Here is a 143,715-nt window from a genome sequence, read left to right as displayed (position 1 = left end):
GGGTTTATGTATTGTTCTTCCAGGAACTCAAAGCACTTTATATTACATGGGGTAGGGCAAACTCATCTCTTCACCTACCAATGTGTATCACTAGCACCCATTCGTAATGTCCCTTTTTCTCCCTCCTGCAGGTGTGATCCCTCACATCCACAAGTCTCTGATTGGAAAGAAGGGCCAACAGAAGACTGCATAGAGGAGTGACCTCCCACATCACCAGGAAGGAATGGGCAGCCATGTTCATTTTATTTCTCATATTTTGGGGGGGGGGGGGATTTTGTAACCATAGTTGTAGTCTCTCGAGGGAGATGTGTAGTCTTTGAGGTATGTGTTGATTTGTACTGTTTTAAAGGGGTGTGTTTTAGGGTAGGGTTTTTTGCAGACAAGAAACTTGTGCAATAACCACATTTCCATCCAGTTTTTATGCGAGTAAAGTCATAGTGTATAAAAAGGAAAAAAAACAGCTGTGATGGAAACAGGAATTTTCGGTACAATTTTATAAATGCCAACGGACAATTTGTTTGTTCGACATGGTGCGATCTTTTTGTGTTGGTAAAATGTATGATGCGAGAAATGCCAGTGAAAACTCCTTTATGCACAAATATTGATAAGAAGAAACGATGCATTTTATTAGGCTACAGATGAAATTTTATGATGAACTTCACAGGGTGGTGAAAGTGTATGGTGATGAGCTTGATGCTCCTTTCCAATAACCACAGAGTAGGCATATTTGCTAGTTAATGCAACAATTTTTGTGACAACTACCGGTAGAGTTGAAAATGTGATGGAAACACATACATGGAACTTTAGATTTTTTATTCGGTACATGAAAATGTAAGCAAAAAAGTACATTTTGTGGGCACTGTTATCACACAGATTTCTATCTGTAAAAAGTCAGTTTGGTGGAAATGCCACTGATGGAAAGTTTTGCATATTTTCATTATGTACATTTTTGAGTATTCGCATGAATCTGTTGCCAATTGGATGGAAACCTAGCTACTGACCAACAAATGCTGAAGTTCTTGTCATGTTCTGAAAAACTTTGAGTTGATTGGATTTTGCTACAAACTTGTTTTATACCTACAAAAGATAGTCTTTTTAAAAAAACTACCTGTGTGTGTTATTCATATTTTAGCCAGAATATGATTAATGGTTTTCTATGTAGCTTTGACCTCGCTTACCTTTAGAGATATAGTAGTTTAGTTATTATTTAATTTTATTCAGTGGAGAATGAAGGTTGGTCGGCACTCATGAATTTGAGGTGGGGGGGAAATAAAACACTAAAGTTTAGTGAGACGTTTGTTCTGAGAAATCCATTTTAAATTTTTCACGACACATGAGTGTGGACCTTCTCTCTTAAATGTTTTAAATGTAAGCTTAATTTTATCAGGGAGTCATACTGAGACCACAATCTCTTACAGATGAGCCTTGAATTACAGAAAATGCACATCAAAATATAAAAACTAAATGCAAGCAGAAAGAAGATGTGAGTTAGCTGGTGCATACTGAGTCACATCCACACAGCATGACAACTTCTCTGTTAGGCAGTAGGTGGCCCTCAACCACTTGTAAACTGGTCAGAGATATTGAGGTGTTTGAAATCATCAGACATTTTATCACAGTACAACAAAATCCAGTCTATATTCAGTCATTATGTTTGTATTTTTCACGATACTTCCAAATATATAAATCAAGTGGAGGAAAAGATATTATCTTGATTATAATGCAATTGAAGAACAAAAAAACGGTATATTTCTCACTTCTTTAGAACACTTATACAGCAGCCACATAGATTCATTAAAAGTGAATATACTTGAATAGAACTTACAGTATGACAATACAAAAGAAAGCAGGAACACATTCATTATTGCACTCTACCCTGAGTGGAAAACTTAACAATTTCACCACTCCTTTAATTAAGTAGCTTTTTCAGTTGTCAATACATTAGAATAGTATAGAAGCTGGTGAAGAGGTAGTGGGATACATCTCAATAGTCTGAAGTAGCTTCTACCCTCATCTCACTTCCTTTAAATCACTTCAGACTATTGAGAACCACCCTATTTCATCCAAAAGTTCTAACACAGGTGAGAGTGAGACTGGTAGGCCCCCATCAGTGGGTTAGACCCGGGAGTGGGCATCACCAGACCGGGGAGGCTGGCGTATTGGTATAAAGAGTCCATGGGGGTGGCAGGGAGGCTGGGCAGTGGACCGGCCATGGAGGAGCTGTAGTGGGGGTGGAGGTATGGGGTGGAAGTGCCCCCCTCGGCTCCTGCGTGATGGGGATGGTAGGTGGGGTTGTGGCCAGGGCGGTAGGCCTGTAGCTCGGTGTAGTGCAGCAGGTGAGAGGTTACTTTAGCTTGGCAGGCTTGGGCCAGAACATCCTGGACCATCCTCTTCATTCTCATACGCCTGTTCTGGAACCAGTTACGGATCTGAGGAGAAACAAAGAGAGAAGAGTTAGTTCAGGGATTGATGGGCAACTTTGATGGGGCCACAAAATCTGAACTCATTATTAAGGGCCGCAGTGGCTTGCGGGTCTGCATACGCACATCTATACCCACACACATGCAGTCCTAGCCTTTTGGGGGACCTAAGTGAAAGTGCTGTAGACCGCTGCACCACTCGGGAGGCCCCAAAATGTTACACTTTTAAAGCAGGTTTGCTGCAATTCTACACATTTTGCCATGGGGCAGAGAGAAATGTTTGCAGTTTTAAATATATCTGAGTGGGCGTAACTAACAAAATTACCCATGGTTTGGCGGGTAATTTGACAATTTTTTAACCTTTATTTAACTAGGCAAGTCAGTTAAGAACTAATTATTTTTTTCAATTATGGCCTAGGAACAGTGTGAGTGTGTTCAGAGGCAGAATGACAGATTTCTACCTTGTCAGCTGAGGGATTCGATCTTGCAAGCTTTCGGGGGGGGGGGGGCTACCTGTTTGTCTGTAAGGTTGAGTCTCTTGCAGAGCTCGGCCTTGTCCTGAGTGCCCAGGTAGGCGTTTCTCTTGAAGGCCTTCTCCAGACTGTTTATCTGCTCCACTTTGTAGGCTGTACGTGGCCGCCTCCCCGTAGAAAGAGAGAGAGAGATGGGAGACAAGGAGGGAGAGGTGAAGGTGCCGTCAGGGAGTGGGGTTGTGGGGGAGAGGGATCGCCCGCCTTCGCTCTCGTACCCTGACGTTTCCTCCTCTGTTCTACTGATGAAGCCAGTTTCAGCCACTTCTGAGGAGAGAGGGAGTAGAAATGGAGAGAAGTTAGATTTCAAATCCATCATTATGTCACATCATAGTGGTTCCCAAAACGGTTGTGTGCTCTGAACCTTTCAAACAAATTCATGTCTCTGAGGTGCGTCCAAACTATGGAGCTTTCAGCACTTTAAGAGCCAAATCAGATGTAGCTATTGCTTATGAATTCTCTATCTCTGAGTCAATTAATTCCTCCAATACATAGCTTAAAACACACCCCAAAACAACAAGACACTATTTAAATTAATGTATGTTCCCCATCTAAGCTCAGATCCTGATGTGAGTTCATTTGAGGGAGAGTGAACCTACCTTGGTGGTTGTGGTGGAGGGGGCTACTCCTCTTGGTATATGTGCCCATCTCAGGGCCTGCCAGGCAGGGATAACTGCATGGGTTGAGCCCCTGTCCTCTCTTTGCCTGGTTCTCCTGATTCTCGGGTCTCGGTCGGCAGTAGAACCCAGGCAGGCTCTCAGGTTGGGTCACAGAGGTGCTGTTGGGTCCAACAGAGGTCCAGGAAGAGGGGAGAGGCGAGGGTCTCATGCTTCCTAATGCCTGGCTACTTTGGGCAAGCCACTCGATGGAGAAATGTCCCCTCATGGTTGGACGATGAAGATATCCAACAAAATAAATCAAAATCCAGCAAAAGCCCTGTTGTTTGGGTGGGAAAACGTGTCCTTTTGGAGGAATATAATCTAATGTTATCCTTTGGGTTCCAGAAATGCAAACAACCTTTTCTCAAAGCTGGGTAAATCCAGTGAAGACTGTGTGTTCTCTCTCAGCGGGTCAGTGTCCTGGTAAATGGAGTAATGATCTGAGTCTCAGGAGTAGAGTCAGTATTTATCCAGGGAATTCCTCATTTACAACTCACTCAGCTAAGGATCAAAGAACATCCTCCCCTTCCTCCTTCAGTTTTCACAACTGCAGTAATTAAGACATCTCAATCAACCTGAATGAGATGAGGCTATTACCCGCTGGCTCCAGTGAGTCTGGAAAGGTTACCCCCCCATGCCATTCATACTGTCCTCACTTCCCTCCCAATACAGCCCTATGAGTGTGTGTGAGAGCAAGGGCTCATTATTTAATTTTTATTTAATTTAACTAGGCAAGTCAGTTAAGAACAAATTCTTATTTACAATGATAGCCTACCCCTGCCAAACCCTACCCTAACCCAGATGACGCTGGGCCAATTGTGCGCCACCCTATGGGACTCCCGATCACGGCCGGTTGTGATACAGCCCGGGATTGAACCAGGGTCTATAGTGACACCTGTAGCACTGAGATGCAGTGGCTTAGACTGCTGTGCCATTCGGGAGCTAAATCATCCTGTACATGTATTCTTAAATAACATATTGTATTCTTATCAGGATAGCTCACCCAAATAACAAAATTACGCATTGGTTTCCTTAACCTGTAAGCAGGGAAACTAAACCAAAGCATGGATTGATGTCATATCTCTCCATTAAGCAGAATAAGATAAATATATTTTTTTGTAATTTTGGTGAACTATTCCTTTAACACTGAAGCGTTTCCTCCTGCTCATCGGCTCCACCCATGGAATACAAATATAATGTTTCACTATATTTATTAATATGATTAACTGATCCAATAACACCCATCATTGTATATCTCATCATATGAAATTACAACTTCATACATTCCATGATCTGCTGATGCTACAGTATAGGCCTACTGGCAAGTCATTCAACCTTTGAATATGTCTTTAACCCGTTGAATGGTGACCAGGCTTGATTGATTGGCTCAACATAATGAAATAATGACTTATTTTCCTGATCCCGAAAGACATTGTTGTCTAATAATGTTCAGTCTCATTGGGTCTCGTCTCCACTGGTGAGCGAGAGGACTGACAGCTCTGATTTAATAATTGGGTTGTTGTTTGGTTTGTTTGCGCAAAAATGTATTGAACCCCTTGATCTATTGTGTGTAGTATTTAGGCTTTCTAAAGTGTTAAACTGCTCATGTCGCCAAAAGCGTAGAATTATAAAATTGGCCTTCAATCAACCACATCACTGTTTTACATTTATGGAAACTATTTAGTTTCCCATTGGAGTTCTGAGAAGCTACCGAATGTGATTTATTCTCTGAAGACGGTCGCCTCGAGACGTCTATGTCATTCGGGTTTGTGAGTATCAAAGATCCGCATCCACTGAAGGGACCGGTCTCCGTTTGCGCGCAGAGACAGCCGTCTGGCGGCGGAGAAGTGGAGAGTGCGCGCAGCAGCCCTCGGATCCATTCCACCCTCCGGTCCGAAAAACAGACCGTCATTATTTTATCAATGGGTCAGTTTGTGATTAAGCCGATTTTGGATTATTATCTGTGTATTGTTATTTTATTGCTAGATATTGCTGCATTGTTGGAGCAAGAAACATGCGCATTTCGCTGCAATAACATCTGCAATAACATCTGCAAAACTGTATGCGACCAATAAACTTTGATTAGATTAGATTTAATCCCTAACACAATGTATCCCTCGCTCAGCCACTCTGCATATTATCCACATCATACCATCCCCTCTCTCAGCCTCAGCCCTCTCTCCCTCCCCCTCCCTGCCTTCGGAGACACAGTTCTGGAGAGTGGAGGAGATAGGCTATTTCACAACTTTGGTCTTTTAGAAAAGACAGGAACGTTTAGTCTGTTATCGGCCATAAAGGCGACCGATTAACGATCAGGGGATCAAGTCATTGTGACATTGAAAGGGAGGGAGACAATGGGTTAAATGAGGCTGGCAGAAACCCACGGGACTAGAGGCGTCAGCTGAACCACGAATCCACAGCAGCGCGTCATCGCTCCTGTCTCCAAACGCATCTGCATCTACACTGTGCAATGCGCATTTAGCAAAAGTCGCTCCATGCCTTCATTTTTTAATTAAATGGTATCAGATATTTGACTGATTTAAATGGATAGATGGCCAGTAGGCCAATCAATAGGCAGGCATGGCCACTATAGTCTACAGCACCACAGGAGCTGCATTGCTGCACAAAAAGGCTCTTATTAATTAATGCAAGTAATAACTGTCTAGTCACTCTGTGGTAAATAATCATTCATGTGGGGTTCCTGGGACAGAGGCCTGTTCTATTATGTAGGGAGCCACACACATGCACAAAATCAGGGTATTTTATGGCCTCTGTCTGCCAGTGGTATGGGAGAGATGGTTGTGCTGTCTCCTGCAGTACCTCTCCCGTCTGAGACTCCTGTCTCTCTCTTTCTTGCTCAACAGCCCCAGATCAAAGCACAGCACCCAGCTCACTATCACTGATCAGAATGACAGAGAGGAGACAGACAGGTGGGCTAGGTACCCATCCCACTCTACAGCATGAAGAGACTGAGTGCCTAGCAGTGAAAGAGACAGAGAGATAGGGATGGAGATATGGAAGGAGAGTAAACAAAAAGATCATAATCTTTTGAAGTCGTAACTGTAATCAATAGGCCTGTGTGCAAATTCCTCAGTGTGTGTGTGTGTGTTTGTGGAAGGCAGATCACTAGGAAATGAATCATAGGAATGTGTCTCTGCACTACTACTTCTAATTTGAATGTAGTTTATTTTATTTTATTAATCTATTTCCTTGATAATTTATACATACAGTCCTTGCAGGGTATGGAGGGAGGGAGGGTGCTATTGGGAAGCCCTGCTGTCTGTGTAAGATGGAACTTTAGAATTAGTTCTTATTCTATTGATGGAAGCTCCCGGAACATTCTAATCTGCAGTTACAGAACAGGTTAAAGGTTAAATAAAATAAAAACAGGTTATGACATTTTATTCATGACAATGCCCTACTTCCAGAATCTTAAAACCTGGTATGTGAGTGACACTCACATGGCATTGAGTTAGTCAACCCAACACACACTCATAAATACATTGAGTTAGTCAACCCAACACACACTCATAAATACATTGAGTTAGTCAACCCAACACACACTCATAAATACATTGAGTTAGTCAACCCAACACACACTCATAAATACATTGAGTTAGTCAACCCAACACACACTCATAAATACATTGAGTTAGTCAACCCAACACACACTCATAAATACATTGAGTTAGTCAACCCAACACACACTCATAAATACATTGAGTTAGTCAACCCAACACACACTCATAAATACATTGAGTTAGTCAACCCAACACACACTCATAAATACATTGAGTTAGTCAACCCAACACACACTCATAAATACATTGAGTTAGTCAACCCAACACACACTCATAAATACATTGAGTTAGTCAACCCAACACACACTCATAAATACATTGAGTTAGTCAACCCAACACACACTCATAAATACATTGAGTTAGTCAACCCAACACACACATATTCCTGGTTCTGTGAGTTCCTTGTTTAAAGGCCCATTCCATTTGGACTCTGTTAATGTAGTCACTGATTGGTCTTTCGTGGTATGTGTGTGTCTTCAACTGTATTAGCTATAGCTCACCTAGGTGGTTGGCATTACACTTATTTATGGCCACACTGTTTCCACCTGGGTCACGCCCTACTACATAACTGGGCCATATTTGACCGTCATGTTCAATTCCAACCCCGCATTTGAGATAGACCCCTTTGTCTTTTCTCAAATTCAACTCTTGACAAAATGAAATGGACCAACACTCTGCTGTATGTGTGTGGGTTCAACTGTATTAACTCACATGGTTACATTATTAGCTCACCATTATTAGTTGGTTTGCGCGTGTGTGTGTGTGTGTGTGTGTGTGTGTGTGTGTGTGTGTGTGTGTGTGTGTGTGTGTGTGTGTGTGTGTGTGTGTGTGTGATCCAGGGAGAGGCCATTCTGTCTGTGGGCTGACGGTCTCCAGCTGTGCTTCTCTTTGATTGGCTCCATTCACAGCCTTTCATCTCTAATGGCTCTGTTTGGCCCTGTTTGGTCCTGTTTGCTGTTCTGTTATGGACACAGACACTCCCCTTGCCCTGTCAGGACACACACATGAGCATGCAGGGGTGCACGCACGCACACACACAGGCACGCACATACACACAGGCACGCACACACACAGGCACTGTCGTGGACGACACATGCACGCATGCACACACGCAGACACACATACATAAACAGAAGTTGTCCCTACTAGACACTGATCTAAGACCAGTTTAGCACTTTAACTCCCAAATGGTTATGGTTAGGATTTGTGGAGGTTAAGGTGATCCAAGATCTGTGCCCAGTGCGGGATTAGGAGAGACAGAGGACAGGAAGCAGTCTAACTGGCAGCATAGATACATCAGCCCAACATGGAAAGGGGAATTGATAAAATATTGTAACATGTCCAAACACCACACATACAGAGGTGCCTTTTATTTTAGTTCAATACATGTACAGTATCATCAGACCAATCAGTTGAAGGACACCTAAACATTGCTGATATAAACTTGAAATTGAAGTTTTATATCAGTGAATCTGCTATTCACGGCCTGTTTGTTCATGTTAGTTTGTCTGTTATGTAAAGATTATTAACCTGTTTGGCTCCTGTTGTCCACCAGTGTCCCGCCCTGTGTGGTGTATAACAGCCTCTTCAGACCTCTTCTCCTTGTCTTATAGATTCCCATCAGCTCCTTCAAAGGCTCCTCCTGGTGCTTTGATATACTGGTCATGGAGGAAAAGCAGGCACTGTGACTCCTATGATCAAAAGGAGAGGAGGGGGGGAACAAGCCTTTGGTAAGGCCCCCCCCAACAAAACCATTATTACCTACAGTAGGCAGGCCTGCAGTCTGGCCCCACAGACAGGTGGTCTCCTTTTCAGTCTCTGTAGAGGTGAGACAGGAGACACACACACCCTCTCTGACATACACACACACAAAAGTACATGAACACACGCACCAGTAGTGATGTGTTCAGTATGTCCTGGTGAACACGACCCAGTCCCACAGACCTCCAGTCTCTGCTGCTCCTCTCAGAACACGACCCAGTCCCACAGACCTCCAGTCTCTGCTGCTCCTCTCAGAACACGACCCAGTCCCACAGACCTCCAGTCTCTGCTGCTCCTCTCAGAACACGACCCAGTCCCACAGACCTCCAGTCTCTGCTGCTCCTCTCAGAACACGACCCAGTCCCACAGACCTCCAGTCTCTGCTGCTCCTCTCAGAACACGACCCAGTCCCACAGACCTCCAGTCTCTGCTGCTCCTCTCAGAACACGACCCAGTCCCACAGACCTCCAGTCTCTGCTGCTCCTCTCAGAACACAAAGGTGTTGTTGCTGTGTGTCTCTCCCTCCCAGTCAGTCAGTAAACTTTTGTTTCACACGTGTGGCATCATTGGCGTGGGAACAGGTGACGTGCCAATTGGGAGCAGGCGTCGTGGAGGAAAACTGCTGCTCCGCCTGACACGCACACACGCACATGCAGACACACATTCTGAGATTAACAAGCCCCTTTACATGCTTATCTATATAAATCTTTTTTAAAAGTTTAACTCATGATAACTAGTTTGACTATTAGAAATGCCTTTATGAGATCTATCCTAGGGATCTTTCACTAAGCTTATCCTGTCCCATTGAGTTTGGTGTGACAGAGCGATCTGAGGTGTGTGTGTGTGAGGGGTGTAATCGAGGACTTGTGAGAGGTGACGGTGCTTTTGAAGTTGGACCGGCATTTAGAGGTTAATGAGGCTGTTAGGAAGAGGTGCTGGAAACGCCAGTGGAGGCACACACACAATATGAGAAATGACCCTGTCTGTTTCCAATAAACCTTTAAAACCCTGTAGGAAGGTGGTGATTGAAATATATGAAATATAAGTCAGGGTTGCAGAGTGAGGAGCTTTTAATTATGTGACCCGTGTTTAAACGTTGAGCAAAATAACTGAATGTTCTCTTGTATATCATTTTCTACTGCAAGTTTGAATCTTGGGTACATTTGTGTCAAATGTATGTTTGGTAGTTCAGCAGTCTGAGAAAGCAAAAGAAAAAAAAGTTTGGTTCATCCGATTTTTTCTCAAGACTGAAGAGTGTAATTGTATCTCATGCTGATTTAAATCAAATCAACCTCAAAATTCAAAATGTTATGCAATTGTTGATTGGTTGGCTTTCATTTCATCCGATGACTATATTAGTCATAGTACATCACTGGGGTCGAGCTCCCTGCCATCCAGGACCTTTATACCAGGCAATGTCAAAGGAAGGCCCACCCAAAAAAATGGTCAAAGACTCCAGCCACCCGAGTCATAGACTCGGTACCTATGCACCAAGCCTGGAACCAACAGGACCTTGAACAGCTTCTACCGCCAAGCTATAAGACTCCTAAATATTTAAATAGTTAGCCAAATAGCTACCTGGACTTTTATTTTACCTTCATTTAACTAGGCAAGTCGGTTAAGAACAAATTCTTATTTACAATGACGGTCTACCCAGGCCAAACCCTAATTCGGACGACGCTGGGCCAAGTGTGCGCCGCCCTATGGGACTCCCAATCACGTCTGGTTGTGATATAGCCTGGAATCTAACCAGGGACTGTAGTGACACCTCTAGCACATTAAACCTTTTTGCACTTTTTTTGACTCATCACATACGCTGCTGCAACTGTTAACTGTCACTTTATTCCCAGTTATATACTGAACAAAAATATGAAAGCAACATGTAAAGTGTTGGTCCCATGTTTCACGAGCTGAAATAAAATGTAATTTTTGAGAATTTGGCAGTAAATCCAACTGGCCAGGACCCTCACACCTGGCTTCTTTACCTGCGTGGGGGTGCTGGGGAGTACTTCTGTCTGTAATAAGCCCTTTTGTGTGGAAAAACTCATTCTGATTGGCTGGGCCTGGCTTACAAGTGGGTGGACCTATGCCCTCCCATACCCAGCCATGGCTGCGCCCCTGCCCAGTTTTGTGAAATCCATAGATTAGGGCCTAATGAATTTATTTAAATTTACTGATTTCCTTATATGAACTGTAACTCAGTAAAAATGTTGAAATTGTTGCATTTATATTTGTTCAGTATATATATATATATATATATATATTTAACTGGTCCCTCACCAACTCTTACGCTCCCTCTGGTCGTATATAAACTGCTGCACCCACATTATCCTCATTCAATAATAGGGGAGTTTTATTTCTGTCAAATAAAAACAAGAGTACACACAGAAACCACCACAATGCATAAAATGATAATATATAAAATGGCATACTGTATATACATATATCAACGTACAAACATATATATGCTCAGACATGTCATGAGAGGTAATAGAATCACATTTTATTTGTCACATGCGCCGGAGGAGATGGCTGCCGTTTTACGATCCCCTAACCAATTATGCTGTGTGTGTTTTTTGGCATTTTTAAAATGTATTTTGTACATAATGTTTCTATTTCTGAGACCGTGAGTTGGATGGTGGTGTGTGTGTAGCATACACCTGCTGTGTAAATAGGCCACTGCTGTCATCATGCAAAATGTAACAAAACCACACACTGCATGAGGGCATGCATATATTAAGCACTTTCCCTCAGAACGCACACAGTTTTAGGCCTACATTGTCACATTTTAAAAGCTTTTTGGTAAGTCTAAAATTATTGATATCATTTTAATTCACAGTTTAACTGCATTCTAAATATTACAAACAAATTGCAGTAAATATTAAAAACGTATTCAATAACAAGGCACCAATGAAAGAAAATGATCTAATATGTCAGATATGAAAAAAAAGCACATACTGTACAATTAATGGCTCGAGTAGTTAAGTTATTTTAATTTAGTTAACTAAAGATAGATAGATTTGGTACTTTACAACATCCTGGGTCTGTATGTTATCTATTATTTACAATTGAATAAAATACAGATATGTAACGATCTATCCACCTCTCACCCCCCCCTTCTTGTCTACCCTGGGCTGTATCTGGCCTGTGTGTTGTTCTCGGGATAAGGCTCAGTTTGATTTGGCTTATGTTTAGGTTTAAGTTAGCTTGGGTTTGCTTAGCTTAGCGCTTAGACTGCATCTGTTATCAGTCCCGTATGTTGTCGTCAGGCGTTCCGGTCACAGGGAGGGATATATTCCAGACCCAGATGAGCAAAGATCTCCTCCTCTGAACTCGCCCTTAGATACTGCGTCTGATCAGAGAGCAATGAGGAGGAGATAGACAAAAAAAGGGAGAGCGAGAGAATAAGAGAGGGAGATGGAAAAGACAGAGGTAGGAAACATAAGACCATAGTTTAACCCTCAGATCACTACAGCTGATTGTCACCATCACGTCTTTGTGCAGGTGCCAGCCCTTTGAAGTGAGCACACAAAGACATGATGCTGTGTGTACCCAAATAAAATATTTAAAATGTGTGCATGTGTATGACTTTTGAGAGAGTGTGTCTGTATCCATTAGTGTCCAAGTATCTGTAACCTTTGAAATGTTTGAATCCTTCTTGACTGTGATGTCTGGATTCAAATAACGTATTGTGAGACTGAAATTACAAGACTGTTATTGCATCAAATGGTTGTGTTATGCAACAGAACAGGGGGTTGTTAGAACTATATTGTGTCTGTGTGAACAGTAAGCCTTGGGCTTAATGCGGACAGTAGATTTACGATGCCTTTGGTGATAAAACCTAAAAGTGTCAACGAGTGTATAAGAGGCGAAGTCAGGTGCAGGAGAGTAGAGTGATGTAAACAGGTGCACTTTATTTTAGTTCCAAAACGAGAGCACTACATAAATCAAAAGCGCTCAAAACACGGAACATAACAAAAGTAAAGCGCGTAATAAAACACCACAATAACATGAAACAATTACACACAAAACATGATGGGAAACAGAGGGTAAATACAAGTAGATTGATTGGGGAAATGAAAACCAGGTGTGTATGGAAACAAGACAAATGGATATATGAAAAATGGAGCGGCGGCTAGAAAGCCGGTGACGTCGATCACCGCCCGAACAAGGAGAGGAGCCGACTTCGGCGGAAGTCGTGACAAAAAGGCCGCATTACATCGCATGAGTTGGTGTTTGTGTGCTGGGAGGTAGCAGGGTGGAGATGGCTTGAGTACGGATAATTACGAAACAAACCTTGTTTTTGGGGGCCATACCCTGGTTTCTACACAATGAGAAGTCTTTACAGCAGATACTGTCTGCTGTAAAGATACAGATACTGTCTGCTGTAAATTATTAGTATATTTTATACAAATCCTAACCCTGTGACCCATTCCACACATCTGTTGTTTGTCATGTAGACTAAGAGGATGTATCTTTGCTATAAAAGGTAGCAAAAAGGGTATCCTTTGTCTCTAGAGCACGCAATCGATTCACTTCATATGTGTGTTGTATTGACCTGCTCCCTTATTAATAAGTGAATAAAGATTTAGTTTAAGTATAACTCTGACTTGTGTGATAAGTTTGTCTCTCATTTGATAATACAGAAATTAACCACTACAGTATTTAAAATGTATGTGTGTGTTTGAGAGAGGGTGTGTACCCGTTTTCTGTCGTACAGAGCATGGCTGCTCAGAGTCATGGCCTTCTCATGTACTGCCCAGCGACGCAGCTCTCTCTCAAACAACTGCAGAGAGAGAGAGAGAGAGCAAAAGAGAAAGAGTGAGAGAGTGTGAAAGAGAGAGAAGGCTGGTTGAAAATGTGCTCCGCTCGCACGTCATCAGGCAAAAGACATTTACAGGGGTGGAATCCCAAAATAAACGTGTAAAGTGATCAAACAAAATGTAGCTAGTTGTGCAAGACATTTTACAGTAATTAGCATATTGTTTTTAAATGTTTGCATGCTTTTCTCCTCTGAGAAAACAACTGCTTCAAAAGGGGTGTAGCAGATCAAAACTCTTCCTGGAAGAACTCCGGTAGGATACACATGACTATCCTCGATGAAAGGTGGCTATCGAGGAGGGGAGAACACTCTTCCTACTAACAAATGTACACTCTCCTTGACTACTTATTGGTTTCCGGAGGAGAGAAGACAGAGGACAGACTTTCCCCCAAATGAGATAAGGCCTAAGATTCACATGGAAGGCTGGTGGGGGGTGAGTTGCATCTTGAAGCCTTACAACAGTATCACAAGTTAGAGGTCGGGGGTTAGGTTTAGGCCGTACCTTCGATCCAGTCCAGCCCAACAATGCGAAGGCAAACTGGCTGTATGGAGAGACCACCAGGTCAACCCTCACTGCCCTCCAGGACCGGGGACCTGAGCACTGAGAATGACCCAGCACCCAGCTCACCTTCTGGGCATGGTCTGGGGTCTGGGGAAGTCTGGGGAAGTCTGAAGTCTGGGGTTTGGGGAAGACAAGGGTCTGGGGAAGTGGGTGTGAGTCCGTTTTTGAGTGTGGGTGAGTGTCTGAGTGGGTGTGTGGATCTGTATTGGTCAGTGTCGGTGAGTATGTCTGTGGATCATCCCCCGTCTGGATCTCCCTCCCCGTCTGGATCTCCCTCCCTTCGTTGTCTGTGCTCAGTCTAAAGATGGAAAAGCATCTTTCAAAGCGGTCCATGTTAGAGGCTGGCCTCGCAGGACCCTCTTTGCTCTCCAGATAAGAGTTCCGAGTGGTCTTCTGGTACAACAGGAAGCCCTGGGGACAGAATAGAGTGTTACACCCCTGGGGGTACAGAAACATCCTTACTCAGGTTGGCTTGTTGAACTGACCAGGCCTGATGGTGTTTTGTATAGTAAACAGCTAAGCACACGTTCCATATTTAGTTGATAGAAGGAAAAAGGGAAATGCTTTCTGGGAATTGTAATAGATAGTGTAAAGTTGTTCAGATGGAAAATAGAAACAACTGGTGTGTGTTACCTGTGCTTCAAGCCAGGACACCACCTTAGGCATGAGCCCCTCCTCTCTGCCCTCGTCGGGATGGGTTATCAAGAAGTCCACATCATGACCAGTCTGCTTACCTCTATAGTAGGGATGTGACAAATGAACAAGTTTGCGTCACATTTAAAAACAGCAAGAAAAAAATATCTTACAATTCCAAGTCAATTCACAATGCAGAATAATGAGATTGTAACATTCTTTGTTTCACGGAAACATGGCTCACTCGGGATACGTCAGAGTCGGTACAGCCACCTGGCTTTTTCACGCATCGCGCCGACAGAAACAAACATCTCTCTGGTAAGAAGAAGGGCGGGGGTGTATGTCTTATGATTAACGAGATGTGGTGTGATCATAACAACATACAGGAACTCAAGTCCTTTTGTTCACCTGACCTAGAATTCCTTACAATCAAATGCCGACCGCATTATCTACCAAGAGAATTCTCTTCGATTATAATCACAGTCGTGTATATCCCCCCCAAGCAGACACATTGACGGCCCTGAAAAAACTTCATTCGACTCTATGTAAACTGGAAACCACATATCCTGAGGCTGCATTTATTGTAGCTGGGGATTTTAACAAGGCTAATCTGAAAACAAGGCTCCCTAAATTTTATCAGCATATCGAATGCACGACCCGGGCTGGCAAAACCCCAGATCATTGTTATTCTAACTTCCGCGACGCATATAAAGCCCTCCCCCGCCCTCCTTTCGGAAAATCTGACCACAACTCCATTTTGTTGCTCCCAGCCTATAGACAGAAACTAAAACAGGAAGCGCCCGTGCTTAGGTCTGTTCAACGCTGGTCAGACCAATCGGATTCCACGCTTCAAGATTGCTTCGATCACGTGGACTGGGATATGTTCCGCATAGCGTTGGACAATAACATTGATGAATACGCTGATTCGGTGAGCGAGTTTATTAGCAAGTGCATCGCTGATGTTGTATCCACAGCGTCTATTAAAACATTCCCCAACCAGAAACCGTGGATTGATAGCAGCATTCGCGCAAAACTGAAAGCGCGATCCACTGCTTTTAATCAGGGCAAGGTGACCGGAAACATGACCGAATACAAACAGTGTAGCTATTACCTCTGCAAGGCAATCAAACAAGCTAAGCGTCAGTATAGAGACAAAGTAGAGACGCAATTCAACGGCTCAGACACGAGAGGTATGTGGCAGGGTCTACAGTCAATCACGGACTACAAAAGGAAAACCATCCCCGTCCTCAGAGCATGTGCAGACCAACTGGCTGATGTGTTTACGGACATATTCAATCAATCCTTATCCCAGTCTGCTGTTCCCACATGCTTCAAGAGGGCCACCATTGTTCCTGTTCCCAAGAAAGCTAAGGTAACTGAGCTAAATGACTACCGCCCCGTAGCACTCTTTTCCATCATCATGAAGTGCTTTGAGAGACTAGTCAAGGACCATATCACCTCCACCCTACCGGACACCCTAGACCCACTCCAATTTGCTTACCGCCCGAATAGGTCCACAGACGACGCAATCGCAACCACACTTCCCTAACCCATCTGGACAAGAGGAATACCTATGTAAGAATGCTGTTCATCAACTACAGCTCAGCATTTAACACCATAGTACCCTCCAAACTCGTCATTAAGCTCGAGACCCTGGGTCTCGACCCCGCCCTGTGCAACTGGGTCCTGGACTTCCTGACAGGCCAACCCCAGGTGGTGAGGGTAGGTAACAACATCTACACCCCGCTGATCCTCAACACTGGGGCCCCACAAGGGTGCGTTCTGAGCCCTCTCCTGTACTCCCTGTTCAGCCATGACTGCGTGGCCATGCACGCCTCCAACTCAATCATCAAGTTTGCAGACGACACTACAGTGGTAGGCTTGATTACCAACAACGACGAGACGGCCTACAGGGAGGAGGTGAGGGCCCCCGTTGTGTGGCGTCAGGAAAATAACCTCACACTCAATGTCAACAAAACAAAGGAGATGATCGTGGACTTCAGGAAACAGCAGAGGGAGCAGCCCCCTATCCACATCGACGGGACAGTAGTGGAGAAGGTGGAAAGTTAAGTTCCTCGGCGTACACATCACGGACAAACTGAAATGGTCCACCCACACAGACAGCATGGTGAAGAAGGCGCAGCAGCGCCTCTTCAACCTCAGGAGGCTGAAGAAATTCGGCTTGTCACCAAAAGCACTCACAAACTTCTACAGATGCACAATCGAGAGCATCCTAACGGGCTGTATCACCGCCTGGTACGGCAACTGCTCCGCCCACAACCGTAAGGTTGAGGGTAGTGAGGTCTGCACAACGCATCACTGGGTGCAAACTACCTGCCCTCCAGGACACCTACACCACCCGATGTCACAGGAAGGCCAAAAAGATCATCAAGGACAACAACCACCCGAGCCACTGCCTGTTCACCCCGCTATCATCCAGAAGGTGAGGTCAGTACAGGTGCATCAAAGCAGGGACCGAGAGACTTATAAACAGCTTCTATCTCAAGGGCATCAGACTGTTATACAGCCATCACTAACATTGAGTGGCTGCTGCCAACATACTGACTCATCTCTAGCCACTTTAATAATGAAAAATGTATGTAATAAATGTATCACAAGCCACTTTAAACAATGCCTTTATACAATGCTTACATACCCCACACTACTCATCTCATATGTATATACTGTACTCTATACCATCTACTGCATCTTGCCTATGCCGTTCGGCCATCGCTCATTCATATATTTTTATGTACATATTCATTCCTTTACACTTGTGTGTATAAGGTAGTTGTTGTGAAATTGTTAGGTTAGATTACTTGTTAGATATTACTGCATGGTCGGAACTAGAAGCACAAGCATTTCGCTACACTCGCATTAACATCTGATAACCATGTGTATGTGACAAATAAAATTTGATGGTCCTATTACGCACGTACGACCACTAGGGCCAGGCAATGAAGTTCTACCTACCACAGTCATATAGCCTCCCCTTGAAAACGCCTCGACTACGGCATGTTTGTCTGACTGTAAGGGTACACTACGGCTTTTTAAATGCTGAAACTAAACCTTCTCTGGGGATCGTTTCGAAGCGCCACTGAACGGGCATTTTACTAACCTCCATCACTATTCAACCATAACGGTCAATAAAATGACCTAGAGCTGCCTGCGTGCAGACCACTCTCTCCTAAAAAAAGTATGTACATTATTTTTAAAATACTGTGACTTACCAAGACATTTAGCAGAAAACATCTTCCACTAGGCATCGACTACTAAGATTCAGTATTTTTGGAACGGAGGAGACTGATAAGTTGCAGTACTTCCGAGAACACAAACACTCACATCTTTCATAGCGAGCTAGCGAGGGACGGAGAGAGAGGGGAGGGGCACAGTATAGGCAGGTCGGCCACCAGGCAGACAGAGTCAGAACCGTGCAGTAGGCCTATCTATCCGCAATCAAAAGCTGTATCTCGCAATGGAATGCTGTATTTCGCAATTTCTTAGCTTGCAATGTCTCGCAACTTCAGTAAAGCAGGGCCTATCATCAATGAATATGCTAGGATATTCTACACGCAACAGACTGAGGACACACTGGCATCATTAGTGAAGAGAAAGAGCAGCAGGAGAGCCAGCTGCACTGTGATTTTAATTTTGTGGGGGGAAAGGATCCAAATTTCGTTGAAACGTTCAGAACCCTACTCTAGAGAGAGAAATAAAGAGGAACGAGATCAACAGATGACTGAAATAGAGGGGAAAGAAAGAAACGGAGAGAGATATAGACCAGTTATATGTCCCTGAATGCGTAGAGCAGTGAAAACTGCTCAGCGTACCTCCTGAATCCTCCAATCAGAATGATCTCTGCCCCCGGGAGCACAGCATGGACCGCCCTCTCCACAATCTGACCAATTGCAACAGCCTCTGATTTCGTGACAGGCAGGTTTAGTTCGTCATAATACTGCAGACCTGAGAGGGAGAGAGGAAGAGAAGAGGATTGAGTGACCTTTGCACTGACTGTAGAAAACTATTGTGCAGAGGGCACTTTAGGCTTACTACCACTGCTCAGAGAGGCTTTACACACACACACACACACACACACACACACACACACACACACACACACACACACACACACACACACACACACACACACACACACACACACACACACACACACACACACACACACACACACACACACACACCTGCTCGTTGCGCTCTGTTGAGTGTGTGTCCTGATCTTTGCAGGTCGGAGGGGGTGTGTATTCCCTCCCTGAACCAACGGTCTGCTGTCTTCGCCCCTACCCCGAAAATACCTGTTAGGGCCTGAAACACACACTTCTCTCCAATAAGTGGAAACAAAGGACAGAGATTCTGGGACCATAACCAGAGATGGAGGTCTCAGCGCACCCTAAACTCACCTTCATGGCCTTAAACTGTTCTGAATGCGTGGTGGTCTCCACCTCATGAGATACACCATCCTCCAGAACCTCCTAAAGATAAACAGGGAGAAGAAGGGACTGATAGGCAGATTGAGAGGTTCTGATAAGAGACCTGGAGAGAAGAGACCGGAGACCGAGAAATACACACAGGCAGAAAGAGAGCGAGAGAAAAACACACAGGCAGAAAGAGAGCGAGAGAAATACACAGACAGAAAGAGAGCGAGTAATACACACAGACAGAAAGAGAGCGAGGTGAAAACAGAGAAGTGAAAAAATAGACAGATGTCTGTATCCAGACCTTGATGACTCTGAGTGAATGCTCCCCCAGACAAGGTAGTCCTCGTAGTTGCTCTGCCCCTCTGACCTCCTGGGGGAGGGACTTCAACAAGGCTGCTGCCCTACGGAATGCCACTCCCCGTCCCTCGTTTTCACTGAGCTCCGCATTCTCAGCCAGTATGGACAACGCATCCTACAGGGGGGAGAAAAAGAAAGAGAGAAAATAAGAGAGAGAGAAAGGAGGGGAGGGAGAGAGAGAGAAAGGAGGGGAGAGAGAAAGGAGGGGAGAGAGAGAGAGAAAGGAGGGGAGAGAGAGAGAGAAAGGAGGGGAGAGAGAGAGAGAAAGGAGGGGAGAGAGAGAGAGAAAGGAGGGGAGAGAGAGAGAGAAAGGAGGGGAGAGAGAGAGAGAAAGGAGGGGAGAGAGAGAGAGAAAGGAGGAGAGAGAGAGAGAAAGGAGGAGAGAGAGAGAGAAAGGAGGGGAGAGAGAGAGAGAAAGGAGGGGAGAGAGAGAAAGGAGGAGAGAGAGAGAAAGAGAGGAGAGAGAGAGAGAGAAAGGAGGAGAGAGAGAGAGAGAGAGGAGGAGAGAGAGAGAAAGGAGGAGAGAGAGAGAGAGAGAGAGGTATATAGACAGCTCGTTCAAAAAATACAATATGCTTTTGACAACATAAGTTAGTGTTTGGGATGGAACAAAGTAGCCATAGATGTCATTCAGAACATCAACACCTCGTAAGTGAGGGGATTGTGGGAAGGAGGAGGACTCACGGTCAATGTTGTGTTGTGGTGCAGTAGAGGGGTGTGTCTCTGACAGGCATAGCTGGGTACTGAGACCACTGCCAGCTCCAAACCAGGCTTCTCTCTCTCCTGTGGAACAAGGTTGTGTACATTAGGCACACCCCACCACATTTATTTTATCGTCACAGACTGGATAGGTGCAATGAAATACGTTGTTTTACAGGGGCCATTAGAAAACAGACAAGCAGGGAAGGACTACCTGGACTTTTTGTTGCAAAAGGTTTTCAGTTGCATGCCCCCATGAAAATAACCCATATCATTCTCCACTATGCGAGGAAGATGACATTAGTCAAAGTACGGGTAGTGGTAGTAGGTACAGGTAGGTGGCCTGGCTATATCCTACCTGTAGTCTGTGTCTGTCCAGTATAATCACAGGGATGCCAGCATGCATGCTCTCTGTGTACCACACCATGTCCAGGAGATGGACAGAACCAGGTCGGGCTGTCCTGCCTTCTCCCCCTTCTCTGCTCTGTCCTCCAGTCTGGAGGTCCAGCCAAGTCCGGACTTCCTCCCCAGAATTATTCTCGGACACGATATGAGTGATGGAACGGCTATGGAAAAAGAGAAAGAGAGGTTACCAAGACTTGATTTACATTGGCAAATATCCCTAAAGTGTCTCTAAACACCCTTGTTCCCTTTCATTCAAGACCACTGATTTATAGGAACTTAAGTCTCGATTGATACCTACTCAATCTTTCTAGCCTAACTATCGGTCTTAGATCAGCAGGGATAGTACTGGAGACAAGGTGAAGTTATTAGCATACATTATTTTCACTCCAGAATATTGTTGTTCACACTACCTTAAGAAGTATTCTATGTTGAAACCTTTCCCCCGCCCGAGCCGGGTGAGGAAGGCTCTCCGACTGGCTCCCATTTTTCTCTCCAGGAGAAAGATGACAACCCCGGGAAACTTGCTGGTCCTGTCACCGCTGCTGTCGCTTGTAACGGAGCAGTTCACTTTCCTGCGCTTTAGAGGGATCATATTTGTTGGCAGACTCGCTCATCTGTCTATAAAACGACAACAGATACATGAACAACGGTTCATAATTCTCACGAGTGTGCTTCTTCTTCTTCCTTGAGGTTTTATGGCAGACTACGCCTATTGATGTATTGCCGCCACCTACTGTACGGATAGTGACTAGTATCTTGGGCTCCCGACTGGCGCAGCTATCTAGGCACTGCATAGACACGGCATCTCAGTGCAAGAGGCGTCACGACAGTCCCTGGTTCAAATCCAGGCTGTATCACATCCGGTCGTGATTGGGAGTCCCATAGGGCGGCGCACAATTGGCCCAGCGTCGTCCGGGTTTGGCCGTCATTGTAAATAAGAATTTGTTCTTAACTGACTTGCCTAGTTAAATAAAAAAAAGTGTGCTGCTGTCTTGCTACCACGATGACGTACATGTCTCATCAAGTCAATTTTGGACAACCTTCTGCAGCAAGTGCAACACTAAAAATAGTTCCGACGGGGAAACAGGAAGTGCCCTTCCCACCACGCGCCCATGTGGTCAACATAAGAGTTCGCGTGGTTTTATCCTTGTACGTCAAATTAGTCACTTCTCTATTAGGATAAACACATATAATGACCCGCATGGCAAATGTCTAGCTAGAAACCAATACACTTTTATTTTAATTTGAAATAGAGCTAACGTAGTATACAGAAATGTAGACCAAACTGTTGTAACAAGTTTCAGCTGTTTCAAGACGAATCATCAACATAATATATTAAATACTCCGCGCTAGACCCCATTACATTGATGTTTGCAATTTGTGACTCGTTCTAAGAACACTTTCTTTTGTGGTATTTCAAGCAAGCTGCCACATTTATTGGTATTTATCTAAAATACCACACCACAACCGGTTTAAAGTCCTCCCTCTTCAATCGAGTGGGAAAAAAGGTGATCATATGATCATTAGCTGGTTACTTCCTCAAACTTTCTCAGACGTCTCTTCCCTTGTGACCAGCAGCAGTGTGACTTGCATTCTGTCCGTGCCCTCCCCCGGTCCATAGGTGTTTTCATATGTACATTACTTCGCCTAGAGCAGAAAACGAAAACACCGCGCTATAACAGTGGAGCGGTAGCCAGCTAACCCATGGCAAGTTCGGAGGCAAAAACCAGACAAAAGAAGCGACGACTAACACCGAATGGAGGAGTGCGCGCAGCATTGTTTCTCGCGCTGTTTACCTGCACGCTCAGGTGTTCGGAATGCGAAAAACCGAGCAATATCGTCCTGATTTTAGCGGATGATCAGGATGTGTACCTCGGGGGAATGGTGAGTAGTTCTAGTTTGGCTGGGTTTGTTAAGAACTAAATCGAGTACGTTTTGTGCGTAAATCAAACGTATTAATAATGTATATTAAAACTGTATAATGTGTAGGCTAATATAATTGTGGTGGTCCTCTGCTATAGCCAGGCCGATAGTTGTTGTTAAGGTGGGCTGACGATGTTTTGAATTGAAGGGAACAAGCGTGACCCACTTACTGCCATTTTCATATCCTACTTTCCATACGTACATTACGTGGCTAAAGGCCTATATGTTGAGGCAGAGGGCAATAACATTGTGCGACATACAGAAGCCCACATTGTAGCATTGACATTCAACAAAATCAAAACCATGGTCAATATATAGGCTATAGAACTATTCATATATTTTCTATCGTATGGTCATCATGCTACATGCTTCTTGTGTCCGGTAGTCTATTAAAAGTATGAGAAATAGGCTACCGAATGTTTCAACCTGAAACATTTTATATCAACTTGGACCAAAACAGGATGTCTAATATTTTTTCTTCTTCCTAGTGTTGTTTCGGATTAAACAAAAGTGCGTGTTTTTAAGGTTTCATGTTGAGATAAAATAAAGCACTTCTCCATTTTGTGCTTCTCGGTTCAACAGACACCTATGAAGAAAACCAAAGCCTTGATTGGAGATGCTGGAGCCACCTTTTCAAATGCTGTGAGTACCGAACAGCTTCACATCAACATCATGGTCCTCGAACCTGCACCTGTCAGTCAGTCCAACACCTAAGCCATTACACTGAGATTCCAATAGCTGGAGTTTCACTAAGGTTTTGAGATGTCCCTAATCTCTCCTCTCCCCTCTTTTTATTTCTCTCTCTCTCTGTCCAGTTTACGGCGACCCCGCTGTGTTGCCCCAGTAGGAGTAGTATCCTAACGGGGCAGTACCCCCATAACCACGCAGTGAGGAACAACTCCCTGGATGGGAACTGCTCCAGCCCTCTGTGGCAGAAAGGACCAGAGACCACGGCCTTCCCTGTCTACCTCAGCAAACAGCATTACCAGACCTTCTACACTGGGAAGTACCTCAACCAGGTAACACACACACTAGGGCTGGGAATTGCCAGGGACCTCACAATAAGATATTATCATGATACTTTGGCAATACATATCGTATCGGCATCTTTCTCGTGTTTCTGTATGTATTGCGATTGGATACTGTGATTGATTGCAATTTGATGTGCCAAACATTACTCTTATGTCTGCTGCAGAGTGACGAGAGAAAGCATGAGAAAATTTGTTTTGATCAGTCATGGAAATAAAAGTGCTGAAACCCTATTGGCTCACTATTTAAAAAGAAGATGGAGAACAAGCTATAGGATGAAAAAGTTTTGGCGCAGGTACAGCCGACTAGCGCTAGCTAATGCTTCCTAGCAAAAATAAGTAAATATACACTGTTCAAAAAAATAAAGGGAACACTAAAATAACACATCCTAGATCTGAATGAATGAAATATTCTTATTAAATACTTTTTTCTTTACATAGTTGAATGTGCTGACAACAAAATCACACAAAAATTATCAATGGAAATCAAATTTATCAACCCATGGAGGTCTGGATTTGGAGTCACACTCAAAATTAAAGTGGAAAACCACACTACAGGCTGATCCAACTTTGATGTAATGTCCTTAAAACAAGTCAAAATGAGGCTCAGTAGTGTGTGTGGCCTCCACGTGCCTGTATGACCTCCCTACAACGCCTGGGCATGCTCCTGATGAGGTGGCGGATGGTCTCCTGAGGGATCTCCTCCCAGACCTGGACTAAAGCATCCGCCAACTCCTGGACAGTCTGTGGTGCAATGTGGCGTTGGTGGATGGAGCGAGACATGATGTCCCAGATGTGCTCAATTGGATTCAGGTCTGGGGAACGGGCGGGCCAGTCCATAGCATCAATGCCTTCCTCTTGCAGGAACTGCTGACACACTCCAGCCACATGAGGTCTAGCATTGTCTTGCATTAGAAGGAACCCAGGGCCAACCGCACCAGCATATGGTCTCACAAGGGGTCTGAGGATCTCATCTCGGTACCTAATGGCAGTCAGGCTACCTCTGGCGAGCACATGGAGGGCTGTGCGGCCCCCCAAAGAAATGCCACCCCACACCATGACTGACCCACCGCCAAACCGGTCATGCTGGAGGATGTTGCAGGCAGCAGAACGTTCTCCACGGCGTCTCCAGACTCTGTCACGTCTGTCACATGTGCTCAGTGTGAACCTGCTTTCATCTGTGAAGAGCACAGGGCGCCAGTGGTGAATTTGCCAATCTTGGTGTTCTCTGGCAAATGCCAAACGTCCTGCACGGTGTTGGGCTGTAAGCACAACCCCCACCTGTGGACGTCGGGCCCTCATACCACCCTCATGGAGTCTGTTTCTGACCGTTTGAGCAGACACATGCACATTTGTGGCCTGCTGGAGGTCATTTTGCAGGGCTCTGGCAGTGCTCCTCCTTGCACAAAGGCGGAGGTAGCGGTCCTGCTGCTGGGTTGTTGCCCTCCTACGGCCTCCTCCACGTCTCCTGATGTACTGGCCTGTCTCCTGGTAGCGCCTCCATGCTCTGGACACTACGCTGACAGACACAGCAAACCTTCTTGCCACAGCTCGCATTGATGTGCCTTCCTGGATGAGCTGCACTACCTGAGCCACTTGTGTGGGTTGTAGACTCCGTCTCATGCTACCACTAGAGTGAAAGCACCGCCAGCATTCAAGTGACCAAAACATCAGCCAGGAAGCATAGGAACTGAGAAGTGGTCTGTGGTCACCACCTGCAGAACCACTCCTTTATTGGGGGTGTCTTGCTAATTGCCTATAATTTCCACCTGTTGTCTATTCCATTTTCACAACAGCATGTGAAATGTATTGTCAATCAGTGTTGCTTCCTAAGTGGACAGTTTGATTTCACAGAAGTGTGATTGACTTGGAGTTACATTGTGTTGTTTAAGTGTTCCCTTTATTTTTTTGAGCAGTGTACATTACCAGTCAAAAGGTTGGACACACCTACTCATTCAAGGGTTTTTCTTTATTTTTACTATTTTCTACAATATTGAAGACACCAAAACTATGAAATAACACATATGGAATCATGTAGTAACTAAAAAAGTTTAAACAAATCAAAATATATTAGAGATTTTTCAAAGTAGCCACCCTTTGCCTTGATGACAGCTTTGCACACTCTTGGCATTCTCTCAACCAGCTTCATGAGGAATGCTTTTCCAAAAGTCTTGAAGGAGTTCCCACATGCTGAGCACTTGTTGGTTGCTTTTCCTTCACTCTGCGGTCCAACTCATCCCAAACCATCTGAATTGGGTTGAGGTCAGGTTATTGTGGAGGCCAGGTCATCTGATGCAGCACCGTCACTCTCCTTGGTCAAATAGCTCTTAGACAGCCTGGAGGTGTGTTTTGGATTATTGTCCTGTTGAAAAACAAATGATAGTCCCAACTAAGCGTAAACCAGATGGGATGGCGTATTGCTGAAGAATGCTGTGTTAGCCATGCTGGTTAAGTGTGCCTTGAGTTCTAAATACATCACGGACAGTGTCACCAGCTTAACACCATCCCACCTCCTCCTCCATGCTTCATGGTGGGAACAACACATGCGGAGATCATCCGTTTTCCTACTCTACGTCTCACAAAGACACGGTGGTTGGAACAAAAATTCTAAAATTTGGACTCATCAGACCAAAGGACAGATTTCCACCTGTCTAATGTCCATTGCTCTGGTGGCTACTTTGAAGAATCTCAAATATATATTTAGATTTGTTTAACACTTTTTTGTCTTGACTTTTAAATATGAATGAGTAGGTGTGTCCAAACTTTTGACTGGTACTACTGGTACTACTATATCTATATCTATATCTCTATAAAAAAAAATTGGAGTCAAAGTATCGATTTAATATTGCGATATGTATCTGTATTGATTTTTTCCCCCCATCTCACACACACACTACATGCATGTCATCATGTGATGCTTCCCTAGCTGTTAATTGATGTGGTCATATAATCTGTGCATGAATCTACCACTGCTTCTTCCTCTTTTCTGCTGGACATGCTGACGTGTCATGTCATGTCATTTTAACCCGGTTGTTCACCAGGTTCAACCTGAGTTAGGCTAACTTCTGCCAAGATCATCAGATCTATGAATCACCTCAACTTTCAAACTGTATTAACAGCTCTTTATTATAGAAAAAGTAGTAAATATGTGCAAATTCTTGTGGTGAAATCAGTCTCTTTTTGGCTTCATGCATTTCCTTCCCCAGATCCATCTGTAATGTCATCTAGTTATATTGTCAGTTGTTCCCACATCTGTCTATTGTGTATTTAGTCATTTTGTACTACGTTTCAGAGTTAGGGTCCTTTCCATTCTGTTAGGAACATTAGAACTTGGAATTTGTATTACTTTCTGTATTTACTGGAATTGAAATGGAATTGACCCCAACCCTGCTTCACATGTGTCTGTCTGTGGCACTATGTCACGTGTTTCTCTCTCTCTCTCGCTCTCTCGCTCGCTCTCTCTCTCGCTCTCTCTCTCGCTCTCTCTCTCTCTCGCTCTCTCTCTCTCGCTCTCTCTCTCGCTCTCTCTCTCGCTCTCTCTCAGTACGGGAAGAAGGAAACAGGGAATGTTGGCTATGTTCCCCCAGGCTGGGATCAATGGCATGCACTGGTAAGTCCTGTACAGACACATGATATATTGGTGCATGATGATGATGTCACAGCTGTGTTGATGCTTTTGTGTGTCGTTGCAGATGGGGAACTCTCAGTACTACAACTACACTCTGTCAGTCAACGGTAAAGAGGAGCAGCACGGAGACAATTATGAAAAAGACTACCTCACAGACCTCATAGTAAGTCCTCAACCCATACAACTGTGTGGGTGGGTGGGTGTGTATAACCCCTGTGAGACATGATGCGGTAGTTCCCCTGTGAGACATGATGCGGTAGTTCCCCTGTGAGACATGATGCGGTAGTTCCCCTGTGAGACATGATGCGGTAGTTCCCCTGTGAGACATGATGCGGTAGTTCCCCTGTGAGACATGATGCGGTAGTTCCCCTGTGAGACATGATGCGGTAGTTCCCCTGTGAGACATGATGCGGTAGTTCCCCTGTGAGACATGATGCGGTAGTTCCCCTGTGAGACATGATGCGGTAGTTCCCCTGTGAGACAGTGGTAGCTGATGTCTTGTTGATGCTGGGGTTCTATCCAGGGTCAATCTTCAGTGTGTTTGATCAGCAGCAGCTGCAGACCCTTTTTGATGACAGATACAGAGATCACTTCCCTGAGAGGAATGTAGATTCTCAGAGAGGAGCTGTGCTTATCTGGACACTTTACACATTACACAGATGATAGCAAAAACCTGTCCTTCTACAAACACGTACAGTACACATACACCATATGTTTTACTATCTTTGTGGGGACCACAAATTGATTTCCATTAAAAATCAATTTTTCCTAACCTTAACCCCTAAACCATCCGCATGCTCCCCACCCGAAACAGTTTGCGCATATTTGGGGACCCTATTCGATTATTTTTAAAATATTAAATTCAGTCTGGTATGAGAACGGTAACCCCTATCTGTAAAAGCAGGGTATCTGCGGAAAGCTGAGTATCTTGACTATTGATCTGTGCCTAAAAATCTTTGGTGTGACTTACTACCATATGTGGGTATACAAATGTATAAGGGCAGGCCGAGCCGATGACCTCATTTCAAGATGGCTGCTACCTACATTCCGGTTAGTGTTGTGAAGCATAAATTAAATAAACACAGAATACGTTGATTCACACAGAAAGCCGGGACTCCACAGATCATGAGGATATCATATTTGTCTGCCTGTGACCTACCGTTATTGATCACCAGCCCCGAGAGTCAAAATGTTTATTTTACACAACGTTTTCACCAAACAGCAAATATCTTACAAGGTAAGCTTTGATTTGGTCTGTGTTTGAGCTAAAGCTACATGGGGGGGTATCAAATGAATCCTTAGGTTGATAGGAAAAAATCTAGCCTATTGCCATGTTATCTAATTATGTATGACTTAATGGCGACATCGACTGTCCACCAAGTGACTCTTTGCGCCTCAAAAATATGACGTTGCCTGCTTACGCGCTGTACACATCTATTATTCAGGGAATTGGCTACTATGGCACCTTGACAGTCGTGTAGCCAATTAGATAAGCTTTCCAGGGATATGCAGTTGACCTGGGTGGGACAAATCAAGGCCTAGAACCATTTATGCTTAATGCGAACTATTGCTACCTGGCTCAGAGACGCACCGAGCACGCTACATTACATTGTAAACAGATTTCATCGCTTTAGCATGAAAGATGGCTTCTCAAGGGGGGAAAAAAGGTAAAAACTAAGAATATTGAACAGGAAGCTAAAAACAAGGCAGATATTAATAAGTATTCTGACATAGAAGCTTTGAATAAAATACTGGTCGGACTCGGATCAGGGGAACAATTTGGACAACAAGGATTTCGACTCGGCCGACGAAGATTGCTTTCTAGAAGGATTGGATCCACTGTTAGATCTGTAAGTAAATCATTTTCACAACTTTATATAGCTAACTTACTATATGTATTTCGTTTTTTATAAGTTGTCTGCTTCTTGTGCTTTGGATTAGGGTACATAGGACTATGTAACAAATCATTCCAGTGTTATATAATTCCAAAGTAGTTATTGTCTATGTTTCATATTAGTTCACTGTTTCCTGTTTCATACTTGTAACTTTAGAGAGGCCATTAAACTCTCATGGCCATTGTTTATTTGTGTTCTCACCTCTGCCTTTGTCTCCAAAGTGTTAATGTTTGCCATGTGTGCTTTACACCTTCTATGTGAGTCACTGTACAGACAGTTTAGGCTTGGGGTTTTTACTTTACAGTAATGTCGTTCTGTAAATTGTCAACTGTAATTCTGTGTCTTACAACAATATATCCCTTTATTTTATTCACCATAGAGTGGAGGATGCAGAGGATTTGGATGATGACGTTTGGGAGCCACCCCTCCCCAGCAAGTGCCCCTGCCGGTCAAGGTCTTCACCCCCCCCCCCCCCCCCCCCCCCCCACTGCTATGTCAATCACCATGTCTGGTGGTTCTACATGCACTTTTAATAGACCTCTTGAAAAAGATAATAGGGGCTTGTGGCACCATTCATCCTAACAGAATCGGTTTCCCCAAGACCAAGGTAAACAACATGACAAAGACAGCGGAGAGGGGGACCATACGTTGGATCAGGACTAACAAGCTGCTTTTTGTGAAATGGAAGGACACTAGGGACTTAACCATGCTCACCCCACAGCATAAGGCATTCAATAACGACCATGTCTCGAGGGGGGAAAAAGGAAGAGTGTACCCATTCCTGTTTCTGTGAAGGACTACAATGCTAGCATGGGGGGTGTCGACCTATCTGATGCTCTGATAGGCTACTACCAGGTCCTCCACAAGACCAGGAAGTGGTATAAGACTTTTTCTTAAAACTTTGTGGACATTGCTATAGTAAATGCTTTCATTCTCCACAAGCAAAAGGTCAAACCCCTCTCCCAGTTGGCTTTCCAAGAGCAGCTGGTGTTGGAAATGGCTAAATTGGGGGCCCAAAGCAACCTCACAACCATCACAAGACCCCCCACTCAAGGTGAGTGCAACTATCCAACATGCATGCCAAAGACAAAACGAAGAACTGCAAGTATTGCACAAAACACGGGGGGGAAAAGTGTGAAATGCCAGATCTTCTGTTATAAATGCCAGTTTGTTTTGTTTCCTGGCAGAGTTTTTGAAGCAGTCCCTCTATCACGACATGCACAAGCTACGGGGAATGTGAAATCTAGTCATCTACACCTGGGATGTAAAACGAAGACGAATGTCATTTATACATAGTTTAGGATATTTATATTTTTGCACCTTTTTTTTTTTGTTGTTGTGAAGGACACATGTGTAACCAAGTTTGTGTCAAGGATTTTCCTCTATTTTTACTATTTTCTACATTGTAGAATAATAGTGAAGACATCCAAACTATGAAATAACGCATGGAATCATGTAGTAACGAAAAAAGTGTTTGACAAATCAAAATATATTTTATATTTGAGATTCTGCAAAGTAGCTACCCTTTGCCTTGATAGCGTTGCACACTCTTGGCATTCTCTCAACCAACTTCACCTGGAATGCTTTTCAACGGTCTTGAAGGAGCTCCCACATATGCTGAGCACTTGTTGACTGCTTTTCCTTCACTCTGCAGTCTATCAATCCCATTTTCTCTGATATTTTTCACTTGTTGTGGAAGCCATCTGATGTGTTTCCAGCTCTGGGCATCAATAATTCACACTAATGGCTTTCAAAATAAAAAAACAAAAACATTTATTTTGTGCATGCTTGATCTTGTGTATTCTGAACTATGTAAGGGTGTATGTGACACGGGAGGTTGGTGGCACCTTAATTGGGGAGGATGGGATTGTGGTAATGGCGGAAGCAGAATTAGTGGAATGGTAACAAATATATCAAACACATGGTTTCCATGTGTTTTAATGCGCTCTGTTCTAGCCATTATTATGAGCCGTCCTCCCCTCAGCAGCCTCCACTGGTATGCAAGCACACTCGTTCGGTTTGCCTACCCGAACTCGGCAGGAAGCCTTGCGGTTACGAGCATTGGGCCACTGACCGAAAGGTAGCTGGTTTGAATCCCAGAGCTGGCAAAGTGGAGCGTTACGTTACCTTACATGTACCTTTCCGTACCTGTACCTTACCTGTATCTTACGTTACCTTACCTGTAACCCACCTGTACCTTTCCGTACTGTACCTGTATCTTACGTTACCTTACCTGTACCTTTCCGTACCTGTACCTTACGTTACCTTACCTGTACCTTTCCGTTCCTTACCTGTATCTTACGTTACCTTACCTGTACCTTTCCGTACCTTACCTGTATCTTTCCGTACCTGTACCTTACCTGTATCTTTCCGTACCTGTACCTTACCTGTATCTTTCCGTACCTGTACCTTACCTGTATCTTTCCGTACCTGTACCTTACCTGTATCTTACGTTACCGTACCTGTACCTTACCTGTATCTTACGTTACCTTACCTGTACCTTACCTGTATCTTACGTTACCTTACCTGTACCTTACCTGTATCTTACGTTACCTTACCTGTATCTTACGTTACCTTACCTGTACCTTACCTGTATCTTACGTTACCTTACCTGTGTCTTACCTGTGTCTTACCTGTATCTTACCTGTACCTTACCTGTACCTTACCTGTACCTTACCTGTATATTTCCGTACCTGTACCTTACCTGTATCTTACGTTACCTTACCTGTATCTTTCCGTACCTGTATCTTACGTTACCTTACCTGTACCTTAACTGTATCTTTCCATACCTGTTACTTACCTGTATCTTACGTTACCTTACCTGTACCTTACCTGTATCTTTCCGTACCTGTACCTTACCTGTATCTTACGTTACCTTACCTGTACCTTACCTGTATCTTACGTTACCTTACCTGTACCTTACCTGTATCGTGCCCAACCGTACCTTCTTTTCTTATGTGTATTTTATTACGGATCCCCATTAGGCAATTACATACAAAATAAAACAGTACATCACACAACACGTTATTACACAGTACAATACCACAACAAATCCATAATACAGCAATATTACAATGTACGAGTGTGTGTCTTCAGTCTGCACTGTTCCATAAGGTGTATTTTTTATTTTTTTATTTTTTTATATGATTTTATTGCTTGCATTTTTTATTATTATTATTTTTTAATTCATGAGATACTTGATGTGAAATAGAGTTCTTTGCTGCTCTGTTCTGGCCAACTGTAATTTGACTATGTCCCTCTTAGTGGCACTTGATCATATGACTGGGCAGTAGTCCAGGTGCAACAACTAGGGCCTGTAGGACTTTGGTTGATAGTGATGTCAAGAAAGCAGAGAAGCACTTTATTATGGACAGACTTCTCCCCATTTTAGCTACCGTTGCATCAATATGTTTTGACCATGACAGTTTACAATCCAGGGTTGCACCAAGCCGTTTAGTCTCCTTCAACTTGCTGAATTTCCACATTATTCATTACAAGACTTAGTTGAGGTTTAGTGAATGATTTGTCCCAAATACAATGCTTTTTTTGGGGGGGGGTGCAAGGTATTGATGGCAATGTTTTGGTGGGGATTCTGTCTCTTGCATTCTTCCTTCTCGCGCGTGCCTTTACTTCTCACAAGGGAACAACCAAACTCAATCAGTGTGGCTTTGAATGTTGCTAGGTTTCTCGTGGGCATTGATTTGCACCAAGTTTGCGTGGATATAAAGGATGTGCCCTGGGGAATGCCTGACTCTACCTACATTATGTTGGAGAGGCTTCCATTAAAGAACACCCTCTGTGTTCTGTTAGATGGGTAACACGATATAGCAGCAGTTGTAAAGCCATAACACAAACATTTTTCCAGCAGCAGATTATGATCAATAATGTCAAAAGCTGCACTGAAGTCTAACTAAACAGCTCCCACAATTTTATCAATTTCCTTCAGCCAATCATCAGTCATTTGTGTAAGTGCCATACATGTTGTGTGCTCTTCCCTATAAGCGTGCTGAAAATCTTGTTCATTTGTTTACTGTGAAATGGCATTGAATCTAGTCAAACACCATTTTTCCCCCAAAAGTTAGTAAGGGTTGGTAACGGGCTGATTGGTCAGCTGTTTGAGCCAGTAAAGGGTGCTTTGCTATTCTTGGGTAGTGGAATGACTTGCTTCCTTCCAGGTCTGTAGGCTTAGATGAAAGAGATTGTAAATAGGAGTGGTAATATAGTCCGTTATCATCCTCAGTAATTTTCCATCAAAGTTGTCAGACCCAGATGGCTTTCCATTGTTGTTTTTCACCTCTTCCATACTCGCTTTATGGAATTCAAAATTACAATGCTTGTCTTTCATAATTTGGTCAGTTATGCATGTAGGTCAGAATTTTGTTGTTGGCATGTCATGCCTAAGTTTACTAATCTTGCCAATGAAAAGGTAGCTTTCTGGAGCAGTTACCTCACCCGTACCAAAATATGCAAAAAGAGCAGTTTCTTTATTTTGCATATTGTGTGTGGTTAATGAGTGATTATTCTCCGGCAGTAGTCTTCTTACCTATGTGTGTCTGCATGTATATCCCACCCCTGGTCATGTGACTTGGTAAACTTTCTGCTTGGCTTGCACTTTGAAAGGGTGAAACGGTCTCTTAACCCATGGTGAATCAGCTCCACAGGCACTTTACTTTAAAGCTTCCCTTTAACTGTGTTTATGTATGTAAGAGATGCCTGTTACTTACAAATGTCAATCAACAGATCTTGTACTGGTCTGTAAGAGTTCGGTAGCTGATAATGTCACAATTGATGCACATGCTTAAATGGGGCCGTGAGTTGTGATTCTGGGTGGCCAGATGGCTACCAACAATGACAAGAAACTGCGATGTGGGGAATCATAGTTTAATCTTGTTCTTAATACCATGTCTTGTTTGGAGGTATTTTGACTGATTTCATGTCAATGCTAATATGGCAAAAAATTCTAGCTGGCTAGCTAACCAACAACTAACAATGTGTTTGAGACAAAAGTGCTCATTATGCAAATGTGTTTTATGTTTTCAATAACCATTGGAGATGAAATATAGTTTACATGTCAACAACCTATGTAAACAATCTACAGTCTGTTTAATTTTTTAAAGGAATATTAGGCCAACTTTATGATTAACACATTTATTCTGTATTTAAAAGTATAAAAAACATGCATGTACAAATGGTGTGACGTCTACAATTAGTTTTCTAAAATGTAACACCTTTTGTGATCATAAACCCAGAGCCATATGCTGTATGACGGCAACTCTGAGCCTCAGAGTAAAAATAAAACAATTTGTGTAGAGCTTTCCTATTGGTTGGTTCTGATACTTTCCAAGTAGGAATCTCATTTTCCCCCCTTTTTATTATTTCCCCCTAACCCTACCACCCCTCCTAATTGGAGTAAACTTATAGTCAACAACACTTCTACTTCCAGCTTATACATACTATATGCAGTTTACGGACAGTCTATTTTACAATAGGTATCTTTTGTGTTTTTAGTCCCATCCTTCAGCTACCCTCGACAACTCCCATCTATCTCTGAAGACCATCCAGTTTTGATTTCTATTTGCCATATATTTTAAAACTTTGCTGTGATGCCCCATAGTTGCGCACACGTCGGTTTTGTTGCTAAACAACCAACCCGTCTGCTGTTTTAGATGCATATTTTATACAGTGCATTTGGAAAGTATTCAGACCACTTGACTTTTCCCACATTTTGTTACGTTACAGCCTTATTCAAACATTTATTTAAATAAAAAAAGACTTGAAATTGAGCTTGGGTGCATCCTGTTTCCAATAATCATTCTTGAGATGTTTCTACAAGTTGATTGGAGTCCACCTGTGGTAAATTCAATTGATTGGACATGATTTGGGAAGAAACACACCTGTCTATATAAGGTCCCACAGTTGACAGTACATGTCAGAGCAAAAACCAAGCCATGAGGTCAAAGGAATTGTCCGTAGAGCTCCGAGACAGGATTGTGTTGAGCCACAGATCTGGGTATGGGTACCAAAATATTTCTGCAGCATTGAAGGTCCCCAAGAACACAGTGGTCTCCATAATTCTTAAATGGAAGATGTTTGGAACTGGCAAGGCTCTTCCTAGAGCTGGCCAATCGTGGGAGAAGGGCCTTGGTCAGGGAGGTGACCAAGAGCCTGATGGTCACTCTGACCGAGCTCCAGAGTTCCTCTGTGGAGATGGGAGTACCTTCCAGAAGGACACTGATCTCTGCAGCACTCCACCAATCAGGCCTTTATGGTAGAGTGGCCATTCCTCAGTAAAAGTCACATGACAGCCCGCTTGAAGTTTGACGAAAGGCACCTAAAGGACACTCAGGCCATGAGAAAGAAGATTCTCTGGTCTGATGAAACCAAGATTGAAATCTGGCCTGAATGCCAAGTGTCACGTCTGGAGGAAACCTGGCACCCTCCCTACGGTGAAGTGGCAGAATCATGCTGTGGGGATGTTTTTCAGCGGCAGGGACTACTGGGAGACTAGTCAGGATCGAGGGAAAGATGAATGGAGCAAAGCACAGAGATCCTTGATGAAAACCTCCTCAGGACCTCAGACTGGGTCAAAGGTCACCTTCCAACAGGACAATGACCCTAAGCACACAGCCAAGACAACGCATGAGTGGCTTCGGGGACAAGTCTCAGTGTCCTTGAGTGGCCCAGCCAGAGCCCGTACTTCAACCCGATCAAACATCTCTGGAGAGACCTGAAAATAGCTGTGCAGCGACGCTCCCCATCCAACCTGACAGCGCTTGAGAGGATCTGCAGAACAGAATGGGAGAAACTCTCCAATTACAGTGTGCCAAGCTTGTAGCATCATACCCAAGAAGACTCGATGCTGTAATCGCTGCCAAAGGTGCTTCAACAAAGTACTGCTTAAAGGGTCTGAATACTTAAGTAAACGGTACCGGAGCGCCAAGTCTAGGTCCAAGAGGCTTCTAAACAGCTTCTACCCCCAAGCCATAAGACTCCTGAACATCTAGGCAAATGGCTACCCAGACTATTTGCATTGCCCCTCTCGCCCTCTTTACACCACTGCTACTCTCTGCCGTCTATGCATAGCAACTTTAACTCTACCTACATGTACATACTACCTCAACTAACCGGCGCCCCCGCACATTGACTCTATATCGGTACCCCCCTGTATATAGTCTCGCTATTGTTATTTTACTGCTGCTCTTTAATTACTTGTTACTTTTATCTCTTGTTTTTATCTGTATTTTTTTTTAAACTGCATTGTTTGTTAGAGGCTCGTAAGTAAGCATTTCACTGTAAGGTCTACCGCATATGACTAATAAAATTTGATTTGATATTTCAGTTAAATTTTTTATGAATTTGCATACATTTCTAAACCAGTTTCTTTGTCATTATGGGGTATTGTGTGTAGATGAGGGGGAAACACAATTGAACACATTTATAATAAAGGAGAGAGGGAGTGGAAAGTCAAGGGGTCTGAATACTTTCTGAATGCACTGAATGGATATTTAGCAGAAATGTTCATTTAGTAGCTATTTAGTGTTCACATTTATGAAGCATACTGGTTTTTTTTGCCAGCACCATGCTCCAATACACTGAGCCATCTGAACCAGGACCAGAACTAAGCCTGTAATGTTTCACAGATGTGTTGTGCAACTCACCACTTGTCTTCGTTCCAACTCCTCCAGTTCATTACATGGCCGGTCTGGTTTTGCTTTGTCCGCCACCACTCCGACTATTGTCTCTGGATGCCTGAGAGGAGTTTTGTCTTGACGTTCCAAAAATATATGCCCCCAGTCTTGTTTGGGTTCTAACTACTATAAGTTACAGTTTTTAGTTTAGTTTATCATATAACAAAAGCTCATCTTGCTGTATTGTAATTGTTAGGATTTGATTAAAGCACCTGATTTTAATCTTTGCTCTCTCTCTCTTGAATGTTATCTCTTTCCACTCCCTCTCTCCTTCGTCTCTCTAGTTGAACAGATCTCTCCATTTCCTGGATGACAGGAGTCCCCAGCGTCCGTTCTTCATCATGTTGTCCCCTCCCGCCCCTCACTCCCCCTGGACCGCCGCCCCTCAGTATGAGAAAAACTTTGCAAATGTCAAAGCCCCCCGGGATGGTAGCTTTGACAAACCCGGGAAGGATAAACACTGGTTGTTGCGCCAGCCTAGCAACCCCATGCCCAGCACCTCCCTGAACTTCCTGGATAATGCCTACAGGAAAAGGTACAACAGCCAATCAAATCATCCTGATACACTTTTCATAATACACCCAGCTAATCAAATCACTGTACTCCATCGCAATAAACCTCTCGTAATACTCACCTGGATACAATTGTAGCAAAATACAAAAATGTTCTCATCTAAGTCTCTGATTTTTCTGTAATGGTTATAATTCCCCTCCCGTACTGCAGGTGGCAGACCCTGCTGTCAGTGGACGACATGGTGGAGGCGCTGGTCAAGAAACTAGAAGAGCTGAAGGAGCTCAACAACACCTACATCTTCTACACTTCTGACAATGGCTACCACACTGGTAAGTGTGGGTGTATGTGTCTGTCTGCCTGTTTATATTTGGTATCTGTTTGTTTCACACCTGCAGTGACCCCATTCCTGTGGTTGATGTAACAGTTCAACTTCACAGCTCGACTTCACAACAAACAGACCCCTAGTATCAACTTCACATTTGTCAGATTATTAAAAGGTTCTTTTAGGAAACGTAATGAAATCCCCAGTTTTCTGTATCAGGATATGTCACAACTCTAAACCGAAATGTTCTATAGTAATGTATTCTAGTGGCATTCTAAGGTATTCTGTGCCTTTTATGTTCTGTCCTCCAGGTCAATTCTCTCTGCCCATTGACAAGAGACAATTGTACGACTTTGATATCAGGATCCCTCTCATGGTGCGTGGGCCAGGCATCAAACCCCATCAGACACTCCCGGTGAGTCCCTAGCGCCATTTTTTTCTGTCTATCAATCCACTTATTATCCATCAACCACACATCCATCCATGCTCTCATTCCACTTTTCCATCCATACTTATCTATGTGTGTTTGTCTTCCTCCAGGCCCCGGTGTTGAACATAGACCTGGCTCCCACTTTTCTGGACATCTCAGGACTCAACCTCTCCTTTGTTAATATGGATGGACAGTCCTTCCTCTCTCAGATGGTGAGCTAAATGTCTGTCTACCTCTATCTTTTGTCTCGGAGTGTTTTGGATTGACAGTCCTTCCTCTCTAATGGTCAGTTAGGTTACGTATTGTTCTCTGTCCATTTATCATCTTCGTCTGTCTGTGTGTCTGCAGGTTATCAATCCACCTCTCTCTATGTAATAGTCTGTCCATCTGACTCTGTCTCTTTGTAGGCCCCTGAGCTGCGTAACGGTACAGCTCGCCCCTACTTCCTGGTAGAGTACACAGGCGAGGGACACCTTGACCCCGACCCCGCCTGCCCTAAACTGGGCCCTGGTCTGTCAGTGAGTTACCCCTTTACAATACCCTTGTTACCACTTACAATTAACTAATGTAATTGCCCTGTTCCCCTACCCTCCACCAGCATTTGCCTGACTCTTTTAGTACTGTACATTATTCCTGTAGTAGAGTCAATAGTCCCACTGAAGTGCAGCTCTGTGTCTTGGAGGAATGCAAAATGTCTCTTGTTCTTCTTCGCTTCCAGCAATGTTTCCCAGACTGTGTATGTGAGGATGCCTACAACAACACCTATGCCTGTGTTAGGACCCTGGTTGAACACAACCTGCAGTACTGCGAGTTTGCAGACAGTGAGGTGTGTGCATTTGTCATGTTTTTATGACTTACAGTAGCAGTTTTGTCTGTTAGTAGTTTTATGCAGAGCCATATATGTAAAGACTGTATATGGCTCTGTTTTATGTACTGTTTTTAAATGAACTTTGGAGGTGTACTACCTAGCTTATTTAGTACATGATGTATTGTTTCTATGGATTTTAATGAATAATTGACCTCTCAATCTGTTTTCTCTCTCTCCTCAGTCATTTGTGGAGGTATATAACTTGACCTCTGACCCGCACCAATTGGAAAACATTGTTAAGAAGGTTGACCCCACCCTCCTCCAGGCCATGAACCAACGGCTGATCAAGCTGCAGTCATGCGAGGGCGACAGCTGCCGCGTCACCAAGATATAACCAATCACACTGCAAGCAGGGCGGGACCATAGCCTAGTGCCATTGTCCAATCCCAAATTGACCCCATAGCCCCTTATCCATATGCAACCAAATGTAGATCTGAGAGGTATTAACAATATGGCGATGAGCTTGTTTGAGATGGCATAGAAAACGCCTCGAAAGCAGTAGGTGACGGTTGGGAGGTACATCTGTGACCACAATGTTAGACACCATCAGAGGTTTTCCCAAAGCACGGCTCATATCAATATGGCTGTCAATGTTTAGAAAATCCCCATTAGAATATGAAAATAAGGTCCACTTTGATATATTTGGCATAATATTCACAAGATTGCTTGTGGCGTAATGCTCCTTTTTAGATCTACACAAGTGCTTAGGAGCAAGGGCTAGAGGTCGATTTGGGATTGGACAAAAGTTGTCTGAGTATAATTAGCATAGTGAGCACTGTTCCACCTGAACTGTGCTGATGTTTCACTCAATGTGGATGGACTAACCCTAACTCTCTACCTACCCTCAGTCTATCCACATACTGTGAAGTTATTGTGTTGGCAGACATGTTGCACTGTATAGACTCCTGCATTTTCCATGCAGATGATGATCATTTTGTGGGTGCTTATATTTGTCCTATTTCACTCATTGTATTATACGCATGTGTGAATTGGAATTTAAGGAACCACAATATGTTCTAATAATAAGAAAATATATGCAGAAAATGTACCTGGAACACACTCTTTATCATGATAATGTTATTTTATAGCTGAGTACAGGGTCTGGCATCCAATCAGAATCTTTTTCTCACTAGCCAGAGCCAATAAGAAGTCAGTGTCATAACCACCGAAAGGAAGAGGTTGCAATAGCAATGTAGGGGTTTTGACCCAATTTAGCCCAAGGTTTACCGGAGTAGGATGAAGTTGTCCCTAGACACTGATTTCAGTTTTTTTTGTTTTCCCCTCAATGCTTTTTACCATCAATCCCATTTAGCCAACCTGCCTCTCCCCTTGCTTTATGGTCTTGTTCACACTGTGTGTGGCGAAGTGGCTACTTCTCGCCCAATGGAATGATTTCCCTGTGTTTGCCACTCGCTGTATGTATGGAGCATAAGGAAGACGAGAGCTGTGTTTTACATTTTAGTCTGAGCACTTTTCCAGGGAAAGAGTGAAAGGTGAAAGAAGGGAAAACTGAATGAGCCTGTTCCTTCAGAATGTGAGCCCAGAGGACAAGTGGTATGTGTCCTATCTTTGCTGTTTGTGTGCCTCCAAACCTGCCTTGCAATAAGCTGTACTTTCTTCCATTTAGTGTGCACTTGTTGACTTCGTGGATTTCACAGTAAATTACTGGTATTATAAGACATTAACTCCCTTTAGTCCATGTCTATACTGATCCAATGGTATTAAATGTATGGGGAGGAGTGTACAAGTGCACACTTTAGAAGAAAGAACAGATTGGGACACAGGCAAAGTGTCTGAGAATGTAAAGTTTACTGTCAGTGTAAACAAAATGTTCTACAATGTGATACAATCAGAGTATTAACGATTACAGTTGCCATGAGACCCTTTTTTCAAAATAAATCAAGAGGGACATTTTCCTAGATGTAGATCAGACAAATGTTATATTCGTGTGGAATCGTTTTGAAAAATCAATGTGGCCTTACGGACAGGAATATATCACTGATATTTAAGGGAATTTTTCATACTCTAACCTTTGATATAGACGAAGATGATGTATTCCGTGCGCCTTGTCTTTTTGCACTGAAGCAGCTTTTTAATGCCTTGTTCAATGTGACAGCGTCGTGGGAAATCAATAAACGAAAAGCATTCCACTGAGTTTTTCACAAGTACATTTAACTCCAACATGATTTACAAGTAGTGAATAGTTAGTGACTGGAATGGCATCCAATTCAAAGAGATGGAAAAACAATGGGGCCTGTTCAGGCGGGTGCAATGTGTTACAGAATGCTCCGAAAAATGTATGGTCTGGCTGTCAGTACTACCACCTATGGCACACATCCCTACCACTAACTACGTAGGTTTGAATCTGACCCAATGCCTATTTGTGACACGCTCTCCTAACTTTCTCACTTCCTTCTCCTTAAAAAGAGAAATGTACTACGTTGGAACAGATTGTCTGCCGTGTAGGATAGAGATGCGTGTCACCTGTATACATTAGATTTATTGTCACTAAGTTAATGTTTCACCTGACTGAATACACAGGTGTACTGCTGTTAACCTGAAGATAACACTATCTGGTAGTCTGTCTATTCCTACTGTGAAGAGCCAACTCCAAGGCACACACTCAATAGTTGGTTTCCACACACTAGAGATTTCAATAGACCATTTGAAATACAATTAATTTTTTACAACTGTACGGCGGTGAGTTTCCCCAAAATAGTCCTGTATGACAAGTCTTGAAAGTCAAATCTGTTAACAATTCCTGTCTCATAGGTACTTGTAGACAGCCTTATCCTCCAGGGTCTGTACCTCCATCTTAACAGGACACTTGTAGAAGTGGGAGAGCAGTATCTCTGTGTAACCAATCAGGAAGTAGAACTTCTGTGGAGGGAGTTTCTGCAGCATCAGGGTACACACCACCAGCATGTTGCCTCGTCGCTTTATCACAATCTCATTGGCCAGGCAGTTATGGAACGTTCCGAAGAGGAAACGTCTTACAAACACATCTTCCACAGTACGATCTGATGCTCCTCCCTCTCCCTGTAGGTTACCTAGGAGATAAAGAGCGGGATGGAGGGAGAAATGTTAGGTCTCCTTTGACACAATGATTAAGTTTGTCAGCATTTCTATCTGGTCACTATGGTTAGTCTATAACCTAGCCCATCATATTGACAGTAACTTTGTTACTCGCTATACACCGAGTTATCTTGTACAAGGTCAGATAAGTGGGGAAAACTAGACAGTGACTCACTAGTGTGCTGGGAGAGCCAGCCCTTGCGGTGTCCTATGTGGTGGGGGTGGAGTGCTTGTTCATAGGTTAGTGGTCGGTCTCCTTTCCCCACCCGAATACGAGCTGCACGATTCTGACAACACAAAACGGAAAGTACCAGATACCAAGTTGGAGGCAATTTTTTTTGCAGCCAGTGAGTGAGGCAATAGTCAATGGCTTTAACAGTCAGGTTGAATACATACTTTGCAGCATGCTGCAGTGACATGAAGTGCTCTTGTTGCAGAGTTATTGTATATCGAAGTGCCGACTCTGGCAAGCGCGTTCTGTTGGGCAAAGGTGTGAAAACAAAGACACTGAACAACAGCCAAGTAACATTGGCTAACGTTAGCTGCTATATCATTGGCTAGCCAGCCAGAAACACGCTATTTGTCAAAGCCCCGCCCACGTATCAAAACAACTGGTCATCGTTAGAATATATCACAACACTTTAAAGTAGAATAATCTCAAACAGTTATTGAACAAATTATTGAACGAATGTAAACGTGTTTCTCACCGATATCACACTCTGACAACTCAAGGACGCAGCCATTTTGACTGATGAAAGGGTTTGTGGGAAGAGCCAGACATTAGCCGTTCTCATTGTATCAAGATGTACAATTATATAAACACCAATTACATTTTGTTATTGATTATATACATTGATATAGATGCATTATATTCAACGTAATGTATTATATTAGAAAACAGTGTTTTAACATAGGAACCTTATTTTGCGGGTGGTGGTGTTACCCTGGGGACAATTTTCAGTTCGTACCTAAAAAAAATCTAAATAGCTATCCAGCTAGCTTGGGAGCACAATCTCAAACTCAACGGACAACTAAACATTTTTGCGATAAAGATACATTTATTGAAATACAATAGTCTTTTGTGTCAAGTTTCAACAGTTTGACAAATTACGCAGAACATTTAAAATCTACAATGGCGTCGCCCATGGAAATGACAGAATTGTATGACAACGCTTTGCTTGGAATCTTGCAGCATGTTGGAAACATCCAGAATTTCCTTCAGGTCTACTTTGGCTTCCTGTACCGCAAGACAGACTTTTACCGTCTGCTGTCAAACCCCAACGACCGTATGGGCTTCCCTCCAGGGGTGGCCGAGAAAATGGTCCTAAAGGTAGCAAATGTAGCTTACTTACTACTGTAGCTAACTAGTTAAATATTTGACAACTTCTGTGTTAGCCGTTTAGGATAGCCATTTTGCCCCCTAGAATGTTCGGAAGGCGAGTTGGTACCATGGTGCTCAATAGAACTAATAGGAGCTGGCAGAGTGAAAATGCCCTAAAACAAGGCCTATTTTTTTCGTGATTACTTCAAAACTACAGCAACCAGCTGGGACATATGGTAATATTATGAAACTGGGCTCCACTGCGGATACAATGATCTAGTTTTTATCAGGAAAAAAAGCATTGCTAAAAATGTAATGTGTCCATCCTATCCATAGACCTCTGCTCAATATAGACGTAATTTTTAAACGTACACTCAGTAGTATGACATCAGCATAAACAACGGGTCGATTTACCTACAACATCAACAGATGGTGCTTTCAAGACAACAGGGAACTCGGAAAAAACGAGGTGTAAATCATGACGTCAGCGATCTTCAGGTCGGAACTTTAGAAAGATGCCCGAGTTTCCGACTAGGAATTCCGAGTCAAGTGGTCTTGAACAAGGGCCTGCTCCAAGCATAAGCAACCGCGCTTATTGAACTCAGTCGTGGTCTCAACTTACTGTTGAGGGTTAGAATAGTAGAATACATAAGGTGCAAGTTCGAAATTTTCAACAATTTTTCTCATGTTATGTCGGTCACTTACAGTCACTCAATTAGCCATGTCAGCTAAACATTTTTAGATTGGTAAATTAGTCTAGCCAGCTATCTAAACTTCTAGTAATCGTTGCCAAATACCGACGTGTCACGCAGGGCATGTGCCCAGGGCCCTGACCTCCAGGGGGTCCCATTGATTGTGTTAGTCACTCAGGTATCATTAACATGGCATGGTAAAATGTGTAGAGTTGCAAGAAATTAGCTAGGGGTGTGGGCCCTGGAGGTCAGGCGCTCTGCGTGACCGGATGGTATTTGGCTATGATTGCTACAGTTGTTTTGAATGTGGCATATGACCCACCCTTAATGTAGTTGCCAACAGTCGGATGTATCCGCTTTTCAGGGGTTCAGCAGATGTGGGAACTCCGCCCATGCATTTTCTTTTACGCCTGCTATGATAGGTTAACAGTGACCTAATCTGGCAAGACTACCATTGTTGGCATCTCTCCTTGCGTCTAAACTCGTATGGGAAAATATGTTAGTCTGATGTTAGGCTGATTTGGTTACAAGTTGGGATGTCGTCCCCTTTTCTATGATGATGCCGTCTTGCAGACTATCTTTTAAGGTGCACAAAAAGTGATTAGGTGGTTGATTATGGACTTAGCTCGTCATGTCTCTGTTATTCTCCACAGTCCTTCCGTCTGTTTGAGCATGTGGCTGAGCAGGACAGAGAGAGGCAACAGAGGGAGCTGCAGCAGAGACAGGAGGCCAGGATGGTGCCCCCCGCGGTGCAGGAGCTGGAGTTGCAGGCCACTGAGCAGCCAGAGGAGCCGAGGGGGGAGAAGACAGAGCCTGATGCCCAGAGAGAGAGCTCTGACTCAGCTTCTGGAGAGCCCAGTACAGCCTCTAGCACTACCTCCTCCAGCCAAGCCTCTTCCAGCCAAGCCCCAGACTCTATTCCACAGCCCCATTGCAGCAGTGTGGACCAGCAGTCATCACATGGAGACCAGGCAGCAGCCTGTTCAGCATCTACAGAGTTAGTATTGTACTGCCTCTCTTGGCCATGCCAGTATGACTGGTTCTTTCTCTGAGCTTTTTCAATGCTTTAGAAAATGGTCCACGAAGTTACACAATACAGGTCCACAACTGTTAAATCCTGTTATAGATGGGACATTTACATATTTGCTGAAATGCTCTACAAATAGAAGTTGGCAGTTTTGAATTTGGTAGAATCTCCTTAGTGGCATGGAATTGACCCCAACTCTAAAACCCACCCTAATACCAACCCTTGTATCGATTGCTTCTTCCACTGTGTGTGTGTGTCAGTGGTCAGGTGGTGCAACAGGCCAGTCCAGATAGTTACAATGGGGCGGTGAGGGACACCTACAGCTGGTCTCAGGACTACACCGACGTTGAGGTCCGGGTCAACGTTCCCAAGACCGTCGTCAAGGGCAGACAGGTGAACACGACCACCACAGGGCTCCTCTTTCTACATATTTCAACCTTTTCAAAAACAAATCAAATCAAATTTATTTATATAGCCCTTCGTACATCAGCTGATATCTCAAAGTGCTGTACAGAAACCCAGCCTAAAACCCCAAACAGCAAGCAATGCAGGTGTAGAAGCACGGTGGCTAGGAAAAACTCCCTAGAAAGGCCAAAACCTAGGAAGAAACCTAGAGAGGAACCAGGCTATGAGGGGTGGCCAGTCCTCTTCTGGCTGTGCCGGGTGGAGATTATAACAGAACATGGCCAAGATGTTCAAATGTTCATAAATGACCAGCATGGTCAAATAGTAATAATCACAGTAGTTGTCGAGGATGCAGCACCTCAGGAGTAAATGTCAGTTGGCTTTTCATAGCCGATCATTAAGAGTATCTCTACCGCTCCTGCGGTCTCTAGAGAGTTGAAAACAGCAGGTCTGGGACAGGTAGCACGGCCGGTGAACAGGTCAGGGTTCCATAGCCGCAGGCAGAACAGTTGAGACTGGAGCAGCAGCACGGCCAGGTGGACTGGGGACAGCAAGGAGTCATCATGTCAGGTCGTCCTGAGGCATGGTCCTAGGGCTCAGGTCCTCCGAGAGAGAGAAAGAAAGAGAGAATTAGGGAGAGCATACTTAAATTCACACAGGACACTGGATAAGACAGAAGTACTCCAGATATAACAAACTGACCCTAGCCCCCGACACATAAACTAATGCAGCATAAATACTGGAGGCTGATACAGGAGGGGTCAGGAGACACTGTGGCCCCATCCGATGATACCCCCGGACAGGGCCAAACAGGAAGGATATAACCCCACCCACTTTGCCAAGGCACAGCCCCCACACCACTAGAGGGATATCTTCAACCACCAACTTACCATCCTGAGACAAGGCAGAGTATAGCCCACAAAGATCTCTGCCACGGCACAACCCAAGGGGGGGCGCCAACCCAGACAGGAAGATCACGTCAGTGACTCAACCCACTCAAGTGACGCACCCCTCCCAGGGACGGCATGAAAGAGCACCAGTAAGCCAGTGACTCAGCCCCTGTAATAGGGTTAGAGGCAGAGAATCCCAGTGGAGAGAGGGGAACCGGCCAGGCAGAGACAGCAAGGGCGGTTCGTTGCTCCAGAGCCTTTCCGTTCACCTTCACACTCCTGGGCCAGACTACACTCAATCATAGGACCTACTGAAGAGATGAGTCTTCAATAAAGACTTAAAGGTTGAGACCGAGTCTGCGTCTCTCACATAGGTAGGCAGACCGTTCCATAAAAATGGAGATCTATAGGAGAAAGCCCTGCCTCCAGCTGTTTGCTTAGAAATTCTAGGGACAATTAGGAGGCCTGCGTCTTGTGACCGTAGCGTATGTGTAGGTATGTAAGGCAGGACCAACTCGGAAAGATAGGTAGGAGCAAGCCCATGTAACGCTTTGTAGGTTAACAGTAAAACCTTGAAATCAGCCCTTGCCTTAACAGGAAGCCAGTGTAGGGAGGCTAGCACTGGAGTAATATGATCAAATTTTTTGGTTCTAGTCAGGATTCTAGCAGCCGTATTTAGCACTAACTGAAGTTTATTTAGTGCTTTATCCGGGTAGCCAGAAAATAGAGCATTGCAGTAGTCTAACCTAGAAGTAACAAAAGCATGGATACATTTTTCTGCATCATTTTTGGACAGAACATTTCTGATTTTTGCAATGTTACGTAGATGGAAAAAAGCTCTCCTTGAAACAGTCTTGATATGTTCGTCAAAAGAGAGATCAGGGTCCAGAGTAACGCCGAGGTCCTTCACAGTTTTATTTGAGATGACTTTACAACCATCAAGATTAATTGTCAGATTTCCTTATGTCTGAAACACAGGCTTCTAGCGAGGGCAATTTTGGGGCTTCACCAAAAAAAAAAAAATCCTTAATGTTTATAAATGCCTGTTTGAATTATTATGATGTGATGAGTTTTCTGTGTCCGGTTGATTCTTGAGTTAAACATTTCTCCTGGGGTTGTACCATGTAATGTATGTGAAGTATTCATGCTTTAACTTCTCTTTGTGTGTGTCCGTGTCAGGTGTGTGTGAACATGCAGCCGGGCAGTGTGCGTGTGTGTTTGAAGGAGGAGGCAGGAGAGACGGTCCTGATGGAAGGAGAGCTCACACATAAGATCAACACTGAGAACTCACTATGGAGCCTGGAGCCTGGATGTTGTGTGGTGGTGAGTGACACACACACACACCTACAAATGTATCTAGACACACTCACTCACTGACGCAGCCTTCCTCCCTCTCCCTGTAGTTGTCTCTCAGTAAGAGTGGGGAGGTCTGGTGGAGTGCTGTGTTGAAAGGGGAGAAGGAGATTGATGTGAACCAGATCAACAGAGAGCGCTCCATGGCCACGGTGGACGAGGAGGAGCACGCCGTGCTGGACAGACTCACCTTCGACTACCACCAGAAACTACAGGGCAAGCCCCAGAGCCACGAGATGGTGAGAGCACACACACACACACACACACACACACACACATGCACAAGAGTGGGGACACACATGCACAAGAGTGGGGACACACACATGCACAAGAGTGGACACACACACACACATGTAAACACGCATTCACTACCATCAAACTAACCTAAGCCTCATGATGTTGAGAAGAGTATACAGTTGAAGTCGGAAGTTTACATACACTTAGGTTGGAGTCATTAAAACTTGTTTTTCAACCACTCCACAAATTTCTTGTTAACAAACTATAGTTTTGGCAAGTCGGTTAGGACATCTGCTTTGTGCATGACACAAGTAATTCTTCCAAAAATTGTTTACAGACACATTGAATTATAAGTTAAATAATCTATCACAATTCCAGTGGGTCAGAAGTTTACATACACTAAATTGACTGTGCTTTTAATCAGCTTGGAAAATTCCAGAAAATGATGTCATGGCTTTAGAAGCTTCTGATAGGCTATTGACATAATTTGACTCAATTGGAGGTGTACCTGTGGATGTATTTCAAGGCCTACCTTCAAACTCAGTGCCTCTTTGCTTGACATCATGGGAAAATCAAAAGAAATCAGCCAAGACCTCAGGAAAAAAAATGTGTAGACCTCCAAGTCTGGTTCATCCTTGGGAGCAATTTCCAAACGCCTGAAGGTACCACGTTCATCTGTCCAAACAATAGTACGCAAGTATAAACACCATGGGACCACACAGCCGTCATACCGCTCAGGAAGGAGATGTGTTCTGTCTCCTAGAGATGAATGTACTTTGGTGTGAAAAGTGCAAATCAATCCCAGAATAACAGCAAAGGACCTTGTGAAGATGCTGGAGGAAACAGATACAAAAGTATCTATATCCACAATAAAATGAGTTCTATATCGACATAACCTGAAAGGCCGCTCAGCAAGCAAGGAAGAACCCACTGCTCCAAAACCGTCATTAAAAAGACAGACTATGGTTTGCAACTGCACATGGGGACAAAGATCGTACTTTTTGGAGAAATGTCCTCTGGTCTGGTGAAACAAAAATGGAACTGTTTGGCCATAATGACCATTGTTATGTTTGGAGGAAAAAGTGGTAGGCTTGTAAGCCGAAGAACACCATCCCAACCCTGAAGCGTGGGGGTGCTTTGCTGCAGGAGGGATTGGTGCACTTCACAAAATAGATTGCATCACGAGGAAGGAAAATTATGTGGATATATTGAAGCAACATCTCAAGTTATCAGTCAGGAAGTTAAAGCTTGGTCGCAAATGGGTTTTCCAAATGGACAATGACCCCAAGCATACATCCAAAATGGCTTAAGGACAACATAGTCAAGGTATTGGAGTGGCCATCACAAAGCCTTGACTTCAATCCTATAGAGAATTTGTTGGCACAACTGAAAAAGTGTGTGTGAGCAAGGAGGCCTACAAACCTGACTCAGTTACACCAGCTCTGTCAGGAGGAATGGGCCAAAATTCACCCAACTTATTGTGGGAAGCTTGTGGAAGGCTACCCGAAACGTTTGACCCAAGTTAAACAATTTAAAGGCAATGCTACCAAATAAGAATTGAGTGTATGTGAACTTCTGACCCACTGGGAATGTGATGAAAGAAATGAAAGCTGAAATAAATAATTCTCTCTACTATTATTCTGACATTTCACATTCTTTAAAATATAGTGGTGATCCTGACATTTCACATTCTTTAAAATATAGTGGTGATCCTAACTGACCTAAGACAGGGACCTTTTACTAGGATTAAATGTCAGGAATTGTACAAACTGAGTTTAAATGTATTTGGCTAAGGTGTATGTAAACTTCCGACTTCAACTGTAGGGACACGTGGAGGAATTTGGTGCTGAACTATGTTGAGTCCAATTGTGCAGTTCTGTATTGTATGTACAGTGCATTCTGAAAGTATTCCGAACCCTTGACCTTTTCCACATTTTGTTACGTTACAGCCTTGTTCTAAAATGGATTAAATCGTTTTTTCCCCTCATCAATCTACACACAATACCCCATAATGACAAAGCGAATACAGGTTTTTAGAAATGTTAGCAAATTTATTAAAAATAAAAGAACAGAAACCTTATTTACATAATTATTCAGACCCTTTGTTTGAAACTCAAAATTGAGCATCCTGTTTCCATTGATCATCCTTGATTAGAGTCCACCTGTGGTAAATTCTATTGATTGGGCATAATTTGGAAAGCCACACACCTGTCTATATAAGGTCCCACAGTTGACAGTGCATGTCAGAGCAAAAACTAAGCCATGAGGTCAAAGGAATTGTCTGTAGAGCTCCGAGACAGGATTGTGTCGAGGAACAGATCTGGGGAAGGGTACCAAAATATTTCTGCAGCATGGAAGGTTCCCAAGAACACAGTGGTCTCCATAATTCTTAAATGGAAGATGTTTGGAACCACCAAGACTCTTCCTAGAGCTGGCCACCCGGCCAAACCTTGCAAATGGTTGAAAAGAGCCTTGGTCAGGGAGATGACCAAGAACCTGATGGTCACTCTGACAGAGCTCCAGAGTTCCTCTGTGGAGATGGGAGATCCTTTGAGAAGGATAATGATCTATACAGCACTCCACCAATCAGGCCTTTATGGTAGTGGCCAGACAGAAACCACTCCTCAGTAAAAGTCATATGACAGCCTGCTTGGAGTTTGCCAAAAGGCACTGGAAGAACTCTCAGACCATGAGAAACAAGATATTCTGGTCTGATGAAACCAATATTGAATTGGTGCCAAGTGTCACATCTGGAGGATACCTGGCACCATCCCTACGGTGAAGAATGGTGGTGGCAGCATCATGCTGCGGGGATGTTTTTCCAGCGGCAGCGACTGGGAGAGTAGTCAGGATCGAGGCAACGAGGAATGGAGCAAAGTACAGAGAGATCCTTGATGAAAACCTGCTCCAGAGCTCTCAGGACCTCAGACTGGGGTGAAGGTTCACCTTCCAACAGGACAATGTCCCTAAGCATACAGCCAAGACAACGCAGGAGTCGCTTCGGGACAAGTCTCTGAATGTCCTTGAGTGGCCCAGCCCAGAGCTCGGACTTGAACCCGATCGAACATGTCTGGAGAGACCTGAAAATAGCTGTTCAGCCACTCTCCCCACCCAACCTGACAGAGCTTGAGAGGATCTGCAGAGAAGAATGGGAGAAACTCCCCATATACAGGTGTGCCAAGCTTGTAGCATCATACCCAAGAAGACTTGATGCTGTAATCGCTGCCAGAGGTGCTTCAACAAAGTACTGAGTAAAGGGTCTGAATACTTATGTGAATGTAATTTTTCAGTTTTTTGTGTAGATTGATGAGGGGGATAACTATTTAATCCATTTTAGAATAAGGTTGTAATGTAACAAAATGTAGAACCAGTCAAGGGGCCTGAATACTTTCTGAATGCACCGTATGTATGTGGGCATTCCATTCTCACAAGTTCTCTCTCTCTCCTCATATAGAAGGTACATGACATGCTGAAGAAGGGCTGGGATGCTGAGGGCTCTCCCTTTAAAGGACAACAGTTTGATCCCTCCATGTTCGACATCCCCTCCAGCGCCGTACAGATGTGAACACACAATGTTGGGGATTGGGGTTGAGAGACTGAGGAGGGTTAGCAGATTTATCAGTAGAAACTGCCTGGTATTTTAAGATTTTTCTTTCTTTTTCTGAGTGATCTTTGAATAGGAGGGAGATGAGCTTTGTTACTGTGTTCTGACTGATGTGACATACCCGGGTTGTGTTCATTAGGGACCAAACAGAAGAAAAAATACAAACTGTGAGGAACTCCCTGAACGCTCATTTACGTTTTCCATTGCAAAACGTTTTTAAAAACCCTTTCCATTTCGAGCCCTAATGTACATGACCCTGAACATACCTGTTTAAGTGTCTGTCTGCCCACTGAACACACCTGGACCTAGGAGATAGCTGTACAGACACAGGTCTAGGATCAGATGACCCTCCCCATATCCTAACCTTCACCATTGAGGTGGAGAATGCAGAACTGACCTAAATCAGTTTCGAGAGGCAACTTCCAGGTCCAGATGTCTGTGGTGTTTTACATGTAGACGACTGATATTGGTTGGCTAAATACCTCCCTGCCATTTTCATTTTTACTGAGGTGTGTCAGTACTGTGTGCCTGAAATAAATGAAATTAAATCAAATCTGCACTGATGCGTTCTCTGATGTGTGTGTGGGCTGTGTGCTGTGGAGCGGCATTAAAACCTATGCGTCCTTGCCATAGAGATGCAAAGAGTTCTCAACATTATATCTGCCATTATGGCGTCTGTGGCAGAATGGGAAGTTCCATTTGCATTTTTGTTTTTTTGTTGCTGTATTTATTAGGGATCCCTTTTCCATCCTGCCAAGGCAGCAGCTTCTATTCCTGGGGTCCAAACACACCAAAGCACCCACATTGAGGCAATATCCACTTTCAAGTAGTCTATTTTGTTTTGATTTTTGGAAATAAGTGTAAAGATAATATTGTTGATTTACCACCACTTGCAGTGCTGGAGTCTTGAACCAAATCTGGTAATTTATTTATTGTGGCCATTAGATGGCGGTGAAATAGCTGAAATACATTTATAAACTAGTCAAAACAATTTGAAGAAGTCATTGGCTGATCGTTCCCAACCCATAGGAATACCCACCCAGTTGACTACTTTAAAATGGTGACAGCCCTCAATGCAATGTCCATGCAAAACGGGTTATTGCTGAGTAGAGATCTCTATATGTCTCTATGGATCCCTGTAGATCTACAGAGGTGCCTGGTAGTGCCAGACGAGGGCGCTATAAAAAGATCTCTGATTCTCCTCAGTGCAGTATAATATTCCTTCTTGGTCTGAGAATGGCAGTATCAGATGAATAAGATAAAAGATGGATATCAGAGCTAATAAATCTACAGCTGGTCAGATGCTCAGACAGACAGCATAGACACCGACAGCCCGTTCTTTAAAGATTAATACAGTCACATACAGTTCTTTAAAGATTAACACAGTCACAGAGAGTTCTTTAAAGATTAATACAGTCACATACAGTTCTTTAAAGATTAACACAGTCACAGACAGTTCTTTTAAAGATTAATACAGTCACAGACAGTTCTTTAAAGATTAATACAGTCACAGACAGTTCTTTAAATATTAATACAGTCACAGACAGTTCTTTAAAGATTAATACAGTCACAGACAGTTATAACACAGTCACAGACAGTTCTTTTAAAGATTAATACAGTCACAGACAGTTATTTAAAGATTAACACAGTCACAGACAGTTCTTTTAAAGATTAATACAGTCACAGACAGTTCTTTAAAGATTAATACAGTCACAGACAGTTCTTTAAAGATTAATACAGTCACAGACAGTTCTTTAAAGATTAATACAGTCACAGACAGTTATTTAAAGATTAACACAGTCACAGACAGTTATTTAAAGATTAACACAGTCACAGACAGTTCTTTAAAGATGAATACAGTCACAGCACAGGAGGTTGGCAGCACCTTAATTGTGGATAACGTGCTCCTGGTAATGGCTGGAATGGAATTAGTGGAATGGTACAATGATACATCAAACACATGGTTTAATACCATTCCATTCACTTAGTTTCAGACATTATTATGAGCTGTCCTCCCCCAAGCAGCCTCCACTGAGTCACAGGTATTTCTTTAAATATCAATACAGCCACAGAGAGTTCTTTATAGATCCATACAGTCACAGACAATTCTTTAAAGATGAATACAGTCACAGACAATTCTTTAAAGATGAATACAGTCACAGACAATTCTTTAAAGATGAATACAGTCACAGACAATTCTTTAAAGATGAATACAGTCACAGATAATTCTTTAAAGATTAATACAGTCACAGACAATTCTTTGAAGATCAAAATGATTGTCTTTCTCAGATCTGAAGTGTCGAAGCTTTGCTCCTAAGAATAGGAGCATTCGTGATGTCAGTGCAGAAGAACAATCCAAGAATAGAGACAATAGACAGTAGCAGCCTATGACTCCGCAGGTCTCTTCCATGCCAGGTCAGTTACATCCAGGTCAGTTACACTGGTGCTTTAAGTTGCCCAGTTCTTCAAGTGGACTGAAATTGTATATTTAGGAGTTTTTATTCGTCATGCGTTAGAGTCAATTCTATCTTACAAGAGGGGCAAGTTATCGCAGGATACATTTTGAGGTACTGCGTTGCGCACCGGCCCACCTCAAGCACTGATGTTGCCTACCATGGACCACACTTTGGTTTGAATTGGTGTGTCGGGTCATTGAAAAAATACGATAATCAAAGTATAACAGTTTAAGGATATTTACCTGTCTAACAGTTTCGACACACTAAAACATAGTCCATTTTATTTGGGTAGACCTCAAAAAAGACCTCAATCAATTGTATTGCCTTTAGGCTATAGGTGTTCCAGCTGCTACACATGATTGGTGATGATGCCAAAGCCTGTAAAGAACATATCTGATTCTGATGTGCCATGTGTTGTCGAGCCGTTGCAATTCCCCCTGGTGGTGGGAAATGATGTGTTGAATTTACAGCGCCCTCGCCGGTGCAGAAACGGAGTGAACGGCGATTGAACGACACACTTTCGGAGAGAGAGAGAGAGAGAGAGAAGCGCCACTGCCTCTCCTCCACTCGAATAGCCTACATATCTTGAGGCCTGGTTCCTAGTGCTCTCTGGACAGAAAACGCATTACACCGCGGCATTTTTTTTTACATAGAATAACTAGGCTACTCTACGGATACATCCAATATAAATTCACTTGAAGAGGGATTTATTTTGGGCGCACAACCCCCGCGAATAAACGGAAGATGGCAGTGACTACCTGTACACGTTTTACAGACGATTTCCAACTATATGAAGAACTCGGAAAGTAAGGCGTTGCTGCATTATTGCTTTATGATGGCACCATCATTGTATCCTCATCCTGTTATTCTATGGTTGCTTTGCATAGTTGCATGTCTGCAGATGTGTATGGGTTGTTGGAGCGGCAGCGCAGCGGAATGGGGGTCAGAGCTCATCTCTGCTGATCTGTCACGTTCGCAGCAACACAGCTAAACAAAACGCACGTTTTCACTCTGTTTTGAAGTGCAGCCTCGACATGACAATACAATATATAAACTTGAAGATTAAAGATAGGCTAGCCTACATTTGATCTGCTTGCTGCATGGTCTGTAACAACAGCATCAGTGGGGACTGGGGACATGATGTAGCAGTCTGAAGAGAGAGGAAGTGTGCCAATTTGAGCTGTCAGAGATCAGAGCGGCATGGGATGATTTGTAATTGGGGTCTTGAGAGAGGATGGAAAGATAGGTGTGTCAGTGTGTGTGTGTGTGACTGTGTGTGACTGTGTGTGTGTGTGTGTGTGTGTGTGTGTGTGTGTGTGTGTGTGTGTGTGTGTGTGTGTGTGTGACTGTGTGTGTGTGTGTGTGTGTGTGTGTGTGTGTGTGTGTGTGTGTGTGTGTGTGTGACTGTATGAGAGAGGGTGAGAGAGAGAGAGAGGGTCAGAGAGAGGGTGAGAGAGAGAGAGAGAGAGAGAGAGAGAGAGAGAGAAATTGTATCACATAGCAGGATAGGTGTGTCAGGCTGTGCTGGGTGGGACTGGGTAGGGGGGAGTATTCTCCTGATTCTCTGTCAGGAGGAGAAACATATTTTATAGATCATAATACATCCTTATGCAAACAGAACTGTAGAGATGGTACCATTATTGAATCCAAACATTTGCTGCACATATTACCATAAAGTGTAGCCCCTAATACTAGGAGTTCTACTAAGAGGTCTGGACCTTTATGGCACAGCATGTAGTTCATTTGTATATGTAACTGCAGGTTCACTGGCGTGTGTGTGTGTGTTCTGGCCTGTGTGATTAACCAGAGACAATAGCCATGCTGTGGTGGCAGCAGCTGCCCCAAGAGATAACAGGACCTTCATTACAGTTCCTGTAAGGATGGCAGATTGTCCCTTTTTGGTGATGGCAGATTGTCCCTTTTTGGTGATGGCAGATTGTCCCTTTTTGGTGATGGCAGATTGTCTCTTTTTGGTGATGGCAGATTGTCTCTTTTTGGTGATGGCAGATTGTCTCTTTTTGGTGATGGCAGATTGTCCCTTTTTGGTGATGGCAGATTGTCTCTTTTTGGTGATGGCAGATTGTCTCTTTTTGGTGATGGCAGATTGTCTCTTTTTGGTGATGGCAGATTGTCCCTTTTTGGTGATGGCAGATTGTCCCTTTTTGGTGATGGCAGATTGTCCCTTTTGGTGATGGCAGATTGTCTCTTTTTGGTGATGGCAGATTGTCCCTTTTTGGTGATGGCAGATTGTCCCTTTTTGGTGATGGCAGATTGTCTCTTTTTGGTGATGGCAGATTGTCCCTTTTTGGTGATGGCAGATTGTCCCTTTTTGGTGATGGCAGATTGTCCCTTTTTGGTGATGGCAGATTGTCCCTTTTTGGTGATGGCAGATTGTCCCTTTTTGGTGTGTGTGTGTGTGTGTGTCTGTGTGTGTCTCACAAGTCTTTCGCTGCTGTCATAAGCCTGCTGTCTCTGTATATATATATACTCTTACACACTCACCTGTCATGGCATTATAAGTGTGTGTGTGAGACGTGGGGGTCTAGTGTAAGCATGAGAGTGTGTGAGACAGTCAGGTTAGAGTGTGTGTGTGCTATTGTGTAACAGTACTAAGGTGTTCTATATATAGATCAGAGTTAACGACACAGACGGTTACTGCTGTTTTCCCTGCTGAGTTAGTTATGCAAGCTCCCCTCAAAATACCAGCACGGCTACGGTGCATGCACGCTCTGTCTCTCTCTCTCCCTCTCACACACACAGACACAGACACAGACGCACACACACACAAACGGTTGCACACACACACAGAGAAATCCTTGAAAGACCGTTTTTGTTGTTTTCTCTTGAGTCTTCTCATTTGCATGATGTGCTGCTGTGCTGCTTGTCACGTGTCTCACACTCAATGACTCCTTTCAGGAGAAATGTCTTTACTCATGAAAGGCAGATGTGAAAGCAGCAGAGGGGAAGTGGATAAGGATATGCTTTCAACCTGTCCAGTTCTTTAAGATCAGTGGGAATGAAGGAAAGGAGACAAGGAGACAGTAGAGGACATTACTAGAATATTGAGCTGCTGCCAGGGCCAGGTGATGTCTAACACCTGTTTTATCTGCCTTTGTTTCTCAGGGGAGCGTTTTCAGTGGTGCGCCGCTGTGTCAAACTTTGCACCGGCCAGGAATATGCTGCCAAAATCATCAATACCAAAAAGCTCTCAGCCAGAGGTGAGACACATACACCCACACAAACAATATGTGCCAACTGTCAAATAGGTGCATGGTGGGTAAGCTGTGTGGTATCTGGTGCAATTATACGATATACAGTTAGCTTTCCCATCCCTATGCTGTGTGTGTGTGTAGTGTAAGATATATAAAAATGTATACAGTTGAAGTCGGAAGTTTACATAGACTTACGTTGGAGTCATTAAAACAGTTTTTCAACCACTCCACAAATTTCTTGTTATCAAACTATAGTTTTGACAAGTGGGTTAGGACATCTACTTTGTGCATGACACAAGTACATTTTCCAACAATTGTTTACAGACAGATTATTTAACTTATAATTCACTGTATTACAATTCCAGTGGGTCAGAAGTTTACATACACTAAGTTGACTGTGCTTTTAAACAGCTTGGAAAATTCCAGAAAATGATGTCATGGCTTTAGAAGCTTCTGATAGGCTAATTGACATCATTTGAGTCAATTGGAGGTGTACCTGTGGATGTATTTCAAGGCCTACCTTCAAACTCAGTGCCTCTGCTTGACATCATGGGAAAATCTAAATAAATCAGTCAAGACCTCAGAAACAACATTGTAGACACCACAAGTCTGGTTCATCCTTGGGAGCAATTTCCAAACGCCTGAAGGTACCATGTTAATCTGTATAAACAATAGTACGCAAATATAAACACCATGGGACCACGCAGCCGTCATACCACTCAGGAAGGAGACACGTTCTGTCTCCTAGAGATGAGCGTACTTTGGTGCGAAAAGTGCAAATCAATCCCAGAACAACAGCAAAGGACCTTGTGAAGATGCTGGAGGAAACAGGTACAAAAGTATCTATATCCACAGTAAAACGAGTCCTATATCGACATCAACTGTATATACAGTAATAGTCAAAAGTTTAGACACACCTACTCATTCAAATTGTTTTTTTATTTTTTTACTATTTTCTACATTGTAAAACAATAGTGAAGACATCAAACTATGAAATAACACATATGGAATCATGTAGTAACCAAAAAAGTATTAAACAAATCAAAATATATTTTATATTTGAGACTCTTCAAAGTAGCCACCCTTTGCCTTGATGACAGCTTACACACTCTTAGCATTCTCTCAACCAGCTTCATGAGGTATTCAACCTGAAATGCATTTCAATTAACAGTTGTGAATATATTTCCTTCTTAATGCGTTTGAGACAGTCAGTTGTGTTGTGACAAGGTAGGTGTGGTATACAGAAGATAGCCCTATTTGGTAAAAGACCAAGTCCATATTATGGCAAGAACAGCTCAAATAAGCAAAGAGAAACAACAGTCCATCATTAAAATCAAATCAAATCCAATTTTATTTGTCACATACACATGGCTAGCAGATGTTAATGCGAGTGTAGCGAAATGCTTGTGCTTCTAGTTCCGACAATGCAGTAATATCTAACGAGTAATCTAACCTAACAATTTCACAACAACTACCTTATACACACAAGTGTAAAGGAATGAATAAGAATATGTACATAAAAAACTATATGAGTGAGTGATGGTATAGAACGGCATAGGCAAGATGCAGTGGATGGTATAGAGTACAGTATATACATATGAGATGAGTAATGTAGGGTATGTAAACATATAAAAGTGGCATTGTTTAAAGTGGCTAGTGATACATTACATCAAGATGGCAAGATGCAGTGGATGGTATAGAGTACAGTATACACATATGAGATGAGTAATGTAGGGTATGTAAACATATAAAAGTGGCATTGTTTAAAGTGGCTAGTGATACATTACATCAAGATGGCAAGATACAATAGATGGTATAGAGTACAGTATATACATATGAGATGAGTAATGTCGGGTATGTAAACATTATATGAAGTGGCATTGTTTAAAGTGCCTAGTGATACATTTATTACATACATTTTTCATTATTAAAGTGGCTAGAGTTGAGTCAGTATGTTGGCAGCAGCCACTCAATATTAGTGATGGCTGTTTAACAGTCTGATGGCCTTGAGATAGAAGCTGTTTTTCAGTCTCTCGGTCCCTGCTTTGATGCACCTGTACTGACCTCGCCTTCTGGATGATAGCAGGGTGAACAGGCAGTGGCTCGGGTGGTTGTTGTCCTTGATTATCTTTTTGGCCTTCCTGTGACATCGGGTGGTGTAGGTGTCCTGGAGGGCAGGTAATTTGCCCCCAGTGATGCGTTGTACAGACCTCACTACCCTCTGGAGAGCCTTACGGTTATGGGCGGAGCAGTTACCGTACCAGGCGGTGATACAGCCCGACAGGATGCTCTCGATTGTGCATCTGTAAAAGTTTGTGAGTGTTTTTGGTGACAAGCCGAATTTCTTCAGCCTCCTGAGGTTGAAGAGGCGCTGCTGCGCCTTCTTCGCCACGCTGTCTGTGTGGGTGGACCATTTCAGTTTGTCCATGATGTGTACCCCGAGGAACTTAAAACTTTCCACCCTCTCCACTACTGTCCCGTCGATGTGGATAGGGGGGTGTTCCCTCTGCTGTTTCCTGAAGTCCACGATCATCTCCTTTGTTTTGTTGACGTTGAGTGTGAGGTTATTTTCCTGACGCCACACTCCGAGGGCCCTCACCTCCTCCCTGTAGGCCGTCTCGTCGTTGTTGGTAATCAAGCCTACCACTGTAGTGTCGTCTGCAAACTTGATGATTAAGTTGGAGGCGTGCATGGCCACGCAGTCGTGGGTGAACAGGGAGTACAGGAGAGAGCTGAGAACGCACCCTTGTGGGGCCCCAGTGTTGAGGATCAGCGGGGTGGAGATGTTGTTACCTACCCTCACCACCTGGGGGCGGACCGTCAGGAAGTCTAGGACCCAGTTGCACAGGGCGGGGTCGAGACCCAGGGTCTCGAGCTTGATGACGAGTTTGGAGGGTACTATGGTGTTAAATGCTGAGCTGTAGTCAATGAACAGCATTCTCACATAGGTATTCCTCTTGTCCAGATGGGTTAGGGAAGTGTGCAGTGTGATTGCGATTGCGTCGTCTGTGGACCTGTTGGGGCGGTAAGCAAATTGGAGTGGGTCTAGGGTGTCAGGTAGGGTGGAGGTGATATGGTCCTTGACTAGTCTCTCAAAGCACTTCATGATGATGGAAGTGAGTGCTACGGGGCGGTAGTCATTTAGCTCAGTTACCTTAACTTTCTTGGGAACAGGAACAATGGTGGCCCTCTTGAAGCATGTGGGAACAGCAGACTGGGATAAGGATTGATTGAATATGTCCGTAAACACACCAGCCAGTTGGTCTGCGCATCCTCTGAGGACGCGGCTCGGGATGAGGTCTGGGCCTGCAGCCTTGCGAGGGTTGACACGTTTAAATGTTTTGCTCACGTCGGTTGCAGTGAAGGAGAGCCCGCAGGTTTTGGTAGCGGGCCATGTCAGTGGCACTGTAGTGTCCTCAAAGCGAGCAAAGAAGTTATTTAGTCTGTCTGGGAGCAAGACATCCTGGTCCGCAATGGGGCTGGTTTTCTTTTTATAGTCCGTGATTGACTGTAGACCCTGCCACATACCTCTCGTGTCTGAGCCGTTGAATTGCGACTCTACTTTGTCTCTATTCTGACGCTTAGCTTGTTTGATTGCCTTGCAGAGGGAGTAGCTACAATGTTTGTATTCGGTCATGTTTCCGGTCACCTTGCCCTGATTAAAAGCAGTGGTTCACGCTTTCAGTTTTGCGCGAATGCTGCCATCAATCCATGGTTTCTGGTTTGGGAATGTTTTAATAGACGCTGTGGGTATGACATCGCCGATGCACTTGCTAATAAACTCGCTCACCGAATCAGCGTATACATCAATGTTGTTGTTCACCGCAATGCGGAACATATCCCAGTCCACGCGATCGAAGCAATCTTGAAGCGTGGAATCCGATTTGTCAAACCAGCGTTGAACTGACCTGAGCGCGGGAGCTTCCTGTTTTGGTTTCTGTCTATAGGCAGGGAGCAACTAAATGGATTCGTGGTCAGATTTTCCGAAAGGAGGGCGGGGGAGGGCCTTATATGCGTCATGGAAGTTAGAATAACAATGATCTGGGGTTTTGCCAGCCCTGGTTGCATAATCGATATGCTGATAGAATTTAGGGAGCCTTGTTTTCAGATTAGCCTTGTTAAAATCCCCAGCTACAATAAATGCAGCCTCAGGATATGTGGTTTCCAGTTTACATAGAGTCAAATGAAGTTCGTTCAGAGCCATCGATGTGTCTGCTTGGGGGGGATATATGCGGCTGTGGTTATAATCGAAGAGAATTCTCTCGGTAGATAAGACATGAAGGTCAGTCAATACGGAAAATATCAAGAACTTTGAAAGTTCCTTCAAGTGCAATCACAAAAACCATCAAGCGCTATGATGAAACTGGCTCTCATGAAGATCGCCACAGGAAAGGAAGACCCAGAGTTACCTCTGCTGTGGAGGATAAGTTCATTAGAGTTACCAGCCTCAGAAATTGCAGCCCAAATAAATGCTTCACAAAGTTCAAGTAACAGACACATCTCAACATCAACTGTTCAGAGGAGACTGCGTGAATCAGGCCTTCATGGTCGAAATTGCTGCAAAGAAAGCACTACTAAAGGACACCAATAAGAAGAAGAAGAGACTTGCTTGGGCCAAGACACACAATAAATGAACATTAGACTGGTGAAAATCTGTCAAATTTTAGATTTTTGTTTCCAACCACCATGTCTTTCTGAGATGCAGATTAGATGAACGGATGATCTCTGCATGTGGGGTTGCCACCGTGAAGCATGGAGGAGGAGGTGTGATGGTGTGGGGGTGCTTTGCTGGTAACACTATCTGTGATTTATTTAGAATTCAAGGCACATTTAACCAGCATGGCTACCATAGCATTCTGCAACGATACGCCATCCCATCTGGTTTGTGCAGAGTGGGACTATCAATTGTTTTTCAACAGCACAATGACCCAACACACCTCCAGGCTGTGTAATGGCTATTTGACCAAGAAGCAGAGTGATGGAGTGCTGCATCAGATGACCTGGCCTCCACAATCACCTGACCTCAACCCAATTGAGATGGTTTGGGATGAGTTGGACTGCAGAGTGAAGGAATAGCAGCCAAAAGTGCTCAGCATATGTGGGAACTCCTTCAAGACTGTTGGAAAGGCATTCCAGGTGAAGCTGGTTGAGAGAATGCGAAGAGTGTGCAAACCTGTCATCAAGGCAAAGGGTGGCTACTTTTAAGAATCTCAAATATAAAATATATTTGGATTTGTTTAACACTTATTTGGTTACTACATTATTCAATATGTGTTATTTCATAGTTTTGATGTCTTCACTATTATTTTACATTGTAGAAAATAGTAAAAATAATCTACACAGATTGAAGTGGATTTAACAAGTGACTACAATAAGGGATCATAGTTTTCACCTGGATTCATTTAGTCAGTCTGTCATGGAAAGAGCAGGTGTTCATAATGTTTTATACACTCAGTGTGTGTTTATATATATATATATATATATATATATATATATATGTGTGTGTGTGTGTGTGTGTGTGTGTGTGTGTGTGTGTGTGTGTGTGTGTGTGTGTGTGTGTGTGTGTGTGTGTGTGTGTGTGTGTTGCAGAGAGAATGAGAGAGAGAATGAGAGACAGAGAGAGTGAGCTATGGAGAGAGAATGATATAGAGATAGAGAGACAGAGAATGAGAGAGAGAGAGGGAGGGATGGAGAGAGAATGATATAGAGATAGAGAGACAGAGAATGAGAGAGAGAGAGAGAGAGAGAGAGGGAGGGATGGAGAGAGAATGATATAGAGATAGAGAGACAGAGAATGAGAGAGAGAGAGGGAGGGATGGAGAGAGAATGATATAGAGATAGAGAGACAGAGAATGAGAGAGAGAGAGAGGGAGGGATGGAGAGAGAATGATATAGAGATAGATAGACAGAGAATGAGAGAGAGAGAGAGGGAGGGAGGGAGAGAGAATGATATAGAGATAGACAGACAGAATGAGTAGTCTGCTCATCAATAGCTCAAGCTAACAAGAGAAAGCAGATGCATTTGGCTGATTGATCCTTTCCTCACACTGCCTCTAAATGTGTGTGTGTGCGTGATTGTGTGTGTGCGTGTATGCGTGTGTCTATATATATATGTGTGTGTGTGTGTGTGCTTCTGGTGTCCTCGATCTGCAATCTCACATGAACATATTTGAGATGCCGCTTGATTCTACAGAGTGAGACAGTAATTTATGCTCCTCTTGATAGAGAGAGAGAGACAGAGAGAGCGAGAGAAAGAGAGAAGGGGAGAGAAAGGGCAGAGAGAGAGAGAGGGAATGAGGGAGAGAGGGAGAGAGAGAATGAGGGAGAGAGAGAGAATGAGGGAGAGAGAGAATGAGGGAGAGAGAGAGAGAGAGAATGAGGGAGAGAGGGAGAGAGAAGGGGAGAGAGAGAGCAGAGCGAAAGGGCAGAGAGAGAGAGAGAATGAGGGAGAGGGAGAGAGAGAATGAGGGAGAGGGAGAGAGAGAATGAGGGAGGAGGGAGAGATAGAATGAGGGAGAGAGAGAGAATGAGGGAGAGAGAGAATGAGGGAGAGAGAGAGAGAGAGAATGAGGGAGAGGGAGAGAGAAGGGGAGAGAGAGAGCAGAGCGAAAGGGCAGAGAGAGAGAGAGAATGAGGGAGAGGGAGAGAGAGAATGAGGGAGAGAGAGAGATAGAATGAGGGAGAGAGAGTAGAACCGTTTCTACTGCCAACAGATATGGCACGACAACCTCTGAAGCTCTTCATTTAGAGACAAGGGGCTGCATCTCAATAATGTACAGTCGCTGACCCTACCTTTCCCTCGTCTCCTCCACCATCTGCAAAGGCCTGAATAACTAAAAAAGCTCGTCATCCATATTCTAGTTTCCTCAGCTCAGAGGATGAAGAGAACAGGAAGAGAGGAGACAAGGAGAGGGTGGAGAGGACACAAGTAAATGAGGACACAGGCACACACCAGGCTCCTGGTAGAACTGGGCTAGGCTGAACAGGCTCCTGGTAGAACTGGGCTAGGCTGAACAGGCTCCTGGTATAACTGGGCTAGGCTGAACTGGCTGGGTTGTATTGTGTAGAGCTTTAGTACCCATTACTAAGTTTGCAGTGGGACAGTGTAACCTGACACAGCAGATCTTGTATTACACTGGCATCCACCATGTACAAAAAAAAAACTTGAAATAAGTTTAAGGTACTGGGGGCTGGTCTAGTGGTAGGGCTTCTGGACCATACCCCTGGAAGCGTGGGTTCAAACCCAGATTGCACTTTTCCATTCTAATTTGGTGCCAGCTGACCATCTGAGGGAATGGTCAGGGAACAGCCAGCCACATCCCAGGGACCCTGGTGTGAGAACCACTGGTCTAGAGGAGGAGGTGGAGCTGACCTCTGACATGACCTAACATCTGGGATATGTATGGATTATTTACATACACTTTCCTACGGGATAAAATAGGTTGTGTGCGCCAATATTGATTCCTCTTTATTTCAACTTCAATATCTCTCTTTCTCTCTATTTGTATTTATTATGGATCCCCATTACTTCCTGCCAAGGCAGCAGCTACTCTTCCTGGGGTTTATTATGGATCCCCATTACTTCCTGCCAAGGCAGCAGCTACGCTTCCTGGGGTTTATTATGGATCCCCATTACTTTCTTCCAAGGCAGCAGCTACTCTTCCTGGAGTTTATTATGGATCCCCATTACTTCCTGCCAAGGCAGCAGCTGCGCTTCCTGGAGTTTATTATGGATCCCCATTACTTTCTTCCAAGGCAGCAGCTACGCTTCCTGGGGTTTATTATGGATCCCCATTACTTTCTTCCAAGGCAGCAGCTACTCTTCCTGGAGTTTATTATGGATCCCCATTACTTTCTTCCAAGGCAGCAGCTACTCTTCCTGGAGTTTATTATGGATCCCCATTACTTCCTGCCAAGGCAGCAGCTACTCTTCCTGGAGTTTATTATGGATCCCCATTACTTCCTGCCAAGGCAGCAGCTACGCTTCCTGGGGTCCGGAAAAATTAAGGCAGTTATACAATTTCAAAAACATTACAATATATTAATTACAGAATTCATAACACACTAAGTGTGTGCCCTCAGAACCGTTCTCCACTACCACATATCTATTCTTTATCTCTCCCCTCCTCTGTTCTACTCCTCCCCCTCTCCCTCCATCCCTCCATCTGAAGCTATAGTAAGGGGAGTTAATATGGGGCAGTTGAAACCCTCAGGGTATCCACTGTATATACAACACACTGTGTGTGTGGGCAAGTGTGTGTGTGTGTGCACATGCATATATTGATGGGGACTTTATATTCTAAAACATTGCTCGCCTCCTGTTGAATACACTTATATTAAACCTCTGATTTCCTCCTTCGTGGTAATGATATGATATATCATATTGTACCATATTATGAAATCATTGTATCAAGATTTTATCTTCTTATTCTCTCCTCAGATCACCAGAAGCTGGAGAGGGAAGCCAGGATCTGCAGATTGCTCAAACACTCCAATATCGGTCAGTACCTGTAACCCTCTCTCTCTCTGCTGCTGGGGCTGCAGCACAGGAAGAATATGAGAATATGTTTTCTGCTGACGTTCTCAACCCATCCCTGTCTGTCTCTCTCTTTCTCTCTCTCTCTAGTTCGTCTCCATGACAGCATATCAGAGGAGGGCTTTCACTACCTTCTGTTTGACTTGTGAGTGGCAGTGCTCTCCTCCCTCTCTCATCCCTCTCTCCTCCCTCTCTCATCCCTCTCTCCTCTCCTCCCTTGATATCTTGTATCCCTCCCTTCTACTTCCATCCCATTTTCCTGCCTTTTCTTCTCACCTTCCTTCTTATTGCCCTCTTCTCTCATCCTCCCCCTCTCCTCTTCCTCCTTCTTCTTCTCTCATCCTCCCCCTCCCCTCTTCCTCCTTCTTCTTCTCTCATCCTCCCCCTCTTCCTCCTTCTTCTTCTCTCATCCTCCCCCTCTCCTCTTCCTTCTTCTCTCATCCTCCCCCTCTCCTCTTCCTCCTTCTCTCATCCTCACCCTCTCCTCTTCCTCCTTCTCTCATCCTCATCCTCACCCTCTCCTCTTCCTCCTTCTCTCATCCTCACCCTCTCCTCTTCCTCCTTCTCTCATCCTCACCCTCTCCTCTTCCTCCTTCTCTCATCCTCACCCTCTCCTCTTTTTCTCTCCTCTCCCCGTTTCCAAGGAGATTTTTCCCTATTACATAACCATCCTCCTCTTTGCACATGCTCAGTTCCATCTTTAGCCTTGCACATACGCACATACACACACACACATACATGCACACACACACACACACACACACACACACACACACACACACACACACACACACACACACACACACACACACACACACACACACACACACACACACAAACTCCCCTGCAGTGGAACCTGTCTCCATGGCAACCAAACCAGAGAGATTCCTGCAGAGCCGGGGTTTCCCCTAACGAGGACATCCCCCTCCGCTGTGTGTGATTGTATATGTGCGTTCGTATGTGCATTTGTGTGTTTGTATGTGTGTGTGGTTGTGTGAGTGTGTGTTAACTAGTGTCTGTGTGTTAACTAGTGTCTGTGTGTTAACTAGTGTCTATGTGTTAACTAGTGTCTGTGTGTTAACTAGTGTCTGTGTGTTAACTAGTGTCTGTGTGTTGTAGGGTGACAGGTGGAGAGCTGTTTGAGGACATCGTGGCCAGAGAGTACTACAGTGAAGCAGATGCCAGGTAAACACCTTTTACGCAGTACACCCTCTTTATCCATCCATCCATCCATCCATTCTCTATCACATGCTCTCTCTCTTTTTCTCTCTTTCTCTCTCTCTCTCTCTCTCTCTCTCTCTCTCTCTCTCTCTCTCTCTCTCTCTCTCTCTCTCTCTCTCTCTCTCTCTCTCTCTCTCTCTCTCTCTCTCTCTCTCTCTCTCTTGTTCAATGTTACTCTCAGTTTACCTTGTAGAATACATTTTCATTGCACTGAGCACTTCTCCTCAGCTTGCACACACATAGACACGCACAGACGCACACACACACACAGACCGACACAGCCTTGCCCCTCAGGAATTTGACTGTGGAGGTGTTGTGTGTGTGGGCGGGAGCGGGAGCGGGAGCGAGAGAGAGGTATGGGAGAGAGGGAGAGGGAGGGAGAGAGAGAGAGAATACATATTTCACCGTGTGTGTGAATCCTAGCTGCATTGCTCTACCCTGCGTGTCTGTTCTGATTTTTTCCTACTTTCCATGTGTCCTCTGTCCGTCTCTCTGTCTCTCCTAGACTGGTAGTGTGTTGCTCATGGCAACCTATGCTAAAAAAATAAGAAATGAAAGTCAGAGAGAGAACCTGTTCTCATTTTTATTATGCAGTTTTTATATAAAAAAAACACAGGTAAAGCCACCAAGTTAGACATCTCCTTCACAGACCCAGACTGTCACAGACAGACAGAAACTGCAGTTCATTCCTACGCTGCTTGACTCCTAGAACAGTGCATTTCCTCTTCATCATCTCTCTGACAGGTGTTCACAAGGTGTTCACAAGGTGTTCACACACAATACTTGAAATTTGAGGGGTGCTTGATTTAGCTTGACTTTTGCACTTTTGGGACTAAAATAGAATAGGACAGAATACTTTATTGCCCTCGAGGTAATTTGTCTAGCACATTTTAAGAGCACTGCAATACACCACACATAACGCAGATGCAGTACACTGACAGACTAACCCACTCCCCCTGGTGTTGTCATACAGTCACTGCATCCAGCAGATCCTGGAGGCTGTGTTACACTGTCACCAGTCGGGCGTGGTACACAGAGATCTAAAGGTGAGTTAACTGTGTGTGTGCTCTTCACCTGTTCCCTCTGAGATAGATCTGCTGTCTGTGCTGACATTATTATACAACAGTCCCACTGGGATTAACACAGTGTGTGTTTGTGTGAGAGTGTTTGCGTGCGTGTGAGTGTGTTTAAAGTGTTGAAACGTTATGAGCAGTAACTTTTAGAGGGAAGTCTTCTAGATGAGGTTTGCAGAACTGTCATTAGATGAAGAAACGGCATGTGTCTGTGAAATTATTGATTTCCCTAGTGGGTGTTTATTAAGTTGCAGCAGAACGGTGACTCAAACTGTGGTTTTTATTTTAATCATTCATCAATAACTCTCACACACACACACACACACACACACACACACACACACATACACACACACACACACACACACACACACACACACACACACACACACACACACACACACACACACACACACACACACACACACACACACTGGGAATACTGCAGTATACCTAACACAGGGTTGTAGATAACACAGGGGCTGTAGATAACACAGGGGCTGTAGATAACACAGGGGCTGTAGATAACACACGGATTGTAGATAACACACGGATTGTAGATAACACACGGATTGTAGATAACACACGGATTGTAGATAACACACGGATTGTAGATAACACACGGATTGTAGATAACACAGGGGCTGTAGATAACACACGGATTGTAGATAACACACGGATTGTAGATAACACAGGGGCTGTTAGATAACACACGGATTGTAGATAACACACGGATTGTAGATAACACAGGGGCTGTAGATAACACACGGATTGTAGATAACACACGGATTGTAGATAACACAGGGGCTGTAGATAACACACGGATTGTAGATAACACACGGATTGTAGATAACACAGGGGCTGTAGATAACACACGGATTGTAGATAACACACGGATTGTAGATAACACACGGATTGTAGATAACACACGGATTGTAGATAACACACGGATTGTAGATAACACACGGATTGTAGATAACACACGGATTGTAGATAACACACGGATTGTAGATAACACAGGGGCTGTAGATAACACACGGATTGTAGATAACACACGGATTGTAGATAACACACGGATTGTAGATAACACACGGATTGTAGATAACACAGGGGCTGTTAGATAACACAGGGGCTGTTAGATAACACAGGGGCTGTAGATAACACAATGGGCTGTAGATAACACAGGGGTTGTACAGTGCCTTTCAAAAGTATTCATCCCCCTTGGCGTTTTTCCTATTTTGTTGCATTACAACCTGTAATTGAAATAGATTTTTATTTGGATTTCATGTAATGGACATACACAAAATAGTCCAAATTGGTGAAGTGAAATGAAAAAAATAACTTGTTTCAAAAAATTCCCAAACATTCAAAACAGAAAAGTGGTGCGTGCATATGTATTCAACCCCTTTGTTATGAAGCCCCTAAATAAGATCTGGTGCAACCAATTACCTTCAGAAGTCACATAATTCGTTAAATAAAATCCACCTGTGTGAAATCTAAGTGTCACATGATCTGTCACATGATCTCAGTGTATATATACACCTGTTCTGAAAGGCCCCAGAGTCTGCAACACCACTAAGCAAGGGGCACCACCAAGCAAGTGTTACCATGAAGACCAAGGAGCTCTCCAAACAGGTCAGGGACAAAGTTGTGGAGAAGTACAGATCAGGGTTGGGTTATAAAAAAATATCTGAAACTTTGAACATCCCACAGAGCATCATTAAATCCATTATTAAAAAATGGACAGAATATGTGTTAGGTGCCTCCTAAGAAGAGGGAGGTGCAGGAGTCAGGAGCAGGAGAGCAAGGAAGTCCCAGCGGCACAGTCGTTTATTATAAAGTCCCAACACAACAACAACAGGAGGGGAAACACACCCCAACGAAGTCGCCACACACAGGGAAAATCACGAAACACACGGAGGAGAAACCTCTACTCGTAATACAGTACCAATGGTACAACGACTGTGAGAAAATAAAAAACCTGTGGCGCAAACACGCACCCCTAACAGAGCAAACACAGCAAATAATCCCGCACAAAGACTAGCAGGCAGCGGAGGTTAATAAACCCACCGAAATTAACTAATAGGACACAGGTGTAAACAAAACAGACAGACACAAACGAAAAGGAAAAATGGATCGTGGCAGCTAGTAGGCCGGCGACGAGGACCGCCGAGCACCGCCCGAACAGGGAGAGGAGCCACCTTCGGTGGAAGTCGTGTCAATATGTCACCACAACAAACCTGCCAAGAGAGGGCCGCCCACCAAAACTCACAGGCCAGGCAAGGAGGGCATTAATCATAGAGGCAACAAAGAGACCAAAGATAACCCTGAAGGAGCTGCAAAGCCCCACAGCGGAGATTGGAGTATCTGTCCATAGGACCACTTTAAGCCGTGCACTCCACAGAGCTGGGCTTTACAGAAAAGTGGCCAGAAAAAAGCTTTTTGGCCATCAAGGAAAACGCTATGTCTGGCGCAAACCCAACACCTCTCATCACCCCGAGAACACCATCCCCACAGTGAAGCATGGTGGTGGCAGCATCGTGCTGTGGGGATGTTTTTTATCAGCAGGGACTGGGAAACTGGTCAGAATTGAAGGAATGATGGATGGCGCTAAATACAGAAAAATTTGAGGGAAACCTGTTTCAGGCATCCAGAGATTTGAGATTGGGACAGAGGTTCACCTTCCAGCAGGACAATGACCCTAAGCATACTGCTAAAGCAACACTCGAGTGGTTTAGGGGGAAACACTGTAGATAACACAGGGCTGTAGATAATATAGAGGTTGTAGATAACACAGGGGTAGTAGATAACAGAGAGGTTGTAGATAACACAGGGGTAGTAGATAACAGAGAGGTTGTAGATAACACAGGGGTAGTAGATAACAGAGAGGTTGTAGAAAACACAGGGGTTGTAGAAAACACAGGGCCTGTAGATAACACAGAGGCTGTAGATGACACAGGGCCAACTTCCATTACTGTTTATTAGATTACCTTCAAAGTTTGTGGTCTCTACAGCACCCCCACCCCCCCCCCCTCTCACCCACTTTCTCAGCCTAACTTCCACCAGAGCAACCTAACCTTCTTAGTAATCACCACTGCAGCAAAACAGACAAGTTATTGTGTGTGTGTGTGTGTGTGTGTGTTGGTGATAGTGAGGTTGAATGATGATCCATAGCTCATTGAATCAGCCCACTCTGCTGTCTGTGTATGTACATAATAATACAATACTACCCTGCCTCTTGTTCCCCTCAGTGACACTAAAATACACACACACACACACACACACACACACACACACACACACACACACACACACACACACACACACACACACAAACATTCCCCTCCTCCTTCCCTCCTCTGCCCTGCATGCCCAAATTAATCACTCTCAATAATCGGCACATGCTGCAGTGGTGACACTGCTACGGTAGATCCTTGTCTCTGTGTGTGTGTGTGTGTGTGTGTGTGTGTGTGTGTGTGTGTGTGTGTGTGTGTGTGTGTGTGTGTGTGTGTGTGTGTGTGTGTGTGTGTGTGTGTGTGTGTGTGACACTGTTAGTACTGGCTAACCACAGTAGCAGTGCCACAGCTGTTACAGACAGATTGGTTCCTAATAAATACATAAAATAAATGACTGTTAATGATTGGACCATCTGTGTGTGTGGGTGTGGGTGTAAGTGCAAGTGTGTTACTACTACATGATTTTAGGCCCAGCACCCCATGAGAAGTGATGTGTGTGTGTTTGACTTCTTGTCCCATCTGTCCCCTGTGTAGCCAGAGAACCTCCTGCTGGCCAGTAAATGTAAGAATGCTGCAGTGAAGCTGGCTGACTTTGGATTGGCCATCGAGGTGCAGGGAGACCAACAGGCATGGTTCGGTATGTCACACGCTCACGCACCCACACACATACACACACACATACACACCCACACACATACACACACACATACACACCCACACACATACACACATACACACACTTGGTGTCGTATTGGGCGAAGGCATAGCCTTTAGATTGGCCATTCTCATCACAAACCAGTTGCTGGAGACAATGTCTCCGAAGGCAGAGAAGGTGTCGTACACACTTTTGTTGCAGATGATCTTGTCCAGGTTCTTGACAAATGTGTTTCCTACCCCGCTCTTCCTCAGAGATGAGGTCATGCTGAGCACACAGGCTTCATGTTGGTCCTCCATGGATGGTTTCAAAGTTCATCGTGTCCAGCTGGGTTAATGTAGTTCACCTGAGAGGATCGGCAGGTGATTTTGTCCCTAACAACCTGGAGTATATCCCTAATAGGACTGAAGTTGTAAAACAAAACGCGTCAGTCACCTCAGGGTAAAGATCAGCAAGGTAGAGGGAGGCCCTGGGGTTTCTGGGCACGCTGGGAGCCATGTATGACGAAGCATACATTCTTATGCTGTCCACGTTGGTTTTCTGGCAAATCCTGCTGCTGATGATGTAAATCCTGCTGCTGATGATGTAAATCCTGCTGCTGATGATGTAAATCCTGCTGCTGCTGATGTAAATCCTGCTGCTGATGATGTAAATCCTGCTGCTGATGATGCAAATTCTGCTTCTGATGATATAAATCCTGCTGATGATGATGTTAATCCTACTGCTGATGATGTAAATCCTGCTGCTGATGATGATGCAAATCCTGCTGCGGATGATGTAAATCCTACTGCTGATGATGATGTAAATCCTACTGCTGATGATGATGTAAATCCTGCTGATGATGATGTAAATCCTGCTGCTGATGATGATGTAAATCCTGCTGCTGATGATGATGTAAATCCTACTGCTGATGATGATGTAAATCCTACTGCTGATGATATAAATCCTACTGCTGATGATGTAAATCCTGCTGCTGCTGATGTAAATCCTGCTGCTGCTGATATAAATCCTGCTGTTGATGTAAATCCTGCTGCTGCTGCTGATGTAAATCCTGCTGCTGCTGCTGATGTAAATCCTACTGCTGCTGCTGATGTAAATCCTGCTGCTGCTCCTGATGTAAATCCTGCTGCTGCTGCTGATGTAAGTCCTGTTGCTGCTGCTGCTGATGTAAGTCCTGCTGCTGCTGCGGATGATGTAAATCCTACTGCTGATGATGATGTAAATCCTACTGCTGCTGCTGATGTAAATCCGGCTGCTGCTGATGATGTAAATCCTGCTGCTGATGATGCAAATCCTACTGCTGATTTTGTAAATCCTACTGCTGATGATATAAATCCTGCTGCTGCTGCTGATGTAAATCCTGCTGCTGATGATGATGTAAATCCTACTGCTGATGATGTAAATCCTGCTGCTGATGATGTCAATCCTGCTGCTGCTGCTGCTGCTGATGTAAATCCTACTGCTGATGATATAAATCCTGCTGCTGCTGATGTAAATCCTGCTACTTCTGATGATGTAAATCCTGCTACTGCTGATGATGTAAATCCTGCTACTGCTGATGATGTAAATCCTGCTACTGCTGATGATGTAAATCCTGCTGCTGCTGATGATGTAAATCCTGCTGCTGCTGATGATATAAGTCCTGCTGCTGTTGATGATGATGATATAAGTCCTGCTGCTGATGATGATATAAGTCCTGCTGCTGATGATGATATAAGTCCTGCTGCTGATGATGATATAAGTCCTGCTGCTGATGATGATATAAGTCCTGCTGCTGATGATGATATAAGTCCTGCTGCTGATGATGCTATAAGTCCTGCTGCTGATGATGATGACGATATAAGTCCTGCTGCTGCTGATGATATAAGTCCTGATGATGATATAAGTCCTGCTGCTGTTGATGATGATGATATAAATCCTGCTGCTGCTGATGATGATGATATAAGTCCTGCTGCTGATGATGATATAAGTCCTGATGATGATGATGATATAAGTCCTGCTGCTGATGATGATATAAGTCCTGCTGCTGATGATGATATAAGTCCTGCTGCTGATGATGATATAAGTCCTGCTGCTGATGATGATGACGATATAAGTCCTGCTGCTGATGATGATATAAGTCCTGATGATGATATAAGTCCTGCTGCTGTTGATGATGATGATATAAATCCTGCTGCTGCTGCTGATGATGATATAAGTCCTGCTGCTGTTGATGATGATGATATAAATCCTGCTGCTGCTGCTGATGATGATATAAGTCCTGCTGCTGTTGATGATGATGATATAAATCCTGCTGATGATGATGATGATGATATAAGTCCTGCTGCTGATGATGATATAAGTCCTGCTGCTGTTGATGATGATGATATAAATCCTGCTGCTGATGATGATGATGATATAAGTCCTGCTGCTGATGATGATATAAGTCCTGCTGCTGCTGATGATGATGATATAAGTCCTGCTGCTGATGATGATATAAATCCTGCTGCTGATGATGATATAAGTCCTGCTGCTGATGATGATATAAGTCCTGCTGCTGCTGATGATATAAGTCCTGCTGCTGATGATGATATAAGTCCTGCTGCTGCTGATGATATAAGTCCTGCTGCTGATGATGATATAAGTCCTGCTGCTGATGATGATATAAGTCCTGCTGCTGTTGATGATGATGATATAAATCCTGCTGCTGCTGATGATATAAGTCCTGCTGCTGTTGATGATGATGATATAAGTCCTGCTGCTGCTGCTGATGATGATATAAGTCCTGCTGCTGTTGATGATGATGATATAAGTCCTGCTGCTGCTGATGATGATGATATAAGTCCTGATGATGATGATGATATAAGTCCTGCTGCTGATGATGATGATGATATAAGTCCTGCTGCTGATGATGATATAAGTCCTGCTGCTGCTGATGATGATGATATAAGTCCTGCTGCTGATGATGATATAAGTCCTGCTGCTGCTGATGATATAAGTCCTGCTGCTGATGATGATGATGATATAAGTCCTGCTGCTGATGATGATGATGATATAAGTCCTGCTGCTGATGATGATATAAGTCCTGCTGCTGCTGATGATGATGATATAAGTCCTGCTGCTGATGATGATGATGATATAAGTCCTGCTGCTGCTGATGATATAAGTCCTGCTGCTGATGATGATGATGATATAAGTCCTGCTGCTGATGTTGTTGGGGAATAAAAGATCTTGAAAAGTTGACGTTTTAGCTGTTGATTGATGGTTGCTTAAGATATCAAAATGTCAGGTGTTAGAAGCCCTGGAACCCCCTTGTTTGTTATGTCATAAGTCATATTAGATCAAATAGAATCTATCCAATTAGATTACTTTATTTATTGCATCATAGTTAGTTAGATTGCATGATTTACATTGCAAATGTAAATAAATAAAAGAATGTAAAAAAACACAAAAAAACACAATAGGCCTTAGCTTAAACATAAATAGCCAATAACCTGTTAAAAACAACAATTTGTTACCGCAGGACTCCCCAGTTCAGCTTTCCATTTCAGTTTCATAGATTTATTTTTGTTAAAATTACATTGTTGATTATATTTACAGTTTCCAACAAAATAGTAGACCTACAGTGGAATCAGTTTCTACACATTGTTTTGTCTTCTGTGTTGGACTACATCCATCATCATGTTATATATCATCCTCGTGTGTGTATGTGTGTATATACATAGGTTTTGCAGGTACCCCAGGCTACCTATCTCCAGAGGTACTGAGGAAGGAGGCTTATGGTAAACCTGTAGACATCTGGGCTTGTGGTGAGTATAGAGCACTACAGTAACACTATATTATATTATATATATATCTGTCTCATCCCTTTCTCCATCTCTCTCTCTCTCATCAGTATCTCCTCCCCTTCTCTCACCACTCAACACGTGTGTGTGTTTGTGTAGGTGTGATCTTGTACATCCTGCTAGTGGGGTATCCTCCATTTTGGGATGAGGACCAACACAAACTCTATCAGCAAATTAAAGCAGGAGCTTATGACGTGAGTAACACACACACACACACACATAAACACACACACACACACACACACACACACACAAACACACACACACACACACACACACAAACACACACACACTGGCACATTTGTTTGACAAAAGGGAATGTGTGTGTGTGTAGTTTCCGTCTCCTGAATGGGACTCAGTGACTCCAGAAGCCAAGAACCTGATTAACCAGATGTTGACCATTAACCCTGCCAAGAGGATCACTGCCCAGGAGGCCCTCAAACACCCATGGGTCTCCGTAAGTACACACACACACACACACACTTTTCCTCCCAGGTTTCCCTGTTTGACATTGTCTCTCTCTTTCTCTCTTTCCAGCAACGCTCCACCGTGGCGTCCATGATGCACAGACAGGAGACAGTGGAGTGCCTGAAGAAGTTCAACGCCAGGAGGAAACTCAAGGTCTGCTCTGTTCTCTCTTAATAATTTCATAATCGCTAGGAATACTGAGGTAATCTCTGAGCCTTCTTGTCACGTTCGTTTAGAGATGGATTGGACCCAGGTGCAGCGTGGTAGGCGTACATCTTTCTTTTATTTAAATGACACCGAAAAAATAACAAAATACAAAACAAACGTAAAGCTACGAAAGCAACTACACACAAACAAGATCCCACAAACTAAAAGGTGGAAAAAAGGCTGCCTAAGTATGATCCCCAATCAGAGACAACGATAGACAGCTGCCTCTGATTGGGAACCATACCCGGCCAACAAAGAAATAGAAAAACTAGAATGCCCACCCAAATCACACCCCGACCTAACCAAATAGAGAAATTAAAAGGCTCTCTAAGGTCAGGGCGTGACAGTACCCCCCCCCCCCCCCCCCCCACAAAGGTGCGGACTTCGGCTGCAAAACCTGACTCCATGGGGGAGGGTCCGGGTGGGCATCTAGCCTCGGTGGCGGCTCCGGTTCGGGACGTAGAACCCACTCCGCTCGCTGATCCATCCGCTTCCGTGGAACCGGACCGTGGATCGTTGCCGGAGGAACCGAACCGTAGATCGTCGCCGGAGGAACCGGACCATAGATCGTCGCCGGGGACTCCGTACCGTAGATCGTCGCCGGAGGAACGACCGTGGATCGTCGCCAGACGCTCCGGACCGTGGATCTTCGCCGGAGGCTCCGGACCGTGGATCGTCGCCGGGTACTCCGGACCGTAGATCGTCGCTGGGGACTCCGGACCGTAGATCGTCGCTGGGGACTCCGGACCGTAGATCGTCGTCGGGGACTCCGGGCCGTAGATCATCGCCAGAGACTCCGGACCGTAGATCGTCGAGGCTCTGGACTGGGAACCATCGCAGGAGGCTCTGGACAGGGAACCCCCGCTGGAGGCTCTGGGCCGCAGACTGTCGCTGAAGGCTCTGGACCGCAGACCGTCGCTGAAGGCTCTGGACCGCAGGCCGTCGCTGGAGGCTCTGGACCGCAGACCATCGCTGGAGGCTCTGGACCGCAGACCGTCGCTGGAGGCTCTGGACCGCAGACCGTCGCTGGAGGCTCTGGACCGCAGACCGTCGCTGGAGGCTCTGGACCGCAGACCGTCGCTGGAGGCTCTGAACTGTAGACCGTCGCTGGAGACTCCGGACCTTGGATCGTCGCTGGAGGCTCCGGGCCATGGATCGTCCGCTGGCACAGGTGCGTCCGCCGGCACAGGACGCACTGGGCTGTGAAGGCGCACTGGCGACACAGTGCGTGGATCTGGCGCAGGATATCCTGGACCGAGGAGGCGTACTGGAGGTCTGGAGCGTAGAGCTGGCACAACGCGTCCTGGCTGGATGCTCACTTTAGCCCTGCAAGTGCGAGGAGCTGGCACAGAACGCACCGGGCTGTGGATGCGCACCGAAGACACATTGCGTATCTCCGCAAAACATGGTGCCTGACTGGTCCCACGCTCCTCACGGCGACTGTCTTGCTCCAGACACCAAACCATTCACTCTACCTCATCACCCCCCTCAACTATCCCACAATACTCCTCGCTCAGTCTCTCCCAATATTCCTCTTCGCTTTCAGACTCGCCCCTCGGCTTCGCCGACCAACCCGTGTGCCCCCCCCCAAAGAAATGTTTAGGGCTGCCTCTCGGGCTTCCGTCGTGATCGTGAACTTCGGAGTCGCCGTTGATCCTCCTTTCTCTCCCGGGCCCAGGATGTCTGCTCCTCCTGGCCATGCTGCTTGGTCCATTGGTGGTGGGATCTTCTGTCACGTTCGTTGATGGAAGGATCGGACCAAGGTGCAGCGTGGTAGGCGTACATCTTTCTTTTATTTAAATGACACCGAAAAAACAACAAAATACAAAACAACGTAAATCAACATGCAGTGCAGAAAGCAACTACACACAAACAAGATCCCACAAACTAAAGGTGGAAAAAATATATTTTGTCTCCCTACACCAAACGCGATCACGACACGCAGGTTAAAATATCAAAACAAACTCTGAACCAATGACATTAATTTGGGGACAGGTCGAAAAGCATTAAACATGTATGGTAATTTAGCTAGTTAGCTTGCACTTTCTAGCTAATTTGTCCTATTTAGCTAGCTTGCTGTTGCCAGCTAATTTGTCCTGGGATATAAACATTGAGTTGTTATTTTACCTGAACTGCACAAGCTCCGCCAATTAATTCACACATAAAACGGCCAACCGAATCGTTTCTAGTCATATCTCCTCCTTAGTATTACCACAACTACCGGCAAAACAGTTCGTCTTTCAATCACTCACGTGGGTATAACCAATGAGGAGATGGCACGTGGGTACCTGCTTCTATAAACCAATGAGGAGATGGGAGAGGCAGGACTTTCAGCGCGATCTGCGTCAGAAATAGAACGGAGTTCTATTTTAGCCCTTGGTAACGCAGACGCTCGTTGGCGCGCGCGAGCAGTGTGGGTGCAATAATTGAATAACATGGATTTCTAAATTTATTTTGCGACGCTCGCTCGCTCGCGCGACGTGTCCGGTCTGGTCAGCATGTTAGCCAAATACATTAAACTCAGATTTTCACAATTCCTGACAATGAATCCTAGTAAACATTCTGTCTTATGCCAGTTAGGATCACCACTTTATTTTAAGAATGTAAAATGTCAGAATAATAGTAGAGAGAATGATTTATTTGAGTTGAGTTGAGTTTATTTTATTTTTACAGGGACAGTGCACATTAATCAACGTTTCAGTAAAAGTGACGGTTTTAGCCAGCCAGCTAATTTTCAACCGCAGTCCCTGGGCAGGTTATTTAAGATTTTATTTCTTTCATCACATTCCCAGTGGGTCAGAAGTTTACATACACTCAATTAGTATTTGGTAGCATTGCCTTTAAATTGTTTAACTTGGGTCATACGTTTCAGGTAGCCTTCCACAAGCTTCCCACAATAAGTTGGATGAATTTTGGCCCATTCCTCCTGACAGAGCTGGTGTAACTGAGTCAGGTTTGTAGGCCTACTTGCTCGCACACGCTTTTTCAGTTCTGCCCACAAATCTTCTATAGGATTGAGGTCAAGGATTTGTGATGGCCACTCCAATACCTTGACTTTGTTGTCCTTTTTGTCCATTTTGCCACAACTTTGGAAATATGCTTGGGGTCATTGTCCATTTGGAAGACCCGTTTGCGACCAAGCTTTAACTTCCTGACTGATGTCTTGAGATGTTGCTTCAATATATCCACATAATTTCCCTACCTCATGATGCCATCTATTTTGTGAAGTGCACCAGTCCCTCCTGCAGCAAAGCACCCCCACAACATGATGCTGCCACCCCCGTGCTTCATGGTTGGGATGGTGTTCTTCGGCTTACAAGCCTCCCACTTTTTCCTCCAAACATAACGATGGTCATTATGGCCAAACAGTTCTATTTTTGTTTCATCAGACCAGAGGACATTTCTCCAAAAAGTATGATCTTTGTCCCCATGTGCAGTTGAAAACCGTAGTCTGGCTTTTTTTATGGCGGTTTTGGAGCAGTGGCTTCTTCCTTGCTGAGCGGCCTTTCAGGTTATGTCGATATAGGACTCGTTTTATTGTGGATATAGATACTTTTGTACCTGTTTCCTCCAGCATCTTCACAAGGTCCTTTGCTGTTGTTCTGGGATTGATTTGCACTTTTCGGACCAAAGTACGTTCATCTCTAGGAGACAGAACGCGTCTCCTTCCTGAGCGGTATGACGGCTGTGTGGTCCCATGGTGTTTATACTTGCGTACTGGGGCTGCGTTTGAGAGCGATGTTCTTTAGGGTCCGGGCGAAGGTGGGCACTGCTGCCTTGTGTAGGTGGACCTGATCGTGAAGACTGTTCAAGTCCAGGTTGGAGTGGCGGGCCAGGAAAAAATTGGGTTTGAGGCACAGTCACGGGAAATACTTGCGTTTACCCGCTGTATGGTAGCAGGGTGGAGATAACCACTTGTGCGTTGGGGAAAGTAGAAGAAGCTTTTTCAATCACTCACTTGAGTGTTGTGCCTTTCCTGCTGTGCTCTCAGGTCGTTTGTGCCTGTGTGTATTATTATGTGGCTGGGTGACACTAGCTAGTCCTCAGACAGAAGGTCTAGGGCGCACTGGGTGTTTGGACACCAGAGTTTAGACACTGTGTTTGGGAAAAAGTTTTTTTTCTTGTATATATTTCCTGTTTGAGTCCATAAGGAATACAATCTGAGTCTTGTTTATGTCCTCAATGTGTGTGTGTGTGTGTGGGGGGGGGGGTGTCAGGAGGGCTATCAGGGTGGCTGACAGGGGGGTTGCTCAGAGGGGGTGGGATCCTCTGGGCTTGGGGTTCTTCATTTGTCTGTCCCGCTGTGATGTCGATGTGGTCAAGGTCTGGGGTGGACTGTTCTGCTGTGGTGTCGAGACTTTTGTCGGGAGCTGAGGTGGGCTGTTCTGCTGGCTTCTCTGTGGGGGTGGCCACCTCTCTAATGGGTTGTTCTCTGTCACACGCCACCCCCCACCCTCTCCTCCAGCAGTCTGATCCTCTCCTCTAGTGCTGTGTTCTTCTCCTGCTCTTTCTCCTGTTGATGTTGTCCAGAGTGCAGATATGTCTCTCTCCACCTCCAGCTCTCCAGGTCTAGTTAAGGGGTTGTTGTTGTGCTGGACTGTTGTCTGGGTCTGTGCTGACTGGAGTGTAATCACCTGCTGTTCCAACTCCACTTGCCTTACCTCCAGCTGGGTGAATTTATCCCTTATTTCAATGAGGGAGTAGTACTCTGTGATGGGAGGTTGACTTTCCACTTGGGGTTGCTCGTCTGTGGGTTTATGTAATGAAGAGGGCTGTTCTGACCCGCTCGAGGTGGGGGTTCTCAACAGAGAGCTTCTCCTGTTCTTTCTCAACAGAGAGCTTCTCCTACTGAGCTATTTTTTTGATTAGGTGAAAGTCCAGCTGAAACTGTTTGAGGTTTCCCTGTACCAATACTGTTCCAGACTTATAGAGATTTATATTAGCTGACTCAGAGTCCTCGTTGTCTAGTATCCGGAGTTTCCACCCATCGGTAACACCCCCCACCCCCCTCTTAACAGAGGGGTAGTGTGTTAATATAGCACTGTGCCATGCCAGGGGATGGTCTGCGTGGAAGATAGGGTTGCTTGTGTTCCCATTTTTATAACAGTCAGCAAAAAGGGAACAATAATAATAATCTTTGGTAGTTGTAAGCCTTCCAGGTAATTCCGTAATTCCGTCCAAAATCAGGTTGTAGGTTTTGAGTTTTGATTTGGAGTGAAGGTTATGTTGTGGAGGGTTGAATCCTGTATATGTCCCTGCCAAAAAATCTAAGTTTATCTAACTCTAAATCTATCCTTTTTAAGAACATGCTGAAAAATGCAGGAGCTCATCTGCTCATGATCTCTTTTTCTCTGTAGCTCTCTCTCTCTCTCTTTTTCTGTAGCTCTCTCTGTCTCTCTCACCCCCCTTACATCTCTCTCCCCTCCATCTCTCTCTCTCCCCTCCGTCTCTCTCTCCCCTCCGTCTCTCTCTCCCCTCCATCTCTCTCTCTCTCTCTCTCTCCCTCCCCTCCATATCTCTCTCTCCTCCCTTCTCCCTCGCTCTCTCTCCCTCGCCTCCATATCTCTCTCCCTCCCCTCCATCTCTCTCTCCCTCCTCTCTATCTCTCTCTCTCCCCTCCATCTCTCTCTCTCTCTCTCCCTCCATCTCTCTCTCTCTCTCCCTCCCCTCCCTTCCATATCTCTCCCTCCCCTCCCTCTCTCTCTCCCTCGCCTCCATATCTCTCTCTCCTCCCTTCTCCCTCACCTCCATATCTCTCTCTCCCTCCCCTCCCCTCCATCTCTCTCTCCCTCCTCTCTATCTCTCTCTCTCCCCTCCATCTCTCTCTCTCTCTCCCTCCATCTCTCTCTCCCTCCTCTCTCTCTCTCTCCCTCCCCTCCATCACTCTCTCTCTCTCTCCCTCCCTTCCATATCTCTCCCTCCCCTCCCTCTCTCTCTCCCTCGCCTCCATATCTCTCTCTCCCTCCTCTCCATCTCTCTCTCCCCCCTCTCTATCTCTCTCTCTCCCTCCCCTCCATCGCTCTCTCTCTCCCTCCTCTCTCTCTCTCTCTCTCTCCCTCCTCTCTCTCTCCCTCCTCTCTATCTCTCTCTCCCTCCCCTCCATCTCTCTCTCCCTCCTCTATCTCTCTCTCTCCCTCCCCTCCATCTCTCTCTCCCTCCATATCTCCCATGCCATGATAGATGGATTGGTGCCTTTCTCTATTCATAGAGGATGATGTCTGGATGATTTGGCCAGACATATGGATTCTGCTAGTATGTTTAGATGAGCTGGAACAGACTGGTTCATGTATGTTACACTGGGAATAATGGAGGCTAGTTGTCGTGTCCCAAATGGTGCCATATTCCCTATATAGTGCACTACTTTTCCCCAGGGCCTATAGGGTCTGTAGTGTACGTACTACATAGGGAATAGGGTACCATTTGGAAGGTGGGGAGTGTGTGTTTGAGACCAAGGCTATATGTCATGATGAGTGGATCGATAATACTGCTGCATCTGGAAAGGAAGGAACACACGCACAAGAAACACAGCCTGTTAGTGTATGTGTGTACACAGGCTAGCCATTCCTATTGTATGGTGTCCACGTGATCACACATGCTCTTAGTGTCAACGGTGGATGTAGCTGGTGCATGGAAGTCAGGCGCAGGAGAGCAGAGATGAATGGACAAAGCACTTTACTTAGGCAATGATAATACAGAACACAACCGCGTCACAACACAAATGCCCAAAGAACAAGTGAGGCAGCACAAAGTACAAAACCCAAGTACAAAGTACCGGCTGCCACAAAGCACGGGTATAAAACAAAACCCGGCACAAACCAGCCGGAAGCGTGCCAACCTTGACAATAAACAATACCCCCCACACAGACATGGAGGGAACAGAGGGCTAAATACACATAGTAATGATGATGAGATGAAAACCAGGTGTGCAGGAAAACAAGACAAAACAAATGGAAAATGAAAAGTGGATCGGCGATGGCTAGAAGACCGGTGACGTCGACAGCCGAACAAGGAGAGGAACCGACTTCGGCGGAAGTCGTGACACTTAGTTAGTTAAAGACATGTTACGGAACTTCTACTAAGTATTTTTTAAACCTCCCGCCTTGGGCTGGATGTGTTAATGTGTAGTTCATACATGCATAATATAACCTCAATTAAATCCTAAGTTTGAAAACAACTGTTTTCTCGATGCTGTGTGGTGCCGTTTTCCCTACATTTACCCACACATGGGCCATAGGGATGTGCACAGTTATTAAAATATTGGAACTGACATTAGGATTTGAATAGTTTTTGTCATGAAAAAATATATTATAGGCCTATTAACATTAAAAAAGCTTAAAGTAAATAAAGTAAAAATATCCATGTGATGTTGTTACATACAAGGATATACCACGTCATTTGAAATTATTAATTTAATAACACAACAAACTTTTCAATGTAGTTTATATGACGTGCACGGTCGCTTATTGTTAATGTTGGCCAATCAAAGCGGCAAAGAGGCTCAATGTGTAGCGAGTGGAGTGAGATTTAATTTAATGCAATACAAAATGCATTAAAATTACGGAATTAACAGTTTGAGAAATGAGAAGGAGTAGACTACAACGAGCAACCAACAGGTATGCCGTTGTTTTCTCTGAATGGGATTGGGGAGAAAGTGCCACAATGCCCCAAGAAAGTGCCACAATTAGCCTAGCTAGCTACAATTAGCCTAGCTAGCCACAATCAGCCTAGCTAGTTACAATTAGCCTAGCTAGCTACAATTAGCCTAGCTAGTTACAATTAGCCTAGCTCGCTACAATTAGCCTAGCTAGCCACAATTAGCCTAGCTAGCTACAATCAGCCTAGCTAGTTACATTTAGCCTAGCTCGCTACAATTAGCCTAACTAGCTACAATTAGCCTAGCTAGGATATCCAACAAAACTTCATGGCACTATTCGAATAGTACACTTATTTCAGACCCCCATCCCTAGTGGGCCAGCCCCCTAGCAATTCGAGTTTCAGCCAATGAGCTTCAGCTTCTCACCATTTTTGACAGCTAGCTAGTTAAATAAAGGTTAAATAAATACAAATAAATAAAAAGCTAGCAAGACACACACAGTAGAGTAAGAGAGAGCAGTGGCATGGTGCACATAACTGCACATTGTCGGGGACCACTTTTGGCTAGCGGGGATTACTTTGAGAACTACTGGCTAAAAAGTATGCAAAAGTATCGTAGAATCTCTTTTAATGTTCATTGATGAAATCTTTAACTCTAATAGTATGAGCGGGTTATAAGTGGTCTTCCTGGTGAATGGAAAAGGTCTGTAATAGTCCTCTCTCAATTCAGTTCTCTCTCTCTCTTCTGTCCATAGGGAGCCGTCCTGACTGCTATGCTGGTGACGAGGAATTTCTCTGGTAAATGTGTGTGTCATACATAAACACTTACACGCATGCACACACACGCATGCATGCACGCCACAGACAAACACGTGTGCACACAAACACACACACACACAGACACACACGCACTTGCTCTCTCTCTCTCTCTCTCTCTCTCTCTCTCTCTCTCTCTCTCTCTCTCCACAAGCACCAAAAAAAATAAAATGTCATGAGATGTTGTCATTATCACAAACTGATCTGGTGAAAAGTTTAGTCTCCCATTATGAAGGACTTTACTAAGTTTGATTACAATGGTAAGCTGCATGGATCATAACATGTTCCTGTTCCTCTGGACTAACACTGTGTCTGCCGACCAAGGTAAGAGGGGTGAGAGACTTCTCACTGGAAACAGATGTCACCATTTCATTGGATTTAGGTTAAAAGTTGGGTGAAAGAATCTGAAATTCCCACGTTGATGACGTTGATGACTTTTTACACTTTGATTCAACGTCATCACATAGATTTGTTTTATGTTGAAATGTTTTTGCCCTTGACTCACTTTGATGAAACTTAACTGGGACTTGGGTAATATGACTTCAATCTGGCCTACTCTTCACACTGACACGCTGACACTCTCCTCTCTTCTCTTCCCTCACTCCTTCCCAATTTCTGTCCTTTGCTTTCACTTGCTCTCTGTCTTTCTCTCTGTCTTTCTCTCTCTCTGTCTTTCTCTCTCTCTCTCTCTCTCTCTGTGTCAGTCGGTAGACAGTCTACATCTCCTGCGTCAATCACTACTGTTCCTGCAACTGCTGCTGGGATAGTGGAGCAAGGTATCTTCTTCTATACCTCCTCCTATTACACAATTATACTGTCTCTCCTCTCTTCTTCTTATCTCCTCTCCCTCGCACTATCTTCCTCATCCTTTCCTTTTGTCCTTCCTCTCATGTACCACCTCTCTATCCTCCCTCCCTCCCCCCTCACCTTTCCCTCTCTCCTATCTTTATCCTCCTCTCCCCCCTCTAATGAATGAAGCAGCATACATGGCATGTCTATCTACCCTCCCTTCCTCCCTCCCACCCTCTAACATGCTTTAGTCTTTTGTATCTTTGGGCTGGAGTCCTTTTTTGTTTAACATTTTCTGCCTGTGTTTTGTCCCTCATGAGCAGTGTGTGAGGTGTCTTTGATGTGTGTGAGATACAAGCTGTGGAGAGACAAAGAGATAGATAGAGTATTTTCTGTGTTCAGACTCTTCCAGGCCAAAGCTGAGGATTCTCCTCCCACTCAAAAGTTCTGTGTTGCTATGGTGATTAATCAGTGTCAGCACCAGAGCTTCCGGTGTTCTCACCTCTCTATCTCTCTCTCTCTCTCACTCTCTCACGCTCTCTCACTTTCACTCTGGTTATTAATACAGAATACAGAAACATTCATAAACCTTCCTGCAAGCATTTATGAGTGTGTGCGTGTTTGATCAGTTTATATTGTAATGTGTTTGTGTATCATCATTTGCATGGCTCTCCATACTGAATTATATTCCGGTATTATTGTCCTGGTGAGGAATCCCCTAATATTAATCTGAATGAATCCCACCTGCCTCAGAGATGAACAAAACCATTATTATACACCTGCTTCTCCATTTCATATTCCACTACACTTTCACCTCTAATCCCCTGTGTGTGTGTGTGTGTGTGTGTGTGTGTGTGTGTGTGTGTGTGTGTGTGTGTGTGTGTGTGTGTGTGTGTGTGTGTGTGTGTGTGTGTGTGTGTGTGTGTGTGTGTGTGTGTGTGCTATCCCTGATGGACTGTGCTGATCCCTTGCTTTGGGCAGTGGTTCAGGGTTAATGAGTGTCAGTTGGATAGAGGTTTTTGTGCATGTGTGTGTATGTGCGTGTGTGTGTGTGTGTGGTGGGGTGGGGTGGGTATGAGAGATAGTTACAGTACTAAGTAGATCACTGTTGTCACAGTGAGAATGTGTGTGTGTGCGATTCTAAAAGTTTTAGAGTGTGCTCGTTTGTAAGGGTTTACAGTAGTTTGTGTGTGTATGAGCTTTAGTGGGTGTGTTGGCACTGTTTAGAGTTTGGCGTTTCAGTGTGTTCGCTTTCGAGAGTTCTGTGTGCGTGAGAGAGGGTTTAGTTAGTTTAGTGTGTGTGTTAGCTAGCTTGGGGTTAGCTAGGTGTCGACACTTGTGCGTGTGTGTGTGAGGTGTGTTTTAGCAATAGAGTGTGTATGATGACTACTCTACCCTCTGAGAGTGTCTTCTCAATTTCCTTGGCAGCCAAGAGTCTCCTCAACAAGAAGGCTGACGTCAAGGTAAGATACATTAACACGTGTATCCTCCCCTCTCATCTCTCTTCTCTCTTCTCTTCTCCTCTCTCTTCTCTTCTCTTCTCATCTCTCTTCTCCTCTCTCTTCTCATCTCTCTTCTCTCTTCTCATCTCTCTTCTCATCTCTCTTCTCCTCTCTCTTCTCTCTCATCTCTCTTCTCTTCTCATCTCTCTTCTCATCTCTCTTCTCTCTTCTCTTCTCTTCTCATCTCTCTTCTCTCTTCTCATCTCTCTTCTCTCTTCTCTTCTCATCTCTCTTCTCTCTTCTCTTCTCATCTCTCTTCTCTCTTCTCTCTTCTCTTCTCATCTCTCTTTTCTCTTCTCATCTCTCTTCTCTCTTCTCTTCTCATCTCTCTTCTCTTCTGTCTTCTCATCTCTCTTCTCTTCTCATCTCTCTTCTCCTCTCTCTTCTCATCTATCTTCTCTCTCTTCTCATCTATCTTCTCTCTCTTCTTCTCTCCCACCTCCTACAATTGGCAGTGTTATGTGGTGTTGTATGGTGTCGTGTTGTGTTGTGTTTTGTGGGCATGCTGTTTGGGTGTGAGTGCGTGTTTATTATTGCTCGTTGTGTACACTGCGTGCTGTCTGTGTCAGCTGTGTGTGTGTGTGTGTGTAGCCTATTAGTCTGACTGTCCAGCGTAGTCTGATGCATTGTAGCTTCAGTTACTCTAGCTATGTAGTTAAAATGTTCTATTCATGTGTACTGTCAGCGGTCAAACCCACCATAGATATAACATACGCTGTTCTATAGACCTCTATGGGTCAAACCCTCAGGACAGCAATGGATGTGTACAGTAGACTCCAATAGTCATGTTTATGGTAAGATTTGGTTGTTTATGGTAAGGTTTGGTTGTTTATGGTAGGGTTTGGTTGTTTATGGTAAGGTTTGGTTGTTTATGGTCAAATGTGATTGTTTATAGTAAGGTTTGGTTGTTTATGGTAAGGTTTGGTTGTTTATGGTAACATTTGATTGTTTATAGAAAGGTTTGGTTGTTTGTAGTAAGGTTTGATTGTTTATGGTAAGGTTTGGTTGTTTATAGTAAGGTTTGGTTGTTTATGGTAAGGTTTGGTTGTTTATAGTAAGGTTTGGTTGTTTATGGTAGGGTTTGGTTGTTTATAGTAAGGTTTGGTTGTTTATGGTAAGGTTTGGTTGTTTATAGTAAGGTTTGGTTGTTTATGGTAGGGTTTGGTTGTTTATGGTAAAATGCGATTGTTTATAGTAAGGTTTGGTTGTTTATGGTAAGGTTTGGTTGTTTATGGTAAGGTTTGGTTGTTTATGGTAAGGTTTGGTTGTTTATGGTAAGGTTTGGTTGTTTATGGTAAGGTTTGGTTGTTTATGGTAAGGTTTGGTTGTTTATGGTAGGGTTTGGTTGTTTATAGTAAGGTTTGGTTGTTTATGGTAAGGTTTGGTTGTTTATGGTAAGGTTTGGTTGTTTATGGTAAGATTTGGTTGTTTATGGTAAGGTTTGGTTGTTTATGGTAAGGTTTGGTTGTTTATGGTAAGGTTTGGTTGTTTATGGTAAGGTTTGGTTGTTTATGGTAAGGTTTGGTTGTTTATGCCTAACAGAGGTTTTCATCTCTCCATCTTCCTCCCTCTATTTCTCCTCCCTTCATCTTTCCCTTTCTGTACCCTCCTCCCATCGTCCATCCCTCTCTCTCTCTGGCTGGCACGGTGCTAATCTCAGATTATTTCTCTCCACATGATTAATCTGTCGTTACGTAATCTCACTCTGCACAACCCTCCGCTTCCCCCTTCTCTCTCTCTCTCTCTCTCTCTCTCTCCTCTCCTCTCCTCTCTCTCTCTCTCTCTCTTCCTCTCTCTCTCTCTCTCTCTCTGTTCCTCTCCTGTCTGCACTTTGCAAACAACACTGGAGCTATTTTGGTTCAAAACACAAGCACACACACACACACACATGTGTTGAGTGGTGAGAGAAAGGGAGGAGATACTGATGAGAGATGGAGAAAGGGATGAGACAGATATATATATAATATAATATAGTGTTACTGTAGTGCTCTATACTCACCACAAGCCCAGATGTCTACAGGTTTACCATAAGCCTCCTTCCTCAGTACCTCTGGAGATAGGTAGCCTGGGGTACCTGCAAAACCTATGTATATACACACACACACAGTGGTTAAGCTGTATGACTGCAGTCATAGGCCGAGGATGATATATAACATGATGATGGATGTAGTCCAACACAGAAGACAAAACAATGTGTAGAAACCGATTCCACTGTCGGTCTACTATTTTGTTGGAAACTGTAAATATAATCAACAATGTAATTTTAACAAAAATAAATCTATGAAACTGAAATGGAAAGCTGAACTGGGGAGTCCTGCTGTACAAATTGTTGTTTTTAACAGGTTATTGGCTATTTATGTTTAAGCTAAATAGGTTTTTTACATGATTTATGTTTTATTTATTTATTTACATTTGCAATGTAAATGATGTAATCTAACTGACTATGATGCAATAAAAAAGTATTCTAATTGGATAAATTCTATTTGATCTAATATGACATAACAAACAAGGGGGTTCCAACGCCTGAAATCTTGTTCTTTTGAGCAACCATCAATCAACAGCCCCGTCTTCCCAGAGCGAGACATCCCCCAGGTCACCTGGCCGACTATGCAGTCTCTCACCAAGAACAACGCCTGTCCACAACGCAGCCACTCCTCTGACCAGGACCATGGAGTAATTGAGCGGACATCCTATCAGAAAGAAGTGTATCCTGTTCCAGATATAGCGCCCGCTCGTTGGTGAGCCGCTTCCCAGCCCTTTCTCATTTCCAAGCAGCTATGTTGGAGGAAAGAATGAAGCTCATGAAGATTGCTGAGCTACATTGTCAAATACAGGAAGATCACAATGTTTACGTAGTGTGTCAACGCCTAGCAGCCAAAGCCAGAGAGGCTCAGCGGGCAACAGGAAGAAGCTCAGTGTCGACAGGAAGAAGCTCAGTGTCGACAGGAAGAAGCTCAGTGTCGACAGGAAGAAGCTCAGTGTCGACAGGAAGAAGCTCAGCGTCGACAGGAAGAAGCTCAGTGTCGACAGGAAGAAGCTCAGCGTCGACAGGAAGAAGCTCAGCGTCGACAGGAAGAAGCTCACCAGGCCTGTGAAGCAATAGTCAAACAACTGGGCAGGCGGCGGCCGTGAAAGCAAACAGAATGAGCTACAGGTAGCCAAACTCGTCACATCCTTCCTTAAAGAGAAGAGGAAGATGTTGTTACCCCTAGAGCCCCGACGTGTCATGAGCTAGACAACCACCAGAGGAGCCAAAGAGAAGAAGCTCTGCACCTTCGTCTCCCTCCATGGTACCCTGGACCAGCGCCCAAGCGTCCACAGGCTGATCCAGCATGGCTGTTTTAGCACCCGCATTTCCGCAACCAACTCCAGCTCCCGTGGTTCAACAACCCACTCCAGCTCCCGTGGTTCAACAACCAACTCCAGCTCCCGTGGTTCAACAACCAACTCCAGCTCCCGTGGTTCAACAACTCACTCCAGCTCCCGTGGTTCAACAACCCACTCCAGCTCCCGTGGTTCAACAACCCACTCCAGCTCCCGTGGTTCAACAACCCACTCCAGCTCCCGTGGTTCAACAACCCACTCCAGCTCCCGTGGTTCTACAAATCAATACAAATCATGACAAAAACAAAGTGATTAACCAGTCATAACTAGCCAATGGCAATGCAGATTGCCATTGGCTAGTTATTGGCTAAATACATATAATTTGTCCAACAAGGTTTGGGTCATTTCCATTTCAATTCCATTTTAATGATGCACTGTTTATTATTAACGTCTAATGAAAAAGGAAATTGACACAGATTTATTCTGAATATCTATCCATAAAGGATAGATATTCAGCTCCCGTGGTTCAACAACTCACTCCAGCTCCCGTGGTTCAACAACCCATTCCAGCTCCCGTGGCTCAACACCCTGCTTCAGCTCCCATGGTTCAACAACCCACTCCAGCTCCCGTGGTTCAACAACTCACTCCAGCTCCCGTGGTTCAACAACTCACTCCAGCTCCCGTGGTTCAACAACCAACTCCAGCTCCCGTGGTTCAACAACCAACTCCAGCTCCCGTGGTTCAACAACTCACTCCAGCTCCCGTGGTTCAACAACCCACTCCAGCTCCCGTGGTTCAACAACCCACTCCAGCTCCCGTGGTTCAACAACCCACTCCAGCTCCCGTGGTTCAACAACCCACTCCAGCTCCCGTGGTTCAACAACCCACTCCAGCTCCCGTGGTTCAACAACCCACTCCAGCTCCCGTGGTTCAACAACCCACTCCAGCTCCCGTGTTTCAACACCCACTCCAGCTCCCGTGGTTCAACACCCACTCCGCTCCCGTGGTTCAACAACCCACTCCAGCTCCCGTGGTTCAACAACCCACTCCAGCTCCCGTGGTTCAACAACTCACTCCAGCTCCCGTGGTTCAACAACTCACTCCAGCTCCCGTGGTTCAACACCCTGCTTCAGCTCCCGTGGTTCAACACCCTGCTTCAGCTCCCATGGTTCAACAACCCACTCCAGCTCCCGTGGTTCAACAACCCACTCCAGCTCCCGTGGTTCAACAACTCACTCCAGCTCCCGTGGTTCAACACCCTGCTTCAGCTCCCGTGGTTCAACACCCTGCTTCAGCTCCCGTGGTTCAACAACCCACTCCAGCTCCCGTGGTTCAACACCCTGCTTCAGCTCCCGTGGTTCAACACCCTGCTTCAGCTCCCGTGGTTCAACAACCCACTCCAGCTCCCGTGGTTCAACAACCCACTCCAGCTCCTGTGGTTCAACACCCTGCTTCAGCTCCCGTGGTTCCTCACACTGCTCCAGCTCCAGTGGTTCTGCACCCAGCTCCACCATCAGAAGTGTCACATCCTTTTCCAGGATCGCCACCATACCCAGTTCCAGTAGCACCCTACTTCCCTCCGGGTTACCCAGTTCCAGTAGCACCCTACTTCCCTCCGGGTTACCCAGTTCCAGTAGCACCCTACTTCCCTCCGGGTTACCCAGTTCCAGTAGCACCCTACTTCCCTCCGGGTTACCCAGTTCCAGTAGCACCATACTTCCCTCCGGGTTACCCAGTTCCAGTATCACCCTACTTCCCTCCGGGTTACCCAGTTCCAGTAGCACCCTACTACCCTCCGGGTTACCCAGTTCCAGTAGCACCCTACTTCCCTCCGGGTTACCCCGTTCCAGGAGAACACTACTTCTCTCCGGGTTTAGGCGTGCCCTATCCCAATCCAGCAGCACCATACCCTGCTCCTCACCAGATTGCACCCTGTCCTGCACCTGCTTTGCCACTTGGCAAGTAACAGCTGATTGCCTCATCATCTCAAAGCCATCGTTGCCCCATTTCGAGAGCGGCAAAGAGAGTGACTTCGCCCTCCTCAAAATTGCCCTGGACGACATGATGAACAATCACAGACACCTGAATGAGCGGTATAAGTATCAAGTGCTTCTTGGACACCTGAAACTTCCAAGTGCACTCCAGCTCGCCAAGGCCTACATGCATGACCCAAGACCTTATACTGCAGCCTTACAAACCTTGCAGGATAAGTACGGTCAGCCCCGCAGGATAAGTACGGTCAGCCCCGCAGGATAAGTTCGGTCAGCCCCGCAGGATAAGTACGGTCAGCCCGCAGGTAAGCACGGTCAGCTCTGCAGAAGTACGTCGCCACGCAGGATAAGTACGGTCAGCTCTGCAGGATAAGTACGGTCAGCCCCGCAGGATAAGCACGGTCAGCTCTGCAGGATAAGTACGGTCAGCCCCGCAGGATAAGTACGGTCAGCTCTGCAGGATAAGTACGGTCAGCTCTGCAGGATAAGCACGGTCAGCTCTGCAGGATAAGTACGGTCAGCCCCGCAGGATAAGTACGGTCAGCTCTGCAGGATAAGCACGGTCAGCTCTGCAGGATAAGTACGGTCAGCCCCGCTGGATAAGTACGGTCAGCTCTGCAGGATAAGTACGTCATCCCCGCAGGATAATACGGTCACTCTGCAGGATAAGTACGGTCAGCCGCAGATAACGGTCGCCCCGCTGGATAAGTACGGTCAGCCCCGCAGGATAAGTCAGCCCCGCTGGATAAGAAAGGTCAGCCCCGCTGGATAAGTCAGCCCCGCTGGATAAGTACGGTCAGCCCCGCTGGATAAGTACGGTCAGCCCCGCAGGATAAGTACGGTCAGCTCTGCAGGATAAGTACGGTCAGCCCCGCAGGATAAGCACGGTCAGCTCTGCAGGATAAGTACGGTCAGCCCCGCTGGATAAGTACGGTCAGCTCTGCAGGATAAGTACGGTCAGCCCCGCAGGATAAGTACGGTCAGCTCTGCAGGATAAGTACGGTCAGCCCCGCAGGATAAGTACGGTCAGCCCCGCTGATAGTACGGTCAGCTCGCAGATAAGTACGTCAGCCCCGCGGATAAGTCAGCCCCGCTGGATAAGTACGGTCAGCCCGCTGGGATAAGTCAGCCCGCTGGATAAGTACGGTCAGCCCCGCTGGATAGTACGTCAGCTGGATAAGACGGTCAGCCCCGCTGGATAAGTACGGTCAGCTCTGCAGGATAAGTACGGTCAGCCCCGCAGGATAAGTCAGCCCCGCTGGATAAGTACGGTCAGCCCCGCTGGATAAGTACGGTCAGCCCCGCTGGATAAGTCAGCCCCGCTGGATAAGTACGGTCAGCCCCGCTGGATAAGTACGGTCAGCCCCGCAGGATAAGTACGGTCAGCTCTGCAGGATAAGTACGGTCAGCTCTGCAGGATAAGTACGGTCAGCTCTGCAGGATAAGTACGGTCAGCCCCGCAGGATAAGTACGGTCAGCTCTACAGGATAAGTACGGTCAGCCCCGCAGGATAAGTACGGTCAGCCCCGCAGGATAAGTCAGCCCCGCTGGATAAGTACGGTCGCCCCGCTGATAAGTCAGCCCCGCTGGATAAGTACGGTCCAGCCCCGCTGATAGTACGGTCAGCCCGCTGGATAAGTACGTCAGCCCCGCTGGATAAGTACGGTCAGCCCCGCTGGATAAGTACGGTCAGCCCCGCTGGATAAGTACGGTCAGCCCCGCAGGATAAGTACGGTCAGCCCCGCAGGATAAGTACGGTCAGCCCCGCAGGATAAGTTCGGTCAGCCCCGCAGGATAAGTACAGTCAGCCCCGCAGGATAAGTACGGTCAGCCCCGCAGGATAAGTACGGTCAGCCCCGCAGGATAAGTACGGTCAGCTCTGCAGGATAAGTACGGTCAGCCCCGCAGGATAAGCACGGTCAGCTCTGCAGGATAAGTACGGTCAGCTCTGCAGGATAAGTACGGTCAGCTCTGCAGGATAAGTACGGTCAGCCCCGCTGGATAAGTACGGTCAGCTCTGCAGGATAAGTACGGTCAGCCCCGCAGGATAAGTACGGTCAGCTCTGCAGGATAAGTACGGTCAGCCCCGCAGGATAAGTACGGTCAGCCCCGCTGGATAAGTACGGTCAGCTCTGCAGGATAAGTCAGCCCCGCTGGATAAGTACGTCAGCCCCGCTGGATAAGTCGCCCGCTGGTAAGTACGGTCAGCCCCGCTGGATAAGTCGGTCAGCCCCGCTGGATAAGTACGGTCAGCTCTGCAGGATAAGTACGGTCAGCCCCGCAGGATAAGTCAGCCCCGCTGGATAAGTACGGTCAGCCCCGCAGGATAAGTACGGTCAGCTCTGCAGGATAAGTACGGTCAGCTCTGCAGGATAAGTACGGTCAGCTCTGCAGGATAAGTACGGTCAGCCCGCAGGATAAGTACGGTCAGCTCTGCAGGATAAGTACGGTCAGCCCCGCAGGATAAGTACGGTCAGCCCCGCAGGATAAGTCAGCCCCGCTGGATAAGTACGGTCAGCCCCGCTGGATAAGTCAGCCCCGCTGGATAAGTACGGTCAGCCCGCTGGATAAGTACGGTAGCCCCGCTGGATAAGTACGGTCAGCCCCGCTGGATAAGTACGGTCAGCCCCGCTGGATAAGTACGTCAGCCCCGCTGGATAGTACGGTCAGCCCGCTGGATAAGTACGGTCAGCCCCGCTGGATAAGTACGGTCAGCCCCGCAGGATAAGCACGGTCAGCTCTGCAGGATAAGTACGGTCAGCCCCGCAGGATAAGTACGGTCAGCTCTGCAGGATAAGTACGGTCAGCCCCGCAGGATAAGCACGGTCAGCTCTGCAGGATAAGTACGGTCAGCCCCGCAGGATAAGTACGGTCAGCTCTGCAGGATAAGTACGGTCAGCTCTGCAGGATAAGCACGGTCAGCTCTGCAGGATAAGTACGGTCAGCCCGCATGGATAAGTACGGTCAGCTCTGCAGGATAAGACGGTCAGCTCTGCAGGATAAGTACGGTCAGCCCCGCTGGATAAGTACGGTCAGCTCGCGGATAAACGGTCACCCCGCAGGATAAGTACGGTCAGCTCTGCAGGATAAGTACGGTCAGCCCCGCAGGATAAGTACGGTCAGCCCCGCTGGATAAGTACGGTCAGCCCCGCAGGATAAGTCAGCCCCGCTGGATAAGAAAGGTCAGCCCCGCTGGATAAGTCAGCCCCGCTGGATAAGTACGGTCAGCCCCGCTGGATAAGTACGGTCAGCCCCGCAGATAGTACTGTCACTCTGCAGGATAAGTACGGTCAGCCCCGCAGGATAAGCACGGTCAGCTCTGCAGGATAAGTACGGTCAGCCCCGCTGGATAAGTACGGTCAGCTCTGCAGGATAAGTACGGTCAGCCCCGCAGGATAAGTACGGTCAGCTCTGCAGGATAAGTACGGTCAGCCCCGCAGGATAAGTACGGTCCCCCGCTGGATAAGTACGTCAGCTCTGCAGGATAAACGGTCAGCCCGCAGGATAAGTCAGCCCGCTGGATAGTACGTCAGCCCCGCTGGATAAGTCAGCCGCGCTGGATAAGTACGGTCAGCCCCGCTGGATAGTACGTCACCCCCGCTGGATAGTACGGTCAGCCCCGCTGGATAAGTCGGTCAGCTCTGCAGATAAGTACGGTCAGCCCCAGGATAAGTCAGCCCCTCGCTAAGTACGGTCAGCCCGCTGGATAGTACGGTCCCCCGCTGGATAAGTCAGCCCGCTGGATAAGTACGGTCAGCCCGCTGGATAAGTACGGTCACCCCGCATGTAAGACGTCACCTGCAGGATAAGTACGTTCAGCTCTGCAGGATAAGTACGGTCAGCTCTGCAGGATAAGTACGGTCAGCCCCGCAGGATAAGTCCGGTCAGCTCTACAGGATAGTACTGGTCAGCCCCGCAGGATAGTACGGTCAGCCCCGCGGATAGTCGGCCCCGCTGGATAAGTACGGTCAGCCCCGCTGGATAAGTCAGCCCCGCTGGTAAGTAAGTCAGCCCGCCTGATAAGTACGGTCAGCCCGGGATAAGTACGGTCACCCCGCTGGATAAGTACGGTCAGCCCCGCTGGATAGTACGGTCACCCCGCTGATAAGTACGTCAGCCCCGCAGGATAGTACGGTCAGCCCCGCAGGATAAGTACGGTCAGCCCCGCGGATAAGTTCGGTCAGCCCGCAGATAAGTACAGTCAGCCCCGCAGGATAAGTACGGTCAGCCCCGCAGGATAAGTACGGTCAGCCCCGCAGGATAAGTACGGTCAGCTCTGCAGGATAAGTACGGTCAGCCCCGCAGGATAAGCACGGTCAGCTCTGCAGGATAAGTACGGTCAGCTCTGCAGATATTACGGTCAGCTCTGCAGGATAAGTACGGTCAGCCCCGCTGGATAATAGGTCAGCTCTGCAGGATAAGTACGGTCAGCCCCGCAGGATAAGTACGGTCAGCTCTGCAGGATAAGTACGGTTAGCCCCGCAGGATAAGTACGGTCAGCCCCGCTGGATAAGTACGGTCAGCTCTGCAGGATAAGTACGGTCAGCCCCGCAGGATAAGTCAGCCCCGCTGGATAAGTACGGTCAGCCCCGCTGGATAAGTCAGCCCCGCTGGATAAGTACGGTCAGCCCCGCTGGATAAGTACGGTCAGCCCCGCTGGTAAGTACTGTCGCTCTGCAGGATAAGTACGGTCAGCCCCGCAGGATAAGTCAGCCCGCTGGAAGTAGGTCCAGCCCCGCTGGATAAGTACGGTCAGCTCTGCAGGATAAGTACGGTCAGCTCTGCAGGTAAACGGTCGTCGCAGGATAAGTACGGTCAGCCCGCAGGATAGTACGGTCCAGCTCTGCAGGATAAGTACGGTCAGCCCCGCAGGATAAGTACGGTCAGCCCCGCAGGATAAGTCACCCGGATAAGTACGGTCAGCCCCGCTGGATAAGTCAGCCCCGCTGGATAAGTACGGTCAGCCCCGCTGGATAAGTACGGTCAGCCCCGCTGGATAAGTACGGTCAGCCCCGCTGGATAAGTACGGTCAGCCCCGCTGGATAAGTACGGTCAGCCCCGCTGGATAAGTACGGTCAGCCCCCGCTGGATAAGTACGGTCAGCCCCGCAGGATAAGTACGGTCACCCCGCAGGATAAGTACGGTCAGCCCCGCAGGATAATTTCGGTCAGCCCCCAGGATAAGTACGGTCAGCCCCGCTGGATAAAGATTCGATACGGTCAGCCCCCAGGATAAGTCAGCCCCGCTGGATAAGTACGGTCAGCCCGCTGATAGTCGGCCCCGCTGGATAAGTACGGTCAGCCCCGCTGGATAAGTACGGTCAGCCCCGCTGGATAAGTACGGTCAGCCCCGCTGGATAAGTACGGTCAGCTCTGCAGGATAAGTACGGTCAGCCCCGCAGGATAAGTCAGCCCCGCTGGATAAGTACGGTCAGCCCCGCTGGATAAGTACGGTCAGCCCCGCTGATAAGTCAGCCCCCGCTGGATAAGTACGGTCACCCCCTGGATAAGTACGGTCACCCGTGATAAGTACGGTCAGCTCTGCAGGATAAGTACGGTCAGCTCTGCAGGATAAGTACGGTCAGCTCTGCAGGATAAGTACGGTCAGCCCCGCAGGATAAGTACGGTCAGCTCTACAGGATAAGTACGGTCAGCCCCGCAGGATAAGTACGGTCAGCCCCGCAGGATAAGTCAGCCCCGCTGGATAAGTACGGTCAGCCCCGCTGGATAAGTCAGCCCCGCTGGATAAGTACGGTCAGCCCCGCTGGATAAGTACGGTCAGCCCCGCTGGATAAGTACGGTCAGCCCCGCTGGATAAGTACGGTCAGCCCCGCTGGATAGTACGGTCAGCCCCGCTGAATAGTACAGGTCAGCCCCCAGGATAAGTACGGTCAGCCCCGCAGGATAAGTTACGGTCAGCCCCGCAGGAAGTCGTCAGCCCGCAGGATAAGTACGTCAGCCCCGCAGGATAAGTACGTCAGCCCCGCAGGATAAGTACGGTCAGCCCCGCAGGATAGTACGGTCAGCCTGCAGATAAGTACGTCGCCGAAGGATAAGCACGGTCAGCTCTGCAGGATAAGTACGGTCAGCTCTGCAGGATAAGTACGGTCAGCTCTGCAGGATAAGTACGGTCAGCCCCGCTGGATAAGTACGGTCAGCTCTGCAGGATAAGTACGGTCAGCCCGCAGATAAGTACGTCAGCTCTGCAGGATAAGTACGGTCGCCCCGCAGGATAAGTACGGTCACCCCGCTGGATAATACGTCAGCTCTGCAGGATAATACGGTCAGCCCCGCAGGATAAGTCAGCCCCGCTGGATAAGTACGGTCAGCCCCGCTGGATAAGTCAGCCCCGCTGGATAAGTACGGTCAGCCCCGCTGGATAAGTACGGTCAGCCCCGTGGATAAGTACGGTCAGCTCTGCAGGATAAGTACGGTCAGCCCCGCAGGATAAGTCGCCCCGCTGATAAGTACGGTCAGCCCCGCTGGATAGTACGTCAGCTCTGCAGATAAGTACGGTCAGCTCTGCAGGATAAACGGTCAGCCCCGCAGGATAAGTACGGTCAGCTCTGCAGGATAAGTACGGTCAGCCCCGCAGGATAAGTACGGTCAGCCCCGCTGGATAAGTACGGTCAGCTCTGCAGGATAAGTACGGTCAGCCCCGCAGGATAAGTCAGCCCCGCTGGATAAGTACGGTCAGCCCCGCTGGATAAGTCAGCCCCGCTGGATAAGTACGGTCAGCCCCGCTGGATAAGTACGGTCAGCCCCGCTGGATAAGTACGGTCAGCTCTGCAGGATAAGTACGGTCAGCCCCGCAGGATAAGTCAGCCCCGCTGGATAAGTACGGTCAGCCCCGCTGGATAAGTACGGTCAGCTCTGCAGGATAAGTACGGTCAGCTCTGCAGGATAAGTACGGTCAGCTCTGCAGGATAAGTACGGTCAGCCCCGCAGGATAAGTACGGTCAGCTCTGCAGGATAAGTACGGTCAGCCCCGCAGGATAAGTACGGTCAGCCCCGCAGGATAAGTCAGCCCCGCTGGATAAGTACGGTCAGCCCCGCTGGATAAGTCAGCCCCGCTGGTATGTAGGTCAGCCCCGCTGGATAAGTACGGTCAGCCCCGCTGGATAAGTACGGTCAGCCCCGCTGGATAAGTACGGTCCAGCCCCGCTGGATAAGTACGGTCAGCCCCGCTGGATAAGTACGGTCAGCCCCGCGATAAGTACGGTCACCCGCAGGATAAGTACGGTCAGCCCCGCAGGATAAGTACGGTCAGCCCCGCAGGATAAGTTCGGTCAGCCCCGCAGGATAAGTACGGTCAGCCCCGCTGATAAGTACGGTCAGCCCCGCTGGATAAGTACGGTCAGCTCTGCAGGAAAAGTACGGGGGCGGTCAGCCCGCAGGATAAGTACAGTCAGCCCCGCAGGATAAGTACGGTCAGCCCCGCAGGATAAGTTCGGTCAGCCCCGCTGGATAAGTACGGTCAGACCCGCTGGATAAGTTCGGTCAGACCCGCTGGATAAGTACGGTCAGCCCCGCAGGATAAGTTCGGTCAGCCCCGCTGGATAAGTTCGGTCAGCCCCGCTGGATAAGTACGGTCAGCCCCGCTGGATAAGTACGGTCAGCCCCGCTGGATAAGTACGGTCAGCCCCGCAGGATAAGTACGGTCAGCCCCGCTGGATAAGTACGGTCAGCCCCGCTGGATAAGTTCGGTCAGCCCCGCAGGATAAGTACGGTCAGCCCCGCTGGATAAGTTCGGTCAGCCCCGCTGAATAAGTACAGTCAGCCCCTCAGGATAAGTACAGTCAGCCCCGCTGGATAAGTACAGTCAGCCCCGCAGGATAAGTACAGTCAGCCCCGCTGGATAAGTACGGTCAGCCCCGCAGGATAAGTACGGTCAGCCCCGCAGGATAAGTACGGTCAGCCCCGCTGGATAAGTACGGTCAGCCCCGCTGGATAAGTTCGGTCAGCCCCGCAGGATAAGTACGGTCAGCCCCGCTGGATAAGTTCGGTCAGCCCCGCTGGATAAGTACGGTCAGCCCCGCTGGATAAGTACGGTCAGCCCCGCTGGATAAGTACGGTCAGCCCCGCTGGATAAGTACGGTCAGACCCGCTGGATAAGTACGGTCAGCCCCGCTGGATAAGTACAGTCAGCCCCGCAGGATAAGTACAGTCAGACCCGCAGGATAAGTACGGTCAGCCCCGCTGGATAAGTACAGTCAGACCCGCAGGATAAGTACAGTCAGACCCGCAGGATAAGTACGGTCAGCCCCGCTGGATAAGCACGGTCAGCTCTGCAGGATAAGTACGGTCAGCCCCGCTGGATAAGTACAGTCAGACCCGCAGGATAAGTACAGTCAGACCCGCAGGATAAGTACGGTCAGCCCCGCTGGATAAGCACGGTCAGCTCTGCAGGATAAGTACGGTCAGCCCCGCTGGATAAGCACGGTCAGCTCTGCAGGATAAGCACGGTCAGCTCTGCAGGATAAGTACGGTCAGCCCCGCTGGATAAGTTCGGTCAGCCCCGCTGGATAAGTACGGTCAGCCCCGCTGGATAAGTACAGTCAGACCTGCTGGATAAGTTCGGTCAGCCCCGCTGGATAAGTACAGTCAGACCCACCAACTCGTCCAGTGTAAGCTAGCCACCATCCTGAAATCCCCCGCCATCGAGCTTGATGACGCAGAAACTGATGGCTCAGAGCGGAGCATCGTCTTGACAATGGCTGTGCAGCACCTCAACCTCACTACTGAGTCTGAGACTCTCACCCTCAGAGCTATTTTCCAAGATGCCTCAGTTACCTTTGATATTTCAAACTCTCCAAGAAGTACCGGCTACAAATAATATTCTGTGGACCTGTGTCCATTCGTTTCAGTCCTCAGCTCCCAGACATCAGCAGGCTTGCCACATGGAAAGTCTGTGCAGGCAACAACATGATCCCTACACGTGGCGTCCTATTCATTCTCCAGTTCACCCAGTGAAGCGTTCCTCATCGTGGACCCTGGTGGGAAGGTGACACATACCTACCTACCCTGGAGCTGATGGATGCATCATGACTGCTGCCATCTAGGTCAAAGGTTGGACTTACCTTCGGCCAGTAGCCCGCCGGCTGGTACACCCCCCAAGTCCTTGCAACGAAGATGCAGGTGATCCTGCTACGCAGAACAGACTTCTCCCTGTTTAGAATGTCTTTACATACATTTGGGGTGGCTGTGTAAGAAAGCACGTCCATTTAAGATTTACTGATGATGTCACAGCTAGCACGAGCTCTCAGTGTCAATTCTTCCCAAGTTCAGCTCGCCAACTGCAGCTGTGGAGAGGAATCTCCAGTTTCTAACATGATTATTTCTGTTAATCCTTTATTATTAAACTGTTCATCCTTGACTGTGCATGAAGGCAATAACTAACACCGTTTATGAACACACAACATTGGATAATTCTCTCATGTCTATCTAACCAGAGCACAATCTCCATATCTTTGCCTACTCACAACAGTACTAAATATCAGCGGTTTCACCCTCTTCAGCACTAACAGTACCACTTACTCTCCCTCTATCTGTCTGAATCACCCCTTCGTCTCTCCTCTCCATCACTCCATCCAAATCCTCCCACAACTACAGACCTCCCTCCCCTCCCTCCACTCCCTGTCCCCACCACCTCAAGGGTGAGATGAGTTCACCTACGCCGGTGTGTGTGTTCTGTCGGATGGGAAGGCTACTCTCGCTGTGTTTCTGAACTTTGGGAACCAGGAAGACAAAAATAGAAGCTACAGTACCATCAGTACCACTGGCGTCGCTTAGCAACCATCTCAATACACACACACACATATTTTAAAGTATTTTTCTCATATTCTTTCTCTTTAGGCAGTAATCTATATCCGTTATATATCTATTCCATCTACGTCCATAAAGGAGCAGAATCAAAGTTTATTGTACATGCCATATTTGAATGATTATTTGTTGGATTAATTTTTTGTTTCTTTTTTGTGATATGATAATTTGTGTAAACCATTTTTTTATTTTGACATACAATCCACACTCATCCTCAGCATTCTTCATACCCTTCATGGTGTTCATCTCTCTCTCCATCTCATCATCCATTCCATCGCTACAACCAGAGATGGAAATCCAGTCCCAAGGTCCTGGTGAGGATATCACTGTATCCCTCTCCCCCCTCTCCCCCCTTTTCTCCTTTCTCTCCCCCCCTCTTCTCTCCACCTCTTCTCTTCTCTCCCCCCCTCTTCTCTTCTCTCCACCTCTTCTCTTCTCTCCCCCCCTCTTCTCTTCTCTCCCCCTCTTCTCTTCTCTCCCCCTCTTCTCTTCTCTCCCCCCTCTTCTCCCCCCCATTTTCTCCTTTCTCCCCCCTCTTCTCTTCTCTCCTCCCCTCTTCTCTTCTCTCCTCCCCTCTTCTCTTCTCTCCCCACCTCTTCTCTTCCCCCCCCTCCTCTTCTCTCCCCCCTCTTCTCTTCTCCCCCCTCTTCTCTTCTTTCCCCCCTCTTCTCTTCTCTCCCCCTCTTCTCTTCTCTCCCCCCTCTTCTCCCCCCCATTTTCTCCTTTCTCCCCCCCTCTTCTCTTCTCTCCTCCCCTCTTCTCTTCTCTCCCCACCTCTTCTCTTCTCCCCCCTCCTCTTCTCTCCCCCCTCTTCTCTTCTCCCCCCTCTTCTCTTCTTTCCCCCCTTTTCTCTTCTCTCCCCCCTCTTCTCTTCTCTCCCCCCTCTTCTCTTCTCTCCCCCCCTCTTCTCTTCTCTCCCCCCCTCTTCTCTTCTCTCCCCCCCTCTTCTCTTCCTCCCCTCTTTCTTTCCTCATCTTCTCTCCTCTTTTTCCTCTCTTCCCTCCTTTTCTTCTCTCTTCACCTCTTCTCCTTTTCTTTCCTCTTCTCTCCTCTTTCTCCTGTCTTGTTCTCTCTCCATCCTCCTTTTCTCTCTTCCCCACCTATCCTCTCTCTCCTCCCCTCTCCTCTCTCCCCTCCTTATCTTCCTTCTGTTCTCCTCTCTCTTTCCCCTCTCCTCTCTATCATACTCTTTCAGTGGTCTCTACTGATGAGTCACCTGTCAGTCATTCCACCCGAGGGAGAAAGAGAGAGACAGATATGCTAATGTTGCATTGTTACGGTTGCAGTATCACTGTGACAAACTATTATCAGACCTTGAATGAAGGGCTGGTCATTTTCCCAAACACATAATCAGCTAAGGTTTGTTTGTGTATGTGTGTGTGTGTGTTTGTACTGTATTTCCATGCCACTTGTGTTTTTTCTGATATTGTGTGTAATTGATATGTTGTTCAGTAGCTGGTGGGCTGGTCACGTGTCGTGTGTAGTTGGCATGTTATTCTGCGGTTGTGTGTAGTTGGCATGTTATTCTGGGGTTGTGTGTAGTTGGCATGTTATTCTGGGGTTGTGTGTAGTTGGCATGTTATTCTGCGGTTGTGTGTAGTTGGCATGTTATTCTGGGGTTGTGTGTAGTTGGCATGTTATTCTGGGGTTGTGTGTAGTTGGCATGTTATTCTGCGGTTGTGTGTAGTTGGCATGTTATTCTGGGGTTGTGTGATGTTGGCATGTTATTCTGGGGTTGTGTGTAGTTGGCATGTTATTCTGGGGTTGTGTGTAGTTGGCATGTTATTCTGGGGTTGTGTGTAGTTGGCATGTTGTTCTGGGGTTGTGTGATGTTGGCATGTTATTCTGGGGTTGTGTGTAGTTGGCATGTTATTCTGGGGTTGTGTGATGTTGGCATGTTATTCTGGGGTTGTGTGTAACTGCCATATTTTTCTGTCTGTCTGTGTCTGTCTGTCTGTCTCTCTGTGTTTGTCTGTCTGTGTCTGTCTGTCTCTCTGTGTCTGTCTCTCTTTGTCTGTCTCTCTGTGTCTGTCTGTCTGTCTGTCTGTCTGTCTGTCGTCTGTCTGTCTGTCTGTCTGTCTGTCTGTCTGTCTGTCTGTCTGTCTGTCTGTCTGTCTGTCTGTCTGTCTGTCTGTCTGTCTGTCTCTCACTCCTTTCCTCTTGCTCTAATGTCTGTGTTCTGGTTTATGTTGTTGGTGTTGGTGTTGGTTAAATACACTGAGTATACCAAACATTAGGAACACCTTCCTAATATGTTGCCCCCCCCCCCCCCCCCCCCCTCCCCCTACCCCCCCCCCCCCCCCCACCCCCTCCCCTCTCAGAACAGCCTCAACTTGTCGGGGCATGGACTCTCTACAAGGTCCTGTGGGTGGTGGACTATTCTTGATACACACAGGATGTTCTTAATGTTTTGTACTCTCAGTGAATCGGAGTGCCTCTCACTACATCTCACACATGCTCTGTGGGTGTGTAGGATGAGGGGGCTGGGATGGAGAGGAGGACCCAATCCAATTCTTGAAATCATTTGATTGATTTGATCTGCTTAGTTCTGTTCTGTTCAGTTGATCAGGTTTGTGGGTAAATGAGCTGTAGGGTGTCTATCTATCTTGGCTCAATAATTTCTAATCCCGCTCACGCACTAACCAGACCCTCTGATAAACTCAATAACTTCTAATCCCGCCCACACACAAATCGCACCCTCTGAGAGGCTCAATCATGTCTAACCCCACCCACACACACTAACCACACCCTCTGATAAACTCAATAACTTCTAATCCCGCCCACACACAAATCACACCCTCTGAGAGGCTCAATCATGGCTAACCCCACCCACACACACTAACCACACCCTCTGATAGGCTCAATAACTTCTAATCCCGCCCACACACACAAATCACACCCTCTGAGAGGCTCAATCATGTCTAACCCCACCCACACACACTAACCACACCCTCTGATAAACTCAATAACTTCTAATCCCGCCCACACACACAAATCACACCCTCTGATAGGCTCAATCACTTATTTTTTGCAACATTTTGTTTGATCTTTTATAAACCAAACCAAACATAGACATCCACCTGCCCAGACCCACTAGCACACACCCCCATCTCCAGCGCTGCATCACTTTCCACCACATGGCCTGAAACTGCATCATGTTGTTTCTCTCAGTAGACCACGCACTTTCAATATTTAAATAATTAGATTTTGTCCATTGTGTTAATGATGGCGGATTGATTCTTAAGAATCGTCCAACCCATCAGGAATCGCACTACACCCCCATATGCAATGTCTTGAAATATGCAGGCTTAGTCACTTCTGATTCCCCCTCTCACGCGGTCCTCTGATAGACTGGCTGCACGCTAACCACACGCTCTGAGATGTACCTCATTTAGCAGACACTCTTATCTAGAGCAACTTACAATAGCAATTAGAGTTAAGTACTTTGCTCAAGGCCACATCGACACCTAGTCGGCTCAGGGATTTGAACCAGCAATCTTTCTGTTACTAGCCCAACACTCTTAATCGCTAGGCTACCTGCCTTATTGTCCTCCGTTCAGTCTTCTGTACATGCACAATAGACTTTAAAAGCTATAACAAATGTTTAAAGGATATCATAAATGGATACTGTATCCTAACATTTAATCATCTCAGAAAGAAACACAAACTTGAAAATAACAACTTACTTGAAAGTTTCAGTAATCAAAAATGACAAATTTGAAAGGGGCCAAAGGCATCAAATTAACAATGAAAAGACTAAATAAAATTGATTCCCAAAGATAAAATAAAAACCTGGTTTTACAACCCCATTGAGGGTATTTATGTCAAATCATATTTTCGAAATAGGTTGTATACTACCCAAGTTATCAAAAACCATGTAACATCCCCCTTTAAAACAAACAATCTATAGAGGTTTACAATTGAAGATCAATTCCCATCATAAACAACACATGTAATAGTTATAGGTAATGTATTTGAATGATTAAAAAAATATGAGATTCCTTCCATTAGAGACTTAAATGTTGCAATCTAATTACTGTCAAAATAAACGACCAGGTCCAGTAGTCATCATAATTGCGTTTACTTCGCCCTACATGATGTCAACTCAGAATTAGATCTAAATCGAACTATCATTAGAATTCAAATTGGAGAGTAACGACACACATCAGGAAGTACTATTATGTAGAAAACAATGCACCCCCCTCAAAAAAAGAGGCTTGTACAAAAAAGAATGGGGAAAAGGCCATCAAAAAGTGGCTTGGGTGATTAGTGGTGCTGATAATCAAAATGAGGATTTTATCCTATTACTTTATTTGTATTGCATGTCCCATACCTAGTGGTCTGGGAAGGTTAGTGGTACAGATTACGTTACATCAACAACTCTGCCGTATAAATACTTTCTGATGATTGTGTTTCCCATTCCAAGCTAAAGTGCATCTATTCTGAACAAAAATATAAACTCAACATGGAACAATTTTACTGAGTTACAGTTCATATAAGAAAATCAGTCAACTGAAATAAATTCATTAGGGCCTAATCTATGGATTTCACATGACTGAGCAGGGCCACCCACATAGGCCCAGCTAATCAGAATTAGTTTTTCCCCACAAAAGGGCTTTATTACAGACTGAATACTCCTTAGTTTCATCAGCTGTCCGGGTGGCTGGTCTCAGACGATCCCGCAGGTGAAGAAGCTGGATGTGGAGGTCCTGGGCTGTTGTGGTTACACGTGGTCTGCGGTTGTGAGGCCGGTTGGACGTACTGCCAAATTCTCTAAAACAGCGTTGGAGGCGGCTTATGGTAGAGAAATTAACATTAAATTATCTGGCAACAGCTCTGGTGGACATTCTTACAGTCAACATGCCATTTGCACGCTACCTCAAACCTTGAGACATCTGTGGCATTGTTTTGTGTGACAAAACTGCACAATTTAACATGGCCTTTTATTGTCGCCAGCACAAGGTGAACCTGTGTAATGATCATGCTGTTTAATCAGCTTCTTGATATGCCACACCTGTCAGGTTGATGGATTATCTTGGCAAAGGAGAAATGCTCCCTAACAGGCATGTAAACAAATTTGTGCACAAAGAAATAAGCTTTTTGAGCGTATGGAAAATTTCTAGGATCTTTTATTTCAGCTCATGAAACACTTTACATGTTGCGTTTATATCTTTATTCAGTATTTATCTCATATGCCTATAGGAAGAATTTGCACAAAATAATCTCTACCTGCAACATCATCAAACCCTCATGAAACTGTACATTGGCACCTTGCTAATTTCACCTATTCTCTAGTAGAAGTGTGCCAAAAGGAACTCTGTAAAACCGTTCGGTCTACCTTTAGATAGACGAGCTTCCATTATGGCTGTGTTTTCAATGCCTTACTGTGCAGTGAGGTGGTGTTGCCCTCACAGTCCACAAACTGCTACATCTCCTGGGAGACCTGCTCCGCCTGACAGGCTCGATCACTTCTAATTCGCTCCCTCACACTAACCAGGTCCTCTGATAGGCTGGCTGCACACCGACTGACTCACAATATTGATCCTGCCCTGTATATCAGTCCTTTGGGTTTGAATGAGTCCGTCTCATTTTTGTTATATATATATTTTTGTTATATATATATATATTTTTTTTTACCTTCCCCTTTTTCTCCTCAATTTTGTGGTATCTAATTGGTAGTTACAGTCTTGTCTCATCGCTGCAACTCCCATACGGACTCGGGAGAGGCGAAGGACGAGAGCCGTGCGTCCTCCGAAACACGACCCTGCCAAGCCGCACTGCTTCTTGACACAAAGCCCACTTAACCCGGAAGCCAGCCGCACCAATGTGTTGGAGGAAACACCGTACACCTGGCAACCGTGTCAGCATGCACTGCGCCCGGCCCGACACAGGAGTTTCTACAGCACGATGGGACAAGGACATCCCTGCTGGCCAAACCCTCCCCTAACCCGGACGATGCTGGGCCAATTGTGCACCGCCCCATGGGTCTCCCGGTCGCGGCCAGTTACGAGAATCTCTAGAGGCACAGCTGCACTGTGATGCAAGGCCTTAGACCCCTGCACCACTCGGGAGACCCCTAATGTTTTAAATTCTTTAAAAAAGTGGAATTCCACTCTCCTTACGTGTTCTTTGAAGTTGTAATGATAGAAGTGTAGCACAGAAAGTGAGTAGCAGAATGGGGATTTGAAACGCTGCCTTCAGGGGCATAACATGTGACCAGGCGGTGGCAACACAACCACGAGACCAGCCTCCTTTCTAACCTCACCCACATCCATTCACCCACATCCATACACCCACATCCACACCTCCTCTCACTTCTCTGTTGTGTCGTGTTTTAACCCCTTGTTTTCTGTGCACTTCTGCAGCCTAACAGCACGAGAAACAGCACAGTCACCAGCCCCAAAGGAACCCCCTCTGCTGCACTGGTACACTCCTCCTTTATGTATCACTCTATCTCCCTCTGTCTCTATTCAACTTCTTTCTCTGTCCGTCTTTATGTCCTCAGTCTGTCTGTTCTTCTCTGTCTGTCTGTCTGTCTGTCTGTCTGTCTGTCTGTCTGTCTGTCTGTCTGTCTGTCTGTCTGTCTGTCTGTCTGTCTGTCTGTCTGTCTGTCTGTCTGTCTGTCTGTCTGTCTGTCTGTCTGTCTGTCTGTCTGTCTGTCTGTCTCTCTGTCTCTCTGTCTCTTGTGTCTATCTCTCTCACTCTCTCTCTATCTTAGTCTGTCTGCACTCTGCACCCATCACCAGCCACCTATTAGAAGCCGTTCTGTGTGTGTGATTGTGTGCATGTGTGCGACTGTTTGTGTGTGCGACTGTGAGTATGATGAAGCTGCATGACTTGTAAGTTATGGTTCGTCAGGTAGTAGTAGCTATAAGGAGCCGTAATAGAGTAGCGACAGCGGCTTTCTGGTAGAAGTGCAGTCACAAGCCATCTTCCTTTGGTGTTTTTTTCTATTTGTGGGTAACAGTGTTGGTGTGTGTCACTCAGGTGTATGTTAATCTGTGTTCTGTTAGGCCTGCTGTGAACTGTGAATACTTAGGAAGAGATCCACAATTTAGGAGCTCCCGGAAGATATGCAGGGTGGCTTTGGGTTTGATGTGGGTTCGTTTTAGGTTCTTGCCAGTGTGAGAACAAATGCCTGAGTGAGACTAGTATTTTTTGTTTCTGATATCATTTTCTTAGAGGAATTCTTTGAATAACCATTTAGTTCCTTCATTAACCCCTTGATAACCCTTTCTCAGGGGGAAATCTCTCTCTCTTTCTTCATTTTAACTTGTCTTTTCTTCTCTCTCTCTTCCTTCATATCTCTTTCTCTGTCTTTTCTCTAACACCTACAACTCTGCTCTCTGTCATCCCTTTTCATCTCTCTCTCTCTCTGTTGTTTTCTCTCTCCCTCTCTTTCTTTCTCCCCTCTCTTTCTATTTCTCTCAATAGGAGCCTCAGACCACTGTTATCCATGTGGATAGGAACAAGGTACATCCTTCTTCCATCCCTCCATCTTTTTCTCTCCTGCTTTCAGTCCTCTCATCTTCATCTTCTCTCGCTCTGTCCTTGGCAAGCTGGTGTGTTAGCGTATTATAGTGTGTGCGTGTGTCTAGCATGACTCCTGGTTGAGGAGTTTTGTGTGGGTTGTAGGTCTGGTGTGCCTGCATGCCGCAGTCATACAGACCTGGGAACAGCTGCTTAATCTAACAGCACTGACACAAGACTACCCACACTACATTATGTGGAGATATTTTGTCCACCACCGCCATCTTGTGGAAATAAATGGAACCGGGCTCTGTGGGTGTGCTCTATGTCTTGCCATCTGGTGGTTTCTACTGCTATAGACCACTGCATGTATGGGACAGCACACTGAATGGGGGAAACTGAGTTTGGTGTTCTCATGGTGTTTAACCATAGCACTGTATGTGTGTGTCATGATAATAGTAGTGTGCGTGTGTGTGAGTGTGTATCTGGGTTAACCTGTCACTGACATGTCTCTCTGTGTCTGCAGGATTCATCTGACAGCAACACCACTATTGAGGATGAGGATGTGAAACGTGAGTCACGCACACGCGCACGCACGCACACACACACTACTATTATCATGACACACATATACAGCACTATGGTTGAACACCATGAGAACACCAGACAAAGTTGAGAGAGGAAGGAGAGGCAGAAAAGAGGGAGAGTAAAGAGGAAGAAGAAAGGAAGGAGAGAAGAAGGAGAGAGTAAACAGACAGGAAGGAAAGAGGGGAAGTAGAGAAGAAGAAGAGAGTAAACAGACAGGAAAGAAAGAGGGGAAGTAGAGAAGAAGAAGAGAAGAAGGAGAGAGTAAACAGACAGGAAGGAAAGAGGGGAAGTAGAGAAGAAGAAGAGAGTAAACAGACAGGAAAGAAAGAGGGGAAGTAGAGAAGAAGAAGAGAAGAAGGAGAGAGTAAACAGACAGGAAGGAAAGAGGGGAAGTAGAGAAGAAGAAGAGAGTAAACAGACAGGAAGGAAAGAGGGGAAGTAGAAAAGAAGAAGAGAGGAAGGAGAGAGGAAGGAGAGAGGAAACAGATAGGAAGGGAAAAATGGAAGTAGAGAGGAAGGGGGGAGGAAGTAGAGAGGACGAAGAGAGAAAGCAGACAGGAAGGAAAGAAGGGACGTAGAGAGGAAGGAGACAGGAAGGAAAGAGGGGAAGAGGGAAGGAAAGAGAGGGAGGAATGAAAGAGAGGAAGGAAGGAGGGAGGACGGAGAGAGGAAAGAAACAGGGGAAGGAAAGAGGGGAAGGAGAGAGGAAGGGCATATCAGGACCTCCAGCAGCAACTGTATGTAAGTAAGCCCTTCTGTTGGTCTGTTGGAAGAGAGAAAGAGTGAGGGATAGGAAGGAGGGAGGGAGGGAGGGATAGAGGGAGAGGGAGGGAGGGATAGAGTGAGAGGGAGGGAGGAAGTGATAGAGTGAGAGGGAGGGAGGGAGTGATAGAGTGAGAGGGAGGGAGGGAGGGATAGAGGGAGGAAGTAAGTCTTATCTAGGGACAGGAATAGCTGGATGAGCTCAACATGCCTCACACAGGAGGGGAGAGAGGAGAGAAGAGAAGGAGAGGAGAGAAGGAGAATGAGAAGGAGAAATAAGTCCTAGTGACTGTAGCCAGGTGAACTATATCTGTAGTTCTTTCTGGTGTTGAGGTTTTCATTCTCCATGGCCCTGCATAGCTCTATGGAGACCTGAGTGGCAGGACTGTATATTTTGGGTATGTGTGAGTGTGTGTACCACGCTAGTGGAGGGAGTGTGTGTAAGTATACTTATACCAGAGAGATAGATAAAAAGAGAGAATTGAATGAGAGGATTTACCACCATGAATAGCAAGCCGTCTGTAGAGTTACCAGAGTATGTGAGCAGAGTTGAGTCGGAAATTCTGTTCATCGCTCATGGACATCCACCTCCTTTCCAACCACTCCGCTAAAAACCGCTCTGCACTCAAAAAATAAAAATAAATGCCGCTCTTAATTCGCTCTATTCATTAAAATCACAATTGAACCAAAACCCATCTATTGAAACTACCTGGACCTACAGTACCATTTGGTTTTGAAGTTGAAACCAAACCATTTGATTTGAATGAAAAGTATTTTAATAAAAATGAAAAGGTGAATGTAAGAAGCGCTTATCATTTCAAAAAGGCTACATATCGTATTAAACAGCATATAAACACTCTAAATAGGTCAGGAGCCAGACAGGGAGACTAAGAAGGAACGAAAATCTATTATTTAGTCTATACTGTATTACAGTGCATTCGGAAATTATTCAGACCCCTTGACTTTTTCCATGTTTTGTTACTTGACAGCCTTATTCTAAAATGAATTAAATGATTTTTCCCCTCATCAATCTACACGCAATACTCCATCATGACCTAAACTGGGATATGCTTAACACCCCAGCCATCCTACAATCTAAGCTTGATGCCCTCAATCTCACACAAATTATCAATGAACCTACCAGGGACCACCCCAAAGCCGTAAACACGGGCACCCTCATAGATATCATCCTGACCAACTTGCCCTCTAAATACACCTCTGCTGTTTTCAACCAAGATCTCAGCGATCACTGCCTCATTGCCTGCGTCAGTAATGGGTCAGCGGTCAAACGACCTCCACTCATCACTGTCAAACGCTCCCTGAAACACTTCAGCGAGCAGGCCTTTCTAATCGACCTGGCCCGGGTATCCTGGAATAATATTGACCTCATCCCGTCAGTCGAAGATGCCTGGTTATTTAAAAAAAATGCCTTCCTCACCATCTTAAATAAGCATGCCCCATTCAAGAAATGTAGACCCAGGAACAGATATAGCCCTTGGTTCTCTCCAGACCTGACTGCCCTTAACCAACACAAAAACATCCTGTGGCGTTCTGCATTAGCATCGAACAGCCCCCGTGATATACAACTTTTCAGGGAAGTTAGAAACCAATATACACAGTCAGTTAGAAAAGCCAAGGCTAGCTTTTTCAAGCAGAAATTTGCTTCCTGCAACACAAACTCAAAAAAGTTCTGGGACACTGTAAAGTCCATGGAGAATAAGAGCACCTCCTCCCAGCTGCCCACTGCACTGAGGATAGGAAACACTGTCACCACCGATAAATCGTTTCAATAAGCATTCAATAAGCAATAATTTCAATAAGCATTTTTCTACGGCTGGCCATGCTTTCCACCTGGCTACCCCTACCCCGGTCAACAGCACTGCACCCCCCACAGCAACTCGCCCAAGCCTTCCCCATTTCTCCTTCTCCCAAATCCAGTCAGCTGATGTTCTGAAAGAGCTGCAAAATCTGGACCCCTACAAATCAGCCGGGCTTGACAATCTGGACCCTTTCTTTCTAAAATTATCTGCCGAAATTGTAGCAACCGCTATTACTAGCCTGTTCACACTCTCTTTCGTGTCGTCTGAGATTCCCGAAGATTGGAAAGCAGCTGCGGTCATACCCCTCTTCAAAGGGGGGGACACTCTTGACCCAAACTGCTACAGACCTATATCTATCCTACCCTGCCTTTCTAAGGTCTTTGAAAGCCAAGTCAACAAACAGATTACCGACCATTTCGAATCCCACCGCACCTTCTCCGCTATGCAATCTGGTTTCAGAGCTGGTCATGGGTGCACCTCAGCCACGCTCAAGGTCCTAAACGATATCTTAACCGCCAACGATAAGAAACAATACTGTGCAGCCGTATTCACTGACCTGGCCAAGGCTTTCGACTCTGTCAATCACCACATCCTCATCGGCAGACTTCAACCGGCCTGTGCCCTCAACCGGCCTCCGTCTGAGCAGACCCCCTCCGTCTGAGCAGACCACCCCCCGGGCTACTAACTTTAAACGCCGCGTGCTAGCTTAGTGGCGGCTTCCCTGCTCCATCTACGGCTGCCCCCTGGACACTATGATCACTTGGCTACATAGCTGATGCCTGCCGGACTGTCCATTAATTCACGGTACTCCATTCTGTTTATTTGTGTTTTATCTGTCGGCTCTGTGTTTTAACTCAGGCTCTGTGTGTAGTTAATCCGACCCTCTCTGCCTAGTCGTCGCCATTTTTACCTGCTGTTGCTGTGTTAGCTGACTAGCTGCTGTTATCTCACCTGTTGTTTTAGCTAGCTCTCCCAATCAAGACCTGCAATCACTTTATGCCTTACTGTATGTCTCTCTCAAATATCAATATGCCTTGTATACTGTTGTTCAGGCTAGTTATCATTGTTTTGGTTTGCAATGGACCCCGTAGTTCCACTCTCCGTACCTCTGATACCTCCTTTGTCCCACCTCCCACACATGCGGTGACCTGACCCATTGAGACCAGCATGTCCAGAGATACAACCTCTCTTATCATCACCCAGTGCCTGGGCTTGCCTCCGCTGTACCCGTGCCCCACCATACCCCTGTCTGCACATTATGCCCAGAATCTATTCTACCACGCCCATAAATCTGCTCCTTTTATTCCTTGTCCCCAACGCTCTAGGCGACCAGTTTTGATAGCCTTTAGCCGCACCCTCATCCTACTACTCCTCTGTTCCTCGGGTGATGTGGAGGTAAACCCAGGCCCTGCATGTCCCCAGGCACCCTCATTTGTTGACTTCTGTGATCGAAAAAGCCTTGGCCTCATGCATGTCAACATCAGAAGCCTCCTCCCTAAGTTTGTCTTACTCACCGCTTTAGCACACTCTGCCAACCCTGATGTCCTTGCCGTGTCTGAATCCTGGCTTAGGAAGGCCACCAAAAATTCTGAGATTTCCATACCCAACTATAACACTTTCCGTCAAGATAGAACTGCCAAAGGGGGAGGAGTTGCAATCTACTGCAGAGATAGCCTGCAAAGTTCTGTCATACTTTCCAGGTCTATGCCCAAACAGTTCGAACTTCTAATTTTAAAAATGAATCTCTCCAGAAATAAGTCTCTCACTGTTGCCGCCTGCTACCGACCCCCCTCAGCTCCCAGCTGTGCCCTGGACACCATCTGTGAATTGATCGCTCCCCATCTAGCTTCAGAGTTTGTTCTGTTAGGTGACCTAAACTGGGATATGCTTAACACCCCGGCAGTCCTACAATCTAAGCTTGATGCCCTCAATCTCACACAAATCATCAAGGAACCCACCAGGTACAACCCTAAATCCGTAAACATGGGCACCCTAATAGACATTATCCTGACCAACTTGCCCTCCAAATACACCTCTGCTGTCTTCAATCAAGATCTCAGCGATCACTGCCTCATTGCCTGTATCCGCTACGGGTCCGCGGTCAAACGACCACCCCTCATCACTGTCAAACGCTCCCTAAAACACTTCTGCGAGCAGGCCTTTCTAATCGACCTGGCCCGGGTACCCTGGAAGGATATTGACCTCATCCCGTCAGTTGAGGATGCCTGGTCATTCTTTAAAAGTTACTTCCTCACCATATTAGACAAGCATACTCCGTTCAAAAAATGCAGAACTAAGAACAGATATAGCCCTTGGTTCACTCCAGACCTGACTGCCCTCGACCAGCACAAAAACATCCTGTGGCGAACTGCAATAGCATCGAAGAGCCCCCGCGATATGCAACTGTTCAGGGAAGTCAGGAACCAATACACGCAGTCAGTCAGGAAAGCAAAGGCCAGCTTTTTCAAGCAGAAATTTGCATCCTGTAGCTCTAACTCCAAAAAGTTCTGGGATACTGTAAAGTCCATGGAGAACAAGAGCACCTCCTCCCAGCTGCCCACTGCACTGAGGCTAGGTAACACGGTCACCACCGATAAATCCGTGATAATCGAAAACTTCAACAAGCATTTCTCAATGGCTGGCCATGCCTTCCTCCTGGCGACTCCAACCTTGGCCAACAGCCCCGCCCCCCCCGCTGCTACTCGCCCAAGCCTACCCAGCTTCTCCTTTACCCATATCCAGATAGCAGATGTTCTGAAAGAGCTGGAAAACCTGGACCCATACAAATCAGCTGGGCTTGACAATCTGGACCCCCTATTTCTGAAACTGTCCGCCGCCATTGTCGCACCCCCTATTACCAGCCTGTTCAACCTCTCCTTCGTATCATCTGAGATCCCCAAGGATTGGAAAGCTGCCGCGGTCATCCCCCTCTTCAAAGGGGGAGACACCCTGGACCCAAACTGTTACAGACCTATATCCATCCTGCCCTGCCTATCTAAGGTCTTCGAAAGCCAAGTCAACAAACAGATTACCGACCATTTCGAATCCCACCGCACCTTCTCCGCTATGCAATCTGGTTTCAGAGCTGGTCATGGGTGCACCTCAGCCACGCTCAAGGTCCTAAACGATATCTTAACCGCCAACGATAAGAAACAATACTGTGCAGCCGTATTCACTGACCTGGCCAAGGCTTTCGACTCTGTCAATCACCACATCCTCATCGGCAGACTTCAACCGGCCTGTGCCCTCAACCGGCCTCCGTCTGAGCAGACCCCCTCCGTCTGAGCAGACCACCCCCCGGGCTACTAACTTTAAACGCCGCGTGCTAGCTTAGTGGCGGCTTCCCTGCTCCATCTACGGCTGCCCCCTGGACACTATGATCACTTGGCTACATAGCTGATGCCTGCCGGACTGTCCATTAATTCACGGTACTCCATTCTGTTTATTTGTGTTTTATCTGTCGGCTCTGTGTTTTAACTCAGGCTCTGTGTGTAGTTAATCCGACCCTCTCTGCCTAGTCGTCGCCATTTTTACCTGCTGTTGCTGTGTTAGCTGACTAGCTGCTGTTATCTCACCTGTTGTTTTAGCTAGCTCTCCCAATCAAGACCTGCAATCACTTTATGCCTTACTGTATGTCTCTCTCAAATATCAATATGCCTTGTATACTGTTGTTCAGGCTAGTTATCATTGTTTTGGTTTGCAATGGACCCCGTAGTTCCACTCTCCGTACCTCTGATACCTCCTTTGTCCCACCTCCCACACATGCGGTGACCTGACCCATTGAGACCAGCATGTCCAGAGATACAACCTCTCTTATCATCACCCAGTGCCTGGGCTTGCCTCCGCTGTACCCGTGCCCCACCATACCCCTGTCTGCACATTATGCCCAGAATCTATTCTACCACGCCCATAAATCTGCTCCTTTTATTCCTTGTCCCCAACGCTCTAGGCGACCAGTTTTGATAGCCTTTAGCCGCACCCTCATCCTACTACTCCTCTGTTCCTCGGGTGATGTGGAGGTAAACCCAGGCCCTGCATGTCCCCAGGCACCCTCATTTGTTGACTTCTGTGATCGAAAAAGCCTTGGCCTCATGCATGTCAACATCAGAAGCCTCCTCCCTAAGTTTGTCTTACTCACCGCTTTAGCACACTCTGCCAACCCTGATGTCCTTGCCGTGTCTGAATCCTGGCTTAGGAAGGCCACCAAAAATTCTGAGATTTCCATACCCAACTATAACACTTTCCGTCAAGATAGAACTGCCAAAGGGGGAGGAGTTGCAATCTACTGCAGAGATAGCCTGCAAAGTTCTGTCATACTTTCCAGGTCTATGCCCAAACAGTTCGAACTTCTAATTTTAAAAATGAATCTCTCCAGAAATAAGTCTCTCACTGTTGCCGCCTGCTACCGACCCCCCTCAGCTCCCAGCTGTGCCCTGGACACCATCTGTGAATTGATCGCTCCCCATCTAGCTTCAGAGTTTGTTCTGTTAGGTGACCTAAACTGGGATATGCTTAACACCCCGGCAGTCCTACAATCTAAGCTTGATGCCCTCAGTCTCACACAAATCATCAAGGAACCCACCAGGTACAACCCTAAATCCGTAAACATGGGCACCCTAATAGACATTATCCTGACCAACTTGCCCTCCAAATACACCTCTGCTGTCTTCAATCAAGATCTCAGCGATCACCGCCTCATTGCCTGTATCCGCTACGGGTCCGCGGTCAAACGACCACCCCTCATCACTGTCAAACGCTCCCTAAAACACTTCTGCGAGCAGGCCTTTCTAATCGACCTGGCCCGGGTACCCTGGAAGGATATTGACCTCATCCCGTCAGTTGAGGATGCCTGGTCATTCTTTAAAAGTTACTTCCTCACCATATTAGACAAGCATGCTCCGTTCAAAAAATGCAGAACTAAGAACAGATATAGCCCTTGGTTCACTCCAGACCTGACTGCCCTCGACCAGCACAAAAACATCCTGTGGCGAACTGCAATAGCATCGAAGAGCCCCCGCGATATGCAACTGTTCAGGGAAGTCAGGAACCAATACACGCAGTCAGTCAGGAAAGCAAAGGCCAGCTTTTTCAAGCAGAAATTTGCATCCTGTAGCTCTAACTCCAAAAAGTTCTGGGATACTGTAAAGTCCATGGAGAACAAGAGCACCTCCTCCCAGCTGCCCACTGCACTGAGGCTAGGTAACACGGTCACCACCGATAAATCCGTGATAATCGAAAACTTCAACAAGCATTTCTCAATGGCTGGCCATGCCTTCCTCCTGGCGACTCCAACCTTGGCCAACAGCCCCGCCCCCCCCGCTGCTACTCGCCCAAGCCTACCCAGCTTCTCCTTTACCCATATCCAGATAGCAGATGTTCTGAAAGAGCTGGAAAATCTGGACCCATACAAATCAGCTGGGCTTGACAATCTGGACCCCCTATTTCTGAAACTGTCCGCCGCCATTGTCGCACCCCCTATTACCAGCCTGTTCAACCTCTCCTTCGTATCATCTGAGATCCCCAAGGATTGGAAAGCTGCCGCGGTCATCCCCCTCTTCAAAGGGGGAGACACCCTGGACCCAAACTGTTACAGACCTATATCCATCCTGCCCTGCCTATCTAAGGTCTTCGAAAGCCAAGTCAACAAACAGATCACTGACCATCTCGAATCCCACCGTACCTTCTCCGCTGTGCAATCCGGTTTCCGAGCCGGTCACGGGTGCACCTCAGCCACGCTCAAGGTACTAAACGATATCATAACCGCCATCGATAAAAGACATTACTGTGCAGCCGTCTTCATCAACCTGGCCAAGGCTTTCGACTCTGTCAATCACCATATTCTTATCGGCAGACTCAGTAGCCTCGGTTTTTCTAATGACCTTGCCTGGTTCACCAACTACTTTGCAGACAGAGTTCAGTGTGTCAAATCGGAGGGCATGTTGTCCGGTCCTCTGGCAGTCTCTACGGGGGTACTACAGGGTTCAATTCTCGGGCCGACTCTTTTCTCTGTATATATCAATGATGTTGCTCTTGCTGCGGGCGATTCCCTGATCCACCTCTACGCAGACGACACCATTCTGTATACTTCTGGCCCTTCCTTGGACACTGTGCTATCTAACCTCCAAACGAGCTTCAATGCCATACAACACTCCTTCCGTGGCCTCCAACTGCTCTTAAACGCTAGTAAAACCAAATGCATGCTTTTCAACTGTTCGCTGCCTGCACCCGCACGCCCGACTAGCATCACCACCCTGGACGGTTCCGACCTAGAATATGTGGTCATCTATAAGTACCTAGGTGTCTGGCTAGACTGCAAACTCTCCTTCCAGACTCATATCAAACATCTCCAATCCAAAATCAAATCTAGAATCGGCTTTCTATTTCGCAACAAAGCCTCCTTCACTCACGCCGCCAAACTTACCCTAGTAAAACTGACTATCCTACCGATCCTCGACTTCGGCGATGTCATCTACAAAATAGCTTCCAATACTCTACTCAGCAAACTGGATGCAGTTTATCATAGTGCCATCCGTTTTGTTACTAAAGCACCTTATATGACCCACCACTGCGACCTGTATGCCCTAGTCGGCTGGCCCTCGCTACATGTTCGTCGTCAGACCCACTGGCTCCAGGTCATCTACAAGGCTATGCTAGGTAAAGTGCCGCCTTATCTCAGTTCACTGGTCACGATGGCTACACCCACCCGTAGCACGCGCTCCAGCAGGTGTATCTCACTGATCATCCCTAAAGCCAAAACCTCATTTGGACGCCTTTCCTTCCAGTTCTCTGCTGCCTGCAACTGGAACGAATTGCAAAAATCTGTGAAGTTGGAGACTTTTATCTCCCTCAACAACTTTAAACATCTGCTATCCGAGCAGCTAACCGATCGCTGCAGCTGTACATAGTCCATCGGTATATAGCCCACCCAATTTACCTACCTCACCCCCCATACTGCTTTTATTTATTTACTTTTCTGCTCTTTTGCACACCAGTATCTCTACTTGCACATGATCATCTGATGATTTATCACTCCAGTGTTAATCTGCTAAATTGTAATTATTCGATTTATTGCCTACCTCATGCCTTTTGCACACATTGTATATAGATTCTCTTTTTTTCTACCATGTTATTGACTTGTTTATTGTTTACTCCATGTGTAACTCTGTGTTGTTGTCTGTTCACACTGCTATGCTTTATCTTGGCCAGGTCGCAGTTGCAAATGAGAACTTGTTCTCAACTAGCCTACCTGGTTAAATAAAGGTGAAATAAAAATAAAAATAAATAAAAAAGACTCAATAGCCTTGGTTTCTCAAATGATTGCCTCGCCTGGTTCACCAACTACTTCTCTGATAGAGTTCAGTGTGTCAAATCGGAGGGCCTGTTGTCCGGGCCTCTGGCAGTCTCTATGGGGGTGCCACAGGGTTCAATTCTTGGGCCAACTCTTCTCTCTATACATCAATGATGTCGCTCTTGCTGCTGGTGAGTCTCTGATCCACCTCTATGCAGACGACACCATTCTGTATACCTCTGGCCCTTCTTTGGACACTGTGTTAACAACCCTCCAGACGAGCTTCAATGCTATACAACTCTCCTTCCGTGGCCTCCAACTGCTCTTAAATACAAGTAAAACTAAATGCATGCTCTTCAACAGATCGCTGCCAGCACCTGCCCGCCCGTCCAGCATCACTACTCTGGACGGTTCTGACTTAGAATATGTGGACAACTACAAATACCTAGGTGTCTGTTTAGACTGTAAACTCTCCTTCCAGACTCACATTAAGCATCTCCAATCCAAAGTTAAATCTAGAATTGGCTTCCTATTTTGCAACAAAGCATCCTTCACTCATGCTGCCAAACATACCCTCGTAAAACTGACCATCCTACTGATCCTCGACTTCGGCGATGTCATTTACAAAATTGCCTCCAATACCCTACTCAATAAATTGGATGCAGTCTATCACAGTGCCATCCGTTTTGTCACCAAAGCCCCATATACTACCCACCACTGCGACCTGTACACTCTCGTTGGCTGGCCCTCGCTTCATACTCGTCGCCAAACCCACTGGCTCCAGGTCATCTACAAGACCCTGCTAGGTAAAGTCCCCCCTTATCTCAGCTCGCTGGTCACCATAGCAGCACCCACCTGTAGCACGCGCTCCAGCAGGTATATCTCTCTGGTCACCCCCAAAGCCAATTTCTCCTTTGGCCGCCTCTCCTTCCAGTTCTCTGCTGCCAATGACTGGAACGAACTACACAAATCTCTGAAACTGGGAACACTTATCTCCCTCACTAGCTTTAAGCACCAGCTGTCAGAGCAGCTCACAGATTACTGCACCTGTACATAGCCCATCTATAATTTAACCCAAACAACTACCTCTTCCCCTACTGTATTTATTTATTTTGCTCCTTTGCACCCCATTATTTCTATTTCTACTGTATTATTGATTGTATGTTTGTTTTACTCCATGTGTAACTCTGTGTTGTTTTGCTTTATCTTGGCCAGGTCGCAATTGTAAATGAGAATCTTGTTCTCAACTTGCCTACCTGGTTAAATAAAGGTGAAATAAAATAAATAAATAAAAATGACAAGGTGAAAACATAAAAAACATAAATACCTTATTTACATAAGTATTCAGACCCTTTGCTATGAGACTAGAATTTGAGTCCTGTTTCCATTGATCATCCTTGAGATATTTCTACAACTTGATTGAAGTCCACTTGTGGTAAATTCAATTGATTGGACATGATTTGGAAAGGCCCACACCTGTCTATATAATGTCCTATAGTTGACAGTGCATTTCAGAGCAAAAACCAAGCCATGAGGTCGAAGGAAATGTCCGTAGAGCTCCGAGACGACAAGATTGTGTCGAGGCACAGATCTGGGGAAGGGTACCAAAACATTTCTGCAGCATTGAAAGTCCCCAGGAACACAGTGGCCACCATCATTCTTAAATTGAAGAAGTTTGGAAGCACCAAGACTCTTCCTAGAGCTGGCCGCCCGGCCAAACTGAGCAATCGGTGGAGAAGAGCCTTGTTCAGGGAGGTGACCAAGAACCCGATGGTCACATCTGGAGGAAACCTGGCACCATCCCTACGGTGAAGAATGGTTGTGGCAGCATCATGCTGTGGGCATGTTTTTCAGCGGAAGGGAGACTAGACAGGATCGAGGGAAAGATGAACGGAGGAAAGTACAGAGAGATCATTGATGAAAAATTGCTCCAGAGCGCTCAGGACCTCAGACCGGGGTGAAGGTTCACCTTCCAACAGGATAGCGACCCTAATCACACAGCCAAGACCCCTCAGGACAAGTCTCTGAATGTCATTGAGTGGCTCAGCCAGAGCTCGGACTTCAACCCGATCTAACATCTTTGGAGAGACCTGAAAACAGCTGTGCAGCGACACTCGCCATTCAACCTGACAGAACTTGAGAGGATCTGCAGAGAAGAATGGGAGAAACTCCCCAAATACAGGTGTGCCAAGCTTGCGGTGCCATACCCAAGAAGACTCGAGGCTGTAATCGCAATAAAGTACTGAGTAAAGGGTCTGAATACTTACAGTTGAAGTCGGAAGTTTACATACACTTAGGTTGGAGTCATTAAAACTCCACAAATTTCTTGTTAACAAACTATAGTTTTGGCAAGTCGGTTAGGACATCTACTTTGTGCATGACACAAGTAACTTTTCCAACAATTGTTTACAGACAGATTATTTCACTTATAATTCACTGTATCACAATTCCAGTGGGTCAGAAGTTTACATACACTAAGTTGACTGTGCCTTTAAACAGCTTGGAAAATTCCAGAAAATGACATCATGGCTTTAGAAGCTTCTGATAGGCGAATTGACATAATTTGAGTCAATTGGAGGTGTACCTGTGGATGTATTTCAAGGCCTACCTTCAAACTCAGTGTCTCTTTGCTTGACATCATGGGAAAATCAAAAGAAATCAGCCAAGACCTCAGAAAAGAAATTGTAGACCTCCACAAGTCTGGTTCATCCTTGGGAGCAATTTCCAAATGCCTGAAGGTACCACATTCATCTGTACAAATAATAGTACGCAAGTATAAACACCATGGGACTACGCAGCCGTCATACCACTCAGGAAGGAGACGTGTTCTGTCTCCTAGAGATGAATGTACTGTGGTGCGAAAAGTGCAAATCAATCCCAGAACAACAGCAAAGGACATTGTGAAGATGCTGGAGGAAACAGGTACAGAAGTATTTTTATTCACAGTGAAACTAATCCTATATCGACATAACCTGAACCTGCTCAGCAAGGAAGAAGCCACTGCTCCAAAACCGCCATAAAAAAGCCAGACTACGGTTTTCAACTGCACATGGGGACAAATATCGTACTTTTTGGAGAAATGTCCTTTGGTCTGATGAAACAAAAATAGAACTGTTTGGCCATAATGACCATCGTTATGTTTGGAGGAAAAAGGGGGAGGCATGCCAGCCGAAGAACACCATCCCAACCGTAGAACCCATAGAAAATATGTGGGCAAAACTGAAAAAGCGTGTGCGAGCAAGGAGGCCTACAAACCTGACTCAGCTACACCAGCTCTGTCAGGACGAATGGGCCAAAATTCACCCAACTTATTGTGGGAAGCTTGTGGAAGGCTACCTGAAACGTTTGACCCAAGTTAAACAATTTAAAGGCAATGCTACCAAATACTAATTGAGTGTATGTAAACTTCTAACTCGCTGGGAATGTGATGAAAGAAATGAAAGCTGAAATAAATCATTCTCTCTACTATTATTCCGACATTTCACATTCTTAAATTAAAGTGGTGATCCTAACTGACCTAAGACAGGGAATTTTTACTAGGATTAAATGTCAGGAATTGTGAACAACTGAGTTTAAATGTATTTGGTTAAGGTGTATGTAAACTTCAGACTTCAACTGTATGTAAATATAATATTTCTTTTTTTTATACATTTGCAAAAATGTATAAAACCTGTTTTGCTTTGTCGTTATGGGGTATTGCGTGTAGATTGTTGAAGGGGAAAAATAGTTTAATCCATTTTAGAACAAGGCTGTAACAAAATGTGGAAAAAGTCAAGGGGTCTGAATTTTTTCCTGTTTTTCAATTATTTCAAGGCTATGGCCTACAAAGAAATACATTGTGAAGCACTAGGCTGGTAGGGACATAAAGTGTTCAGCATTTAAGCAACAGTTTGTTGTATTAAATCATTAAAGTCTATAAATTGCGCATATACTGTAGGCTGCGACTGACTTAGAATTAAATACAAATTAAATGGAAAATGCCTTATTAGGCTCAGTCTATAGTGCCTTTGAATACATTTTTAGAAACACGAGTTTGGCCAAGGTCTGGGGCTTCATGCTCATGTGATGGTGCCTGGAAAGTAGGCCTGCAGTAGAGAATATCCTTTCAGCGCTTGCAGAGCCGCTGGGGATGCTACACCCTTCGGGCCACTCTTGCCAGGCTGGGCAGAGATGCAGAGTTGTTTATTTTACATTTTTCAATAGGTAGTCTTAGACGTTTGTGGGAAAAAGTGGGAATAAGCCAGGCCTATTGGGCCAAAATCAATGATGGCCTATTCAATCAATCAATCAAGTTTATTTTATATAGCCCTTCGTACATCAGCTAATATCTCGAAGTGCTGTACAGAAACCCAGCCTAAAACCCCAAACAGCAAGCAATGCAGGTGTAGAAGCACGGTGGCTAGGAAAAACTCCCTAGAAAGGCCAAAACCTAGGAAGAAACCTAGAGAGGAACCAGGCTATGAGGGGTGGCCAGTCCTCTTCTGGCTGTGCCGGGTGGAGATTATAACAGAACATGGCCAAGATGTTCAAAATGTTCATAAATGACAAGCATGGTCAAATAATAATCAGGAATAAATGTCAGTTGGCTTTTCATAGCCGATCATTAAGAGTTGAAAACAGCAGGTCTGGGACAGGTAGGGGTTCCATAACTGCAGGCAGAACAGTTGAAACTGGAACAGCAGCAAGGCCAGGTGGACTGGGGACAGCAAGGAGTCATCATGCCCAGTAGTCCTGACGTATGGTCCTAGGGCTCAGGTCCTCCGAGAGAGAGAAAGAAAGAGAGAAGGAGAGAATTAGAGAGAGCATACTTAAATTCACACAGGACACTGGATAAGACAGGAGAAGTACTCCAGATATAACCAACTGGCCCTAGCCCCCCGACACAAACTACTGCAGCATAAATACTGGAGGCTGAGACAGGAGGGGTCAGGAGACACTGTGGCCCCATCCGATGATACCCCCGGACAGGGCCAAACAGGAAGGATATAACCCCACCCACTTTGCCAAAGCACAGCCCCCACACCACTAGAGGGATATCTTCAGCCACCAACTTACAATCCTGAGACAAGGCCGAGTATAGCCCACAAAGATCTCCACCACAGCACAAACCAAGGGGGGGGCGCCAACCCAGACAGGAAGATCACGTCAGTAACTCAACCCACTCAAGTGACGCACCCCTCCTAGGGACGGCATGAAAGAGCACCAGTAAGCCAGTGACTCAGCCCCTGTAATAGGGTTAGAGGTAGAGAATCCCAGTGGAGGGGAACCGGCCAGGCAGAGACAGCAAGGGCGGTTCGTTGCTCCAGAGCCTTTCCGTTCACCTTCACACTCCTGGGCCAGACTACACTCAATCATATGACCTACTGAAGAGATAAGTCTTCAGTAAAGACTTAAAGGTTGAGACCGAGTCTGCGTCTCTCACATGGGTAGGCAGACCATTCCATAAAAATGGAGATCTATAGGAGAAAGCCCTGCCTCCAGCTGTTTGCTTAGAAATTCTAGGGACAATTAGGAGGCCTGCGTCTTGTGACCGTAGCGTACGTGTAGGTATGTACGGCAGGACCAACTCGGAAAGATAGGTAGGAGCAAGCCCATGTAACGCTTTATAGGTTAACAGTAAAACCTTGAAATCAGCCCTAGCCTTAACAGGAAGCCAGTGTAGGGAAGCTAGCACTGGAGTAATATGATCAAATTTCTTGGTTCTAGTCAGGATTCTAGCAGCCGTATTTAGCACTAACTGAAGTTTATTTAGTGCTTTATCCGGGTAGCCGGAAAGTAGAGCATTGCAGTAGTCTAGCCTAGAAGTAACAAATGCATGGATAAATTTTTCTGCATCATTTTTGGACAGAAAATTTCTGATTTTTGCAATGTTACGTAGATGGAAAAAAGCTGTCCTTGAAACAGTCTTGATATGTTCGTCAAAAGAGAGATCAGGGTCAAGAGTAACGCCGAGGTCCTTCACAGTTTTATTTGAGACGACTTTACAACCATCAAGATTAATTGTCAGATTTAACAGAAGATCTCTTTGTTTCTTGGGACCTAGAACAAGCATCTCTGTTTTGTCCGAGTTTAAAAGTAGAAAGTTTTCAGCCATCCACTTCCTTATGTCTGAAACACAGGCTTCTAGCGAGGGCAATTTTGGGGCTTCGCCATGTTTCATTGAAATGTACAGCTGTGTGTCATCCGCATAGCAGTGAAAGTTAACATTATGTTTTCGAATAACATCCCCAAGAGGTAAAATATATAGTGAAAACAATAGTGGTCCTAAAACGGAACCTTGAGGAACACCGAAATGTACAGTTGATTTGTCAGAGGACAAACCATTCACAGAGACAAACTGATATCTTTCCGACAGATAAGATCTAAACCAGGCCAGAACTTGTCCGTGTAGACCAATTTGGGTTTCCAGTCTCTCCAAAAGAATGTGGTGATCGATGGTGTCAAAGGCAGCACTAAGGTCTAGTAGCACGAGGACAGATGCAGAGCCTCGGTCTGACGCCATTAAAAGGTAATTTACCACCTTCACAAGTGCAGTCTCAGTGCTATGATGGGGTCTAAAACCAGACTGAAGCATTTCGTATACATTGTTTGTCTTCAGGAAGGCAGTGAGTTGCTGCGCAACAGCTTTTTCTAAAATTTTTGAGAGGAATGGAAGATTCGATATAGGCCGATAGTTTTTTATATTTTCCGGGTCAAGGTTTGGCTTTTTCAAGAGAGGCTTTATTACTGCCACTTTTAGTGAGTTTGGTACACATCCGGTGGATAGAGAGCCGTTTATTATGTTCAACATAGGAGGGCCAAGCACAGGAAGCAGCTCTTTCAGTAGTTTAGTAGGAATAGGATCCAGTATGCAGCTTGAAGGTTTAGAGGCCATGATTATTTTCATCATTGTGTCAAGAGATATAGTACTAAAACACTTAAGTGTCTCTCCCGATCCCAGGCCCTGGCAGAGCTGTGCAGATCCAGGACAGCTAAGCCCTGGAGGAATACGCAGATTTAAAGAGGAGTCCGTAATTTGCTTTCTAATGATCATGATCTTTTCCTCAAAGAAGTTCATGAATTTATTACTGCTGAAGTGAAAGCCATCCTCTCTTGGGGAATGCTGCTTTTTGGTTAGCTTTGCAACAGTATCAAAAAGAAATTTTGGATTGTTCTTATTTTCCTCAATTAAGTTGGAAAAGTAGGATGATCGAGCAGCAGTGAGGGCTCTTCGATACTGCACGGTACTGTCTTTCCAAGCTAGTCGGAAGACTTCCAGTTTGGTGTGGCGCCATTTCCGTTCCAATTTTCTGGAAGCTTGCTTCAGAGCTCGGGTATTTTCTGTATACCAGGGAGCTAGTTTCTTATGACAAATGTTTTTCGTTTTTAGGGGTGCAACTGCATCTAGGGTATTGCGCAAGGTTAAATTGAGTTCCTCAGTTAGGTGGTTAACTGATTTTTGTCCTCTGACGTCCTTGGGTAGGCAGAAGGAGTCTGGAAGGGCATCAAGGAATTTTTGTGTTGTCTGAGAATTTATAGCACGACTTTTGATGCTCCTTGGTTGGAGTCTGAGCAGATTATTTGTTGCGATTTCAAACGTAATAAAATGGTGGTCCGATAGTCCAGGATTATGAGGAAAAACATTAAGATCTACAACATTTATTCCATGGGACAAAACTAGGTCCAGAGTATGACTGTGGCAGTGAGTAGGTCCAGAGACATGTTGGACAAAACCCACTGAGTCGATGATGGCTCTGAAAGCCTTTTGGAGTGGGTCTGTGGACTTCTCCATATGAATATTAAAATCACCAAAAATTAGAATATGATCTGCTATGACTACAAGGTCTGATAGGAATTCAGGGAACTCAGAGAGGAACGCTGTATATGGCCCAGGAGGCCTGTAAACAGTAGCTATAAAAAGTGATTGAGTAGGCTGCATAGATTTCATGACTAGAAGCTCAAAAGACGAAAACGTCATTTTCTTTTTTGTAAATTGAAATTTGCTATCGTAAATGTTAGCAACACCTCCGCCTTTGTGGGATGCACGGGGGATATGGTCACTAGTGTAACCAGGAGGTGAGGCCTCATTTAACACAGTAAATTCATCAGGCTTAAGCCATGTTTCAGTCAGGCCAATCACATCAAGATTGTGATCAGTGATTAGTTCATTGACTATAACTGCCTTTGAAGTGAGGGATCTAACATTAAGTAACCCTATTTTGAGATGTGAGGTATCACGATCTCTTTCAATAATGGCAGGAATGGAGGAGGTCTTTATCCTAATGAGATTGCTAAGGCGAACACCGCCATGTTTAGTTTTGCCCAACCTAGGTCGAGGCACAGACACAGCCTCAATGGGGATGGCTGAGCTGACTACACTGACTATGCTAATGGCAGACTCCACTAAGCTGGCAGGTTGGCTAACAGCCTGCTGCCTGGCCTGCACCCTATTTCATTGTGGAGTTAGAGCCCTGTCTATGTTGGTAGATAAGATGAGAGCACCCCTCCAGCTAGGATGGAGTCCGTCACTCCTCAGCAGGTCAGGCTTGGTCCTGTTTGTGGGTGAGTCCCAGAAAGAGGGCCAATTATCTACAAATTCTATCTTTTGGGAGGGGCAGAAAACAGTTTTCAACCAGCGATTGAGTTGTGAGACTCTGCTGTAGAGCTCGTCACTCCCCCTAACTGGGAGGGGGCCAGAGACAATTACTCGATGCCGACACATCTTTCTAGCTGATTTACACGCTGAAGCTATGTTGCGCTTGGTGACCTCTGACTGTTTCATCCTAACATCGTTGGTGCCGACGTGGATAACAATATCTCTATACTCTCTACACTCGCCAGTTTTAGCTTTAGCCAGCACCATCTTCAGATTAGCCTTAACGTCGGTAGTCCTGCCCCCTGGTAAACAGTGTATGATCGCTGGATGATTTGTTTTAAGTCTAATACTGCGGGTAATGGAGTCGCCAATGACTAGGGTTTTCAATTTGTCAGAGCTAATGGTGGGAGGCTTCGGCGTCTCAGACCCCGTAACGGGAGGAGTAGAGACAAGAGAAGACTCGGCCTCAGACTCCGACTCGCTACTTAATGGGGAAAACCGGTTGAAAGTTTCTGTCGGCTGAATGAGCGACACCAGTTGAGCATTCCTACAGCATTTCCCTCCAGAAGCCATGAGAAAGTTGTCCGGCTGCGGGGACTGTGCGGGGGGATTTATACTAACGTTACTATCTGTACTTACTGGTGGCACAGACGCTGTTTCTTCCTTTCCTACACTGAAATTACCCTTGCCTAACGATTGCGTCTGAAGCTGGGCTTGTAGCACAGCTATCCTCGCCATAAGGCGATCGTTCTCCTGTATATTATGAGTACAGCGACTGCAATTAAAAGACATCATGTTAATGTTACTACTTAGCTTCGGCTGTTGAAGGTGCTGACGAACCATGTCCAGATAAAGCGTCCGGAGTGAAAAAGTTGAATGAGGGAAAAAAGTTGTGATGGAAAAACTAAAAATATAAACGGTAATTAAAAAGTAAAAAGAAAAAAAACGTAAAGTTGTCAGCTAGCAAAGTAAGGTTGGCAACAAAACGCACAGCAACACGTCTGCAAATTCAAGAGGAAGCTATTGTATAGATCATAGGAAAAAAATGTACGAATGTTTTAAGAGATCAGAATTTTTGTTTATAAATACTTTGCTACAATGACACACTTAACTAGCCTCGTTCCCTTCTTTTAGCATGTGCACGTAGTAAGTACACCATCATGCTTTCACAATATGTGTCTTTTCAGATTACACAATGATTCACAGCACTCCCTCTCTTGCTCTTGGTCCTCATCTTTGTAAGTCACCTTGATTTTGCACATGTGTGTTTTATCAGTTTCTTTATGAAAATATTTAGTGAATTCAATGACAGTAACTAAAGCAAGTGGCTCTAGCAGCACACAAGTAGACTACAAATGCATGCCGGGCCGGGCATGCGTTGAGCTCCTGAAGTGAGAGCTGCTGCAGCAAAATTGGAGTCGACGTTCCAGCCTTTGGGAATCTTGCTCTGCGAAATTTGTGGCAAAACCATTTTATTGTCCTCAACCCATGTTCACTCTGTTATTGGTTCCCTCTGCAGTGCGAAAACAGGAGATTATCAAGATCACTGAGCAGCTGATTGAAGCTGTCAACAATGGAGACTTTGAGGCCTATGCGTGAGTACACTACAACTCTCAGCCTGCCCCTCACTATAGTACTGTAACTCCCAGCCTGCCCCTCACCATAACACTAAAACTCCTAGTCTGCGCCTAATTTTACCCTAAAACTACGGGTGACATTTGACCTCTGCTAAACTGCACTGACCTCTGCAAAAAAACACCTTTATACTCTAAATATTGTAGCAGGGATGATAGCCTGCAACTCAAATCACCATAACACTACAACTCCCAGCCTGCACCTCACTATTTGTTACAACTACGGAGGTTCTAAACTGAGATTCTTTGGTTGCTCTTTTAGTCTGAGCTCAGATGATGTGTTGTGAAACAATGTGTTGTGTTGTGTTGTTAGACAATATGTTTTAAAGTGTTGTGTTCTGTGTTTTCAACAGGAAGATCTGTGACCCATGTCTGACGTCATTTGAGCCAGAGGCCCTGGGGAACCTGGTGGAGGGCATGGACTTCCACCGGTTCTACTTCGACAACCGTAAGACAACCATTACACAACATTAAGAAAATCACTACACAACCACGACAAAACCATTACACAACTATAACACAACATTAAGACAACCACTACACAACCATTGCACAACTATAACACAACCTTAAGACTACTACACAACCATTACACAACTATAACACAGGCTTAAGACAACCACTACACAACCTTAAGATAACTATTACACAACTATTATACAACCATAAACTATCTGTTCTCTCCTTTCCCAGTCCTGTCTAAGAACAGTAAGCCCATCCATACCACCATCCTCAACCCTCACGTCCACCTGATTGGTGAAGACGCCGCCTGCATCGCCTATATACGCCTCACGCAATTCGTCGACGGCACTGGCCGCCCATGCTCCAGCCAATCAGAGGAGACGAGGGTGTGGCATCGCCGAGAGAGCAAGTGGCAGAATGTTCACTTCCACTGCTCTGGAGCACCGGCCGCACCGCTGCAGCAGTGAACTGGTACACACACACACCAGCACGCACTCACTCTTACTAACACACACACTCATTCATTCACACGCACAGCTACACACACACAGAGTTGCTGTTAAACCCAGAATGCTTTTTTTTGTCTTCAGAGAGAGAGAGAGAGAGAGAGAGAGAGAGAGAGAGAGAGAGAGAGAGAAAATGAGGATGGATATGGAGAGAGGAAAGGATGGATAGAGAGAGATATGGAGAGAGGAAAGGAGGATGGATATGGAGAGGAGGTTGGAGAGAGGAAAGGAGGATGGATATGGAGAGGAGGTTGGAGAGAGATGGAAAGTGAGAGAGGTGAGGGAGGACGGAGAGAGAGGGGAGAGTGAGAGAGAGAGGAGAGGAGGACGGAGAGAGATGGGAGAGTGAGAGAGAGAGAAGAGGAGGACGGAGAGAGATGGAGAGTGAGAGAGAGAGGAGAGGAGGACGGAGAGAGATGGAGAGTGAGAGAGAGAGAAGAGGAGGACGGAGAGAGATGGAGAGTGAGAGAGAGAGAAGAGGAGGACGGAGAGAGATGGAGAGTGAGAGAGAGAGAGAGAGAGAGGAAAGGAGGATGGAGAGAGATGGAGAGGAAAGGAGGATGGAGAGAGATGGAGAGGAAAGGAGGATGGAGAGAGAGGAGAGGAGAGGAAAGGAGGACGGAGAGAGATGGAGAGTGAGAGGAGAGGAGGACGGGGAGAGATGGAGAGTGAGAGAGAGAGGAGAGGAGGACGGAGAGAGATGGAGAGTGAGAGAGAGAGGAGGACGGAGAGAGATGGAGAGTGAGAGAGAGAGAAGAGGAGGACGGAGAGAGATGGAGAGTGAGAGAGAGAGAGAGAGGAAAGGAGGATGGAGAGAGATGGAGAGGAAAGGAGGATGGAGAGAGATGGAGAGGAAAGGAGGATGGAGAGAGAGGAGAGGAAAGGAAAGGAGGACGGAGAGAGATGGAGAGTGAGAGGAGAGGAGGACGGGGAGAGATGGAGAGTGAGAGAGAGAGGAGAGGAGGACGGGGAGAGATGGAGAGTGAGAGAGAGAGGAGAGGAGGACGGGGAGAGATGGAGAGTGAGAGAGAGAGGAGAGGAGGACGGAGAGAGATGGAGAGAGATGGAGAGAGGAAAGGAGGATGGAGAGAGATGGCGAGTGAGAGAGAGAGAGAGAGAGGAAAGGAGAATGGAGAGAGATGGAGAGAGAGGAGAGGAGGATGGAGAGAGATGGAGAGTGAGAGAGAGAGAGAAAAGGAGAATGGAGAGAGATGGAGAGAGAGGAGAGGAGGATGGAGAGAGATGGAGAGAGAGGAGAGGAACGGAGGATGGAGAGAAAGAGGAGAGGAAAGGAGGATGGAGAGAGAGGAGAGGAAAGGAGGATGGATAGAGAGGAGAGGAGGTTGGAGAGAGATGGAGAGTGAGAGAGAGAGGTGAGGGAGGATGGAGAGAGATGGAGAGTGAGAGAGAGAGAGGGGAGAGGGAGGAGAGGAGGATGGAGAAAGAGAGAGAGAGGTGAGGGAGGATCGAGAGTGAGAGAGAGGTGAGGGAGGATGGAGAGAGATGGAGAGGGGGGGGGGGGTGGAGAGAGATGCCTGTCCCCCCTCCCTCTATTGCTACTGCTCTCCTTACTGACCAGTGCACACTACTGCAACTTAACAACACACAGCCTCAACTCCTCCTGGACATACACACACACACACACACACAAGCTGCAGCAACGTCTATCACTGCAACCATATCATCCAATACAAATGGCAACACACTCAAACCTTCAGTCCAGTACTCTCCCTCTCTCCATCTGCTGTAGACCCACCCCTGGCGCTGATACATATAGGATCTACAGTTTAAATCAAGTTTATTACTCTGTTATTGTTTATATTATTACTATTACTACTACTATTGTTGTTGTTGTATTTATTATTATTGATGCAAGTAAGTTGTTGTTGTTATAATGAACGTGTACAATGTCTTTAATGGTCCAGTTGATTCTCTTTAAAGGGGTTTGTTCCTCTTGTTAAAGACAAGCATGACTTCTCCAGTGTTATTTCCCAGTGATTGTTAGTTGAGTTGTGCTCCTCCAGTAAAGTCTAATTCATACCGTACACCCAATACACAATTAGCTAAGCAAAATGGCGTTGAGTTAAAATTGTGGGGATTCATTTTGATTTCTGTTTAATTTTCGCTATGCAAGTATGCCGAACGGCTGTTTTCCCAGTTGCGTACTTGCGCAAAGTTTAAGTTCGGCTTAAGGCTGCTTCCTGCCTGGCGTATCAACTGACTACACATTGCATAAACCAACAGGATTAGTGCAGTTGTGTGTTTTTGCTACAGTTTTAAATATGGAAACAGCCTACCCTCTGATGATGAACTATATATGCACCACCACCCCTCCCCCTTCGGCGAGAGAAGACGAGCGAAGTCGATACAGCATGAACCGTTGTATATTGTTGTTCTTATACTTGATTCTCTGTGTTGAGCATTGATTCTCTATGTGTTGAGCATTGATTCTCTATGTGTTGAGCATTGATTCTCTATGTGCTGAGCATTGATTCTCTGTGTGTTGAGCATTGATTCTCTGTGTTGAGCATTGATTCTCTATGTGTTGAGCATTGATTCTCTATGTGTTGAGCATTGATTCTCTATGTGTTGAGCATTGATTCTCTATGTGTTGAGCATTGATTCTCTATGTGTTGAGCATTGATTCTCTATGTGTTGAGCATTGATTCTCTATGTGTTGAGCATTGATTCTCTATGTGTTGAGCATTGATTCTCTATGTGTTGAGCATTGCAAATAGTCACTGACGATACAACATTACATTTGAAATGATTACACACTGTATTGTACAACTACAGTTTCATTGTGGTGACTATACTGCATTTATTTGCATGAAAATTGAAACATGACGATAAAATTGGTGTTATTGTTCGTTGTGTGGGTTTTTTACTGAATGCTGGTGAACTATGAACTCCTATGTCCAACTAACTTTTCCTAACTTTGGAATGTGCATAAAATTATTTTTGTCTGGAGAGTGTATACTCATGATGATGATGATGACGGTGATGATGATGATGATGATGATGATGATGATGATTGTAAAACATGCTTTTGAATAGGCTCTACTGCTGAGGCAGAGTGGGCAGGTCACTAAAAGTGTTTCATATGGTTAATGATGGGATTTTATTGTAAACAGATATAGTACCTATATATATCCAGGGGCCTCATTTATAAAATGTTTGTATGTAAACATCTGATCGTGAATCGCGTATGACAGAATCCACATCAACAATGTGATAAAAATATGCAATTTACATAGATTTTGCATGAAGTTTTGTGAATTATATATATTTAAAAAAAATTGTGACCAACTTTATTTATAGGTGTATACATTATATAAACAGAATTTCATCATATTGTAAGAAAGGATTGTACAATTGTATGATCACAGAATGTTATATAATAATGTTATATAATAACTAAGAACATTTGATAAATGAGGCCACTGGTCCACAGGGTGTGTACCAGTATTGTGTCCCTCCCTCTTTGTTGACTTGCCTTGCTGTCTAGCAGTGCACTTAAAGGAAAATTCCACACAAAAACTTTCATTAGTCCATTGTTGACATCGTCCCAAAATGTTTTGATTGTCAGCAATGACGTTTTCAAGATATGTAACTTTCAAAATACAGAAATCATCACTGTATGATGCATTTTTCATCATACAAAATGCATCATACGGTGATGATTTCTGTATTTTAAAAGTTACATATCTTGAACTCTAGGGGGAGTCACCATACACACTGAAGCACAGCACCTTCCATGTTGAAAATTAGGGCTGAGCATCTTCCGTCTACAATGTTGGGTTGAGAATTAGGGCTGAGCACTTCCATCCACAATGTTGGGTTGAAAATTAGGGCTGAGCACCTTCCATCTACAATGTTGGGTTGAAAATTAGGGCTGAGCACCTTCCATCTACAATGTTGGGTTGAAAATTAGGGCTGAGCACCTTCCATCTACAATGTTGGGTTGAAAATTAGGGCTGAGCACCTTCCATCTACAATGTTGGGTTGAAAATTAGGGCTGAGCACCTTCCATCTACAATGTTGGGTTGAAAATTAGGGCTGAGCACCTTCCATCTACAATGTTGGGTTGAAAATTAGGGCTGAGCACCTTCCATCTACAATGTTGGGTTGAAAATTAGGGCTGAGCACCTTCCATCTACAATGTTGGGTTGAAAATTAGGGCTGAGCACCTTCCATCTACAATGTTGGGTTGAAAATTAGGGCTGAGCACCTTCCATCTACAATGTTGGGTTGAAAATTAGGGCTTGTCCCTAAGACTTGCCCTGGCATACACACACTTTAAAACTAGAGTCCTTAATTGCTACAGCCATTTTTTGACTTATAAACTCGTAAATGATGTATACCCATTGATTGTTGAAGAATATAACTCATGAGCTTAGTTCAACTGTCGTGCCCTATCAGAACCCAACATATAAGCTTGTTTTACTCCAATGTTTGTAATCAATGTAAACAAACAATGTAAAGCCTCAAAACATGGTCAAAACTATAATTTTGATATCGTGGATGATCAGTCCTTGCATCCAGGTCTCTGTCTGTGAGTTTGAGAGTGGTTACATTTCTCCAGGCCCATCCCTCAGTATTTTACCAAAACAGAGGCAGAAGGAACAGAGGCAGGGTGTTGCTTTGTTTCAACTAAATATTCTATTTTTCAGGCCTCAGTCACACACAGGGTCATGCACTGCATGTATTCCTGGCAGTCCTCCACCTGTGTAGTGTCAGTAACAGGATCAGTGCTAATCAGGCCAGCTAACACCGTCAGAACAAGGTCACTCAGAGAGGTGGCATTACCTCACATGTGAAATGAAGACTGTGTGTGTGTTCATCCTAACACACTCTGGTTGCATAAAGCGGCAACCACCCCAGTATTAGTAGAGTCCTGTTAGTCCTAACCTTAATTTGAACTCTCCTCTGAGAGTCAACCAGGGCTTGCCATCATATCATTCACTTTCACACACACTAGTTGTCGTGGCCGAGTGGCTAAGGCGATGGACTAGAAATCCATTGGGATCTTCCCGCACTTTCACAATATGACTTTGTAAACATGAATCCAATATGACGATGAATTCTGTTCTTCCAGTGAGCATTCCTTGTGTTCTGTAACAGTGTTGAGGTGTTATCAATATGTTACCAATAAAGAGAACTCCTGTCAATGCCAGCTGTGTCTGGATCTCTCTGTATGTCCATTATATCTTGTTCCATCCAGCTCTCACACACACACACACACACACACACACACACACACACACACACACACACACACACACACACACACACACACACACACACACACACACACACACACACACACACACACACACACACACACACACACACACACACACACACACACACACACACACACACACACACACACACGACTCCTATTGGGAGCAGAATAAGCACTATTGGCTGCAACCTAGGGCCAGGCTTGTCACTGTGTGTGCTGACAGATACAGTATATCATTAGTGGATAAGATAAGGACAGACCAGGAAGCATCTGCCTTTGTTTCTCAACCAGGGACAAAGTTCCCCGTAAACCTCTCTAACACTATCACTCTACCACTGAGAGAGGTATGCATGTGTGCGAGGGTGTGTTCATGCTGTGTAACAGTATAACTTTAAACCGTCCCCTCGCCCCGACCTCGGGCGCGAACCAGGGACCTTCTGCACACATCAACAACGGTCGCCCACGAAGCGTCGTTACCCATCGCTCCACAAAAGCCACGGCCCTTGCAGAGCAAGGGGCAACACTACTAATAGGTTTCAGAGCAAGTGACGTAACTGATTGAAACGCTACTAGCGCGTACCCGCTAACTAGCTAGCCATTTCACATCCGTTACACATGAGCGTACCACAATGTGTGTTCCATGTGTACTACAGAGAGAGAGTGTGTGTGTGTGTGTGTGTGTGTGTGTGTGTGTGTGTGTGTGTGTGTGTGTGTGTGTGTGTGTGTGTGTGTGTGTGTGTGTGTGTGTGTGTGTGTGTGTGTGTGTGTGTGTGTGTGTGTGTGAAGTTAATAGGTTTGTAATATCACATGACTCATTAACTGGAATGGAACAGTGAATGCCTCCTGTCTCTCCCAGCGGTCCATAGTCTGGACAACACGATCCATCATGGCACCAAGATGATTTAACATAGCTGAATGTTCCTGGCCTTGACTCGTCTAACCGGGGTACCTGCTCCTGCTGACTCCACCGTTGGTGTGTAATTCTGTGAAGGCTGTGTAAGGGAGGTGAAGTCCGGTGCAGGAGAGCAGAGTAGAGTAAACAGGCACACTTTTATTACGTTCAACAATAGGCACAAAAATAGACATAAGTGCCCACAAAAACGGAACATAAATATTAAAAGTATCGCACGTGAACATACACCGTTAACAATGAACAATTACACACAAAGACATGATGGGAAACAGAGGACTAAATACATGTAGATTGATTGGAGAATGAAAACCAAGTGTGTATGGAACAAGACAAAACAAATGGACATATGAAAAATGGAGCGGCGATGGCTAGAAAGCCGGTGACGTCGATCGCCGAACGCCACCCGAACAAGGAGAGGAGCCGACTTCGGCGGAAGTCGTGACAAATTGTCTCTTGCCACATTATCATGATGATGCCAAATGCAAACCTGAATACTTGATTGCTGACATGCAAAACATTTTGGTACTGTATCAACAGTGGACTAATGAAAATAAATAGCAAAATAGAGTTTTTGAGTGGATTATTCATTTAATTCCATGTTAAATCAACTTATCTCAAGAGTGTATAGGGCAGGGGTACTCAACTCCTACCCTACAAGATCCAGAGCCCACTGGTTTTATGTTCTACCTGATCATTTATTGCACACACCTTGTGTCCGAGGTCTAAATCAGTCCCTGGTTAGAGGGGAACAATAAAGAAATGCAGTGGAACTGGTTTCGAAGTCCAGAGTTGAGTTTGAGGGGTATAGAGCCTAAACTGAATATTTTTGTGTGAAATTCACCATACATCTTTTCTGTGCTTGTTCAGACATTAGAAGGAGTGAAAGTTAGACAGGGGAATTGAACCCCCGACTGCTGGGGTAGTAGGATGGCAGAGCCACGTAACGTATAAGGAACTTGGGCGCCCATATCAGAAGACAAATGTCTAGATTAAAGGCAAAATGTGAATGTCAAACATTGTGCTGCGTCTCCTGCGGGGAAAGATGGCGGAAGTGGATGATGAGTTCGAATCAAGCAGCGCGTTGAGCAAAGTTGGTGAAGACGAATGTTCTGAATGAACAGTAGTATCGAAAACTGGAACAAAAAGGTAATTGTAAGAGCTTTGGTCCCCAAACCACTGCAGTGCAAGAATTGTACAGGATTTGGCCATGTTTCAGTGTGTGCAGACGAACAGAGTATACTGAAGAACGGTGTGCAGAAGGACGACAGTGTTGCAATTGTGATGAGAATCATGATCCTGAGTTCCTGGAGTGCCCTGTAAGGGTGAAGGAGATTGAGGTGGCAAAAGTTAGAGTGGTCAATCGGACTAATGCACATTAAATTGTGCGATCGCCAATATACCATAGAAGAAGGCTGTATTCAGGTCCTTCAACTCAGACAGGTGAGAGCACACCAAACACTCACACTCCATATTCTTTGCTAGTCAACAATGGGGGAGAGGTTGGTGACAACAAGAGCACAACACGAGTGCATTTCTAGCCATCTTTGAAAAGCGAGTCAGGTAAAGAGGTTTTTATGTCTTAAAGGGGAAGTGTTATATTTTGAGACGGTCTTGAATAAGATAAGTAGCCAATAGGCAGAGCGTAGCATAATTTGTCTGATTCTCTGTAATAATGGTATGGGAATAATAATGAATTGTATTTTGTAAAGTGTTTTTTTTGCATCAAACACAACATTTTCAGTTACCTCCCTGTCTGAAGGACACGTTTATAAACAGGTTAGTGTCAAGCCCTGCATGTTTTTTTTCAAAAGTCTCTGGAATGTAGGCATTGAACACCACACATTGGCTGCTACTGCAGGCTGAATGACAGAACAGCATGTTAAAATGTTATGGAATGTGATTTTTTCCTTCATTGTTTTTGATGGTAGGCCATCCTGGTAGGCCTACATTATGATCAAATAGCTACAGTAGTTTACTTGGCTACTGTTATAACTGTAACTTAAAGCGGGTACAGCCTCTGTTCACAGTAAACGCGCGCCAGAAGTTGCACAGAATTTTCACACTGTTCAAGTTTGCGCTTGCGTTAGGCAAACCTGAAATTTGCTCAGTGATGAAAAAACAATTAGGACATTGGTCATTGCCTGTTTTTTAAATTATTATTTAAAAAAATTAAATATGCATTCTGTTGATCTTGAAGAATGTTAATATGATAAGTCTTTGAACTCTTTGTCAATATAAAAATGTGAAATACCTGTTAATGATTTGTAATTTGAGAATTTGCTAAGAAAGCATTTGCAGCTTCAAAATCATGTATTTAAAAAGTTATTTTGTACTAATTCATTATTCATTATAATGTATTTTAGAACTTTTTTATGCTTTATCATGTGGACAAATATCACTGTGTTGTTTTGGAGAATGGTCAATAAGTGGAAAAAGTTAGTGAAATTAAGGAAAAAAGCAGTAACTGCAATCCCTCAAATCAGTTAGTGTTTTTTTTTTTTCTTCTCCCCAATTTCGTGGTATTCAATTGTTAGTAGTTACTGTCTTGTCTCATCGCTACAACTCCCGTACGGGCTCGGGAGAGACGAAGGTCGAGAGCCATGTGTCCTCCGAAACACAACCCAACCAAGCCGCACTGCTTCTTAACACAGTGCGTATCCAACCCAAAAGTACTACATTTTGAATGCTTAGCAGGACAGGAAAATTGTCTAATTCACGCACTTATCAAGAGAACATCCCTGGTCATATTTACTGCCTCTGATCTGACAGACTCAGGAGTGTGTGTCTGTGAGTGTGACTAAAATATATTTTTAGCAGACTTCTCTTATTTGACATTTATTGTAGGCAGCCAGGTCTAAATGCATAAATAATTGTAATGAAACAGCAGGGAGCAGGTCTCGAACCCTCAACCTTCTAACCCGAGGTCCGGCGCGCTATCGACTGTGCATGCTCGTGCGGCAGAGTAGATTTCTGCGCTTATAAACCCAGGGTCCTTACATAATGATATATGATCCAGCCCATGTCATAAATATGTTATATTTTCACACAGCACAGGCGGGGTCAGTGGGAACTGGGAAGTATGACTTGACCCTCTGTTTAATTATGTAATCTCTCTCTACACATCCTGAGAAAACAACGACTTACAGGATAAGACCTGAACCCCCCTGATACAACGAGCGAGAGTAAACGAGAGGAAGAAGAAGCATAGGAGAGAGGACACTGTGTGCTCTGTATGTCCCATGCTCCTGGAAGAAGTTGCATGTAGGCCAAAGAACCAGGATCAGCTGTTCCTAAACCAATCCTTACCTGAAACATTAGGAGGGAAACACACAACTGACCTAAGATCAGCATCTAGAGGATAACTTCCTCCTAATCCTGGTGTTTCCTGGCAACGGGAATTTACATTTACATTTAAGTCATTTAGCAGACGCTCTTATCCAGAGCGACTTACAAATTGGTGCATTCACCTTATGATGAGACAAGACAGTAACTACTAACAATTGAATACCACGAAATTGGGGAGAAGAAAAAAAAAAACACTAACTGATTTGAGGGATTGCAGTTACTGCTTTTTTCCTTAATTTCACTAACTTTTTCCACTTATTGACCATTCTCCAAAACAACACAGTGATATTTGTCCACATGATAAAGCATAAAAAAGTTCTAAAATACATTATAATGAATAATGAATTAGTACAAAATAACTTTTTAAATACATGATTTTGAAGCTGCAAATGCTTTCTTAGCAAATTCTCAAATTACAAATCATTAACAGGTATTTCACATTTTTATATTGACAAAGAGTTCAAAGACTTATCATATTAACATTCTTCAAGATCAACAGAATGCATATTTAATTTTTTTAAATAATAATTTAAAAAACAGGCAATGACCAATGTCCTAATTGTTTTTTCATCACTGAGCAAATTTCAGGTTTGCCTAACGCAAGCGCAAACTTGAACAGTGTGAAAATTCTGTGCAACTTCTGGCGCGCGTTTACTGTGAACAGAGGCTGTACCCGCTTTAAGTTACAGTTATAACAGTAGCCAAGTAAACTACTGTAGCTATTTGATCATAATGTAGGCCTACCAGGATGGCCTACCATCAAAAACAATGAAGGAAAAAATCACATTCCATAACATTTTAACATGCTGTTCTGTCATTCAGCCTGCAGTAGCAGCCAATGTGTGGTGTTCAATGCCTACATTCCAGAGACTTTTGAAAAAAAACATGCAGGGCTTGACACTAACCTGTTTATAAACGTGTCCTTCAGACAGGGAGGTAACTGAAAATGTTGTGTTTGATGCAAAAAAAACACTTTACAAAATACAATTCATTATTATTCCCATACCATTATTACAGAGAATCAGACAAATTATGCTACGCTCTGCCTATTGGCTACTTATCTTATTCAAGACCGTCTCAAAATATAACACTTCCCCTTTAAGACATAAAAACCTCTTTACCTGACTCGCTTTTCAAAGATGGCTAGAAATGCACTCGTGTTGTGCTCTTGTTGTCACCAACCTCTCCCCCATTGTTGACTAGCAAAGAATATGGAGTGTGAGTGTTTGGTGTGCTCTCACCTGTCTGAGTTGAAGGACCTGAATACAGCCTTCTTCTATGGTATATTGGCGATCGCACAATTTAATGTGCATTAGTCCGATTGACCACTCTAACTTTTGCCACCTCAATCTCCTTCACCCTTACAGGGCACTCCAGGAACTCAGGATCATGATTCTCATCACAATTGCAACACTGTCGTCCTTCTGCACACCGTTCTTCAGTATACTCTGTTCGTCTGCACACACTGAAACATGGCCAAATCCTGTACAATTCTTGCACTGCAGTGGTTTGGGGACCAAAGCTCTTACAATTACCTTTTTGTTCCAGTTTTCGATACTACTGTTCATTCAGAACATTCGTCTTCACCAACTTTGCTCAACGCGCTGCTTGATTCGAACTCATCATCCACTTCCGCCATCTTTCCCCGCAGGAGACGCAGCACAATGTTTGACATTCACATTTTGCCTTTAATCTAGACATTTGTCTTCTGATATGGGCGCCCAAGTTCCTTATACGTTACGTGGCTCTGCCATCCTACTACCCCAGCAGTCGGGGGTTCAATTCCCCTGTCTAACTTTCACTCCTTCTAATGTCTGAACAAGCACAGAAAAGATGTATGGTGAATTTCACACAAAAATATTCAGTTTAGGCTCTATACCCCTCAAACTCAACTCTGGACTTCGAAGGACGCTGCATGCGCTGCATGGTAGCCTATTAGCTGTGGCTTCTACCCCTCTCGCTAAACAAGGAAGTAGATCAATAACAATTCCGATGACACACACACACACATCCATACATACCGGGCCAGCTGTGGCATGGAAGCCTGACGAGCTAGCTGAGTCATCCCCGGTAGCTTCGGCAATGGAAGCCTGACGAGCCAACCGAGGCTTGTGAATCTATCAAGCAGGCTGAGGCATGGAAGCCTGACGAGCCAGCTGTGGCATCCCCTTTTGCTTCGGCAGCAGCCCATGGACCCAACCTCACCAGTAAAATATATTTTTTAAATCCTGTTGCATCCCCAGGTGAGGCGTTATTTTGTCATTTGTACGGTAGGAGTCGGGAGCAAGTACAGGGAGGGAAATTAATAAATAAACGAACATGGAACAAAACAAGAAACACGAGTAGTGCACAGACATGAAACATATAAACAGAAACAATAACGCCTGAGGAAAGAACCAAAGGAAGTGACAGGTATACAGGGGTAATCAGGAAGGTGATGGAGTCCAGGTAAGTCTCATGAGGCGCAGGTACACGTAATGATGGTGACAGGTGTGCGTAATAATGAGAAAACTGCAGACAATGAGCACCAGAGAGGGGGAGCGGGAGTAGACGTGACAGTAGGCACATTTTGTCATGAAACTTTGTCATCAAAGTCTGCAATTCTCTGGATTTAT

General features: G+C 45.4%; 7 protein-coding genes across 8 annotated transcripts in view; 4 read left to right on the top strand and 3 right to left on the bottom strand.

The window, feature by feature from the left end:
• LOC120026301 (histone H2A.V) overlaps positions 1-1,287 on the top strand; it is a 2,918-nt gene extending 1,631 nt beyond the window's left edge. Inside the window, exon 5 of the mRNA XM_038971130.1 lies at positions 132-1,287. Coding sequence (XP_038827058.1) covers positions 132-193 — 62 coding nt within the window. The 3' untranslated portion in view covers positions 194-1,287. The remainder of the gene's footprint in view (positions 1-131) is intronic.
• A 785-nt stretch (positions 1,288-2,072) lies between these two features.
• On the bottom strand, positions 2,073-3,778 carry ved (ventrally expressed dharma/bozozok antagonist). Its single transcript, XM_038971041.1, has 3 exons — positions 3,550-3,778; positions 2,934-3,217; positions 2,073-2,429 (listed from the first exon to the last, which is right to left on the bottom strand). Exons 1-3 carry the CDS (start codon positions 3,776-3,778, stop codon positions 2,073-2,075), a joined length of 870 nt encoding a protein of 289 aa, XP_038826969.1.
• A 7,502-nt stretch (positions 3,779-11,280) lies between these two features.
• Positions 11,281-21,746, bottom strand: polm (polymerase (DNA directed), mu). 2 transcript variants are annotated; one of them, XM_038970280.1, is made up of 11 exons: positions 21,276-21,746; positions 20,819-21,026; positions 20,446-20,544; positions 19,706-19,876; positions 19,387-19,458; positions 19,171-19,291; positions 18,799-18,931; positions 14,969-15,071; positions 14,276-14,746; positions 13,654-13,737; positions 11,281-12,303 (listed from the first exon to the last, which is right to left on the bottom strand). In XM_038970280.1, the coding sequence occupies exons 1-11, from the start codon at positions 21,455-21,457 to the stop codon at positions 12,217-12,219; spliced, it is 1,731 nt and encodes a 576-aa protein (XP_038826208.1). In that variant the 5' UTR covers positions 21,458-21,746; the 3' UTR covers positions 11,281-12,216. The 2 variants fall into 2 exon arrangements, with proteins under 2 accessions (XP_038826208.1, XP_038826207.1); XM_038970279.1 differs by lacking the exon at positions 11,281-12,303 and having other exon boundaries at positions 13,635-14,746.
• A 550-nt stretch (positions 21,747-22,296) lies between these two features.
• On the top strand, positions 22,297-41,314 carry gnsb (glucosamine (N-acetyl)-6-sulfatase (Sanfilippo disease IIID), b). Its single transcript, XM_038970281.1, has 12 exons — positions 22,297-22,749; positions 23,371-23,430; positions 23,604-23,807; positions 27,361-27,426; positions 27,509-27,607; positions 37,312-37,562; positions 37,751-37,869; positions 38,174-38,277; positions 38,403-38,504; positions 38,700-38,810; positions 39,011-39,118; positions 39,342-41,314. The coding sequence occupies exons 1-12, from the start codon at positions 22,570-22,572 to the stop codon at positions 39,492-39,494; spliced, it is 1,557 nt and encodes a 518-aa protein (XP_038826209.1). The 5' UTR covers positions 22,297-22,569; the 3' UTR covers positions 39,495-41,314.
• mrps24 (mitochondrial ribosomal protein S24) lies at positions 40,953-43,041 on the bottom strand. The gene is made up of 4 exons (XM_038970283.1): positions 42,943-43,041; positions 42,632-42,712; positions 42,411-42,522; positions 40,953-42,210 (listed from the first exon to the last, which is right to left on the bottom strand). The coding sequence occupies exons 1-4, from the start codon at positions 43,027-43,029 to the stop codon at positions 41,927-41,929; spliced, it is 564 nt and encodes a 187-aa protein (XP_038826211.1). The 5' UTR covers positions 43,030-43,041; the 3' UTR covers positions 40,953-41,926.
• A 149-nt stretch (positions 43,042-43,190) lies between these two features.
• On the top strand, positions 43,191-52,327 carry nudcd3 (NudC domain containing 3). Its single transcript, XM_038970282.1, has 6 exons — positions 43,191-43,565; positions 44,902-45,245; positions 45,536-45,668; positions 47,750-47,893; positions 47,974-48,162; positions 51,615-52,327. The coding sequence occupies exons 1-6, from the start codon at positions 43,368-43,370 to the stop codon at positions 51,723-51,725; spliced, it is 1,119 nt and encodes a 372-aa protein (XP_038826210.1). The 5' UTR covers positions 43,191-43,367; the 3' UTR covers positions 51,726-52,327.
• Positions 52,328-54,964: 2,637 nt separating this feature from the next.
• LOC120026217 (calcium/calmodulin-dependent protein kinase type II subunit beta-like) lies at positions 54,965-131,555 on the top strand. The gene is made up of 20 exons (XM_038971040.1): positions 54,965-55,026; positions 57,344-57,438; positions 65,873-65,932; positions 66,059-66,113; positions 67,088-67,153; positions 68,163-68,235; positions 72,033-72,135; positions 75,858-75,941; positions 76,077-76,171; positions 76,312-76,434; positions 76,515-76,598; positions 85,001-85,043; positions 85,766-85,837; positions 87,279-87,313; positions 108,855-108,914; positions 109,924-109,962; positions 110,486-110,531; positions 130,512-130,587; positions 130,980-131,074; positions 131,320-131,555. The coding sequence occupies exons 1-20, from the start codon at positions 54,965-54,967 to the stop codon at positions 131,553-131,555; spliced, it is 1,602 nt and encodes a 533-aa protein (XP_038826968.1).
• Positions 131,556-143,715: the final 12,160 nt, after the last annotated feature.

This window comes from Salvelinus namaycush, chromosome 31 (assembly GCF_016432855.1).
Source record: "Salvelinus namaycush isolate Seneca chromosome 31, SaNama_1.0, whole genome shotgun sequence".
Taxonomy (NCBI): Eukaryota; Metazoa; Chordata; class Actinopteri; order Salmoniformes; family Salmonidae; genus Salvelinus; species Salvelinus namaycush.
This window is presented reverse-complemented; position numbering and strand designations above follow the sequence as displayed.

Coding starts and splice junctions, on each gene's coding strand:
- ved (XM_038971041.1), bottom strand. CDS start 3,778: ATGAGACCCTCGCCTCTCCCCTCTTCCTGGACCTCTGTTGGACCCAAC. Junction 3,218..3,549: donor CCTCCACCACAACCACCAAG/GTAGGTTCACTC, acceptor CTCTCTCCTCAG/AAGTGGCTGAAACTGGCTTC. Junction 2,430..2,933: donor TCAACCTTACAGACAAACAG/GTAGCCCCCCCC, acceptor GTTTCTCCTCAG/ATCCGTAACTGGTTCCAGAA.
- polm (XM_038970279.1), bottom strand. CDS start 21,457: ATGATCCCTCTAAAGCGCAGGAAAGTGAACTGCTCCGTTACAAGCGAC. Junction 20,545..20,818: donor TGGACAGACACAGACTACAG/GTAGGATATAGC, acceptor CTTGTTCCACAG/GAGAGAGAGAAGCCTGGTTT. Junction 19,459..19,705: donor ATTCACTCAGAGTCATCAAG/GTCTGGATACAG, acceptor GTTTATCTTTAG/GAGGTTCTGGAGGATGGTGT.
- gnsb (XM_038970281.1), top strand. CDS start 22,570: ATGGCAAGTTCGGAGGCAAAAACCAGACAAAAGAAGCGACGACTAACA. Junction 23,431..23,603: donor GAGCCACCTTTTCAAATGCT/GTGAGTACCGAA, acceptor CTCTCTGTCCAG/TTTACGGCGACCCCGCTGTG. Junction 38,505..38,699: donor AGTCCTTCCTCTCTCAGATG/GTGAGCTAAATG, acceptor GTCTCTTTGTAG/GCCCCTGAGCTGCGTAACGG.
- mrps24 (XM_038970283.1), bottom strand. CDS start 43,029: ATGAGAACGGCTAATGTCTGGCTCTTCCCACAAACCCTTTCATCAGTC. Junction 42,713..42,942: donor GTTGTCAGAGTGTGATATCG/GTGAGAAACACG, acceptor TTTGCCCAACAG/AACGCGCTTGCCAGAGTCGG. Junction 42,211..42,410: donor CTGGCTCTCCCAGCACACTA/GTGAGTCACTGT, acceptor TTTATCTCCTAG/GTAACCTACAGGGAGAGGGA.
- nudcd3 (XM_038970282.1), top strand. CDS start 43,368: ATGGCGTCGCCCATGGAAATGACAGAATTGTATGACAACGCTTTGCTT. Junction 45,669..47,749: donor CCGTCGTCAAGGGCAGACAG/GTGAACACGACC, acceptor TGTCCGTGTCAG/GTGTGTGTGAACATGCAGCC. Junction 48,163..51,614: donor AGCCCCAGAGCCACGAGATG/GTGAGAGCACAC, acceptor CTCCTCATATAG/AAGGTACATGACATGCTGAA.
- LOC120026217 (XM_038971040.1), top strand. CDS start 54,965: ATGGCAGTGACTACCTGTACACGTTTTACAGACGATTTCCAACTATAT. Junction 68,236..72,032: donor TGGTACACAGAGATCTAAAG/GTGAGTTAACTG, acceptor TCCCCTGTGTAG/CCAGAGAACCTCCTGCTGGC. Junction 85,838..87,278: donor TGCTGGGATAGTGGAGCAAG/GTATCTTCTTCT, acceptor TTTCCTTGGCAG/CCAAGAGTCTCCTCAACAAG.